The 144,179-nt window shown below is 43.9% G+C and overlaps 1 protein-coding gene and 1 pseudogene across 1 annotated transcript; both read left to right on the top strand.

Moving 5' to 3' along the window:
- Positions 1 to 42,093: 42,093 nt before the first annotated feature.
- LOC131765171 (polycomb protein SUZ12-like) lies at positions 42,094 to 118,831 on the top strand. The gene is given in 13 exon segments (XM_059078633.2): positions 42,094 to 42,157; positions 42,366 to 42,656; positions 44,988 to 45,040; positions 45,121 to 45,185; positions 57,647 to 57,715; positions 65,337 to 65,386; positions 68,554 to 68,639; positions 70,422 to 70,653; positions 71,770 to 71,817; positions 71,820 to 71,862; positions 76,284 to 76,389; positions 87,594 to 87,779; positions 118,508 to 118,831. Coding segments are annotated over 13 exon segments (1,617 nt in total).
- Positions 118,832 to 128,453: 9,622 nt separating this feature from the next.
- LOC131766022 (5S ribosomal RNA) lies at positions 128,454 to 128,562 on the top strand (annotated as a pseudogene).
- The last annotated feature ends 15,617 nt before the right edge of the window (positions 128,563 to 144,179 follow it).

The following is a 144,179-nucleotide window of genomic DNA, read 5'->3' as shown; positions in this document are numbered from 1 at the left end:
TGAGAGTCTGAGTGAATGGTCAGGCCTGCCGGTCGAGACCAGGTGTCCGGAGTCATAAATCCAGGCTCAGCCTTCCCTTAGAGCTCCCCCAGAGAGCTGAAGGCGGCCCCGAGGGCAGCATATCTTCTCTTCAGTCAAGAGAACTCATCGCTTGGTACTTTCCCCCTTTCTTTTCAGCTAAGGATCATTCTCCCCTTCCTTGTCACCCTTTCCAACTTCTCATCCTGAACCCACTGCTTTCTTGGCTACATCACCTCCACCGGCTTTCCAGTCAGCTACCTCAATTCTGTACATAGCAGCGAGGAGAGTCCTGCTAAAGGTTTGTGGCTTGTCTCACAAAGCCATGGTCAGGCAGAATATTCTACTTGAATTCAGTTGTTCAGGTTGCCAAAAAGGCTTACACTACTGGTACTTCTTGAACGGATCCCAAAAATGGGTGTAAGATCAGTTCTGTAATTTCCATTGCCTGGGGTAGGAGATAAGGTAAATGCAGATAAAGCACCTGGGAGGTTCTTAACATCTGTAGAAATAGTTTTACTTTCATGAGATACCGTTACAGAGATAAATACGATTAAATTTCAAATAGCATTTTAATACATGATAGACTTTCTGGAGTTACCTGTTAAGCCAGCAGAGGAGAGAATTTTGAGTACTCATGGGTGAACAGAGTCATTGGATAGAGCAGTGGCTCTTGAGTGAGGGTGATTTTGCCCTCACCGTTTCCCCAGTACGTTTGACAATGACTGGAGACATTTTTCTTTGTCACATCCGGAGGGGGGGTGCTGCAGGCATCTAGTGGGTAGAGGCCAGGGTGCTACTACATATCGTACAAGGCATAGGACAGCCCTCCCCACCACCCAAAAAGAATTATCTGGCCCCAAATGTTAATAGTGTGCTATGGAGAAACCTTGGATAGAGGCTGAGGACTGAAGAGAGGCTGAGGTTGTCCGATGTACTCTCATTTCAGGTAGTCAGTCACATTTGCCAGACTGTTGTGTGGCCCTACCCCTTTCCCAGAATATGTAACTGGCACCTTCATGCCAATGCTTGTCATGTCCTTGGGCTGAGAAAACCTTGGGGGCTCCTGAAAGTCCTAAACACAGGAAGGAGTGATTTAGGAGGGTGACGTGGAAGCAGAGAACTTTAGGAAGAACAACATTGTCCTCATGTGTTTGGGAAATGTGCCAGATGGAAAAGAGATGAGGTGTGCCCTGGGGTGTACCATTCCAGAAGGCAGACTGGGACTGATGAGTGACAGGGAGTCAGATTCTGAATTTGGTATAGACTGCTGTAGCATCTAGCAATGCCTAGATCTATCTAGAGACTGCTGGGTTGTGTATCACTGCAAAGTTCCTGTATAGGCTGATGCCCACTGATTGGTGATATGATAGAGGGGGGGCTGATATAAAGGATGCTCCAAGATATTGTGATTCTACACTACTTTTACGATTCTTTCCCAGACCTCGGAGCTCCTCGTTCATGAGCTGCAGAGCTCTTTGGAGGTCTGCTCTGACATGTTTCATCCATTGACATGTGCCACTCATTTTTCAGGTACAAAACAAAGAATCGATTTGCACAAGCCAGAAGGGATACACTGAAAGAATGATCAGAAAAGAATAATACATAGGTATGTATTTGCATTGACTTTCTCCAAATATTTGAGACAGGGTAGCTGGTTAGTGGCTGCTTTCTCATGCTCGAGCCCCTACAATGTGATCACCTCAGAATGTCACAGGGATTGGAGCCAGTCAGAGCCTGTCTGTCTCTGCGCACGGCCCCTAGTTTTTTCTTGTCATTGCTTTAGATACCTTGTAAGGCCCTTGTCTTTTCCTCCTGCTCACAGCAGACAATGAGTAACCTCCAGTTGTTACCGAGATGCATATTTCACAGTATAGTACTTTAGAAATGAAACAGGTTTACTTATTGTGGAAACCAATGTCAGCTCCAGGGAGTGTTAGTATCATTTGGTAATGTTTTTCCCAGGGCTGCCACGGTAACACACGTTGTGTGCTTACTCCCTAAGATTTGAAAAGAATACTTCCTTCGATCTCAGGTGATAGTGGTACATTCCTTCATTCATTTATTCACCCAGGTATATTCCTTCATTCATATATTCATTCAGGAAATATTTTCTGAGCACCAAGTTTGTGCCAGGTAATTTTCATAAGGACAGTGAACGAAACATACACAATTCTTGGCCTAGTGAACTATATATTCTGATTTAATCGGCTTGGGTTGAGGCCTTGCCATTGGTAGTTTTAAAATCTCTCCAGATCATTTTAATGTACAGCGAGGTTTGAGAATCACAGTTGTAAATAAAGCACTTTGGGAATTGCAGAGGCATTGCAGAAATAAAAAGTGGCTATTGGTATGCCTTCACTATTCCTGCATTTTCCTGCCTGCATCAGGACTGTTGTGCACGTGCTGATCATTTTCTTTTCAGCCCTTTTCGCTGGTTGCCTACACCCTTCATCCCTCTTTCTAACCTGACACCTTCCCTACCTCCTTCTTGTCTTTCAACCTGCAGTACATCATCTGTTTGGAATTTATCCTAAACTTGGTGGGAAGCCATTGCAGGGTATAAACAGAGAAGTGGTGTTGGCAGAGATGCCTTTTTCAGACACCATACTGGCTAGTGTAAGAGAATGGCTAGCAGGGGGCAGGACTGGAATTGGGGAGACTCATTAGGAGACTGGCTTTGTGCACAGTGGTGGCCTTGGATGTGGAGTAAAGCAGGCAGGTTAGAGTCGTATTTGGTAGGTTAGTTGTGGCTTGGAGGTGAATAGGAGTTAGTGATGAATTGGATGTGGGGAATATGGGTTAAAGAAGTGTAATTGGGTAAATGGAGGTGCTACTTACTGAAATGGGAAACGATTTGTGCCCACATATTGGCCTGATAAACACCTTCTCACCCTTTAGACCTCGAATTAGAGATTCTTTCTTGTTTTATTTTGTTATATTTTATTTTATTGCATTTTTATTGGGCTGCCATGCTAGCTTGCAGGATTTCCGTTCCCCAACCAGGGATTGAACCCGGGCCCCCTGAAGTGGCAGCACGGGGTCCTAACCAGTGGACCACTGGACCACTGGGGAATTCCCAGCACAGATTTCTGCTTTTCGTTTCTTTCTTTTTTTTTAATATAAGTTTTGACTAATTGGTTAATGAATTTATTTATTTATTTTTGGTTGCGTTGGGTCTTCGTTGCCGGGCGTGGGCTTTCTGTAGTTGCGACGAGCCGGGGCTACTCTTCGTTGCGGTGCATGGGCTTCTCACTGAAGTGGCTTCTCATGTTGTGGAGCATGGGGTCTATGTGCGCGGACTTCAGTAGTTGTGGTGCATGGACTCAGTAGTGGTGGCTCGTGGGCCTAGTTGCTCTACAGCATTTGGGATCTTCCCGGACCAGGGAGCAAACCCGTGTCGCCTCCATTGGCAAGTGGATTCTTTTTTTTTTTTTTTTTTTTTTTGCGGTACGCGGGCCTCTCACTGCTGTGGCCTCTCCCATTGCAGAGCACGGGCTCCGGACGCGCAGGCTCAGCGGCCATGGCTCATGGGCCCAGCCGCTCCGCGGCATGTGGGATCTTCCCAGACCGGGGCACGAACCCGTGTCCCCTGCATTGGCAGGCGGACTCTCAACCACTGCGCCACCAGGGAAGCCCTTTGTTTTTGTTTTTAAACATCTTTTTTTGAGTATAATTGCTTTGCACTGGTGTGTTAGTTTCTGCTGTATAATAAAGTGAATCATCTACATCCATACATATATCCCCATATCCTCTCTCTCTTGCGTCTCCCTCCCACACTCCTGATCCCACCCCTCAAGGTGGTCGCAAGGCACTGAGCTGATCTCCCTGTGCTATGCAGCTTCTTCCCACTAGCTAGCTATTATGTATTTCGTATTGTATATTTGTCAATGCTACTCTGTTACTTCGTCCCAGCTTACCCTTCTCCTTCCCCGAGTCCTCAAGTCTATTCTCTACATCTGCGTCTTTATTCCTGCCCTGCCCCTAAGTTCATTAGAACCTTTTTTTAGATTCCATATATATGTGTTAGCATACGGTATTTGTTTTTCTCTTTCTGACTTACTTCACTCTGTACGACAGACTCTAGGTCTATCCACCTCACTACAAATAACTCAGTTTCATTTCTTTTTATGGCTGACTAATAATCCATTGTATATATGTGCCACATCGTCTTTGTCTATTCATCTGTCGATGGACACTTAGCTTGCTTACCTCTCCTGTCTATTTTAAATACTGTTGGCAGGAAGATTCTGAACCACTGCGCCACCACGGAAGTCCCCAGAGATTATTTCTTAAGGGAGGCCCTCCTCAAGCCCCATCAGTCTCTTCCCTGCTGACATAGACTCCCACAGCCTTACATAACTGCTCCTTCATAGCACCATACACAGTTTTAATATCACACATATTTTTAAGTTCCTTTTCTATAACCCTGTGTTCTACTGAACCTTTCCCTCCTGTCTCATCAGGTTATGTCCAGTGCCTACCAGTGCTTGACATATCTTAGGGGCTCAGTAAGTGTCTGTTGAATCCATAATTGGAGAGAGAGGACAAGGCTTAGGAGGGCAGATCAAGGCTTTGTTTTCTACATGTTGAGTAGAAGATGGTTCAAACCAGGAGCTCTTGAACCTGAGCCTCTTCCCTGGTGAGCGGGGATACAACCCGAGCCCCCTGCAGTGGAAGCGTGGAGTCTTAACCTCTGGACTACCAGGGAAGTCCCCCGTGTACCTTTAACTGAGGTCACAAGCTCCAGCGCAGAATAGGAGGCACACGTGAGGCGGATGAGGTCGATTTGCTCCGGGGTGAGGTGCACGGCATCCCGTTGGTGGGTCTGGTGTGGGACGTAGGCTGACCAGAACTGAGGGAAGGCCAGGGCTTGGTTTGGGGTTTGGAACTCCTGGGGCTTCTCATCGCCTCCTCAGCTGGCACAGCGCTCACTGTGCCCAGAAGTCACCTGTAATGCGTTGTTTTTTCTGTGGTACTTGGATGCCCGTCAGGGTGGCTCACGGTGATCCCTGTAGCCCCCAGCATCCATGGCATGGCACTTTCTAGGTCACTATGGTAACATACTTCTGATGTGACTAACCTGTGGTGTCTGAGGCCCCCAAACTACCCCACTATTCCCCAGCAGCCACGGTGGCACCCTGTGTGTCCCCTTGGTACCTGCGCATCCACGAGACTGTCTTTCAGCCTGTCCAAGCTGGTCTGGCTGTGGCTGAACTTGTGCAGATTAACATCCTGGAGCCCATTGTGGTGCAACTGCCTCAGGACCAGGGGCATGTCGTTGTGGCTGGAGGGAGGTCAAGGCAAATGTGGGGGGGCCCTTAGGTTTTGGGATCAGGCAGGACACATTGCCTGGACTGGGGCAGCCTGGAGGTGCCCCACCTCACACTGTCACACAGACGATACTAGGAGCAGCTGCGGCCTGGGCTGAAGGGTTCCCACGAGGGAGGGGATGACAGAGAAGGGGAAGGGCATCCATAGATGATGGAGAGGACATCCAGGGGTGGTGTGAGGGAGCCTCCCCACTAGCTCTGCATGCTCCAGACCTCCTCTCCTGCCCAGTGCCAGGCTAGGCCCCCACCGGCCCCCAGCAGCCCGCACACACTGCAGCCACCTGTCCCCAAGCGGGAAGTCCAGCATCAGGGCCCGCGTGCGTTCCCGCGGATTTGGGGTGCTGGAGGTGGCTGGCGTGGTGTGCACGCAGGTTACCGGCCGCAGCAGCAGACCCAGCAGGAGCAGCAGACCCAGCAGAGGCCACTGGCTAAGTGAGCGAGGAACTTTGAGGTCTCCGGAGCCGCAAGATGCGCAGGGCCAGGCAGGCGGGCACAGGCGGGTCTGAGAGAGCGATGGGGTTGTGCCCGTCAACACAGGCCACCCAGTGGCACGGCCTTGCGAGGGGGCCAAGTTGAGGGAGGGGATACAGAGTCAGAGGACCCTGTGACCTGTGTGTGGAGAGCCACGATCTGTGAAGCCCAGCAGCTACACGGCGGCACCGCCCTCCCGATCCCTGCTTAGAGGGAGCTCCCACGGGCTCAGCTGGCCTCTGCTGAGAGCCCACTGTCCTCCCATCGCGTGTGCCGTCTGCCCCCGGCCCTCTTCCCACTCCCACTGCTCCGCGGGGGCACCCTAGGTTGCTCTCCCCGCCTCTAAACTTCCTGTCCAAGCTGGGGTGTTTCTCTCAGAGGGCCACCTGCAGCCGAGGCCTCCCGGGAGCACACCTCGTCCCCATCCGCCTGCAGCCGGCCCCGCCCCCGCCTAGAGCTACTTGCGAGTGTCTCTGTGGCCACAAGTCCTCTGAGCTCCCAGTTTCCCGATACTGGGACATTGGGGCTGGTATGGGGGAAGAGATAGTTTCTGGAAATGGGGGGATAATCTTGTGAGCTCTGGATTCAGGAAGGGGCCCTCTGCCCCTGCCCTTCTCTCTCCACCTACTTGACTCCCCAACCTGCATGACCATTCTCTGGGGACTTCAACCAGCACCTGGGACCTATCAGGAACCTCCCCCACTTCGGTCAGCCAGCCTCAGGAAAGAGCGCCCTCAGGAGTTGCTACACCCCCCCAGGGCCCGAATAGAGGGACTTTGGGGATGTGAACTGAACAACCTTCTGGGGAGAGTCAGCGACCCTTTTACTCACCAGAGCAGGAACCCAGTCCGTACGGTATTTGAGTGGAAGGAAATGAAGTCATTTCCATGGCAGCAGAGCCCCCAGTGCAGCACCCTTCCTCCCAGAGCTGCTGGCTGTCCTTCTGGCCAGGATCCCTCCTACCTCAGCATGGAAGGCCCCGCCTCGTGGAGAAGTATAGGTTCTGAGGAGAGATCTGGCACCTGGCTTCTGCTGCTCCACTTGCCTTCTCTCGTGGCCCTTGTGGCTCTAGCTTTCCCAGAAACCTCCAGGGCTCAGTGCCTGTGCTTGCTCAGAGGCCGCACGCCATTCCCCATTTCCAGCCTCAGGCCCTCCCCGTTGCTGCCTCTGCTAGGGGCCCCTCCCCCCCACCCCACCCCACACACACTGGGGATGTGCCTTCTCACAGAAGCTCAACCACTGAGATGCTTTAGGGACTGTGCCCAAACTCCTTCATCCCCAGCCTCTCATGTTTTTGCTCTGATCCCTGGCACCCTCTGGAGCTGTTCTACCTTTGAAACCTTTCCAGGCTGGCAGGAGTGCCTAGCACAGGGGTAGTGACCTAAGTCTGAGCAGTGGCGACCCTAGAAATCTGTTACAGAAAAACATTTTACTGAGCAGTAGAGGACCCCACTGGGGACAGAATGGGCTGGGAATAAAGGAGCATGTGGTCCTCGGGGCAGGGTGCGTGCTGCTTGACTCTCCATCCTGTTCTTGCTTCAGGGCTCATGGGCCTATCAGCTCCGCGGCATGTGGGATCTTCCCGGACTGGGGCACGACCCTGTGCCCCCTGCATCAGCAGGCACACTCTTAACCACTGCACCACCAGGGAAGCCCTAAAGTAAATTTTTTATTTTACCTACTGGGAATAAGTCTTCAAACAAACAAACAAAAGACCTTTGTCCTTCTACATAAGAAATTAACCTTGAGGTAACATCTAGCTATCTCCCTAGAAACTTCATAAAGATCAGCAATTACCAGACACAGTGAATGAACCTGAGGACACGGGGCGGGAGAAGGGTAAGCTGGGATGAAGTGAGAGCGTGGCATGGACACATATACACTACTAAATGTAAAATAGATAGGTAGTTGGAAGCAGCTGCATAGCACAGGGAGATCAGCCCTGTGCTGTGTGTCCACCTAGAGGGGTGGGATAGGGAGGTCGGGAGGGAGTCGCAAGAGGGAGGGGATATGGATATGTAGGTATATGTATAGCTGATTCACTTTGTTATACAGCAGAAACTAACACACCAGTATAAAGCAATTATACTCCAATAACGATGTTTGAAAAACAAAGATCAGCTATTACCAGGCAAGACTGCTTTTGGTAAAAATGACCCACGGTTTGTAACTGTGTCTGGACGAGGAGAGCTATGAATGGTAGAGAGCCACTGCTCTGGGTTTTCTTGAGCATTTGCCTCCTGAAACTGAGCACAGTTCACAGATATACTATCTGGAAGCTGCACCTATCCAGGGGTCCTCTATGGCAGTGTGGCTCCTCTGCCCACTCCCGTGCTCTCATGCCCTCCCACCAAAGACAAGCCTCCGAATGGCTGACAGTACTAACGCTGTCTTGTTGTATCCTTTGGAATCAACCAGTGCCAAATGTAGCCGATTTTGAGTCTCGTGTGCTATATACCTAATACTCCAGAACACACACTGAAGCACCTTCACTATAAAATGTTGTACTGCTGGGCTTCCCTGGTGGCACAGTGGCTAAGAATCCGGCTGCCAATGCAAGGGACACGGGTTCGAGCCCTTGGTCCAGGAAGATCCCACATGCCGCGGAGCAACTAAGCCCGTGCACCACAACTACTGAAGCCTACGCGCCTAGAGCCTGCGCTCTGCAACAAGAGAAGCCACCACAATGAGAAGCCTCCGCCCCACAACAAAGAGTGGCCCCCTCTCACTGCAACTCGAGAATGCCCGCATGTGGCAGCGAAGACCCAATGCAGCCAAAAATTAAATACATGAATAAATAAATATTTTTTTTAAAAAAATAAAAATATCATACTGCTTACACAATGTTCACAAGAGAAGTCCTTCTCTTAGAAAACGTGAGCACCTACTCTGTGCTAATCGCTCTTGTAAAATCTGTATTAATATTTTCCCCTTTATGTTTCTGAAATCCTCAGATTTGACTGCCTCCAAACAGAATTCCTCTCAAAGAACTGAAGAGTTTCTTCCACCATCAGCTAAAAAGAAACTTAGTCCTTCTTGCTCACAGGTACAACACCTGGCACAGTAACTAGTTCACAGTAGCAGGGATGAACTAAGAGGCAGCTATTCGGGAATAAAAACTGCTGAGGCCAAGTTCATATCCTCAAGTTCTCAAAATAATTCTCTTAGGTTTATCAAGCAAAATAAATTACAAAATGGCTTGAGTCTACAAAAAAGATAGAAAAAGAACTGACAAGGATTTCACCATACCTGGCTTGTTCAAATGAATGGGCAACATGGCAGAGAATACCTTGCTAAGTTGAACTTTGGTAGCCTGTAAAAGAAGAAAAATTCTACTTCCTACACAGCAAAGTCATTGCTATTAAACTCTAAGTGATCTGCACTGTACCCTCACCAACTGTGAACTCCAATGAGGTGACATCTGCTATTACTAAGGACATATAAAGAAATACAGATTCACTCAGGGTTCTATTCTACCTAAACCACTTAACATAAACATTTTAAATATCTTAAAAATGTTTTCAACTTTACTGAACATATATGCATAAAGACCCTTTTCTTTTCAGCTGATATAGAAGCCATTTATATAGTCATTCAAATATGCAAATGTTGTTACACTGACGTTCAGCCTTCTTGGGTTCTTTCCCCATTTGTTAACTTTACACACCTTTGGAGAAAATATGGAGTTCAGTAGTCAAGTATGAGGTTTAAAATGCAGACTAACCAAAAGCAGGAAAGAGGGACCAAGACAGGGCTGCCCAATACTCACCCACTTCTTACAAAAGACTACATAAGACAGCCAAAGTGGAACATCATCCTGCAAGAAAAGCAATGGAGTAAGTTGCCTGAATTTGAATTTTATATACAATACACCTTTGCATTCATTAATTTTCTTTGCAACAGAGGCAGATTTCAGAAAATCCAATGTGCCACATGCCTCAGCCTATTAGGCTGTTCCTTACCCGCCTTAGATCTCTTAGCCATGACAACTTGTTCCGTCCCCCCACTCCCACCTACTATGATCTAAGACAAAATTTGTCATCTATCCAATTTGTTCAATGCACTTCTGAAATGGTCTCAATCAGAGGCAGCAAACTAAAATTTGTCATTCCCAAGAATCCAAAGTACTTCCCATGTAATATATCCCGATCCCAGAACCAAACTTGAAGAAAACCAAGTTACTGAGGTGCTGCGCCTACTCTAACCTTATATTCCACTTCCAAGTACCCCAGCTCGGGGTACTTTAGAGACATATCCAAATCCCAGACAATTTTCTGATCCTTAAATATGAATCAAATCGACTGTTTTCACCATCAGACTCACAGACTAACTCTCAGGTAATGCGATCAATTTTCTTAATGGTTTGATAAGTGGTTTCAAGTCATGGTGTTATCATTAGAATAAGTATTGAGATACCCAAGATAAGAATCCACAACCATACATCTGAATATCCATATTCATAATACGTATAATACACATCTTCACATCCCTTACAGCTAAGGGCACTCTGAACACTTACTTTCCACTTGGCTGATGCACGTCGGAAGACACCTTGTACCCGGTGTACGATAGAATTTTCAATCTCATACTTCTTAAATGAATACCCAATATGCTAAAAAGGGACATTAAAAAAAGCCTCAGTTTAATCCCATTTATCCAAAGCAGCATTCCCAGTTGATCTTTAAACAGTACTGGTAGAGAAAGCAAATAATTACAAGTATCATTATGAGCACATCACCACACAATTATCAATGCCAACTACTTCCCAAACCCAAGTTCTAGCTTTGCAGTCACACTATTTAATTCTATATTTTTTTCCAACTTCCAGAAAATCATCTACTTACAACTCGTCTTCACTGGATCTGTTCCAAAAGATTGATTTCATACTATGAAAGAAAAACATACAAAAAAAGAGAAAACAAAAAAAGTATAACCTTTTATATAGAGGAGATGCATTTAGTCAAAATCATAATGTAAATAAAAATTAAGAACATAAAACAGAAAATAATTTGCTATCAAGAAACCTAATTTACAGTAAATGTCTAGCATTCACTAAAAATTCACCTTACATCTGCAAAACTCAAAAATACATACATTAGCATGCATCTAAACATCTTACATACAAAGAAAGCATGTTACTAAAACTCTAAGACTTCTAAGATTTACAATATCAATCTAACTTCCTAGTCTACAACAGTGTGTTCAAACTTTTAGGAAACTAACCATTCAAAAATTTTAGCTGATGCACAAGCAAATAAAGCAGATAAACAGGCTTGTACTAGGTGAAACAGGGCACCTAATTGGCTCTCCCTACCTTCGCCTCCAAAGGACCACTGAGAACTTCTAAGACTCTCCAAAAAGCACTACTATATAATTCCTCTCTAAGCTTGAAGACTACTAGAGACAGAAGGCACAGAACCTTACAAGATTGCATGCTTCATTTTAAAACTGTCTTATGAAATATTTGAAGCACACAGAACATGCATGCAGCTACCACACAGCTACGTCAAAGCCTACATTTTACTATATTTGGTTCAAAACGTTTTTAGAAATAAAACATTTCAAATAAAGGCAAAGCCCCCCATGTCTGATTCCACTCTTCTCCCTCTCCAGAGGAAATGATGATGTTGACTCAGGTGTTTATCGTTCACAAGCATGACTTCAAACTTTATTATAATGCTGTCTTGAATGCTTTTAAACTTTATACAAATGATATCATACTGAACTCATCACTCCATATTTTTACTGAACATTATGACTTTAGATATATCCCTGCTGTCATGTGGAATTCAAGTCCATTCATTTTAACTGCTGTATAGCATTTCTTTATACGAACATGCAATTTACCTATCCTTCCTCCTGTGATGCATATGTTTCCAATTTTTCTATTACAAATAGCTGCAATTAATATTCTTGTACAGATCTTCTTGTGGATATATCCAGGAACTTTACCACTAACATATAAGCTCCCCAAGGCCATGATTTCTGTCTGCTTAATTTATTGTTGTACCCCATCAGTGCCATGTACGTAACAGGTACTCAATATATACTGTATGACTGAATGAATGAAATTGCTGGGTCACACAGTACACGGATCTTCAACTTCATGGGATATTGCCAAACTGCTCTTGAAAGTGGTGGGACAAATTATATGCTGATACTGTCAGTCTTTAAAACGTTTATTAATATGATGGATATAAAGTAGTACCGCACCCTGGTTTTAATTGATACTTACCTGATTACTAACGAGGCTAACATCTTTTCAAAAGTTTACCAATGACTGATGTTTCCCCTTTGTGCACTGCATGTACCTATACCTCCAGTTGTTTTCATTTTCTTTCCATTTATTTGTCATTTCTTCTTGATTTGTAGTTTTTTACATATTCTAGATTCTGACTGTATATGTTGCAAATATTTTCTCTCATTTTGTGGCTCATCTTTTTACATTATTTATGATGTCTTTTTTGCACAGAAATTTTTTACCTTTAACGTAGTCAAATCAATCTTCTCTTTCATGGTTTGTGCTTTCACAGTCTTCTTCATTTTAAGAAACTTTTCCCTACCAGAATGTAAACTGGTACAGCCACTATGGAAAACAGTACAGAGTTTCCTTAAAAAACTAAAAACAGGGGCTTCCCTGGTGGCGCAGTGGTTGAGAATCCGCCTGCCGATGCAGGAGACACGGGTTCATGCCCTGGTCCGGGAAGATCCCACATGCCGCGGAGCAACTGAGCCCGTGAGCCATGGCCGCTGGGCCTGCGCGTCCGGAGCCTGTGCTCCGCAATGGGAGAGGCCACAACAGTGAGAGGCCCGCATACCGCAAAAAAAAAAAAAAAAAAAAAAAAAAAAAAAAAAAAAAAAAAAAAAAACTAAAAACATACAGTTGCCATATGATCCAGCAATCCCACTCCTGGGCTTACATCCAGAGAAAACTATAATTCGAAAAGATACATGCACCCCAGTGTGCCTAGCAGCACTATTTACTATTTACCAAGACATGGAAGCAACCTAAATGTCCATCAACAGATTTGGATAAAGAAGATGTGTCATATATATGTAATGGAATACTACTCAGCCATAAAAAAGAATAAAATAATGCCATTTGCAGCAACATGGATGGACCTACAGACTATCATAGTAAGTGAAGTAAGTCAGAAAGAGAAAGACAAATACCGTATGATATCACTTATATGTGGAATCTAAAATACGACACACATAAACTTACTAACGAAACAGAAACAGACCGACAGACATAGAAAACAAACTCAGGTTATCAAAAGGGAAACAGGATGGGGGAGGGTTAAGTTAGGAGTTTGGGATTAGAAGATACAAACTACTATATATAAAATAGATAAACAACAAGATCCTACTGTATAGCACAGGGAACTACACTCAGTATCCTGAAATAACCCATAATAGAAAAGAATATGAAAAATATGTATACATATGGATAGCTGAATCACTTTGCCGTCCACCAGAAACTAACGCAACATTGTAATTCAACTATACTTCAATTTAGAAAAAAAAAAACCTTTCCCTACCTGAAGTCATTCATATTTTTTGTAGAAGATTTCGTTTTCCCACCACATTTAGCTATTCAATTCCATAGGAATTTATTTTTGCGTGAGGAAGGGATCTAAATTTATTTTTTCAATGTGGATAATCAGAACCTCAATATAAAATGCCACTTATGTCTCATAGCAAGTATATATGGTTATGTGCAGGCAGAGAGGGTATACATGTAAGAGAGGTGTGCATGTGAGTTGTTATATCTACTTACTTATTTCAATTTGTGCTCTAAAACTAAACAAATCAACCTAATCCACACATAGCTCTTCAAATATATGAAGAGTAAAATTATTTGCCATTTCTTAAGTCTCCCTAAGGTTAAACATCTCCATTTCCTTCAATGATTCCTCCCAGAACAAGGTTTACATCCTGGCTGCCTTCTAACCAACCTCTCAAAGTCCTTCTTAAAATGTCATCCTGAGCTGACAATGCTCCAGACATAGTCTGACAAGTGCAAAATACTTTTTTTCGAACCATTTCGAAACATTCTACTGAATGCCTACTGTTTGCAACCTCCTCTGCTCAGCTGACTTACCCAACACGCCACTTCTATTCATTTAATCGCTTAGATTATATGTTTTGACATGATATACTTCTTGATCTATTTTGATATAGCAATCTACTGAGCCTTAGGACCTCCTTCAAATACAAGATTCTTAGCCAGATCTCATATATTGTTCATTCAGTAGGTTTTTTTAAAAGCTAAACTTAGCTAAACTTTTATAATGTTTATTAGTGTTAAAGTATAAGATTTATTTGTTTGGGTTTTTAATTTTATTTATTTATTGGCTGTGTTGGGTCTTCGTTGCTGCACACGGGCTTTCTCTCGTTGCGGATAGCAGGGGCTACTCTACATTGCGGTGCATGGGCTTCTCATTGCAGTGGCTTCTCTTGTTGTGGAGCACAGGCTCTAGGCACATGGGCTCAGTAGTTGTGGCTCACAGGCTCTAGAGAGCAGGCTCAGTAGTTGTGGAGCACGGGCTTAGTTGCTCTGCGGCATGTGGGATCTTCCCGGAGCAGGGCTCGAACCCATGTCCCCTGCACTGGCAGGTGGACTCTTAACCACTGTGCCACCATGGAAGTCCCAAGGTATAAGATTTATAACATCTTATTATTGGATTCTTTCTGAATTCTGATTTTATCATCCAACACATTATTCTCTCCCACTGAAAACTGATCTAGCATGTGTGTGTGTGTGTGTGTGTGTGTGTGTGTGTGTATTTTTGGGGGGCGGTGCTGCGTTGGGTCTTCGTTGCTTGTGTGTGGGCTTTCTCTAGTTGCGGCATGCAAGCTCTAGAGTGCAGGCTCAGTAGTTGTGGCGCATGGGCTTAGTTGCCCCACGGCATGTGGGATCTTCCCAGTCCAGGGATCGAACCTGTGTCCCCTGCATTGGTAGGCGGATTCTTAACCACTGGACCACCAGGGAAGTCCCAAGCATGTATATTTTATCTTCACTCAAATCTTCCATTCATTTACAGGACTGAAGAATCTTGCAGCATACCTCACCTCTCTCTAAATCGACAGGCCTCAGGCACATAAGCGTTAACTTCCTAACCATGTGCTATCATCAAACTCACTTTCCTTTATTTTTCCCCACAAGACATAATTGATCAAACCTCTTGCTGAAATCCTGATACACTGACACTGGGTCTTTGTCAGACTCTGATCTACTAACCCTATAGAAGAAAAAAAAAGTTCAGTTTGCCAAGGACCAAAGCCTTAGTGGAGCAACACTATTACCAAATTACCTCTATTCCTGTTCAAAAATTACCTGTCTAATCATCAGTTCCAGAATTTTGTAGAAAACTGACATCAAGCTCACTATTCTATAACTGATTTTAAATTTGTGAGGGGATTAAAAAGTAACAAAAATATTCACTTACTTGAACATAATTGATAAAGTCTTCCTTAAAAAGAGTTCTTTGCTATATTCTGTATTCTAGATCTGAAGCCTTTTTAATGATAGCCCTTAGGAGAAAGCCATTTAAAATGTAACACTGGGCTTCCCTGGTGGCGCAGTGGTTGAGAGTCCGCCTGCCGATGCAGGGGTCACGGGTTCGTGCCCTGGTCCGGGAAGATCCCACATGCCGCGGAGCAACTAAGCCCGTGAGCCATGGCCGCTGGGCCTGCACGTCCGGAGCCTGTGCTCCGCAACGGGAGAGGCCACAGCAGTGAGAGGCCCGCATACCACAAAAAATAAAAAATAAAAATAAAATGTAACACTTGGGCTTCCCTGGTGGCGCAGTGGTTGAGAACCCACCTGCCGATGCAGGGGACACGGGTTCGTGCCCTGGTCTGGGAGGATCCCACATGCCGCGGAGCGGCTGGGCCCGTGAGCCATGGCTGCTGAGCCTGCGCGTCCGGAGCCTGTGCTCCGCAATGGGAGAGGCCCCAACAGTGAGGCCCGCATACCACAAAAGAAAAAAAAAATGTAACACTTGAAACAAGAAGTTAAATAAATAACTTTGGAATTTTTAAAGTATTTTTAATATATTTGAAACATCTATTTGCCAAAATATATAATTCCCAAATAATTATCCTTCATAAGCAAGTACATATTCTTTTATTTTATAAATTTATTTTTATTTTTGGCTGCATTGGGTCTTCATTGCTGCCTGTGGGCTTTCTCTAGTTGTGGTGAGTGGAGTCTACTCTTCCTTGTTGTGCAGGGGCTTCTCATTGCGGTGGCTTCTCTTGTTGGGGAGCACGGGCTCTAGGCATGCAGGCTTCAGTAGTTGTGTCTCACAGACTCTAGAGTGCAGGCTCAGTAGTTGTTGCGCATGGGCTTAGTTGCTTCACGGCATGTGGGATCTTCCCGGACCAGGGCTCGAACCCGTATCCCCTGCATTGGCAGGTGGATTCTTAACCACTGCACCACCAGGGAAGTCCCCATATTCTCTTACATAATTATCTCTGTGTTCCTTTTTATTATTATGAAAGTATAGTTGATTTACAATATACTAGTTTCAGGACTTCTGTGGTCTTAAGGGCATGAAGATGTACCTTAAAACTTTCATGAAAATCACCTTAATCGATTGCCAGGACCACTGACATTCCCACCAGCAAAGTAAATAATGTTAAGTAGTACTTTACATTATTTATATGTGGTATTAGTAGAGATTTCTTTTCCTCCTAATTCAAGGCACTTGGGCTTTAATAATCATCAAATTTCTTTCCTAAATCCTCTTATTTCTGAATTTTCAACAGGTAGATTTAAAAAAAAAAACCTACATTGTCTCTACCTCTATCACTACTGCAAAGGGCTTATGGGAGAAGACTCACTGTATTTAGCTAAGGAATGAACTAGAGTCCACTCTTATTAAAGAGTCCACAATATGTTGCATTTCATAAACAAATGTTTACTTTAAGGTTCCCATAGCCAAAGTACAACATTCGCAGTCATTGTAAAATGAAGAAATAGTCACAGTAAACCATTAAAAACTATTATACAAATTAATGAGTAACAACTATATACTAGTTGTTGGCTAAGCCCTGGGGTAAAATATAAAATCGAATTAAATGATCCCCATCTTCAAGTCTTGTTAGAATTATCTACTCCTCCTGGGCTCCCACGGCTCTCTGTTCACATCTCTAGGGCAGTACTCAACTACAATCAACTTTGAGTACGCTGCACTGTGATCAAAATGTTTCACTTGTCTGTCTCCCCCACAATACTGTGTCAGGGCAGCTAGCTCTTGATGGGCGGGTATCCTGGTTTTATCCCCTTTATAGCCTCAGAACATCCTTCATGAAGAGCTGTCAATATGTTTGAGGGGTAAATGGACGGATCACCTTGCAATGAATGAGAAATTAGTTCTGGGCATCATCAGAATCTGGAAATGGGCTTCTACCACATTAAAAAAAAATAAACACAACCCAAGTGCCCCCTATCCCTGCCCCCCGCCACACACACGCCCCAGCCTCCCCCTACCCTCCCCAGCCCTTCCTCTTCCTCCGTTCTCTCACTTAATCTCAGCACGACTGAACAGTCCAATGAGCTCCAGCTGTTGCAATTCGGGGAGTCGATCCTCTATGCGTTCCTGAATTATCTCCGCCATGAGGTCGAACTCTACAACCTGGAAAAGACCTTCTCACAGCCAAGACGCGCAGGAAGCTCCCACTCCCTATTCCAGGGACCCGGCCTTGATGCTCGCAAGTGTTGATGTAAGGTACGCCCCAGGTCCCGCCTTTTCCGCTTCCGCCGCCTGGCTGTTGGACAGGGACCCCTGGCTCTCCCCCTGGCGGCTGACTGTGGGTTTGCAGCGAGCACCGCCCCCCTTCTCTGGAGGACAGGAATCGAGGGGTGGGGCTAGGATGGGGGCGGGGCTCAGTGCGCGGGATCTGGGATCGCAAAAATCACCTCGGGTCTAGAGGGGTTACCTGAAAGGGGCGTGAAATGCATTTTCTGCAAGATATTGTCTCCTTTTATTCTGCTTTCCAACACCAAGAACCAAAATACAACCAAACCGGGGCTTCCCTGGTGACACAGTTGTTAAGACGCTGCGCTCCCAATGCAGGCGACCTAGGTTCCATCCCTGGTCAGGGAACTAGATCCCACATGCATGCCACAACTAAGAGTTTGCATGCCACAACTAAAGAGCCCGCAAGCCACAACTAAGGAGGCTGCTTGCTGCAACAAAGACCCAGTGCAACTAAACAAATACATAAATATTTTTTAAAAAATACAAACAAACTGAAGGGAAAGGCTAGAGGATATCATAAAATTATAGCAAACATTTCAATGAGGCATAATGAAGGGGGGCGCTAAAACGGATCAGGCTGTCCCAAACACTATGTCTTTGCTTTCAACTAGATGTAGTAAACCAGTGTGATCCTGGTTTTCCATGTGCCAATTAGACGGCTGGTTGATTTTTAAATGGGGAGACATTTTTATTACTTAAAAACTATACTGGCTTTGTAGACGCAATCTTTCAAAATATGGCCCTGGGTGCGTATCAGAAACTGTATTTTTTCAGAAGAGGGAATCTTGGTATTGAAAAGTTTGGGAGTTACCCAAAGAAGAATCAATACGATATAGACCCTCCTTCAACCTTTGCCCAAGCAACTTAGCATTTCTAAGAGAAACGTCAGACAACCGAGCTTGAAAGCGACATTGCTGGTGTAATTACTAAACCTAAAATATTAACTACATGGCTCAGTTCTTTTTAAGTTCTGGAAGATGATTTAAAAAAACCACAGCTGGAGTTCTTGCTAGACCTGTTTACTTCAACATTGGCATTAGCACCTTGATCCTCCGTGTGATTTATTAAAGAGGAATATATGCTTAGCAAGAGTTCCACCCTTGACCCTTGTGCCTTTCCTTTCCACTGGTCTCGGAATTTAGGCTAAGGTTGGCTTGATTCTTGATTCCCTCAGCTCTAAGACATGAGGGAAGTGGATGTAAAACAAAGATGGAATTTCTTTGTAATAGGAAAGTCTTTAGGGGCCTGTGCTAACAGTAAGAGCAGGAATGCCACTAGAAAGTAAGGTCCATATGGGCAGGGGATTTGTGTTTGTTTTGTCTACTTCAATACCTGGGCACTTAGAACAATGCCTAAAATATAATAAGCACTCAATTAGTAAAATCATGACAGAATAAGAAAATGTACTAAATGTTCTTTAGGTCCAAAGGAGTCAGCAAGCTCTGAGAGATTGTAATCTTTCCTTTCAAGGCAAATTTGATGGATAACTACATCAAATCAACCCAACTATAAACACTTTCCTCCCTTATTTTCAAATTTAGCTTCTATGTTTATCTTGCTCTAGGAATTATCATAACTATAATGGCAAAAACTTCGTGCCTCTTCTGCATCTCATAATAATAGCTATCACTTATTTAGGACTTACTATGTGCCCAGCTCCTATATGCACTGTTCTAAGTTTCTTATATATTAACTCTTCTACTCCTATCACAAACATTTTAAAATATCAACACAAGAAGGAGCTCTTGAAGAGGTAAAAAGCACCTTATAGAGAAAGATCAATACAGCAGAAGAAACTGTCTTTGCATAATGGCCACTGGGTCTCAGAATACTTAGCTGAGCACACCTTCTAAGTAAGGAACCCAAGGGACTGAGAAAAACTCTTGAGTCTGGAGTTCTAAGGTGTACCTCAGAAAGCTTGACATATCTTTACTCCTATATTTGACCTTTAAAATTCACCATAGATGTCAGATTTGTAAGCAGGTATGGACTGGTAGGGGGCACAAGGGAGCCTTCTGGGTGCTGGAAATTTCTATATCTGATCTAGGTGGCCATTATATGAATGTATACGTATATAAAAATCCATCCATTGAGGTATACACTTCAGATTCATGCACTTGCGGCTTCCCTGGTGGCGCAGCAGTTAAGAATCCACTTGCCAATGCAGGGGATACGTGTTCGAGCCCTGGTCCGGGAAGATCCCAGATGCTGCGGAGCAATTAAGCCCGTGCGTCACAACTACTGAGCCTGCGCGCTAGAGCCTGTGAGCCACAACTACTGAGGCCCACGTGCCACAGCTACTGAAGCCCGCACACCTAGAGCCCATGCTCCACATCAAGAGAAGCCACCGCAATGAGAAGCCCACGCACCGCAACAAAGAGTAGCCCCCGCTCGCTGCAACTAAAAGAAAGCCCGCGCACATCAACAAGGACCCAATGCAGCCAAAAATAAATTATTTATTTTTAAAGTTATAAAAATTATTTTAAAAGATTCTTGCCTTTTATGAAAATTATACTTTAAAAGAAAAAATTAATGACCAGCTCTCTCTTTGAGGATATTGTTCTCTTCAAGAGCTTCAACTATTATTTTTAGGAGTGTGGCAGGGTCAAAATACTGAAACACAAAAGACAAAAGCCTTCTCCCTCTCTGAAAGACTTCATTTGAATTTTGCATTCTAGCCCACGATAGATTAGTATTTGTTCGAATATAAATTATTGTGGGTTTTTTCCCAGCTTGTCAAGTAAGATTAATCCCAGAAGGATGTAACCTGCTCACCCCACGTTAGAGAAACACTTGGCCCCATTGCAATGCTCGCGAGACAGTTTGGAAAATAGTGAAGAGGGGTCTCAGTTAGGGTCCCAAGACAATCTTTTAAGGAGTCTGGCAGATGAACAGTAGCCAGATGTTTGCAAATCAAGTTAAAATTTCTATTATGGCCTTCAAATTATTTAAATGTTAATTTCAAAGTAAACTTGAGCTCTTCCCTAGAGTATTCATTGTCACGTCTGAAGATTAAGTTCACCAACAGCTCAGTGGTTAAAAACAGCAGAAAAGGTAATTCCTTGGCAGTCCAGTGGTTAGGACTCGGCACTTTCACTGCTGGGGCCTGGATTCAACACCTGGTTGGGAAACTAAGAACCCAGAAGCCGCGTGGTGCAGCCAAAAAAAAAAAAAAAGAACAAAGCAACAACAGCAGAAAAAGAAAGGTTCCTCTCTTTTTTCCATTATTCCTATTGTTATTATTATTAGGTGAAGAGAAGTACCTAATTTCAGTGATAATGAGAGGAGAGACGCCTGGAATCCCATCCCCCTACCTTGTTCAAAGTCCCCTGCCTGCTTCTCCCACACAGAGAACCCTGGTAGACTTCAAAGTCAGAGCAGAAGTGATAGACAGAGTCTGGTCTTTGATGCCTAAGAACATCGTATCCCTCAGTTTGATGTGAATGCAAAGTATCTGTACCTTTCAAACCTTTCATGTTACCTCACAGTTGCTAACAATAAAGCTGAAAAGTTTGAGGTGACACACATCAAAATATTTGGAACCAGGAACTTTTCATTTCTTTTTCTATCATATATAGCTTCTTTTACTTTGTGAACCACACTGGATAGTAAATTACTTCTGGCACGCAGCCTTGTCAGCTTGCCAAATTTCAACCGGAGCAAGTTTTTACGGCCGGGCTAATAAGCCCTGAAAATTAGGAGGTAAGTATAATGGAAATAATGACATGGTCTTTAACTGCAGGAGCCTAGAATGACAACGTGAGAGTGTAATAGATTCTACTTTTCAAAGTTTTTTTTTAATTCTAGTGAAATCGTTTAAAAAAATTTTAGGTTCTTGTAGTTCAAAACACATGTAAATGGAAAGAGTGTCTTTTAATTGGTGAAAAGCATTTTTGAGGTTTTTTTTCCCCTGTGGCTTAAGTTATTGCTTTTTGCAAACTCGAAACAAACAAAACCAAAAAGAAAACCAAGAATATGGTAGTTTGAGGATAACAACCTACTATTAAAACAAACTAAGATCTTGAAAAAACATGTTTGGAAATGATTGGCTTCCAGGATGGGGCCTGGCGATTGTTTGTATATGAATACATTTCATCAAAACCATAGCTCATTAGTTACATCAACTTGTTTTCAGTTTGCCCCCAATCCAGATAGAATCCCCAGTCCCTGCTAAGTAACTTTCAGGTCTTTATGGAACAAATCTTCAAAAGATGGAAAATTAATATCACATTTAATTGTTATCGCTGAAAGAAACAGGTAGTATCTATTGCAAGGTAGTATCCATTTCTCTAAATTTAATTCTTACATCCATTCCCCTTGCACAGTTTACAAATGACAAGGAAAATTCTTTTTCCCCTTCTCGTTCTGCCCTCCAATTAGACCTGGACTGTTTAGCTTCAGCATCACATGCTCAGTCCCAAACTGTTTAAGCAAAGAAGAGGTTTGGAGTTGTGTTGTGTGTGTGTGTGTGTGTTTAACTATACTAAAATAATATGGCCTTGCTCCAAAACTGCCAGCTCTCTTATAGCTCCCCAACTATACTGTGCTGTTTTATACTTCTATTAACACTCACTATTCCCTGTGCCTGGGATGTCTTTGTCCCCTTATCCACTTGGCAAATTTAGCTCATGGAAAAAAAAAGGAAGCCTGCCCTTAATGCCCCACTATCCCATCATCACCACCAATTTGTGTACTTATGTATATACATTTATATAAAGGGCTCAGTCTTCCTGTTTTGTTTTGTTTTTGGCTGCACCATGAGGCTTGCGGGATCTTAGTTCCTTGACCAGGGATTGAACCCAGGCTCCAGCAGTGAAAGTGCCAAGTCCTCACCACTGGACCGCAGGGAATTCTACTAAAGGGTTCCGTCTTTGAACCTCTTTTACTCCGTTCTCACTAATTCTCTAGGTCCATAAAACAAGAAACTTATCTAGGTCCGTAACATCAGATGTCATCTTTCAGTGCTGTCCAATAGAACGCCAGTGATGATGGGAATGTTCCACATCTGCACTGTCCAATACAAGAGCCTCAAGCCTCATGCGGCTGTTAAGTATGTGAAATGTGGCTAGAGCAACTGAGAAACTGAATTTTTAATGTCATTTAATTTAAATTTAAATTGCCACATGCAGCTAGTGGCTGTCACATTGGACAGCATAGATCTATGTGACTTCCATATTTCTAACACCAGTTCATAACTGTCCCCTGAACTCCAGACTCATGCCAGTATACCCAACTGCCTACTCAGTATCTCCACTTGCAGATCTTACAGGCATTTGAAAATTAGTACATTCAAAACCAAGCTACTGATGTTCTCCCCCAGTATCTGCTCTTGCTGTAATCTTCTCCATCTTGGTTAATGGCAATTCCATTCTTCTAGTTTCTCAGACCACAAACCTTGCAGTTGTCCCTGACTCCACATCTAATTTGTCAGCAATCTTCTCTGTTCTACAAAATATAGCCAGAATATGACCTCTCCCCAGCATTACTACTGCAATCATCCTAGTGTACACCACCATTATCCCTCACCTGGATTATTGCTAAAGCCTCCGACTCTTGTCTCCCTGCTTTCTTCCTGGCCCTCTTGAGTCTGTTCTTAACAGGAGTCTATTCTTAAGAACAGCCAAGGGGCTTACCTGGTGGTGCAGTGGTTGAGAGTCCACCTGCCGATTCAGGGGATACGGGCTCGTGCCCCGGTCCGGGAACATCCCACATGCCGTGGAGCGGATAGGCCCTTGAGCCACGGCCGCTGAGCCTGCGCGTCCGGAGCCTGCAATCCGCAACGGGAGAGGACACAACAGTGAGAGGCCCGCGTACCGCAAAAAATACAAATAATTTTAGAAAGAACAGCCAATGTTATTTTGTTAGAATATAAGTTAGACCACATCACTCCTCTGCTCAAAGCTCTGCAGTGGCTTCATGACTCAGAGTAAGAACTAAAACTCTTCCACAAGCCTAGAAACTTCCTACGATCTGGTGCCCTGCCCCTCCCTTTCCTTTCTGACCTTATTTCTCACCTGCTCTAGTTTCCTCCACTGCAGATACATTAGATTCCTTGGTATCCCTCCACAGGGCAATGCAGGGCCTTTGCACTGGCTATTCTCACTACCTGGAATTCTCTTATGCAGATAAATTCTTGGCTCATTCTTTCACCTCCTTCAATCTTTCTCAAATATCACTCTCTTGGAGAAGCTTTTCGTATTTAAAATTGCAGCTCCTATCCTCAACAATCCTTAATTCTACTTTCTTGCTTTTTTCCCCTCCATATCACTGATCACTATCCAACATGTTACAGTAGTGTTTATTATTTGTGTCTCTTCTGGCTTACACTGAAACAGAAGCTCCATGGAGCTGACATTTTTTGCTGTTCAATCTCCAGGGTTAGGTGCATAGTAAGTGCTCATTACATATTTGTTGAATAAATGAATGAATATTTGTGCAGTTTACTACTTAGTGTGTGCTGTAACTTTTTTCTTTAATCTACGTCTACCCTGTATAATACTGTGACTTCCATGACAAAGAGAACAAATATTTTATTTATCTTTGAAGTCCCTAAAACCTAGTGTTGGAAAACATTAGGTACTCAATAAATATTCACTGAAAAGAAACAACTCTACTAACACATACTATCTAAGAGTCACTCGCAGAGTTTAATATGCCCAAAACCCTTCCTGCAGGAAACTGATCTACCCACAGCTACTTTTTTCTTACCACCTGACCCTGGGCAATTTGCCACTACTGCTCAGACCACAAGTAAGCTCCTGACTCAAGAACAACCCTTCCATTGGCTGGCCAAAAACCTATAATGTACCTTGGCATGAAAAGATGAAATGAACTAACTTAACTTTCCCTCTTTGGATTCTGAATTAAGAAGTAAAAAGAGAATTACGTGGGGCTTCCCTGGTGGGGCAGTGGTTGAGAGTCTGCCTGCCAATGCAGGGGACACGGGTTCGGGCCCTGGCCTGGGAGGATCCCACATGCCGCGGGGCAACTGGGCCCGTGAGCCACAACTACTGAGCCTGCTTATCTGGAGCCCGTGCTCCACAAGAAGAGAGGCTGCAACAGTGAGAGGCCCGCGCACCATGATGAGGAGTGGCCCCCGCTCGCTGCAACTAGAGAAGGCCCTCACACAGAAACGAAGACCCAACACAGCCAGAAATAAATAAATAAATAAATATTTTTTAAAAATTACGTGATGGGAACATGTGAGTTAAAGCAAAAGAGAATCCAAGAATTAAAGATAGGAGCTTGAGGAGCCTGGCAAGGCAAAGTTTTAAGGTAGCAGAAACTACATTAAGTAGAAACTCCGAAATATAGAAAAGGTGTACAGAGTAAAAGGGGATGGGGGAAGGAACACAGTACCTAAGAGAGAGTCACTGAATAACATTAATAAGCGTGCCCTGGAATGAGGATCCACAGACTCCGGCAATTGAAGTCCCATTTGAACTGTTTTGAATCCAGTACTCTTGAAATTCTGGGCCCCTTCTTGCTCTCTGTGTCACGATAATGCCCAGTTGCTTGAGGTGCCTTAAAGAGATTGTCCCTGTAATTTACAACCCTCAACCTAACTAAAACACCATTCTTGGTTCATACAGTTGCGGTCACCTGTCAAAGAGTGAGAGTATTGCATTTTCGTATTTTCTACCAAATGATACACTTGAGATGTTCTTCAGAGCCTTTGACAATTGACCCTTTGAGCTTTGAACCTTTATTGGGAGGCACAGGGACAAATGTTCTCTTCAGAGCTGTTTGGTTTCCCTTAAAGTCACCCTCCTGTGGCAAGCCAGGATCCACGTATACTGTGAATGTACCTTGCTTTAAACAGATTTGAAACTCTGGATTTACAGCAATAGATTATTATGGGGTCACTTTTAACAATCTATTATTTATTTATTTAATCAGAAAAGTCACATACTGTTAGAAATTCAAAGCATATTCTTTTCAATAGTGAGGATTTATGAACCACAAGAGAGCCACAAACCTCAAGTTCCCTTGCTATGTTTCAGGGACTACCATTGGCTTGGGTAAACACAAAGCACCCAAGGAAAGGTGCTTTCTGCTTCAAAGACTTGGTCACAATCTTTCTCTTTTTCCTTCTCCATGAGTAGCCCTCCCCCATGGGTCCACACAGCTGCCACTACCCAAGGAAGCCAGCTATTTCAAAATGCATTCACTACTTTGCTCAAGGGGCAGTGGGGCATAACTGTTAACACAACCAGCTTTATTTTGAATACGTTTTGGCAGTATCTACCAACATTTTAAACATGCATGCTTAAGGCCCAGCCGTTGATGCCATTCTGACACCTACAAATCTATCCTACAGAAACACTAACGAAAATGCACGAACATATACATATAAGCAGGGTCACTGAAGCAATGTTTGTAATAGCAAAACCTTGGAAAGATCCTACATTGTCTATCAGGGAAGTGGTTAAATGAATTAGAATACGTCCATACAATGGTATACTAGGCAACTATTAAAGAGAATGAGGAGTGTGTTATGTAATGAAATGGAAATAGGCCTATGACACGTTGTTAAATCTAAAAAAGGCAAGTTGCAGAACAGCAGTTATTGTATAATCCATTTTAAATGTGTGTATGTGCGTGTTAGGAGCAAAATAAAAAGTTAGAAGGATTGTCCACCAAACCATTCACACATTGGTTACCTCTGAGAAGTGGAATGGTGACTTTCTACCTTACTATATTGTGGAGCAATATAGCAAAGGTGTATTATTTTTGTCATTTTTATTTAAATAAAACATTTCAATAAAGAGAAAAGAAAAATGAAGGAAGAGGCTTCAGAATCAAACTCTGGTTCAAATTCCAGCTGTGTCATCTTTTTCAGGTTATTTGGGATATTAAAACGAAAACGTGCTTTATCTTACCTTCTGACTGACTTCACAGCAATTGCTTGAAATACCTCAACTTTTACTGTGCACATTGTTTTTAAACACCAGAGAAGATTCTGCCTTAAGGGACTTAGGATCCGTGTTTCACGTGAGGAATACTTTTTGTAAGGTGAGTAATTTCATTCCTTAAGTTATCTGTTTGCTAATAAGGTATTCATAATAAAGAGGACATATTCTGTTGCTTTCGAAAATCCAGCTCCCTTTTCTCCCCTTCTCACCCCAAGCCTCCACAACCTGGGAGCTGTCCAGGTACAAATTAACATGTACAAAGACCTCTAGGTGTTCACACAAGCAGCTCTATTATTGCTCTCTCCTTTACAGCCTTGGTCTGCTCAAAAACCCATATTCAAATTGGATCACATCCACTCCAGCCCTTCTGCACACAGGTATTGTGGCAGAGAGGCTGCTTTTGGCTGCAAACCCCTTTATTCACTCTAAAATAACTTCATTTATAAGGTTCATTGAACAACTAGCTTGTGCCCATCACTGAATCTGACAAAGCATTTTTGCCTACCTGTCACACTAATCCTTACTGAAACTCTGTGGGTGGGTGAAGCTTCATTTCACAGATGAGCAAACCAAGGTTCCAGAAGGTGAAGAGACTTGCCCAAGTTCACACAGCTAGTCAGTGGGGGAGTCTGCTGGGAAATCTAGGCTTACTAAAGGTCTCCAATGGTTCTTTATCTTTTTCCTTTTTTTGAACTAACTAGTTTTAAAAGTCAAATAGTACTCTAGAACATGTAAAGGAAAACAGCCTTCCCCTACCCCACACGTCCCCTCTCTCCTATTCTAACGCGCCTGTGCAACTACATGCAAAGTTTTCAGCTCTGTCTACTGGTTTACCTCCAGATTTCTAGATAAACGCATGACCCGTGTGTTGCACAGATTTAACCATGGTATAACCAAAACACCACTCTACCGTCCACTCCCTTTGCTTGCTCTTGGTTCCTGGGGTCCCCCACCCCGCCCAGCTTGGAAATTCGATCGGGGCCCCTCTCTTCGCTCACATAGTCTCCAGCACCTCCGCTGCGGTAACTAGGCTGGCCAGGGCCAAGGGACCATCATCGGGACCCGGGCCGGGATGCGGGCTGAGCTGTCAGCCTCCTCTGGCCCGGCCAGGGCTCACCCCAGACCCCTCGAGGGCTGCGGACAGGGAGGGCTCCGGGCGGCGGTCGGTGTCTGTGAGCGAGGATTGGGCGGGGGCGAGAGGCTGGGGTCGCAGGAGAGGGTCAGGGTCGGAGGGTCGGAGGCCCAGGGCCTGGCCCGCGGGATGAAGATCCGTGTCAGCGGGAGAAGAAGGTCTGGGTGGGGGGCCGAGGGCCGGGGTCAGGGGACAAGGAACAGAGTCAGGGATAGAGGGCCCAGCGGGCGCAGCGGCGGAGATGGGCACTGGAAGCGAGGCGGAGCGGAGCGGAGCGGGCGCCTCCCCACCGGGCCGCGGTGGCCCTCGGGGGCCTCCTGCCGGCCGTCGATAGAGCGGCCTCAGCCCCGTGGACAGGGCGCCGCCCTCCGCTCCCGTCTGGTCCCCGCAGCTACTCGGCGCCGCAGCCCGGGCCCAACTCGCCAGCCCTCCCCTGCTGCCCGCAGGCCGTTGGCCTCCCAGGCCACGGATTCGCCGCAGGAGGCGGCCCGGGTCGCAGGTGGCGCGAGTTAGGCACCAGGGCTCCGGGTTTCCCGGCCCCTCGGCCCGAAAGCCGCCCCCGAGTTCGGGGTCGAGGGTTGCACCCCTGTCCCTTCCTCGCGGGACGAGAGGGTCCACAATCCCGCAGCCTTGCTCCAAAGAACTGCTGCAACCAAGCCCTCCATTTTTCCCTTCTGGCCCCGTTTGTATGTCCTTTCTCAGACTAAAGGGGTCCAAGACTTGAGCAGTTTCTGAGGGAAATGTCCTTTGTTTATGGAGGGGGCAGTCTGTTTCCCGTTCAATGTGGTATCCTCTTAGCAGTCTCTCACCAACTCTGTCCCCTTTTCTCCACACACACTCATCCTCCCCACACCGTGAGTTAAAACAATTTTTAATTTACATTATTATGCATTGAAAATACTTTTCACAGTGGGTCTGAGTAATACACTATGATTGTATCTCCTGTCTAGTCCCTAGAGTTAATCACTGTCTCAGGTCTTTGTTAAGCATTCTACATGCTGTATCTCACTCATTTTCCCCCAAACTGTAAATCTCCATTCATTCATCAGGTAAAATACATCTTATTTTGTTTTTTCTCGGGAATCTTCCCCCCATTCCAATCTTAACTGTTGCTCACTAAGCCAATTGCACAGGTGTTGTTCTGGGCTTTCCCTTCATCGTCATCCTGGGAATTTTCCTTACCTTTTTGTGTGAGTCCCCTGTGTCCTGGATCCCATGTCTTGTTTTTTCTCCCTCGTTTTGGTGCAGCACATCTTCTGCTAGCTTCCTGAGAAGGAGTGTAAAGGAGGTAATTTTATTTGGGATCTTGCATGTCTGAAAATATCTTTATTTTACCTCCTCACTTGATTGAAGTGATAATTTGTCTGGGTATATAATTCTAGTTTGGAATTCATTTTTCCTTACAACTATGAATTGTCTTCTAGCTTCCAGTTATCTCAACAGTTATTGTTGAGAAGTCTAATGAAATTCTTACTTTTGTACATGACCCATAGTCCTTTGTGTATTACTGTATTTTATTTCTGGAAACTTTGATTATCTTCTATCTTTGGTGTTCTGAAAATGCCCAATGATATACCTTGCTATACATCTTTTCATTCATTGTGTTAAACACTCAAGGGCCCTTTCAATTTAGAAATTCTTGCCCTTTAGTTCTGGAAAATTCCTCACTTTTCTTTTTTTCCTTGCATTACTCATTAGATCTCTCCCCTCCACACACACATACTCTGCTCCACTCCATCCGGATGTCTTCTCTGTTCTTACTTTCTCAAACTTCTCTTATCTGTACATCAGACTCTCCAAATAATTCTAATTCTCTCATCTTTTCTCTTCCACTTCTCATGTCTTTATTTTCCCTACTGTCTGCAGATTTCTTCATCTCTATTTTCCAAACTTTTCATTACCCCTTGGCCAATTTTGCCTTCTAAACAATGTTGTGCCAGTAAATGACTAACAACCAACTCTCCAAAGGCAGGTTGTGTGTGTGTGGGGGGTGTGGAGCCTTGATTGGTAGTGCTTGCCCATTTTCAAAGTGTAAATATTTGCACAGTGGCTGATTTTAAGCTACCAACATTATACCATTGAATGCAGAATTGGGAAGAGAAGCACAATAGTATATAATTATACTAGTATTTCTATAATATAGATACAAGAGACAATCTCAAGAGCATAGGTGATCATAAAATATCAATAATAAAATAATTTGGAAGTGATGGGTTTTGAGTATTACTTTTATTTTTAATATCCTTAATTTTAACCTTATATAACCTAATTTTAAATAACAACTGTGTTTAACAAATGGCTTACAAAATTCCTCAAGATCCACCAGTTGGCTCTTGCAAGCTGGTATGAGCCAGCTCCTGCAAATTATTGTTTCAAAATAAAAAAAACCATGGTCTCGAATGTAATAAAATTAAATCAGAGTAATCCTCCATATGCAGTTCTGATCACATCATTCCCCTGAGTGAAACTCTTTATTGCTTCTCTGCCCTCTGAAACCCTCAAGTCAAGGCTCAATTCACATTCTACCTTTCTTATTTGTTCATCCAAAAATATTGATCTGGTATCTGCTAAGTTCTAAATTAAAAGAGGCTGAGGATCCAAGGATGAATAATATAACACTACTATATTTAACATAGATAATTAATGAGAACCTTCTGTATAGCACAGGGAACTCTACTCAATGTTCTGTGGTCACCTAAATGGGAAGGAAATCTGAAAAAGAGTGGATATATGTATACGTATAACTGATTCACTTTGCTGTACAGCAGAAACTAACACAACATTGCAAAGCAACTATACTCCAAGAAAAATTAATTTTTAAAAAAGGATGAATAATATACATTTCCTTTCTTTGATGTAGTCCCAGTGTAGTAGGAGAAGCAGAAACCTAAATACATTCTATAGAATGTGGTAAGTACCTTTAAAAAGGTATGTACAAAGTACTATAGGAATGTCTAGCAAATGAATAATTCAGCCTGGGTGATCTACCAAGAAAAAACTCAGCATGTTTTTCCTTGTCTTCTAGGTCTACTAGTGGGTCAGGTTTTTAAATTTTATTCAGCATTATATATTTTTCTCATCACAAGCTCTAAGGGTAAAATGGAGTTTTCATTTTGAAAAGTGCTAGTGTATTTTTTTTTAGCTACAAGAGATGTCCTCAGAATAAACTGCTGGTTAATCCAGTTAAGTGCACAAATTTTAGACTGAACTTACAGAGGATTTTTTAAAGCTATGTATGGGAAAGATAGGAATATTAAAGTATGTGGTGCTAAGTTTCTGGACCATATTTACATGTATGAATAGAAGAAATGTCATAGAAATAATGTAAAACATAAATGGAAGTAATAGAATATAAGGCAGTGGATGAAATACACTTAAAAGTTGTAACTGAGCTCTAAGAAGCTTTCAAGAAATCATACAGGTAGAATTTCATAGGACTAGCAATCTTCTTATCAGAGGATCACAGAGATTTTTCTGACCCAAAATATTTGAGGCTATGATCTCATTCCAGACTGAGAATAACTGATCCAGCGGAATCTTCTAATTGTGTAAAGAAATAGGCCCAGAAAGTTGAAGCGACTTTTCTAAGGCTATGTAGATGTTGGTTGAGCTAGGATCCGAGAAGCTAGGTGACTTGGCTCCCACTTCAGTGTATCTTTCCCTTTAAATACTTTCAGTATTTACCTAGGGGCAAGCTCTGATGTCCACCAAGCAGCGCTGAAGCAACTTTATGTAGATATATTCATTTTTTGTTAATTAGTTCAACAAACATTTATTGAATGCCTTTTCGGCAATAGGCTTTAAAGATACACAGATGAATTAGATGTTAGCTAATAGGGTAGACAAGCACATACACTATGGGTAATTTATTCTATCTGGCAAGATTAGGCAGTATTTTCATGTCAGAGATGACATCTAAGTGAAAATGATAAATGTGCAGAACTTTGATGAGGGAAGGGGGGAAGGCATTCCAAGCACAGTAAGAAAGTATAGAAGTGCTCATGGAATAATGCTGAAACCAGTATGACTGGAGAGCAGGCAGTACAGCCAGGAATAGAAAGAGATGAAATATGAAAGTAGGAAGTGTTACAGACAAGGGTTCTTGGCCTACCCCAATCAACAGAAATTGACCAGAGGCCAGGCAAGAAATTCAGGCAAGGCTTTATTGGGGCCCCTGCTGCACCAGGGGGGAGTGAAAACAAGTAACAGGTTCCCTTGCTTGCTGGCTCCCTGAGGGGGAGCAAGCTTGTTCCTTATACCGGGTGAGGGTAGGGGTGTGTCCAGGGGTGGCTTGGGTGTTTTGCTCACTCCTTAAGTGGTGTTGTGTGCAGGGGGAGTGCGCAGTACCCTGCTTTTGCTCCAGGCTCTTCAAAATTGGCAGTTGGGTTTTTTTGGTCTCTTTGTATCTTTTGGATCCAGAATTTGCCCCAGCTGTGCCTGCATGCAGTCCCATATAGTTTCTTTGTATTTTATTGCTCGAGGAGAGGTGTGTCCATGTGCAAACACTGCAGCACTGCAGCAAAGGGTCCCAGGTCCCAGCCTGTCTCAGAAGGACTCTGATTTTGCAAGCCATTTTCCTGAGAAATTAGGGATATTTATTAACTTTGCAAAAAGCCCGATCATAGTGTTGTTGGAAGCAGGATTCAGTAGCTTAGGCACTTGAAAAAGTCTTCAAGACTCATGACTTTCCAGACTACTCGCTATATGCCATACTCCTCGATGAGATACTCTTGAATTCACAGTGTCAGGAAACATTTATCCCAGAATAAAACAAGTTCCCCAACTCTGTTTGGGGTTTCATGGTGAAGTTCCCTCTGTTCAGGATATATTCTGGGGCTTCCCTGGTGTCGCAGTGGTTAAGAATCTGCCTGCCGATGCAGGGGACACGGGTTCGTGCCCCGGTCCAGGAAGATCCCACATGCCGCAGAGCAGCTGGGCCCGTGAGCCATGGCCACTGAGCCTGTGCGTCCGAAAAAAAAAAAAAGATATATTCTGTTCTCCCTTCTTCTGCTCAGACACGTCAGTAAAATTTTAAGATTTCCAAGAAATGAAAACTAGCTTCTAACGAGAAAGAAAAGGAACTCTTGAGTATATAATTGAGTGTATAAGAAACATAATTAGAATCAGAAAGATATAACTGATACTACAATTTTCCAGGATCCCTTAACGTGAGAAACCTGAAACATGCCCCTTATGATGGGGACTCACGTTAAAGTAAAGAGGAAGCCCCCAGTCTGGAGAGTGAGCTCTGCCAGGAAAGAGGAAGGATAACTGAGAAGTAGACCTTCAACTAGTTTGCTGTCCCCATTGCCTGTTTCTCTCAGTGTTTGCTGGGAAGGGCAATGAGCTGTGCCACCCTTCCTTTTACTGGGGGATTTGGTTGTCACCTCTCTCCTCTGTAACATTTCAAGTTTCCTGGGAAAATGAAATTAGTTCTTTCTCCAGCATATGGCTGATTCACTTTGTTGTGCAACAGAAACTAACACAGTATTGTGAAGCAGTTATACTCCAAAAAAGATCTATTTAAAAAAATGAATATCATGTTATATGTCAATTATATCTCAAGTTTAAAATAAATGAAAACCTGCATGTTGCAAAAAAGAAAAGGTGGTAGCACCTGTTAAACACACAAGTAATTATATTAACAGCACCATCTGGAGCTTCTTGGGGTAAGTGCTCAGGAAAGGGAGAGAGATTGAAAAGAACACGACTACTACTATTGAAAAGCAAACATTAAAATAAAAGAAATAGAGTCTGAGACATCAGTACAAACTCAAGTTTAGCTTAATGTAATAGAGATGACAGGCAGAAATAATTACATATTTGTGTATATGCACATGCTAGAATACATACACATATATCCTATCCACTGAGAGGGCCTAGAAGAAATGACACCTCAGAAGCTATGAGCACACCCAGCACCCACATCTTGGTTTCTCCATCATTTTATCATAATGAAAGGAACCAGAGGTCCTTAGAGAAATGGCTGCTCTAGGACTGGGGTAGGGAATATACAAGATGAGGCTGGCACTTGTCATAGTACAAGAAAGTAAGAAATGGCTAAAAGCAAAACACAAATGATGGTGCTGTGTGAAAGGGGCACATCTCCCCAATGGCCAAAGCAGCAACGATCTGAACAACAAATTAAATGGTGTAGTACTGAATATAGCCCAAAGTATCCAAGTAAATATCCATAAATAAATGATTGCATAAATACAGAAACGAGGGAGAAAAGTCTTCTATACAGAGGAATTGTAAATAACTTACAAAGCTACTCCCCCATCAAGGAAGTGGAGCTTAATTCACCACCACAACCTCTATCACCACACCTGAGTGTGGGCTTCACGTGGGGACTTGCTTTCAAAGAGTAGAGTGGAGAAGACTGTGAAATACTTAGTTGTTCTGGTGGCTAAGGTTAACATCATCAATGACAATCATGTTGATAGCAGGTACCCTGGATATGAAGTGATGAAAATGGCAATTCGTCTCTGGGATCTTCCTCCCCAAGACCCATAACCCCACTCTATTAGAAAAACATCAGACAAATCCAAACTGAGGAATATTATACAAAATACCAGTACTCTTTAAAACTGTCAAGGTCATCAAAAACAAGGAAAGTCTGAGAGCTGTCACAGGCCACAGACCAGAGGAGACTAAGGAGCGTGAGGAACAAAAGTAATGTGGTATCTTGGATGATGACAGGTGGATTGATAGGTAGACAGATATAGATGATTAACTTTATTTGTGTATGTGTTTTCTTTTCTTTTTCTTTCTTTCTTTTTTTTTTTTTTTTTTTTTTTTTTTTTTTTGCCGCGAGTGGCTTGCGTGGATCTTAGTTCCCCGACCAGGGATTGAACCCAGGCCCCTGCAGTGAAAGCGTTGAGTCCTAACCACTGGACAGCCAGGGAATTCCCTAGATGATTAACTTTGGACACAACAGAAAATATCCATATTATTGAAACATCCATGGAACATTAAAAATAATTGACCATTTGGGGCCCTGAAAAAAAGACTGGGGACTTCCCTGGTGGCACAGTGGTTAAGAATTTGCCTGCCAATGCAGGAGACATGTGTTCCATCCCTGGTCCGGGAAGATCGCACATGCCATCATGGGGCAACTAAGCCCACGTGCCCTAGAGCCCACGTGCTGCAACTACTGAGCTCATGTCCTGCAACTACTGAGGCCTGCGTGCTGCAACTACTGAAGCCTGTGCACCTGGAGCCCATGCTCTGCAACAAGAGAAGCCACTGCAATAAGAAGCCTGAGCACCACAACAGAGTAGCCCCCACTCGCCACAACTAGAGAGAGCTTGTGCGCAGCAACAAAGACCTAACACGGCCAAAAAATTAATTAATTAAAAAATAAAAAGAAGTAAAGGTAATTAAAAAAAAGACTGAACAAATTCCCAAAAGCAATTTATACAGGGCTTTTTTTTCTTCTTACCATAGTGTAACACAGAATTAATAGAAGATGGGTTATTGTGCAATTCACCTTCTTACCCGGCACTATTCTGCACCATTTGACATGTTTTGAGCTGAATTTGTTAACCCTTTTTTGCTCCATTGGAGAAAAGATAACACTATTTGCCTTTTGTTTATTGATCATTCAGGAACCAAAAGTAGAACCCAAGTTTTATGATTTTTACAGAAAAGGAACATTAGGATGAATTTAACTTTGTTATAGCACACTAGAAGGTGATTTCTGTGATTTTCTTAGAATTAAAGAACGGGGATAACTTTAACAATAACCTATATCAGTGTTTCTTGATTTTTTTCCCTCGATATCTAATTTGATTTTTGAAAACTTCCTATTCCCCTACCCCTGTAACCCATGTCTATCTTTATAGGGAGATGTGCCTTAAGAACACTGATATCTGGAAAACTGTCTATCTCTTCATGTACCCACTGATACAGAACTTTATTTTCACTGATTATAGGGTAAAAACTGCAGATAGCTTTGTTTTTGCTTTCCAAAAATAAAATTATAATGTTGAACATGATTTTCCACATTACACATGATCTACCTTCAACTTCCAGGGATTCTGTTATGGACAAAAATCACTGGTCTAAATCAATCCTTAATTTTATATTTGAGAAAAGAAAGACCAGAGAACGTAAATAACTTTCTCAAACTCACACTGTGAAATAATGACCAAGTCAAGTCTTGATTGATAGTATAATGTTCTTTCTCCTAAGTTTGTTGCAAAGTGGAACTTGAGGAAAAAAATAGATTTTAAAAATAGAAATAGAGCCAGAAGCATTTCTCTCCTAGTAAGAAAATTCTCCTCGAAGAGTACGCTCTGAAGACAGCTCAACCAAATTAAAATTCGCCTCTGCGTGTCAATTTTGATCCTGATACACTAAAAGTACAGAAACAATTTATCTTGATATCAAGTTGAAGTCACACTCCCCCAATCGCTCTCTCTCTCGTCACTTACAATGCCTCTGTGATAGAAAATGGTTACAGAATTCTGAAATCTATTGTCAAATGCTTTTATGACCTCAATGAATTTTTTCCAGGCACGTAGAGTACTAACTATCCCAGTGGCAACAGGTAAGGTCTGTGCTGTTCTATCAAAAACAGCTGCTAAAGCACTCTGCGGTCTCTTCAGGACACCTCTCTTATTCAGCTCAACCATGAGGGTGGCAACTTTCGCAAATTAGTCACGTGAATAAGTTATTGTAGGAAGCCTTGAGTATGAAGAAAAAAAGTAGTTCAACCAGGAATAACAGCAATGTTTTCCCAGGGTCTAGTTCCACTGAATAGTGTGCAAGCAGAAATAAAATTCTGAGTCGAGTAAGGTGGATGAGGACTTTTTTTTAATGAAGTACATACCAAATATCCTAAAGAATACTGAATGTATAAGCTAAGAGGCAGCTTTTCCACAAATATTTAGCCCTATAGATTCTCTCTCGGCATATACTTAAACCTCCTGTGTGATCTTGGCAAATTAAACTGTGGAACTCAGTTTCCTCAGGTGTATAAAAAGAGGCTTAAGCTAGATACTATCTAAGTTTCCTCTAGCTATAAAATTTGTTTTCATCTAATAAATTAAGTTATAAACAGTAATTGCTAAATGTATCCTACAAACAAAAACCATATCATGGAAAGAAGAACAATATTTGTAAAATGACAACTAGCTAAAACTAAAGACCTGTATCTCTTAATTTGTTCTGATTAAAAGTAGTAATCAGCAATTGTAAAATGAAGGTGAACTTATAAACTTTAAATGGAAATCCAGACTATACCATTATTATGGAAGTGGTATAATACCTAGTTTTGTTGATATTATTTATGAAGAATGGTGACATAGTAATGCTCTTTTTTTCCTCAGAAAATGAAGGAAACATTTAGTTTGGAAACAATCAGTTCACACAAAGATAAGGGGTAACAACAGCAAGACTGAATTTTTTTTTCTCGGCAGGGCATGCGTGAGATATACACAGATTTTTTTCATCTATATTTCATTACTATTAAAGTAATCTTCATTACTCTTAGCATACTCTTGTTTTTAATGGTGTCAAAGTTTGAGGTGAGTATAGCCCAGAATGCATTATTAGTGTCATTTTAGCTCATTGTTTCTCATTATCAGGCTTGGGAAGGTAGCTGAGTGTAATGCGGTGGTTTTCAAAAAATATTTTTTCAGCAAGTAGATCCATTATCTTCAAACAAATTATAAACACATAAAAGCAGAACAGATCTGATTGAAGATGAACGAAAGGGGAAGCAGAGTCCACACTGTTTCCCTTGAGGTAGATTTTTGAAACTCTGGGGCTTCCAAAATGCTTCCTAGATACCTTTGTTATACTGGAAAACACATGGGGTTTTGAGTTCCCTGTAACTGGGTTCAAATCTCAGCTCACCCACTTAAAAGCTGTGAGATGGGGAGAGAGTTACTGAGATTCAGTTACTCATGTGTAAGAGGCTAACAATAGTAAATAACATAACTGTTTATGATTGTTGTATGGATAGAATGCTCAATAAATATCAATTCACTCCTGCTTTTGTTTAAAATTAAAGATAAAACCACCTGTCCTATAGTTTTAAAAATGGGCATAGTAGCTATCTCCAGATGTAGGGCTCCCAAAATTCAGGTTTAGATATTTCCAATTTGTCTCAGGTGGTTTTTCCTCCCTCAAGTTATTAGTGTCAAGTTTCTTTTTGTCTCAGGGGTTCTAACTATGCCTTACTAGCACCCTTATTATATCTAGTTAAAACTAGATAAACACACACACACACACACACACACACACACAAATCAGGGGTTTATTATGAAAACCCCATAATACACAGTGAACGTTCCATGGTTCTTATAGTTTTCTTTTCTAGACAAAGGAAACAAAAATGTGCAAGCTTTTGATTTTAAACTTCAAATAGAACTGTTAAAATTGTTCTTTCACACTAACTTGTATTAGGAGGTTATTAGTATTTTTACTTTGGAGGCCATTCCTTTTTAAAAATCAAATTTGATTATATCTCTCCAAGAATTTATCAGCAAATATAACTTCAGTTCACTCAAAGCAAGACTTAAACATATATATTTTTTCTGATATAGCTTTTGTTGGCTTAGATTCAGTGCTTAATCTTAAGGTGATGGGAGTGGATGGAGGATAGAAAGACACTATACAAGTAAAAAGGAAAACTGATACCTAGGTTATTTTTCAGCAAATGCATTCAATACTGAGGATCATTCATTCCAGTGCATCAGAGGCAATATTTACTAATTTTTCTTGACCTAGAAATGACACGTGCAATATTTTATATCTCTAAAGCTCTCCAGTTTCATGGCATGATGGTCAAGAGTGAGAGCTCTGGAAGCAGATTGTTTGGGTTAGAATACCAGCTCCATTAATTGTCTTGTGCAAGTTACTTAACAAGACTTGCCTTTGTTTCTTCATCTATAAAATGGGAAAAATAATAGTTACCAACATCCGAGGGTTGGTGGGAGGTCTGAATGAGTTGGAATTGTTAAAAGCTTAAAATACTGCCTGGCACATAGTAAGTACTTAATTATTATTATCAGTATTTATGTTTATGCACTGGTGTCCATTCCTATTTATCAAAACTCATTGGATGAGCCCCTCTTCTATGCCAGGCACAGTGACAGACACCTCAGTTGCTAAAACAAATCACCCATCATCTCTGCCCCCAAGAGCTTACAGCCAAGTAGAAAGAAAAAGACTTGATGCTGTGACGCCAAGTTGTAAATCTGTATCAAATTCAGGGAGTCCCCGAATTTAGAGGAGAAAATAAATTACCTCTTTATGTACATTAACCTCTAACTGAAATTTAGCATTTCCTTCAACTACTAATATAGGTGACAAATCACAGTAGTGTTAGCAATGCCTGTGGCTTTGTTTCCAAGAGAAGTTACAGATATTTTCATATCACATTACACTTCTTGCAGGTATCTCAAAATATTATTTGCCCTCATCACTGCTTTGAAATTATGATAGTCATAAGACTGACCTGCTGCTAGATCTTATTTAGTAAATTTAAAAAGAAGCACCTATATTAACACATCACAACTTTGTTGGTTTCCCTTATAATCCAATACATTTTATATTTGTGCATTTACAAAAGAAGTTTTCATAGGCTCCATCAGACTGCCAAAGGGGTCCATGGAACAAGAAAGGTTAAAAATCCCAGCACAGAAGTCTCTGTAAGGCCAAGTGGGGACACTGATGAAAAAGGGCACAATAGGAAGGAGTATAAAATGATTTTTTTGGGTAAGAGAAGCTAAGTGGTCTTCAGTTTTTAAAACATACTTAAAAACCATCAACTTGAGATACTAAGGGTAACTTTATGCTGATTGCAAAAGTGCATAGAAATTGAATTTTAAAAACCTGGGTCCAGGGACTTCCCTGGTGGTCCAGGGAAGTGGTTAAGACTCCGTGCTCCCAATGCAGGGGGCAGGGAACTAAGATCCCCTTTGCTGCAGGGTGCAGCCAAAAAAAAAAACAAACAAAAAAACAAAAAAACAAAAAAAAACCTGGGTCCAACTCACAGCTCTGCCACTAAATGAGCAAATCACTTAACGTCTCTGAGACTATTTTCTCTTCTGTAAAATGAAACTAGTGCCAATTTCATAGGATCATTATGACAAAGTGAGGTAATATACATGAAAGCATACTCACAACTATAAAGGTCAAAATGATTGCTCTTCTTCTTTCCTTGCATGTATATCTAGTCCTGTGCTAGGAAATATAAAAGAAATGAACAGGGGCCTTTGCCTTTTAGGAGTTTACCAATTCCAAATATGCATGAAGGCAGAAACAAAGGAAACCCTGGAAAGCAATTCAAATTCAGTGTGAGTTAGGGGACTAAACATACACCTGTCTTTGACAGTGAATTGGCATCGAAAGTCTCAAAAACTGTTGCCACACCAACCTTAAAAATAACAACACAAAATAAATAAGCTGGCCACAGAAGTGACCAATACTGAGGTGATATACAGACATTTTACCTATAGGACAGAGTCTGATTAAGAGTACTGTAATGTAACCAAGAAAACCCCTCAATTAATTCTAATCTGTCCGAGGGTATAAGGATTTTTTTTAGTGTTCTACAAAGCAGACTACAAAAAGGGAGAATTTGTTACTATGCCCCTCCCATAGAATGGATGGCTTTGATTCTCATGACCAGTACTGGTAAGCGACGGTACGTTAAAACCATGTCCATGCTGAAGCCTAGAACGCTACCATGGCATTCCTAAAGGAAATACCCTTTAAGAACATCCCAACTCCTTTGGCCGCATTTTTCTGTTCATCAAAGATTTATAACCTGTGACTCGGTCTTTTTCTTTGACTGTACCTGTATCTCCACCCTCCCGTCATCCCAAAGAACCCTGTATAAATGACAAAGACTGGTAATTCTGCCAGTTACATTTACTGTTAATTCATAAATGAGCATTCTGGTTTATAATTTGATATCTTGCGATTTGCTTAGTGTGCTTTAGTTCTCCAGACCCTGACTGAATTGATGAAACTTCATTTTCTAACCCTGTAAAGCTAAAGATGAGCAGTTTAGCAAGATCTAAAACCCCACAAGCCTCTAGGGGTGGCACTAATCAGAGAAGGCTTATTTGAGAAATCTAAAGAACAAAACAAAACCTTTTTTTTTTTCTTGGTAGGGGCGAATATTTTTTAAAATACTGAGTACAGAACAGCATAACAAAGAGAGCATTCTGAACTTTTTGTCCGACTAAAAATATAGACTGTACTTAAAAATCAGCAACAGGTATACATAATTTCAGATGTGTTCCTGAAATGCCAAATTTTATACTACAGGCATCATTTGTAGAGCTCACTTTCTTATGTAGCAAATGCATTGTAAAATCAGCACTTTGGTTATTTAAATAACCATTCCAAAGGTACTTGCTTTGTAAACAGCGTTTTGAAGTGAATTCTAAAGGGCTCAAAGCAGGCATTTAAAAATATTATTGAAAGTATGAAACGGCTCTGTTTACAGATTAGAATTTTTGAACATAATGTTTCATTTTAATGTAACACAAGATTACAGGATTTGACTTGGAAGAACATCCTTAGAGATCATCTTGTCCGACTTGAAATTCAAATCTTGACGAGTATTAGCTCAACTCCAAACCCGTCCGGGCCTATGCATCTCTCTTTTTAAGCGAGACCGGCTGAACACCGGATCCCCTCTCCAGTTTTGGAGCGCAAAATGAGCAGGTTCTCAAAGATGGGTGTAGGTACTTCTAAGAAATCATCCAGTTTGTCCCTCTGGCCACTCCTGTGGTGTCCGGGAATCAAAAATCTAAGTGTTGCTTCCAACACGTTGAGAAGCCACGACCGCTCTCAGTAAGGATCCTGATGCCTCACCGCACCTACAGAAAATCCTTTTCCTCATTTGATAGGACATTCCTGCTCCCTAGAAATCGCTCCCTTTGGTGGAGCCCAGCGGTGTCCGAGAGCAGCAGCCACAACCCCTTGGCTGCCCCCAGTCCTCTCCAGGGCTCGCTGGGTGGGATTCGGCCAAGGGTGGCTTGAGTCACGTGGTGGCGAGGGGACAGGGGAAGAGATCCTCGCCCTGCGAGCCCCTCAGACCAGAAGCGACCCGACCAACCCCAGGCAGGCCCCTTCCTGTGAAGTTAGAGGCTCGATGATCCGGCATGGATCTCAGTTCATTTAATGAGCCCCTCGACCCCCCAGCACCCGCCCCGTCGTTCCTCAGAGGCCTGCCTCTCCTCAGGGGTCCTGTATCCCCCAGGGGTGGCGACTGACGACGCTCACAAGGCGAGAAACGGCTCCCTAAGCCGCTCGCTGGGTCCCTCTCACCCCACAATGCACCGGGGCCAGCAGGAAGGCCGCTCCGACCCCTAATTTTCCCGCGAATTCAGTTCAAAGAGGCGGCAGGGCCCAGGGTCAGCAACGCGCACGGGCCAACCAAGCTGCGCCTGCGCGAGAAGCGCCTCCGCGTGACTGACGGGGGAATGCGCGGGCCAACAGGCTGGGCATCAGAGCGCCGGGCGGGGGAAGTGGGCGGAGCGAGGCCAGGTTAGGGTGAGCGGTCTCCCGAGCGGAGCGGGGCTCTCAGGAGGAGACACTTTTTTTCCCCTCCCTCCTTTCCCTCCTCTCCTCCTCCCTTCCCTTCCCCTCCCCTCCCCTCGCCTCTCTCGTCCTTCTCCCCTCGGTCCGCCGGAGCCTTCTGGGGCGAGCGGTTGGTATTGCCGGCGCTTACTCTCTGGGGCCGCCCGGCGGGTAGCTGGCGTGGGGGAGGAGGCAGGAACCGCGAGGGCGCCTCAGGAGCACGGCGGTGGGGGAGGGGGCGGCTCGGGGCCCTGCGCGGGGTCCGGGGGAGGCGGCTTCGGGGGTTCAGTGGCAGCGGCGTCAGGCGGCAAATCCAGTGGTGGGGGCTGTGGAGGCGGCGGTAGTTACCTGGCCTCCTCCTCTTCCTCCGTGGCGGCAGCGGCGGGGGCCGCGGTGTTACCGGTGAAGAAGCCGAAAATGGAGCACGTCCAGGCTGACCACGAGCTTTTTCTCCAGGCCTTTGAGAGTGAGTGTGATGAAGGCTTTGAGGGCAGGAATCCCCACTCTTGCAGCGTTAGGGGCCCGGGACACTCGTGCTGGGACCCCCTTCCTCACCGGGAGTCGGTTTGATTCGGGAGTGGAGGGCGAAATTGAGGGGGCCATTCCGCCTTCCGGGGTTATGGCTCGAGGGGGCCCGAAGTCTAGGGCTTTTGAGGGAGGTGGATTAGGGGGTCCAGGTGAGGTTCGTGCCTCCCCGAAGATTTACACGCGAGCTGAGGCATGGTGCCCCGCGTTGAGAGCAGGCTGCTTTTTAGGTGGGGAGGTCATAGTTGGACTGTACAGTTGGATCTACCGTCAGATCCCAGGACTAGTTCTTGCTTTCTTTCATGCCTTCCATATTCTAGAAGTACAAGGCTGTCGGTTGTAGGGTTAGAGGAGCCAAATTAAGCCTGTGAAGAGAGGAGTGCAGTAAAATCGACCAAATTGTCATTAGTCTGAAATGCCTTCGCACTAACTTGGTGCATTAACATGGCACCGTTTGATGCTCTACACCTTTCACATCTTTCCACCCGTTTCATGGGTACGTAAACTGAGACAGGCAGTGTTTAAGCATCTTATTTCTCTCTAGACAATCTCGGATTTCTGTCCGTTTGTAGTTGTCTTCATTTCGGGACATTTTCTGATGTCAGTTTCTGTTTTTAAGGTCTGTTTCGAGGGCAGAGCTACGACTTAATTTGGGAAGGGGGCAAGGTGTCTGGAAAGAAGCAATAAAATATATAAGAAATGTCATGACTGTGAGTAATCTGAACTGTTCTTGAATGAATATTACATCCTGATGGTTTTCCTCTTTGCTTTTGTATGGATGTTGTAATTTGGATGACCTTTAATAGCTAGATATCTTACAGAGACTTGAAAAAACTCAGCTCTACCACTCAGTGTCTTTATTTACAATTTTTTTTGTGGCATATGTTAAGGGCTTGGTATCAGCTGTTCTTGGAAAGATGTATTACGTTGTTTAATACCCTTCTTTCATTCTCTCTCATTAGTGCTTCATGAAATTCTAATTGGATTTTAATACAAGGAATTTCGGTTTTTATTGAAATTCGTATGGAACCTGCTTGAGAAAGAGTCACATTATTCTAGCGTTTGTTCAATATACTTTCAGAAATCTGGAGAGGCTTTCAGTTGGAAATATGGTGGAGAACTACAGCACAGTGATGACAGTAAACATACATGTTTGCAGCCTTTCTAAAGCATCTCATCTCCTTTTAGTTTATTTGAAACTAAAACTAAACTAACTGAAGATTAAGTGGAAATTTAAAAAAATTCTTTCCGTATGTAGTGAGAAGACAAATCCTGCAAGAAAGTTTTAGCTGTTTTGCTTTTTTGATGAGTGTACTTCAGAGAGATGAACTGTCATTAAGAGTTAGATATGGTCACAAAACAACTTGATTGTTCTCTAATATTGATCTTAGTTTCTGAGAAGTTTATATGCTTTGATGTATTTACTAATATAGTTAGTCATATTAGGTCATTTTTATACCGCTTTATTTAAAGAAACATAATACTAACAGGTCATTAATGTAACTGCTATTATGGTACTTGTATATAAAATATTTTCTATCTGTAACCTAAGTCCTTTATAACAGATTTTAACTAAACAGCATTAAAAACACTGTGGGAATCTGGTACTTTAAAAATATGTGTTGAGGCAGTATTTACATACTGAGGTAATATTTACACTGAGCAAAGTAGAAACCTGAACTATAACTAGCAGTATTCATCGAAAATTTTAGCTAATTTATGTCTTGGATTTCACTTTGATTATATCTGTATTAGGACATCTATCCAGGTAACGGTTTTATTCCATTTCGGCTTACTACTGTACAGACTTTTGAAAAGACCAGTTAAAAAGTGAACATTTTATTTTCTTATTTGGCTTCAATAAAGAGTTCCTTTACTGAATCCAACTCCTTCACTTTAGCTACTTTTTAGAATGAGATGGGTTATAAATAGTTTTAATTAAATAAATTAAATGAATATAACTACTTCTTTTCAGTTCTTCATACAGCTAGTTTAAAAATAGCTACCTTAGAAATGCAAGGTTTAAGAACTAGATTGTAGAGAAACTTAAAGTAAATGTAGATGCATTTTGTGAATGTATGCTGTAGATTGAATGTCTTTTGATCTAATCGTGCTTACTTATTTTCTTGATGTAAATGTTCACTACATAGTTTCCATAATAGGTTATGGGTTTATATATTGGTTTATATAACATGGTCTGGGTTGGTATTTTCTTAACAATTTAAGTAATAAGTAAATTTAGATAACTTTGGATTTTGTTTCTGTTACCTAGAACCAACGCAGATCTATAGGTTTCTTCGAACGCGAAATCTTATAGCGCGGTAAGTAATCAACAAAATTTACTGATATTATTTTTTTCCTAGAATTTCACCTATTTAATTTTAATATTTTAACTTTTTTTATAGCCAGTATTTTTGCATAGAACTCTTACTTACATGTCTCATCGAAACTCCAGAACAAACATCAAAAGGTACATTTTATGAATCTTATTTCAAGTTGTTCAAACCATGTTAAAATTTTGTTTTAAAGTATGATTTCTAATGAAAGATTAAATATGAAAACTGAGGTGAAAGAGTGAATTGGTTGCAAAGTGATTTTTAATAGTATCATTTCTGTAAATCCCAGTTGATTGCCAGTTTTTTCCTAACAAGTGATTTGGTAGTGGAGTAAATGAAGTGATTTTACTGACTAATGTTTTTTACTCTGTGCTAATAGTTATTTTCAAGTTTGGTAGAAGTTGAGGATTTAAGTATTTACTAAAGGGCTCATGGGAACTATCTTTGATACATAAATTTAACAGTTAATGTCTGAATATTTCTTATATGTTCTAACAAAGAATTCACTTCTATGAGGATAGGTTCAGAAAGTCTCATTTTATGTCTTTGGTGGTTGTCTTATTAAAAGGGAAATACTTTTGAAGTCAGTAGGAGGAATGTCTTTAAAAACTTCTTAATCTTAATCACCTAGTCTTAAAGTGGAATCTGAAGGTGTCAGAGAGCTTGTTTTTGCTATGTAACATTTAACCGTATATAATTATAGAATGGTAGTTTCTTGTTCTGCACCCATGACTATTTACTGAGCATATCAAGTGAACAACTTTACATTTAAAGGAGGGAACCTCTACTAAGCATTTGGTATTGTCATAGTTTTGACTTAGTAAAACCATTAAGCTTTTCAATAAACTTTGAAACTAAACTCCTTTGGAGACTCCTACTGGTTATTAAATAAGCACCGCTTTTTTTACAGCAAGACATAGTTTAGCTTTGTAGATATATCTAGATGTATTTTGAAGGATTGAAACGTTAAAACTATTTGTCTTCTGGTAATCTTTCTGAATCGAGAGAGAGAGAGAAAGAGAGAGAGAGAGAGAGAGAGAGAGAGAGAGAGAGCGCGCGCGAGAGAGGGCGAGCGAGCGAGCGCGCATTGCATTTAAGGGGTGAAACCTGCCAGGTGCCTAAATAACTAGGGAGAAGGTGATGAATTAAGCAGCAGAATTATGTCAGCTCTTTACCTGTCTACTCTATGCCAGGAATCAGGAAAATTTTTCTCTAAAGGACTGGATAGTAAATATTTTAGCCTTTGTGGTCCAGGAAACGGAATTGAGGATATTAGGTAGTATGTAGGTACTTAACACAGAAAGAGAAAACGAATATCAACATTTTTTTTAATTGATGAAATTCAAAACATAATAATTGAGTGCAGTGTTTTCTTTTTTTTTCCTTTTCTTTCTTGGGGGGTGGGGGTTGCTGCACGGCTTTTGGGATCTTAGTTCCCTGACCAGGGATTGAACCTCGGCCCTGGCAGTGAGAGCGCCAAGTCCTAACCACTGGAGCCAGGGAGTACAGTGTTTTATAATATGTGCCTACTAGTGAGAAATGTGGGATTCTTTTATTTTTGTGGGGTAGGGTGGGAGGGATAACATTTAGCTTAATTGGGATTTAGAGTTAGTATTCTCTGTTATCAAATCACTTGCAAATGTTTTATCTGTAAAAACCATTCTTAGCTCATGGGCTGTGCAGAAACAGACAACAGGCTGGATTTGACCAATGGTCCATAATTTGCAGACCCTTGATTTACTCTATAAATCTAGGTGAATTTGATTTAGTAGTAAACTTTTTCTTTAAGTATTTTTAATATGGAAGATCAGTTACCATCTAGAGGGCTTCCCTGGTGGTCCAGTGGTTAAGACCCTGTGCTTCCACTGCAGGGGGCACAGGTTCGATCCCTGGTCAGGGAACTCAGATCCTACATGCTGAGGTGTGGCCAAAAAAAATTGTTTTTTAAGTACTGCAGTTATCATCTAGACTGCTTCCTGATTTTAATTTTAAAATGATAAAGTGTTTTCAGAATAAATTTGAGTTTAATCCATAAGTGTATTAAAAATATACATCATGTTTGTTTATTAGACTATTTGACTGCCTCATTGTGGGATACATTTCTGTTGTCTGCTAATGAGTGGAGGCAATTTCAAAAGCATGGCAGTAGAAATGAACTTTCTTAATTTAGTACCCCTTAGGTAAAAAAATTTCCTTTGGGACAGTTTTGAAGCAGTTTGCCAGCCAAGAAACATACATTCCATTTAATTTACTTCCATGTAAAAATGCATTAGGAATCACTTAATTCTTTTGTTGTATGCCTGGCATATATAAGACAATAAGACTGATTTTTAACAAATTATACTACAACTTAATATCTTCAAATGAACGCTGTCCTTTTCAAAGTAAGTTGGTGAATTTGGAAGGTGATGAATTCAGCCCAGTGATTGTGGTCTTTGTTCCAAATGTTTTTGGAACTGCTTTTACAGAATTGCTTTTAGTACAATCCCTTTGCTCAGAATGTTTTTGGAACTCCTTTTGTACTGTTACGCAACAACATCATATTCATTGTTGGAGTACACTTATCACTCCTTTTGAAGTTGTACAAGCAGGTGTAACATTAATCTGATATATTTGTTAAACTTGCCTTTTACTTTAGTTGCACTTCATAGAGGTATTCAGATTCTGTAGCCTGACACTACACTGGCACAGTGGAAATACTGGTGAGGACAACGGCGTCTTTTATTGAATCCATTTTAGTAGGTTTTATGTAAGCTGTTTCTGAATCCTCCCCCGAAAATGTCTTGAATTTTAAGAATATTCTCCTTTATGATGACCTTTTGATAACTATTTCCCTTGTTAAATCTGAGCTACAGTAGCAGTACCTTTCTAAAGAAACAGAAATACTTGGTGTTGGGAGGTGGGGCTGCTTTTGTATAGTTGCCTATACAGTTCGTTTTGTTTTTCCTAAGGAATGCTGGGTTACCTGTATGATCTATTCAAATGGTTGTTAATATTCAGTTTTCCTATGTACAGCTGCATAAAGTTGGAAGAGGTGAACCTTGTGACCTACAGTCTTAACTTTTCTTCCTACAGACAGGGTTTCTTCTTAATCATTACACAAAGATAAACATATTATTCTAAAAAGTTTTCAGTAACTTTACAATCCTCCTCAGTAGTACATTTCAGTATTTATACTGAAAAGTTCTTTGTAACTAGCCTAAAAGAATCCTACATTTTTCTTCTTTCTTCTCTCTTATCTGTGGAGATTGAAAATGTATTGCCTGCCATCCTTCGTAAAGAACTCCTTACTGTGCTTGATTGGGGGAAACTTTAATATTGAGGTTTTCAGTAACTCTAAAGGTAAAGAGAGAAGCTTTTTTTTTTTTTTTTTTTTTTTTTTTTAACATCTTTATTTGAGTATAACTGTTTTACAATAGTGGGTTAGTTTCTCCTTTACAACAAAGTGAATCAGTTATACATATACATATGTTCCCATAACTCTTCCCTCTTTTGTCACCCTCCCTCCCACCCTCCCTATCCCACCCCTCTAGGTGGTCACTAAGTACAGAGGTGAACTCCCTGTGCTATGCTGAAGCTTCCCACTAGCTATCTAATTTACATTTGGTAGTGTGTATATGTCCCTGCCACTCTCTCACATCGTCACAGCTTACCCTTCCCCCTCCCCATATCCTCAAGTCCATGCTCTAGTAGGTCTGTGTTTTATTCCCTCCTACCACTAATCTCTTCATGACATTTTTTTTTTTTTTTTAGATTCCATATATATGTGTTAGCATACGGTATTTGTTTTTGTCCTTCTGACTTACTTCACTCTGTATGACAGATTCCAGGTCTATCCACCTCATTACAAATAACTCAGTTTCATTTCTTTTTATGGCTGAGTAATATTCCATTGTATATATGTGCCACATCTTCCTTATCCATTCATCTGTTGATGGACACTTAGGTTGCTTCCATGTCCTGGCTATCGTAAATAGAGCTGCAATAAACATTTTGGTACATGACTCTTTTTGAATTATGGTTTTCTCAGGGTATATGCCCAGTAGTGGGATTGCTGGGTCATATGGTAGTTCTATTTGTAGTTTTTTAAGGAACCTCCATACTGTTCTCCATAGTGGCTGTATGATTTTACATTCCCACCAGCAGTGCAAGAGTGTTCCCTTTTCTCCACACCCTCTCCAGCATTTATTGTTTCTAGAGTTTTTGATGATGGCCAATCTGGCCGGTGTGAGATGATATCTCATTGTAGTTTTGATTTGCATTTCTCTAATGATTAATGATGTTGAGCATTCTTTCATGTGTTTGTTGGCAATCTGTATATCTTCTTTGGAGAAATGTCTATTTAGTTCTTCTGCCCATTTTTGGATTGGGCTGTTTGTTTTTTTGTTATTGAGCTGCATGAGTTGCTTATAAATTTTGGATATTAATCCTTTGTCAGTTGCTTCATTTGCAAATATTTTCTCCCATTCTGAGGGTTGTCTTTTGGTCTTGTTTATGGTATCCTTTGCTGTGCAAAAGCTTTTAAGTTTCATTAGGTCCCATTTGTTTATTTTTGTTTTTATTTCCATTTCTCTAGGAGATGGGTCAAAAAGGATCTTGCTGTGATTGATGTCATAGAGTGTTCTGCCTATGTTTTCCTCTAAGAGTTTGATAGTGTCTGGCCTTACATTTAGGTCTTTAACCCATTTTGAGTTTATTTTTGTGTATGGTGTTAGGGAATGTTCTAATTTCATACTTCTACAGGTAGCTGTCCAGTTTTCCCAGCACCACTTATTGAAGAGGCTGTCTTTTCTCCAATGTATATTCTTGCCTCCTTTATCAAAGATAAGGTGACCATATGTGTGTGGGTTTATCTCTGGGCTTTCTATCCTGTTCCATTGATCTATATTTCTGTTTTTGTGCCAGTACCATACTGTCTTGATTACTGTGGCCTTGTAGTATAGTCTGAAGTCAGGGAGCCTGATTCCTCCAGCTCCATTTCTCGTTCTCAAGATTGCTTTGGCTATTCGGGGTCTTTTGTGTTTCCATACAAATTGTGAAATTCTTTTTTCTAGTTCTGTAAAAAATGCCAGTGGCAATTTGATAGGGATTGCATTGAATCTGTATATTGCTTTGGGTAATACAGTCATTTTCACTATGTTGATTCTTCCAATCCAAGAACATGGTATATTTCTCCACCTATTTGTATCATCTTTAATTTCTTTCATCAGTGTCTTATAGTTTTCTGCATACAAGTCTTTTGTCTCCTTAGGTAGGTTTATTCCTAGATATTTTATTCTTTTTGTTGCAATGGTAAATGGGAGTGTTTTCTTAATTTCATTCTCAGATTTTTCATCATTAGTGTATAAGAATGCCAGAGATTTCTGTGCATTAACTTTGTATCCTGCTACTTTACCAAATTCATTGATTAGTTCTAGTAGTTTTCTGGTAGCATCCTTAGTATTCTCTATATATAGTATCATGTCATCTGCAAACAGTGACAGCTTTACTTCTTCTTTTCCTATTTGGATTCCTTTTATTTCTTTATTTTCTCTAATTGCTGTGGCTAGAACTTCCAAAACTATGTTGAATAAGAGTGGTGAGAGTGGGCAACCTTGTCTTGTTCCTGATCTTAGTGGAAATGGTTTCAGTTTTTCACCATTGAGAACAATGCTGGCTGTGGGTTTGTCATATATTGCCTTTATTATATTGAGGAAAGTTCCCTCTATGCCTACTTTCTGCAGGGTTTTTATCATAAATGGGTGTTGAATTTTGTCAAAAGCTTTCTCTGCGTCTATTGAGATGATCATATGGTTTTTCTCCTTCAGTTTGTTGATACGGTGTATCACGTTGATTGATTTGCGTATATTGAAGAATCCTTGCATTCCTGGAATAAACCCCACTTGATCATGGTGTATGATCCTTTTAATGTGCTGTTGGATTCTGTTTGCTAGTATTTTGTTGAGGATTTTTGCATCTATGTTCATCAGTGATATTGGCCTATAGTTTTCTTTCTTTGTGACGTCTTTGTCTGGTTTTGGTATCAGGGTGATGGTGGCCTCGTAGAATGAGTTTGGGAGTGTTCCTACCTCTGCTATCTTTTGGAAGAGTTTCAGAAGGATAGGTGTTAGCTCTTCTCTAAATGTTTGATAGAATTCGCCTGTGAAGCCATCTGGTCCTGGGCTTTTGTTTGTTGGAAGATTTTTAATCACAGTTTCAATTTCAGTGCTTGTGATTGGTCTGTTCATGTTTTCTATTTCTTCCTGGTTCAGTCTTGGCAGGTTGTGCATTTCTAAGAATTTGTCCATTTCTTCCAGGTTGTCCATTTTATTGCCATAGAGTTGCTTGTAGTAATCTCTAATAATCTTTTGTATTTCTGCAGAGTCAGTTGTTACATCTCCTTTTTCATTTCTAATTCTATTGATTTGAGTCTTCTCCCTTTTTTTCTTGATGAGTCTGGCTAATGGTTTATCAATTTTATTTATCTTCTCAAAGAACCAGCTTTTACTTTTATTGATCTTTGCTATTGTTTCCTTCATTTCTTTTTCATTAATTTCTGATCTGATCTTTATGATTTCTTTCCTTCTGCTAAATTTGGGGGTTTTTTGTTCTTCCTTCTCTAATTGCTTTAGGTGCAAAGTTAAGTTGTTTATTCGAGTTGCTTCCTGTTTCTTAAGGTATGATTGTATTGCTATAAACTTCCCTCTTAGAACTGCTTTTGCTGTATCCCATAGGTTTTGGGTCGTCGTGTCTCCATTGTCATTTGTTTCTAAGTACTTTTTGATTTCCTCTTTGATTTCTTCAGTGATCACTTCGTTATTAAGTAGTGTATTGTTTAGCCTCCATGTGCTTGTATTTTTTACAGATCTTTTCCTGTAATTGATATCTAGTCTCATAGCGTTGTGGTCAGAAAAGATACTTGATACGATTTCAATTTTCTTAAATTTGCCAAGGCTAGATTTGTGACCCAAGATATGATCTATCCTGGAGAATGTTCCATGGGCACTTGAGAAAAATGTGTATTCTGTTGTTTTTGGATGGAATGTCCTATAAATATCAAGTAAATCCATCTTGTATAATGTATCATTTAAGGCTTGTGTTTCTTTATTTATTTTCATTTTGGATGATCTGTCCATTGGTGAAAGTGGGGTGTTAAAGTCCCCTACTATGATTGTGTTACTGTCGATTTCCCCTTTTATGGCTGTTAGTATTTGCCTTATGTATTGTGGTGCTCCTATGTTGGGTGCATAAATATTTACAATTGTTATATCTTCTTCATGGATCGATCCCTTGATCATTATATAGTGTCCTTCTTTGTCTCTTGTAATAGTTTTTATTTTAAAGTCTATTTTGTCTGATATGAGAATTGCTACTCCAGCTTTCTTCTGATTTCCATTTGCATGGAATATCTTTTTCCATCCCCTCACTTTCAGCCTGTACGTGTCCCTAGGTCTGAAGTGGGTCTCTTGTAGACAGCATATATATGGGTCCTGTTTTTGTATCCATTCAGCCAGTCTGTGTCTTTTGGTGGGAGCATTTAATCCATTTACATTTAAGGTAATTATTGATATGTATGTTCCTATTACCATTTACTTAATTGTTTCAGGTTGTTCTTGTAGGTCTTTTCCTTCTCTTATGTTTCTTGCTTAGAGAAGTTCCTTTAGCATTTGTTGTAAAGCTGGTTTGGTGGTGCTGTACTCTCTCAGCTTTTGCTTGTCTGTAAAGGTTTTAATTTCTCCATCAAATCTGAATGAGATCCTTGCTGGGTAGAGTAGTCTTGGTTGTAGGTTTTTTTCCTTCATCACTTTAAATATGTCCTGCCACTCCCTTCTGGCTTGTAGAGTTTCTGCTGAAAGATCAGATGTTAGCCTTATGGGGATTCCCTTGTGTGTTATTTGTTGTTTTTCCCTTGCTGCTTTTAATATGTTTTCTTTGTATTTAATTTTTGACAGTTTGATTATTATGTGTCTCGGCGTGTTTATCCTTGGGTTTATCCTGTATGGGACTCTCTGTGCTTCCTGGACTTGGTTGACTATTTCCTTTCCTATATTAGGGAAGTTTTCAACTATAATCTCTTCAAATATTTTCTCAGTCCCTTTCTTTTTCTCTTCTTCTTCTGGGACCCCTATGATTCGAATGTTGGTGCGTTTAATGTTGTCCCAGAGATCTCTGAGACTGTCCTCAGTTCTTTTCATTCTTTTTTCTTTCTTCTGCTCTGCAGTAGTTATTTCCACTATTTTATCTTCCAGGTCACTTATCCGTCCTTCTGCCTCAGTTATTCTGCTACTGATCCCGTCTAGAGTATTTTTCATTTCATTTATTGTGTTGCTCATCGTTACTTGCTTCCTCTTTATTTCTTCTAGGTCCTTGTTAACTGATTCTTGCAATTTGTCTATTCTATTTCCAAGATTTTGCATCATCTTCACCATCATTATTCTAAATTCTCTTTCAGGTAGATTGGCTATTACCTCTTCATCTGTTAGGTCTGGTGTGCTTTTATCTTGTTCCTTCATCTGCTGTGTGTTTTTCTGTCTTCTCATTTTGCTTATCTTACTATGTTTGGGATCTCCCTTTTGCAGGCTGCAGGTTCGAATTTCTATCTATTTTTGGTGGCTGTCCCCAGTGGCTGAGGTTGGTTCAGTGGGTTGAGCAGGTTTCCTGGTTGGGGGGACCAGTTCCCCTGTTCTGGTGGATGAGGCTGGATCCCGTCTCCCTGGTGGGTAGGTCCACGTCTGGGGGCGTGTATGGGGATGTCGGTAGCCTTACTGTGATTCTAGGCCGCCTCTCTGCTAATGGATGGGGCTGTAGACCTGTCTCGCTCTTTGTTGGGGATAGGGTGTCCAGCACTGTTTGTTGCTGGTCCTTGAGTGAATCTGGGTCTTGGTGTTGAGATGGAGATCTCTGGGAGATTTTCGCCGTTTGATATTACGTGGAGCTGAGAGGTCTCTTGTGGACCAGTGTCCTGAGGTTAGTTCTCCCACCTCAGAGACACAGCCTTGACACCTGGCTGGAGTGCCAAGAGCCTTTAATCCACACGGCTCAAAACAAAAGGGAGAAAAAAGTAGAAAGTCAAGAAAGGAAGCAAGAACAGAGGAAGGGAGGGAAGGAAGGAAGAAAGGAAGGGAGGGAGGAAGGAGGGAATAAAGAAAGGAAGGGAGGGAGGAAGAAAGGAAGGGAGGAAGGAAGGAGGGAATAAAAGGAAGGGAGGGAGGAAGAAAGGAAGGGAGGAAGGAAGGAGGGAATAAAGAAAGAAAGGGAGGGAGGAAGGAAGGAGGGAATAAAGGAAGGAAGGGAGGGAGGAAGAAAGGAAGGGAGGAAGGAAGGAGGGAATAAAGAAAGGGAGGGAGGAAGAAAGGAAGGGAGGAAGGAAGGAGGGAATAGAGAAAGGAAGGGAGGGAGGAAGAAAGGAAGGGAAGAAGGAAGGAGGGAATAAAGAAGGGAGGGAGGAATAAAGGAAGAGAGGGAGGAAGAAAGGAAGGGAGGGAGGAAGAAAGGAAAGGAGGAAGGAAGGAGGGAATAAAGGAAGGAAGGGAGGGAGGAAGGAAGGAGGGAATAAAGGAAGGAAGGGAGGGAGGAAGAAAGGAAAGGAGGAAGGAAGGAGGGAATAAAGGAAGGAAGGGAGGAAGGAGGGAAGGGAGGAAGGAAGGAAGGAGGGAAATAGGAAAAGGAGGGAAGAAAGGAAGAAAGAAAGGGGAGAAGACAAAATAAAGTAGGGTAAAATACTGTTATTAAAATAACAAAATAATTATTAAGAAGAAAAATTTCTATTAAAGAAAAAAAAAAAAAAAAGGTCGGTTTAACCCCAGGACAAATGGTGAAAACAAAGCTACACAGACACAATCTCACACAGCAGCACCCAAATACACACTCACAAAAAGAAAAAAGGGGAAAATAATAGTATATCTTGCTCCCAAAGCCCACTTCCTCAACCTGGGATATTTCGCTGTCTATTCAGGTTTTCCACAGATGCAGGGCACTTCAAGCTGACTGTGGAGCTTTAACCTGCTGTTTCTGAGGCTGCTGGGAGGGACCACCCCCTCTCTTTGTTCGCACAGCTCCTGGGGCTCAGCCCTGGACCTGGCCCCGCCTCTGCGCGCAGGTCGTCCGAGGGCGTCTGCCCTTCACTCAGAGAGGGCGGGGTCAAAGGAGCAGCGTTAACGGAGCAGTTGATTCGGGGGCTCTGGCTCACTCAGGCGGTGGGGGGGGGGGGCACGGATGTGGGGCGAGTCCGCGGCGGCAGAGGCCGGAGTGACGCTGCACCGGCCCGAGGCACGCCGCGCGTTTTCCCGGGGAAGCTGTCCCAGGATCCCGGGACCCCGGCGCTGGCGGGCTGCACAGGCTCCCGGGAGGGGCGGTGTGGAGAGTGACCTGCGCTCGCACACAGGCCTCTTGGTGGCGGCAGCAGCAACCGTAGCGCCCCACACCCGTCTCTGTTGTCCGCGCCGACAGCCGCAGCTCGCGCCCGTTTCTGGGGCTCCTTTATGTGGTGCCCTTAATTCCCTTTCCTCGCGCCCCAGGAAGCGAAGAGGCAAGAAAAAGTCTCTTGTCTCTTCGGCAGCTCCGCGCCCGTTTCTGGAGCTCCTTTAAGTGGCGCGCTTAAACCCCTCTCCTCGCGCAGCAGGAGGTAAAGAGGGAAGAAAAGGTCTCTTGCCTCTTTGGCAGCTCCAGACTTCTCCCGAACTCCCTCCCGGCCCGCCGTGGTGCGCTAACCCCTTCAGGCTGTTTTCGCTCTGCCAACTCCAGACCTTTCCCTGGGATCCGCCCGAGGCTCAGTTCCCAGCCCCGCCCGCCGCGGCGGATGAGCAGACAAGCCTCTCGGGCTGGTGAGTGCTGATCGGCACCGATCCTCCGTGCGGGAATCTCTCCGCTTTGCCCTCCGCACCCTGTTGGCTGTGGTCTCCTCCGCGGCTCTGAAGCTTCCCACTCCGCCACCCGCAGTCTCCTCCCGCGAAGGGGCTTCTAGTGTGCGGGAACCTTTCCTCCCTCTCGGCTCCCTCCCACTGGTGCAGGTCCCGTCCCTGTTCTTTTGTCTCTGTTTATTCTTTTTACTTTTGCCTTAACAAGGTACGTGGGGGGGTTTCTTGCCTGCGGTCTGAGGTCTGAGGTCTTCTGCCAGCGTTCGGTGGGTGTTCTATAGGAGAAGTTCCACGTGTAGATGTATTTCTGATGTATCTGTGAGGAGGAAGAGTGATCCCCGCGTCTTACTCTTCCGCCATCTTCTCGCTCCCCCCAGAGAGAAGCTTTTTTATAAAAAAGATCTTTTGTTAATGGAGGCTATTTATTCACCTGAAATATAGATCGTATCAATTCTGCTCTTCCTATCAGTGTTTTACTACAATATATTTACATTAACATTTCTCTACTGATAATTTTTATTATAGTAGTTGAGTACAATAGCTGTTTTTGAGGAATGAGCATATTAGTAATTTCTAATATCTGAATTCAAATTTTATAAGAATACATGAATCTTTCCAAGTTCTAAATTTGAAGAAAATATATGAGTATAAATAGAAGTATTTGTTTCCAATTAACATATATGGGTCTAATTTTTCAGCCTCTAGAAAATGTATATAGTAGAGCACCTTAAGAACTAAGATGAGGCTTGTTTTAGAATCCATTCATTCTTTTTTTTTTTCCAATATGCGGGCCTCACACTGTTGTGGCCTCTCCTGTTGCAGAGCGCAGGCTCCGGAAGCACAGGCTCAGTGGCCATGGCTCACGGGCCCAGCCGCTCCGCGGCATGTGGGATCTTCCCAGACCGGGACACGAACCCGTGTCTCCTGCATCGGCAGGCGGACTCTCAACCACTGTGCCACCAGGGAAGCCCTAGAATCCATTCATTCTTAAATTGCTTGCTAAGGGTGTGGTTATTCTTAATATAAGCTTCTATTTTATTGGAAATTACTTTTTTCTCTTAAAGTTGTTACGTTAAAAGCTGATAATTTTGTTATGATTTGATGGGTATGTCCTTTAAACTTCAAATTTTTTTCGTGATGGTGACAACCATCTCTTTAAAATGACATACTTAACTTTAGCCATTGCTGCTAATCTTGGAGGATGTTTTACTAACTTCATATTTGTTTTATGGAATATCCATATTTGTCAGGTTACTTAATGGAAATACAAGTGTTTCAAAATATACATAATTTGCATTTGTTTGGCTCAGTCCAACAAATGCTTGAACACCTACCAAGTATAAGGCAATATGCCAAGCACTATGTGGCTTTCCTTGAAGAAAACAAATCTCTGCCCTTCAGGAGCTAATAATCTAGTAGCAATAAAATATTTATGCAAGTTTCACGTTTAGGAGACTAAATGTCAAAATAAATGTAAACCAAGTGCCATAGGTGGGGAAAAAATCACTCTGGTTTGGGAATAATTACAAAAGGTTTCGTAGAAACGTTAGCATTTGAGATGGGGCTTTTGAGGGCTTGTTTGCTGTATTACAACATAACACTGTCTCGATAGTATTCATTGTTACGGCTAACCATCCCATAATTTATCTTATTATAAATAAAATCAGATCTCCAACTTGCCTATTATAGTGACAGTAAAGTATAATCTGTTTGTTTTTCCCAGTTGAGAAGTGATTATTTTGTTTATCTGTCTCTTCCAGGAAAACATTTAAAGTTGATGATATGTTATCAAAAGTAGAGAAAATGAAAGGAGAGCAAAAATCTCATAGGTAAGATAACCTAAAAGTTTACATGAAGTGACATACTTGAGGAAAGAGGAAAAAGTACAGTGATCATTTTCCTAGTGATCACCTCAATATTGTAAGGAGTTAGAATGAACCTTAGATCTCACTTGGTCCAAACTCATACACAGATCAGGGATTACTTCTGTAGCATCCCTGGCAGAGAATCAGTTCTTAAGCCTCATCTTGAATATCTCTAATGCTGGGAACTCACTGTTTTCTAAGGCAGTTCTGTTCATTATTGTTTTTCTCTACTACCAATTTCTTGCATTCTGAATCAGAGTTTCTGTAACTTCTGTATTTAGTGTTAATCCTACTATCTCCTCTAAAGAATGATGGAGACTCATTTTTTATGGTATATGCTAGGTACTGTGCCAGCTGCTTCACAACATCACATGTCTTCTAAGTAATCATCTACAATTCTGAGAGAGGCTCTCTCTCTTTTTTTTCCCCATCTTGTCCTTGCTCTTATTTACATCTTTCAGGCAAAATATTCTTAACTTTAGTTTATATTTGAAATATGTTTATCACATGATAGTTTCAGAAACCTGGCCCTTTGGATGGAATCTTCTTATTGTCTGTTTTCACATGTGTTACCCAGAACTAATCCCTAAATGTTCTGACTAGCCTAATATCTGCCTAGGCTACACAGTATGCTTCCCTTCCTCGACAGTATGCTTCTATTTGTTCTTTCATATGTAAACTAAAGAAAGTTGAATATTATTCTAAAGAGAAACAGGGACTTGGGTGGTATTTGTTTATTCATTAACTACTTTTAGGAAGAATGTAGAACTAAAAATACTGGATTAAAAAAAAATGGAATTGGGAAAATTGCCACATGGATTTTTCTTTTTCTCTTGAAGTTTTAAATCATATCTTGCCAGTTTAGATAGGATGTACACTGACTTAATGATGCTTCATTTATACTTTCTCATTTTTGTGACTAGTATAAGATGTCATTTTTCAATTTCCTTTATTTTAAGTTTGCCTTTTCAATTAGGTTATTTTACTGGAATTTTTTTATTGCATTTTAAAATTTTTGTATCAGTATCTTGCAGTCTTGTAGGACTGAAGTGTAATTTATATTTCCATATCTAGGCAATCTTGATTTGTAAATAGACTTTGATAGTCCATTCCCAAATCTTTACCTAATCTGTTATTGCCCAAGGAATACCTTACAATACAGGTTTATAAAGACTGAGAATATTCCCAGCGCATGCACTCTCTATTCTTTGCTTGAATTTCTATTCCAGATCGTTGGCTGTTTACCTACCCTGGACAGAGCTTTTGGGATCCTCAGGTCAGGGCCTTTTTAACTTATAAAGTATAAAGCTGTAGTCAGAACCTAATGTGACATCCTCACTTCTTTTCTTCTAAACACCTTAATAGTTTGCCCTCCAGGTCTTTCAGGGCTCATGTGAGAAGGAAGAATGAACCAAGAGGAAGAAAACTTGACCCTTTTCTTCATCTTCCCCATCAGGGTTCTACCTTCATCACTGCTAAACCTTACTACTATCTCATTGTGACCCTGGCTTTGATAAATATTACAGAACTTCCTTGATAGTGTGTGTTGTGAGGAAGATAGATTATACTGGTCAGTTCTCTCTGAATAATCACTCACCCAATAATTATATTTCTTTCGACCCAATGGGTTCAATAGCTAGGCCAGTACTATAACAGGGGTATTGTTAACCACCTCACAGAAACATCAGAGAGTTGCATAGAATTCCTGCTTGTAATTTTGAAAAGCAACTTTTTCACTCTTTAGGATCTAGCTGGGACCAGTGAGTTGGTCATTTCAACACCCAAGATCTTTTTTATTTCAAACAGACCTAACTGTTAGAGCTGACCATGCTTATTTAATACCCAGTGAGGCACTTTAGGCCCAGGAGGTACTGAGTTACTGTACTAGGTGCTTCAACCGCCCCCCTGGCCGCCATCTTTATGAATGTCTCATTGTTGCTCCCCGAGTCACTAAAATTAATTGAGAAGTTGCTTCATTTTAAGTTTACCCCTAAGGCCCTGTATTATTAAATTTCTTCAGTGTATTTCTCATCTCAAATTAGGCATAATTGGTTTAGTAGACCAATAGGTCTACTAAACTTATCACATAGGATTGTAAGAAGTTCTCTAGATACCAGTATATAATGCCAGCATTGTAAAACTTTACTTGTAAAATCTATGGGCAAATTCCCTGAGAGAACAAAATAAGCCTTTGTTGTTAATTCGTAGATGTTAAAATCTTAAATCACATACACAAAGGTATTTCCATGTGTATGTTTATTCTTTACCATCTCAAACATAGAGATCTTGTTCAGTTTAATTGGATCCTGGGTCTGTTCAGTAGCTACTGTCTGGATGTCTCCCACTGGAACTCATGTTCTTTTAGTACTTCCACAGTTTTAATGTCTCCACTCTCAAACCCAATGTATTTCATTCTCAGAGTTCCAGGAGAATATCAAGATACCCCAAATTACTGTAGTACTACAGCCCAAAGCTTAGAACAGTCAAATGCCTGACCTGTTTATGACAGTTGTAGTGACTTACAAACAAAACCAAATTCCTGGCATTGTCTGTACAAAATAAAGTTGGTGTTCCAGGATCTCTTTTGTGTTTTATACTCTAGATCTATATTTGTCTTACTTGTCTCAGATAATGGCAGAAATTTATTAGGGGAAGGAGCTGATAGAAAAAAGAAACATGGGACATTTCATGGTTTTCACTTCTTTAAGGTAACCATTTGTGACAATAGACCAGAATTGCATTTGTAACCTTAAAACTCAACCATAACACCCACCAACTATGAAGATTGTTTCTTTTCTTGAACAGTGGCTTCTGAAAACTCCACAGCAATTAGCAAATTTTAGAAATTCATAGTGGTCAAACTACTTGACCAGGTTTTTCACATAGTCTAGTGACCAGACCTCTAGTCTCCAGGTTTTTCCTAATCTTTCTCCTTGCTCTTTTGGTGTGGTTATGTATATTTAAAATATCTTTATTTTCTTTTTAGAATTTCTGATGTAATGCCTTATATTCTGTCTTCTCCGTCTCTTGTTTCTGGCATGCCAGTATATTGTGGGTTTTGAGTTTATTTTGCGTTTTGACCAAGCGCCATGGTTTATTGGTATAAATCTCTGATCTTTCTGTAGTTTTCTGTTCTAGCAGGATCCCAGGGAGTCTCTTGGGCTATTAATCCTACCAGTTTTGGAATTCTCTAGTCATATCTCTTGTCTTCTAAGTGCATCTCCACTGACTGAAAGGTATCATGAAAAGATTTCCAAGTTGGAATTGCTTCCAGAAGTATTTCCTGTGGTCAGATTAGAAGCATTTCCACTTAATCATTTTCTGTTCCTGGTCTGGTCTACTGTTAGTAGCTGGAGAAATCCCCTCCAAAGGTAACTGAACTAGAACATCTACTAGATATATTTTCAAACCTATGTTTTTAGTAGGTTGATAAGGTAAAGTACCTTTCATCACTTTTTGTTGTTGTTATTACAACCTAAACTTCTGAATTAGTAATCTTCCTTTTATCATCTTTTTGTACTGTAACAAAGTCTGGGATTTTTTTCTGGGATTCCCATTTCCTCAGTGTACCATGTCCCAGACCCTATCCTAAGTCCTAGGGGATATAATAATGAGCAAAACAGATGAAGACCTTGCCTGTATGGAACTTATTGGCATTTAGGAGAAAAAGACGTCATTCCAGAATAATGGGCTTGATGCAGTCACCAATTCCTCAGCTTTATAATACATCACAGCATGACATGTAACAGTGTAGATGCCAAATAGCTTATCATCACACTTGGGCTATTTTGAGGTGATACAGCCATGACCCTAGAAATGAAGCCTCACACCTGCCACTATCAGATTAATGTGTACAAATTCAAGGCCCTAATCTTGGTTTCTTTCCTGCATAAAAATGTTGGTCCTCCTGTGGCATCTGGCTGTTCTTAAAATTTGAGTTTCCTACATGAATCTCATCGCAAAATGTTAGTCCCTTATGAATTTAAATTTACTCAACCTTATTCTGCAGACTTCTTTAGAATTGTCAGGTACTTGTGTTTAGACTCTTATCCCCAAATTTCACATTCCCCCTCTAGTTTCCTGTTACCATATTGCTTGCTTCCTAAGATACAGATAGGGAACACATCAGGAAGAGGAACCAAATCCTTATCTGATATCTTATCTTGATCATCTAAGCTAGATCCTTTGCTGCCTAAAACTAAAGAGGCCTGACCTTGTTTGTTTCTTCCCTTCTCATTCCCCTCTTCTGATCCAGTTTAACCAATTAAGATGTGGACACAGTAGCAACAAGAGAGGGAAGAGGGTAAATCAGAAAGGGAAAGAAAACTGCCCTTTTTCCTTGGACTCAGCCCTCAACTAGGCCTCATTGTTACATTTCATTCTAGGTCCATATCAAGAGTGTTTACTTTTAGGAGGGGAAGGAGGAGGGGAAATTGTGCATAGCAAATCACATTCCCAAGTTTGTTTTTTAAGTTGGTTACTTGAAATTTGGAATTCCTTTTCTCAAAGAAATGTTGTAATGGTGGCTGAATGTCCTTGCTGTCTTTTTTTTGTTGTGCTTGCCATCTTATTTAACTTATAATGTAGCAATTAAAACTGTGTCTCAGACCATCCTTTGGTGACCTTTTTGTTTGTTTTTAATTTCCAGTCTTTTGTAGATGGATACTTTTGTAAATGTACTGATCACATACTTGGATGTTATGGCAATGTTAAATTTTTATGAAAGTGGTTAAAGTCTTATTCTCAACTTCTTGCCTTGTTGTGGAATGGTAACAGTATCCCGGATGACCTCAGTCTGCAGACCACGTTTTGAATAACACTAATTTAAAATATTTTCTGGGGTAGATCAATGCAAGGTATTTCTGTCATTTCACAGTTGGAACTTAGAATCGCATTCCCTATAAAAACAATGTAAATAATACTATAAGTACTACAGTATAATGGGTCCTGATCCCTGACCTTAGAAATCTTATTACTCTAGGGAGGACATCATTATCCTTTTGAAAATCATTTGTTGAGTGCCTTTCTGTAAGACACTGCTAGGTGCTAAGGACACTGATATGTCAAAAGAGAATGTGTGTGAAAAATTGTGACAAAAAAAGTGGTAAATACAGGTGCTTGTAAAGGAAATTAAGCTCTGGGATGTTTGGGGATGGGTCATTGTAGAAGAGGGAGAGGGTATTTTGATGGATTGTTTAGTATTTTATCCAAGCCTCACAATCTTGAGAGAGGTTATCTCCTCATTTTATAGATATCAGGTCACAGCTAATAACTGGAGCCAGAATTCAAATTTGGATTTTGTCATCCTATTCTACTTTCCTATATATGGCTTTAGAGGTAAAAAGGAATGGGAACCATATTACAGACAGCGGTTAGACAAAAGATTTCACAGTTGGGGACCCATTAGAAAATTGGAGAAAGGAATGATTCATACAAAATCATTTTAAGAAAATTTACCTGGCCTTAGTAGGTAGGTTTAACTGAAGCAACTAAGAATAGGATAAACTGGTTGGGACTAATGGATTATCTTCTAACAAGGAAACTGTAGAATATTTCTCTCTTTCAGTTTTGTTTTGGAGTTTCACCAATTCTGCATTGTTAGGTTACATTTATGGAACAGTTTTGATAGGAAAATGCTAATTATCTTTTAGTAAAATGGCACGTAGATTTCATAGATGGTAGATATACTTTTTAAAAATCAACTTTGGGTATAATTAATATTCAATAAAATACACTCACCCTAAGTATATAGTTTGAGTTTTGCCAAATGTATGCATTCGCACAAGCATAACCACAGTGAAGATATAGAACATTTTCATTACCTTGAAAAAGTCCTTTGAGCTCCTTTACAGTTGATCCCCTTAATGTACTTTTTTTTTGAGGTATAAATGATATGCAGTCCAGTTCACTCTTTGGTGTATAGTTCTGATGCATTCAGTCAGGTAACAACCACTACAATTAAGATAAACCCTACAGATTCCCTCATGCCCCGTTTATAGTCAACTCTCCACTCCCTCTGTGTTTTTTTTTTTTTTTTTTTTGCGGTACATGGGCATCTCACTGTTGTGGCCGCTGCGGAGCACAGGCTCCGGACGCGCAGGCTCAGCGGCCATGGCTCACGGACCCAGCCGCTCCGCGGCATGTGGGATCCTTCCGTTCCGGGGCACGAACCCGTGTCCCCTGCATCGGCAGGCGGACTCTCAACCACTGCGCCACCAGGGAAGCCTCCCTCTGTGTTTTTGAAATGTATCTGATACGTGTTAGAAAGTAAGATACATGAATTAACTGTTTTCAAGAATCCCATTTTATTTTCTTGATACTTAAGTTATAGTTGCTGTTCTTAGTTTTTCTTTTCTATGTTTATGCTTTCTAACTCTGCTTGGACCCTTACACTTCTACTCTACCATAGTCATTTTGTTCTCTACTGATATCCTAGCATACTTTTCTTAGTACTGTTCTAGAAGTGCCCTTCAGGACCCCCACCTTGTAGTTTTTTTAAGCATACGCTTTCATGGATTACCTCACTAAGAAAATAGAGGTATCCTCACATCTTCTGTTGAAATATCTCACTTACCTCCTGTTTCTCTAAGAAGAAGAGTCCTGGGCAAAGTTACAGAGCTAACCTCTTTATAACATGTCCTCATTTCCAGTCATTACCTGTTCCTTAACACTCTCTTGCCTCAAAGTCTTTACATAACTCTTCCCCTCTGATTATAAGGATGCGTAGATTGTCACCATCTTTTAAAAAAAAACTACAAAAACATACCCTTTATTGATCCTTATTGCCCTTTTACTGCTATTTACTTTGATTCTTTAGTAAGTTTCTTGAGTAAAAGTACTGCTTCCCTTTTCCCAACATCTGTTCTGGAAAGTTATGAATGGTTCCTGATCACGAGATAGATTGCTCTTTTTCCAGTTGAAAGGTACTATAAAAGCCTGTTGATGTTTTTGTTTATTCTATCCCAACTTACTAGTTTTTCCATTGGTAGTAAATATTTTTCAAAACAAAAGGATCATTATAGTTTATGCTTCCTTTTCATTGCTTCTAAAACTAAAAGTGAAAATGACAAGTTGAAACAGTAAATTACAAATCTATAGCAGATTTGTGATTGTAATATTTCATCCCTAATTGAAGTAGAAAGTGATGGTTCTGCATCATTTGTTAGGAGGTTGAAATTCCGTAGCTTGAAAATACTCAAAAACTTTTGCCTGGATTTAGCTACCATTTTGACGGGTGGGAAGGGAAACCTGTCCCCATTTTATAGGTAGAACACTGAAGCACAGTAAATTATCTTGCCTCTTATTTGGTGGTTTATTTTTTTCTGCCTTGCTTCTTTGGTGTTTTTGTTTTTATTTGTGTGTGTGTGTGTGTGTGTGTGTGTGTTTAATGTGTATAGACACACTGTATTGGATGTCATACTTAACAGGGAGAGCATGGAGTCATGGGCTTGAACAGAGTTAAGAATTAGGCAGCCAAATATTTATATATTAGCTGAAGTAGCTTTGATTTCAGTGTTATATTTTAAAGTTTAGGTTATTTTTATTATAGAATATTAAAGTGATAAAATTTTTTTGTTCTGTTTAGCTCGTCAACTCATCTGCAGCTTACATTTACTGGTTTCTTCCACAAAAATGGTATGTACTTAAACATACTGGCATTCTAACAACAAAACACCTTTGTGACTGAAAAAAATTGCATGTAAATTCAGAAAATTATATTTAATGGAAAAGATGTTGATGTTGATAATTTAATTTCTCTTTAGTGGATTTCTCCAACAGTTTCAATTATTGCTTTTTTTGGTCAATGGTGGGATATGGAGGAGGTAACTTGCAACTCATTAAACTTTAAAAGTAGTAGTTCTTAAATTTTAGTGTGTGTAGAAGCATTTTGACAGTTTGTTTGAAATACATATACCTGGACCCTACAGGGACTCAGATCTAGCAGGGTTTTGGTGGAGCTTAGGAGTCTGCATTTTAATAAAGCACCAAGGTAATTCAGAAGTAGGTTGTCTGAGGAACAAGTTTTAAGAAACTCTGGCATTAAAAAAAATGTGTCAATATATATGTGTGTAACTGAGTCACTTTGCTATACAGCAGAGGTGGGCACAACGTTGTAAATCGACTACACTTCAATAAAAATAAATAAATAAGAAACTCTGCCTTAAAAGTTTTTAAAAAATTGTAGGTAGACTTTATACATAAGGTTGTGTTCATCGCCTTGTTTTCTTATTGCTGTCTTGCTGTCTATTTAAGTTTTAAGTAGATTTTTAAATTGTTAAAATAATCAGTGCTGTGTGGGATCATTCTTGAAGGTAATGTTAGCTTCATCTGGCTCATATCTAAATAGATGAAATCCCAGCTCTTACCGCTCAACCGTACCTTTTAGGGCTCTAAGTAGTATCACAGTTTTAAAAATGCTGTGTAACATTATCTTACCCAACTGAGAGCCATCATCTTTCCAAAGATTGTAAGTAGAAAATAATGGGAAGGACTTGTAATGAAATTCAATTTCTTAGATTTTGTCATTTTTTTATTTCCAACGTTTTTCAAACTTTAAATTATAAAGACTAATGATGAGAATTGTAATTAATTGCCTTAGAACCTGGAATAGGTGAAGAGTCTCCTGAGTAGAGCCCTTTCTGCATAAACATTTTGAGTATTTTTAATACAATAATAAAACAACTGAAACAACCACTGCTACCAATGGGATATATCAATGTGTTAGATATTATATAAAGAAAATTATATAGTCGTAAATGTTACTTCATTAAAAGAGGTGAAAGCGTACTGGGTAAAGTTTCCGTTGGTTTCAGAATGAATAAAATGCCTCTAGGCTTGTCCATCTTAAATTTGTGTGTGTATCCTTTAATAATCAGGTAATGGAATAAAACCTTTATAAGAAAAAGGTCAAGTTGGTCATCCTTGGTATTGTTTAGTAAGAAACAAAGTTTAATAATAAGCAGAATGGTTATATTAGAACAGTTTGATAACTAGTCAGGTTTTTAATGTAAGAAATTTGAAGTCTGGTCATATCTGTATTAGCAGCTAATGTAACTTTACTTATAGTTTTGCCTTACATCTGGTCTATTTAAGTAACCTCAGTAGCATTTTCATGTTTTTTTCCTCCTAAATCATTTATAATCATCTTGTAGAGATCATATTTCTAATCACTCATCATACTTTGTCTTCTGTGATACTTAAAAAGTACATGAACTCTAATACTTTAGAAGCTTATAATTTGAATTTTATAGGTTTGTTTGCCCTTTGTTCTCAGGGACTTCTATAAAACATATAAATTATTCATCACTGAAATCATTGATGGATATTAATGGAATAATATTTACTAATTAATATTATTTGATTAATTAATAGTAATTGAATTTACTTGAATTAGTTAGTTGAAATTAACTGGAACATGGTAGGATAAACTTCTTTCCCATCTACATGGCAAAAAAGTTCAAAAATTGCACAAATTCACTTAAACTTTATTTTCTTGATATTACTGAAGTAAATGAGAAAGTAAACTCTGTTGATACTTCTATTTCCAGAAAATAATTTCCCATTGTAACTTTGAAATGAGTGGAAGTTGGAAAGAAGCAGATATATTGCCTCCTTTGTCTATTCAAGGTATATTTGTAGTTTTTTTTAAAGAAATAATATTTTTAAGAAATCAGGTTAGAAAAGCAACATCACAATCCCTAAAATATGATTATTTTTTCTTTTGTTTTTAAATGAAGACTTTTGTTTAGCAATTACTACTTGAGACTGCTTAGAATGAATACACAAAGATTATTAGGGTACTATTTTCATGGTGAGTATTGTTCAGAGAGTATTTTTGGTACTGCATTTTAGATATTCAGTTATTTTTTGGTATATTAAATTATTTTTATCCTGGCTGCAACTTTCAAGAGACTGATTGAAATGTATTTTATGTATATACCCTGAGTAAGAAGAATGTTTTCAAGTAGAAAGAAGTATTGTCCAAAATCTCAGAACAAAAATTATTTTATTTCTGTATATGTTTATAGATTTATCTGTAATATATAGAGAACTATATAGAAGTACATAGTAGTTCAATATATTAGGAACTTAATGATGAATGAATGATTAAATATTAAAGTTTTTTGGACTGTTAATGCCTTTGGGATTAAAGACAAGCTGTAGGGAAGTATTCTGGAACCTTAATTTGCAGAAACCTTTGTTAGAGTTCATTGATATAGAGAATATAGACTATTACTTTAAAATTAAATTTCCTAAACATTATAAACCAAGAGATTTCCCTAGGTAGTAAATAATATCTTGATTTTTGCTATCCCATTTAGGCATGTAAGTTTTATGTTTAATATTTTTTGAAAACTTTTTTAATCCCTTTGGTTATAAGTTTTGATCAAATCAAAGAGCCTTTTAAGTTTAAATATCTGAGCATTCAAAATGAAATGAAATATGTAAAAATAGTAACCAGTTCAATTTAAATGTATCTTAAACTAAATAATTTTTCTGATAGATTTTAGAAGAAGGAAAAAATTTTTAATGTTTATTTTGTGTGTTACCTCGCCTGAACTATTTCATTTGTGCTTTCTACTAAGAAGCCTTAACTGTATTTGTCAAATTTGAAACTGATTTTGGGAAACAGGAATGAGTAAACTTCTGAGAAGACTTCACTATAGGAAGTCTTTTTTGTAAATTCTCAGACTTCTTAGGAAAATGAATACTATTTTTTTAAAATAGATTTTAATCATTTCTTGGCCTTTTGGCTAAGATCAAGTGTAAAATAGATTTTAAAGTATTGATTTTCTATTTAGATAAGCCATCACGAAATTCAGAAAATGAACAAAATTCTGTTACCCTGGAAGTCCTGCTTGTGAAAGTTTGCCACAAAAAAGGAAAGGTAATGTATAGGATGATACTGGTAGATGAAATGGAATATTTTTTTTCATTGAATATGTTTATGCATATATATTGTTTATGCATATAAACCTTAAAAGCTTTTAAATATGTTGATGGCTGAATTGTAAAACTGATAAGCTCTTTTGCCAACCTCCCATATCTTCATGTTTTTTTCTAATCTGGCTATAGGTATCTGCATAGAACCTTCTGTTACAGGAGTATGACAGTGAAGGGAAGAAGCTATCTTTTAGCATCTTAGGACATAAATTCAGTTGCTTCCTGCCACTTCAGCCTCTTAGCTTATTTTTTGTAGCTATTTGTACACATTAATGTTTTAAATAAGGTCTAAGAGAGAGTTTTTCCCAAAAGGATTATATTGTAACACTACTCTCAGGCAAAGAAATTTCTGTTTCTAGCATTATCAGCCATTAACTTATAAATATATTGCTTCAAGTTTTTATTTATAAGATGAAATCATTTCACCGTCGAAACAAGTATTATGGTGGTTAAATTTCCTGGGCAACCCACCAAAGCCAACAGAGATACTTTTAGTAGCCTTAAGTCCTTGGGTATTTTAAGAATGGGAGGGAATTAATTCCCTGGCGGTCCAGTGGTTAGGACTTTATGCTCTCACTGCAGGGCGCCTGGGCTCCATCCCTCATCGGGGAAGTAAAAGCCCACAAGCCATGTGGTGAGACCAAAAAAACGAGGAATGACCTGTATAGAGGTTCTGATTGCTCATGCTCTTCCAAAATCAATCACAGTAAGGTGATATGGTGAAAACTGTGCTAGAGCATTGGTATGGAATAGACCAAGGTGATGGGAGACAGCAGTGTAAGTACATATTAAAAACTCTATAAAGTTAGCTAGTAATACTCCACGCTCTCACCCAACACGCATACACAACAAGTAGTGATGTGAAAATTCAAGATAATGTTATTATTTAGACAAAAAAATGTGCCTGTAACTATAGTATGATCCTTTTTGTGTTTAAAAAAAAGTAATAGGCATACATATTTTCTTCAGAGGATAAATACAACCAATTGCTAATATTAGTCTTCTCTGGAGTATAAGACCCGGGGAGGGGGGTGGAGGCGACTTTTATTTTTCTCATTTTATATTCTTGTAGAGCAGAATTTTAAGACCATAAGCATGTATTCTGTTTGTTTTTAAAAAGAAGTTACCTAAAATATGTACTATATTTTCTTGTTAAAAAGGTCTTCTGCATCTTGCAATTTTTCAACTTTGCTCTTTCAGCATAACTAGTTATATAATTACAGAACATTACTCATAAGATGATTAATGTTACTTCTTATAAACAATTATTTAAATATATGGATTTACTATTTCTCAGTGTTGTTGACAGTTGGGTTATTGTAATAATCTTTTTTCATTTCTAATAGTCCTATCAGTCATTTTGTTAAAATAGAATATTTAAGGGGAAAAGATTAATTTACATGAGTTGTAATATTTTAAGCATGGTTTTAGTTCTATATTTCTAACTTAAAACTTTCCGATGACCATCAGCTAAATATTAGATATACTATTATATCATTGTTTTCATTGTATTGAGGATATCCTCAATTGGGCTAATATTTGAAAGATAGTTGATCCAAATTTTCTTTTTGCTTCATCACAATTTTCAGATGTATGGTTAGAATTTTAGCATGCCATTTGGAAATCACGGCCTATACCATATTTCCTATAGCTGTGATTAGAGGTTTTATTGTAATTCTTACAATTGCATATGCATAAATAAATATAATAATCTTTGCCTTTGCAGGATGTACGTTGTCCAATAAGACAAGTTCCTACAGGTAAAAAGCAGGTGCCTTTGAATCCTGACCTCAATCAAACAAAACCTGGAAATTTCCCGTCCCTTGCAGTTTCCAGTAATGAATTTGAACCTAGTAACAGCCATATGGTGAAGTCTTACTCATTGCTATTTAGAGTGACTTGTCCAGGAAGAAGAGAGTTTAATGGAATGATTAATGGAGAAACCAATGAAAATATTGGTAATTTTTATTTTAATAATTTTACTAGATTTTGTTGTTGGAGATTAAGGTGATCAGTGAAAATGATTGAACTAATCCATCTTCATAGTATTCGTAATTGTGTACAGAATATTTCTTTTTTTAGTTATTTTCATAATTATTTAGAGGGAAAAGTGGTACAGAACTAGAAATAAATGCATGTGTTCTAATAGCATGGCCTTTATTTATTTGCAAATCTCTTATAGTCTAATGAGATACTTAATTTTATGGTACATTGGCCTTGCTCTTAGACTTTTGGCTATTATGTTGTACTAGGTATTTAATCTGTAAAATTCTCATTGTTGTATGATGAAACATTTCATGCAGCAAAATGAAAATACACACATATATATATATATATGTATATATAAAACACTGGATGGAAAAGACTGGTGTTTAAATTAGTCTCTCAGCAAACAATGAATTCATTCCCCCCTCAACATTTTATTGTGAAAAATTTCATACATATGGAACAGACAAAAGAATTTGGTAGTGAGCACCTATCTACCCACCACTTAGAGTCTACAGTTAACATACATCTATCCTTGTATCCTCCCAACAGTTCTGAATCCACCTTTGAGGTAATCATTCAAACAACATATAGGTGTTGGGAACACAGAGATGATTAAAAAGTCCAGTCCCATCTTCCAAAGGCTCATAACCTAGAGTATGGAGATAAACATAAAATATAATTGCAGCTAAATGATATGTGGTATAATAGAGGTATTTGTGAAGTTCAGGGGAGAAGCAGCTTGGAAGAAATAATCTTTGAGTCTTGAAGTATCCTTTGAAGTTCCTGGAAAGTAACCATGAATGAGGAGGGTTTTTTCTCCTTGCCTAGCAATAAAGATCATTCTGAACAGAAAATAACATTTGCAAAAATGTGGAGTTAATAGTGTCAATGAATATCAGAAAGTAAGGACATACACATAAGGTTGAGACATAAAGTTGAAGAGTGTTTGGATATTATTATATTGCAACTTAAGTTTATTTGTACCTCATTTGGGATAAATGTAGTATGTTATGTGAAGGGACTATATATCATAAATCTGTTTTTGCTTGAATATTTGATTCATGAGAAATGTTTGTCAAATTCAGATGTCAATGAAGAACTTGCAGCTAGAAGAAAACGAAATCGTGAAGATGGGGAAAAACATTTGTTGCACAAATGACAGTATTTGATAAAAACAGGTAATGTTGATGGACAAGCAAGGCTCCCATGTTTTAGAAATGTTTTTATTTTGAAGCAGAATATAGTGATGATACTGTTTCTTTGCCTTTGTTTCTCTTTATTCTTATGGATGAAAAAACAAATTTGCAAATACTGAACTTTTGTCTTTATCACCTAGAAAGCAATAAACACAGACGAGGAGCTATTTGAACGGCTCAGTTAAGATTGTTCATTCAGCCAGTATTTTCTGAGTGTGTCCTCTTTGTCAGACACTGTTTTAGGCAGTGAGAAGGCAACAAAACCCCTGCCCTCATGGAGCTTAACTTCTAGTGGAGGAAATAGACACCACCCCCCAAAATTGTATCAACTAATGTCACTTAGTGGGAATGCTGTGAAGAAAAATAAAGAGAATAAATGGTGGTTTTGTAGAGAAAGCCTCTGAGAAAAGGTCATATTTGAGCAGAGACCTAAATAAAGTGGGCCCCATGCAAATCTTGAGATTATGTATTTACTAGAGTTAAGGAAGAAAAGTGTGTGAAATCATCGTTTGGCTCTGTGTGCATTTGGCACAGGGTAGCAAGGAGCACTTGGATTTATAATCATCTCTGCAGTTTTCAGTTGGGAATGAAGCATCTTAGTGCCAGTAAAAGAACCTCTGGGAAGCAAATACAGTATTCTTTTTTGATAGGGTTGAAGGGTGAAACTTATAATATGTCATGATTTCTTGTCCTAGGCTGCTCACTGGTAGTTAACACAGTCCACCATCAGGTATGGGAGAAAGAGCCAAGAAAAGCAATGAGTGTGTTTCTCCTGCTCTTTAAAAAGTAACTTGTTGCTTTAATGTAATCCACTTATTAGCCACTAGGGTAAAGACAGGTTATAGGGCTTTTAATGGGAAAGCAAAGGTGATTAGGAATAATGCCATGGATTTTGCTACGATATTGTCTTAGAATATATCACTTAATGTCGCTTAATGTTACCAGCAGAAACCAATATAGTGTTTTTTTAAAGTCAGAAATTTGAATGTGGATCAAAAATTTAAATGGAGAACAACAGAAACATATATGCTAAGAGATAGGGGTTGTGTCTGTGGGAGAAGCAATTAGGCTGTTGTTGCACACTGGGCTTCATCAGTGTTGGTAAATGTTCTATATATTTTAGGCAGCGTGAGGGTAAGGGTACATTCTTTTAAGAATTCTTTCTACCTTCCTTGTATTAACATATTCCTTGTACGTTAAAACAAAGAAACTGCTTTTTAAAAAAGTACCAAGAGGAAATCATGGGAGAATTTTCCCCAAACTTCTTTTGAAAATTTCCAAACCTATAAACATGTTGAAAGAACAATGCAGGTAGTAATACCCATGTACCCTTCACCTAGATTCATCAGTTGTTAACATTTTACCACATTTGCTTTATTTGTGAGTGTATTTTTGTGACAAACCATTTGAGGGTTAGATCATGACGCTGGATTTCATTCCTTATTCATAAACACTTCATTCAGCGTGTATCTCCTAAGAGCAGGGACATTTCCCTCCATAACCACAGTACGCCTATCATATTCAGGAAATTTAACATGATACCAAAAATACAGTACTCTCTCCCCAGTTTCCTCGATAATGTCCTTTTCTGTTCCCTACTCACCCCAGTTAAGGATTGCGATCTGTCAGTTGCCGTATCTTTTCAGTCTCCTTCAATTTGGAACCATTTTCCAGCCTTTTTTTTTTTTTTTTTGCCTTTTGTAACAACACTTTAAATACAGGCGTGTAGTTTTGCAGAATGTTTTTCAGTTTGGACTTTTGTGATTGTTTCTTTATGTTTAGATTCAGGTTAAACATTTTGGGCAGGAACACTCATTGGTGATGTGTTCTTTGTGGACGTCACAGACACAGCTGATATTAGGTTTGATCGCTTGGCTAAAGTGGTGTTTACCATATTTCTCCATTGTAATGGTCCCTTTTCACTTTAATTAATTAATATGCAACCTCTGTAATAATACATGAAACTGGATAAATATCCTTTTTCTCCCAACAGTTATTTTTTAACGCAATAGTTTAGCATCCATTGATGATTCTTACTTGAATAAATTATTCTATGGCGGTGGCCACATGGTAACTTTCTATCAGTTCTTCCATGTTTGGTTTGTTGGCATTTTTCTGTGAAGAAGAACGTTCCTTTTCTCAACCTTTTTTAAAATCAGTATGGATTAACGAATTCCACTTTTATTCAGTCTGTTTTAATCTATTGATGTTGCTATATTAATGCTCAAATTGTCCCAAATTTGGTGAGGAGGAGCCCCTCCAAGCAGGCTCCTAAGTCCCTTTGACTTGTTTTTATTTATTTATTTTCTTGTTTTCTGCAATATTCTTCTAGATATTCCAGGCTTTACATTCTCCTTTTCCTACCTCTGCTCTGGAATTGGCTGTTTCTTCAAAGGGTCATAGTTCTTTTCAGTAGAGGAGAAGTATTTGCCAACCAAGATCTGAGGAGTTAGATGTTTTAAAAATTCTTTTTATAATCTCTTGAGAAGCTAAAGTCTCCTTAAAGAATGACTAAAATTCAAAAGCCATATTGAAAGAGTATGAAATATGGAGTGAACTAAAAAAAAAACCTTCTTCTGAAAACAAAAACACCATCATAAGCCAAGTCAAAATAAAGATAACAAGTCAGGAGAAGATTAATTTCAACTCATAATGTATAGATAGATGCCTCATTCCTTTAATATAAAAAGATTATACTAAGTAAAAAGAAAAACACCACAGGCCAGTAGAAGAATGAGGAAGGGATATCGTGAAAATGTTTACAAGAAAAGAGAATATATATGGTTTTTAAACAACTAAAAGGTAAAACATCTGAATATAAAAGTACACTGAGATGTCATTTTTTCACTTAGCAGTTTGACAGATATCAAAAAACTTGATAAAGCACTGTTGATGAGGCTGTGGGGGAAAAGGCCCTCTTCATAGACTACAGGTAGGAGAGTACATTGGATTGTAGCTATCACATGTTCAGCCATAAAATAGAATATTATGTAGCCATGTAAACATGCAGGAGGAAAAAGTCCTTTCCATTTTAGAAGTATACTAACGTATTACCTATTCAAATTAGTAAATAAAATTATCTTCTAAATTATTAAGTTGAACAGCCTTGTTGATAAATTATTGAAGTAGAATAAATTCAGTAGCACAGCATAAAGACAAGAATTCTTTTTTTCTTTTTTCTTTTTTTTTGCGGTACGCGGGCCTCTCACTGTTGTGGCCTCTCCCGTTGCGGAGCACAGGCTCCGGACGTGCAGGCTCAGCAGCCATGGCTCACGGGCCCAGCCGCTCTGGCGGCATGTGGGATCTTCCCAGAGCAGGGCACAAACCCGTGTCCCCTGCATCGGCAGGCGGACTCTCAACCACTGCGCCACCAGGGAAGCCCAAGACAAGAATTCTTAAGGCTCAAAATCATGCGGTGTTAAGAGCCAGACTTTGGAGACAGATTGCCTAGATTCTGTTGCTAGCTCTGGCTACTTACTGTGTCATCTTAAGGCAAGTTATTTAACCCTCTCTATGCCTCAGTTTCTTCTGAACAATGGAGTAATAGCATCTACTTCATAGAGGTGTTGGGAAGATTAAATGAACTCTGTAAAGTCTTTAAAATAGTGCCTGGCACATAGTAAGCACTCAATAAATGTCAGCTAATACCACCTAACAGAATTTCTCTAAGACTGATGAAGAGATGCCAGATTCTTGATATACAATTAATTATTGAGTATGGTTGAAGAATGGTATTTAGGTTAGTAGTGTTTAATTGTATGGAGAAAATAACATAAACTATGTATACACACACAGATATGTACACACACATTAAAAGTATACTGTGAGTATGGGTAGAATTTCATCGATTCTTTGATTCAACCAGTATTCCATTTATTCATTCACCTATGAAATGTTTATTGAGCACCTGTATGTGCCAGGTGCCCCCCAGGATCTTACAGTTAATTAGTTTACTGGTCAAGTATAAAAGTCAAGAATTCTAGTTCAAGTACTTACAGTAGTTAAAGATAACAGAGACCTAATTCTTAGCTGTTCCCTAAAGCAAGTATTATAACACCGTTGTTACCTTGTTTTTAAAAGTATAAAGCCTGCGCACATGCTTTATACTTAACATTTAAAACTTAGCAAGTTTTAAGACCTTAGGCCTATTATACTTTAAATGTTTAAAGTTATATCTGAGTAGCTACAGTAATGAAATAATTCTCTAGTAATAATTATCAGTACAAATCATTAAAATTTCTTTTGTCAGGAATGGAGTGTAGGTATATTTTTAAGTCTTGTTGGGCATGTAAGCTAGTTTATAAATTTAATAAGTGCTTTTTAGTATAAATCTAAAGATGTAGAATTTGTGTACTTACAATAATTTGTGTACTTACTTTAAAGTGTATGTGTTTGTCTAACAGGCGCTTACAGCTTTTAGATGGGGAATATGAAGTAGCCAGGCAGGAAATGGAAGAATGTCCAATAAGCAAGAAAAGAGCAACATGGGAGACTATTTATGATGGGAAGGTATGGACTACTTAGAAGACTGAGCACGTTATAGTTATGAACTCCCATTTTTTATTGATGTTTTCTTCCCCAAATGCAAATTCACATTGGAAGGAATTCAGGTTGGAAGGAAGAAGTCCTTTTTTTTATACTTTGAAAAACACAAGTCAAAATTATCTAGTTCAGAGTATTTAATGGAAGGCATCATCCTTGGAACCAGGTTGCCAGCTTCAAATCTCCACTCCTAGCTATGTGGCATCTGGCAAATTACTTAATCCCCTGTGTGTCTCAGTGTTCTCATTTGTGAAACAAGGCATAGAATTGATGAATTAAATGAAATAATTAAAGATGCTTAGCACCGTGCCTGGCATAAAATAAGTGCTCAATAAATGTTAACTGATATTTTCAATTCCATTCATAGTAACAGCAGGTAACATATGACTAATTTATCAAGAAATCTTCAAATCTTAGATGAAGCAGGCTTAAAATAAGTCTTCTAAGAGACTTAAAAAATAAATAGGCATACATACATTTCTTGGATAGGCAGACTCATCAGAATACTCATGTCATTTATTTCTAAATATATTAGATCAGTGTACCAGCACAAGCAAAATCCTGATTGTTTTTAAGCCTTAAATTAGTCTCAAGTTAACCTAGAACAATATGTAATAATACTAAGGAAAATTATGGAAAAGTTTTTTGAGAACCTTTACTTACCAGATAACAGAACATAGTATAAAGTTAAAAGAACTTAAATTTATGGTAAAATCTTAGCAATAGATAAGCCCATCACTGAAGCGTAGTCTTGAAATAGACCTGTATATTTTGAATTTAATCTATGATAAAATTGGTGTTAGATCTGTGTGGGAAAGATAAACTGTTCATTATCCATGTGACAGAATTGGTCTCTAGCCATCTGGAAATAAACTTAGACCTAATGAATTCCAGAAGGCTCATAAATGTAAATGTGAAAATTAACACTCTATAACTTGGGAAAAAATATAGCTGAATATTAATGTAATCTTGCTATGAGGAAAGCCCTTCTAGGTATGCTACAAAAGCTAGAAAGCATAAAATAAAAATGACTAATTAAAGTGAATCATATACTGCACAAAGCTAAAATTGAAAGCAAATGATGGACTGGGGCTAATATTTGTAACATACAGAAGGCTAATATGAATATGCAGTTAATAAAAACATAAGCAATCTAATTAGAAAAAATGGGTAAAAGTCTGACAGTTCTTAAAGCAGCAAATATAGATGACCAGTAAGCTTTTTAAAAGATACTCAATGTTACTAGTATTCAAAAATACGCAAACAAAATCAGAGATACTACTTTTGACTAGTAGTTTGACAACAGTTACAAAGGGTTGAGAGTTTCTAGTTGGAGACGTGAGGGCACATGCTCTCAAATAATGCTTTAATGTAAGAATAAGTTGGTATAACCTTATTGGAGGGCAGACTGGGGATACAAATAAAAATTTTAATTTTGTATATAATTATTAACAGTTTTATGTAACAGTTAATTTTCATTCTACAGTTTTGTTACAAGGTAGCAACTGTTTAACTGAAAAGATGTAGATAACAAGTCTTGCCTGAAATTTTTTTTTTTTTTTTTTTGCGGTACGCAAGCTTTTCCCTGTCGTGGCCTCTCCCGTTGCGAAGCATAGGCTCCGGACGCGCAGGCTCAGTGGCCATGGCTTGAGGGCCCAGCCGCTCCGCGGCACGTGGGATCTTCCCGGACCGGGGCACGAACCTGTGTCCCCTGCATTGGCAGGCGGATTCTCAACCACTGCGCCACCAGGGAAGCCCCTAGGTGATGGGACTTTAAATAATTTTTATTTCTTTATACGTATCTACAGTGCTTGAATTTTCTGCAGGTATTATCTTTCTGTTTTAAATTTGTTTGTTAAAGTTTGTTACGTTTATCCATGGGAAAGTAAGGATTATTATATGAGTTGTTGGGTTTTCCCAAGAAATTGAGGCAATATAAAATGGGTATCCTTGTAAGTCAGGTCATATAGATTTGCTTCTTTTCAACAGCTCTGTGTTATTGTTTTAAATAAATGTCCCATAATTTACTAAACCAATGTCACTTCAATGGATAATTTATTTTACTTTTTTTACATTTCACAAATGTTGTAGTGAGTATACTTGTATTGGATTGACCACAAAGTTCGTTCAGGTTTTTCCATAAGATCTTAATGGAACACCCAAACGAACTTTATGGCCAACCCATACGTGTATCTTTTTGCATTGCAAGTATTTTTATAAGATAAATTCCTAGATATGGATTCACTGTGTCAAAATTGGTTTATATGATTACACTTTCACTTCATTCCGGTCTAAAATTATAGTTTTAAGAGGGTTATTTGTAATAAAGATGTAGAGGGAGATTGGACTTGTGTGGCAGTAAAAATAAACAGGAGCCCATCGAAGGATTTCTGTGAAAGGGAATAGCATGAAAGCAGTCTTTGAGAAGATTATTTGGTCTCCTGGATATGGATTGGGAAGTAAAAATTAGAACCTGGGAGAGCAGCAAAGATACTGGACTAATAAGATAGTAAGGATCTATATACTTGATGATGATGTAAGAAAAGCAGAAGCAAGAATAGGGGTCAAATGTAATTCTGAAATTTTTAGTTTAGGGTCACTAGTAGACTGATAATGCTTGGAACAAAAATAATAGCACCTTAGAAGGAAAGAAAAGATAATACATTCAGGTCTAAAAACATATTTTATTTATTTATTTATTTTTCTCAGAACGCAGGCCTCTCGCTGTTGTGGCCTCTCCAGTAGCAGAGCACAGGCTCCGGGCTCGCAGGCTCAGCAGCCATGGCTCACGGGCCCAGCCGTTCTGCGGCACATGGGAACTTCCCGGACCGGGCCACGAACCTGAGTCCCCTGGATCAGCAGGCGGACTCTCAACCACCGCGCCACCAGGGAAGCCCTAAGCTGCACTTTTTTAATAAGCTTCCTGGGCAGTCGCACAACAGTGGTCCATGTATAGAGTGACCAAATTATTGTGTCTTCTCGGTTGCTTTGGGGAGTCAAAGTGGGCAATATTTAAAACTGCAGCAGGCATATGTAGAAGCAGGGAATATTCAAGGCAAACAGAGGTGTATAGTAATTGTATGCATGAATCAGATTTGAGAAAAGCTAGCCTGGTGGTTAAAGAACACAACGCTTAGGACAGACAGACCAGAATCTATCCTACTTACTTGTGTGAGTTGGACCAAGTTCTTTTATCTTTCTGACTGTTTGCTCATATGGAAAAGAGGTATGGCTGTACATAGAGCACAATATTCTATTTTGGCAAAAGTTGCTCTGGGTCCATTTGTGTTCTCTGCAACTTAACCCTTTCCAGTGTACAAGCATTTTTAAGTCGTTTGATGAAGTATTACATTTGACTTTCAGCTGTTCATTACTTTGGGCAAAGCTTCTATAGTGCTGCAGAGGTCAGAACCTATGCAGAGATAGTGAGAGGATGCTATAAGCTTCTTCTGCCGGTTTTGTAAAAATGTTTAACCTTTTCGCCTCTTCCTCCACCTGCCACCAAGAGATGAGAAAGAAGGCAGAGGCTGGAAATGCACACCAGGCAATACTGTGTCAGTTTGCCTTTTCTTCCGCTGCCAGTACTTCCCAGAGAGATTTCACCAAAAGTGCCTAAGCTTGCCATGGCCATTGTTGTGCAGGAATTTTCTATTTCTTGCTAGTCACATCCCCTTTTCCTTCTCCTGGGGCTTAATGGATGTTTGGGGGCAGGGAATAAAATTTAATACAGTGAAGTGTATATTCTGATTTAATAGGCTTGGGTTGAGGCCGGGCCATTGGTAGTTTTAAAAATCTCTCCAGATGATTCTAATGTACAGCGAGGTTTCAGAATAACAGTTATACATGAAGCATTTTGGGAATTGCAAAGGCATTGCAGAAATAAAAAGTGGCTATTGGTATTCCTTCACTATTCCTGCATTTTCCTTCCTGCATCAGGACTGTTGTGCAGGTGCTGATCATTTTCTTTTCAGCCCTTTTCACTGTTTGCCTAGACCCTTCATCCCTCTATCTAACCTCACACCCTACCTCCTTCTTGTCCTTCACCCTGTAGTCCGTCATCTATTTGGGATTTATCCTAAACTTGGTGGGAAGCCATTGCAGGGTATAAAGAGAGAAGTGGGGTTGGGAGAGATGCCTTTTTCAGACACCATACTGGCTAGTGTAAGAGAATGGCTAGGAGAGGGCAGGACTGGATTTGGGGAGACTCATTAGGAGACTGGCTTTGTGCACAGTGGTGGCCTTGGAGGTGGAGTAAAGCAGGCAGGTTAGAGTCCTATTTGGAAGGTTAGTGATGGCTTGGAGGTGAATAGGAGTTAGTGATGAATTGGATGTGGGGAATGTGGGTTAAGGATGTGGAATTGGGTAAATGGAGGTGCTACTTACTGAAATGGGAAACGTTTTCTGCCCCCATACTGGCCTGATAAACACCTTCTCACCCTTTAGACCTTGAATCAGAGATGCTTTCTTGTTTTATTTAGTTGTATTTTATTTTATTGCATTTTTGTTTGGGCTGTGTTGCCAGCTTGCAGGATCTCAGTTCCTCAACCAGGGATTGAACCCGGGCCCCCTGAAGTGGAGGCACGGGGTCATGACCACTGGACCACCGGGGAATTCCAGCAGATATTATTGCTTTTCATTTTTTTTCTTTTTGTAATATAAGTTTTCATTAATTGATTAATGAATTAATTCATTAATTAATTTTTGGTGGCCATTGGGCTTCGTTGCCGGGCGTGGGCTTTCTGTACTTGCGGCGAGCCGGGGCTTCTCTTCATTGCCGTGCACGGGCTTCTCAGTGCAGTGGCTTCTCATGTTGCGGTGCATGGGCTCTATGCACGTGGTCCTCAGTAGTTGTGGCGCGTGCGCTCGGTAGTGGTGTCTCGCGAGCTTACTTGCTCCGTGGCATGTGAGACCTTCCCAGACCAGGGTGAAAACCCGTGTCCCCTGCCTTGCCAAGCGGATTGTTTTTTTTGTTTTTGTTTTTAAACATCTTTGTTGCAGTATAATTGCTTTACACTGGTGTGTTAGTTTCTGCTGTATAACAAAGTGAATCAGCTGCATGCATACGTATATCCCCACATCCCCTCCCTCCTGCGTCTCCCTCCCACCCTCCTGATCCCACCCCTCTAGGTGGTCGCAAGGCACTGAGCTGATCTACCTGAGCTGTGTAGCTGCTTCCCACTAGCTAGCTATTGTACATTTGGTGTTGTATAGTTGTCAATGCTACTCTCTTACTACCTCCCGGCTTACCCTTCCCCCTCCCTGAGTCCCCAAGTCCATTCTCTACGTCTGCGTCTTTATTCCTGCCCTGCCCCTAGGTTCATTAGAACCTTTTTTTAAGATTTCATATATATTTATTAGCATGCGGTATTTGTTTTTCTCTTTCTGACTTTCTTCACTCTGTATGACAGACTCTAGGTCTAGCCACCTCACTGCAAATAACTCAGTTTCATTTCTGTTTATGGCTGAGTAGTCGTCCATTGTATACATGTGCCATGTCTTCTTTATCTATTCGTCTGTCGATGGACACATAGGGTCCTTCCCTGTCCTGCCTATTGTAAATAGTGCTGGCAGGCGGATTCTGACCCACTGTGCCACCAGGGAAGTCCCCAGAGATTATTTCTTTAGGGAGGCCCTCCTTAAGCCCCATCAGTCTCTTCCCTGCTGCCATAGTCTCCCACAGCTTTACATAACTGTTCCTTCTTAGCACCATACACAGTTTTAATTTCATACATATTTGTAAGTTCCCTTTTTGTAACCCTGTGTTCTAAAGGACCTTTCCCTCCTGCCTCATCATTTTATGTCTAGTGCCTACCAGTGCTTGGCATATCTTCGGGTCTCAGTAAGTGTCTGTTGAACAAAGAAATGGAGACAGAGGACAGGACTTTGGAGGGAAGATCAAGGCTTTGTTTACTATATGTTGAGTAGAAGATGCCCTTAAGACATCCAAGTGGGGATGTGTTTTGCGCAATTGTTGTGAGGTTGGGATGCCTTTGGAGATGGTCATGGCCAATATTTTAAACCATGGGTGTGAATAAATTTGTGAGGGAGGATGTGTGAAATTAGAAGGGAAGAGGGTCCCCGACTAAGGTGCACCCTCAACATGTGAGAAGAGGAGGTGAAACCAGCAAGAGTGTGAAAAGCAGGGGTAGGGAGAAAAACTGGGAGAGTGTGCGGTCGACGGACCCAGGGAGGAGAGAGATCAAGGAAGAGGGGAGGCTCAACCATGCCATGTGCTGCCAGCCAAACAAGATTGAGGACAGACAGGTCAGTGTCTCATAGGTTGAGCAACTTCGAGGGAATTGGTGACTTTAATCAGAGCAGTTTTGGGAGAGTGGCAGAGGGGGAGGCCAGGCTGGAGTAGGGTGAGGAGTAAAGAGTTAGTACCTCTGAGAAGAGTATCCTTGGCAAGCTTTGTGGTTTTTAGAGGGGACCATGTTTGCTTAGAATAAATAAAGTAACAGTTATCTCTGGAACATGGGATTTTGATTTTCTTCGTTTTACTCCTGTTGCTCTACCTTCAAAATATCTTTAGAATGTGCCCACTTCTCACCACCTCCCCTACTATCTCTCCATCCTGAGCCACCATCATCTCTGACATCGGTGACTGAAGAGCCTTCTCCTAACTGATCTGCCTGTGTCTACCGTGGCCCCCACAGTCTGTTTTTCATCCAGCAGTCACCGTGATCATGGGGAATGTGATCAGTCATGCCACTCCTCTCCTTAAAAGCCTTCACTTTGTTAGCTTGTGAAGAGCTAACAAAGCCCGCAGAGCATCGTTCAAGGCCATTCGGGGTCTGAGGACGAGATGGAAAAGAGATGAGGTGTGCCGTGGGGTGTACCATTCCAGAAGGCAGACTGGGACTGATGCCTGCCAGGGAGTCAGATTCTGAATTTGATATAGACTGCTCTAGCAACTAGCAGTGCTTAGATCTGTCTAGAGAGTGCTGGGTGGTCTGTCACTGCAAAGTTGCTGTATAGACTGATGACCACTGATCGGTGATATGATAGAGGGAGGCTGATATAAAGGATGCTCTAAGATATTGTGATTCTACACTACTTTTATGATTCTATCCCAGACCTCAGAGCTCCTCATTTGTGAGCTACAGAGCTCCTTGGATGTCTGCTCTGACATGTTTCATCCATTGACATGTGCCACTCATTTTTCAGGTACAGAACAAAGAATCGCTTTGCAAAAGCCCGAAGGGATACACTCACTGAAAGAGTGATCGGAAAAGAATAATACATAGGTATGTATTTGAATTGACTTTCTGCAAATATTTGAGACAGGGTAGCTGGTTAGTGGCTGCTTTCTCATGCTCGAGCCCTTAGAATGTGATCACCTCAGAATGTCATAGGGACTGGAGCCAGTCAGAGCCTGTCTGTCTCTGCGCACGGCCCCTAGTTTCTTCTTGTCATTGCTTTCGATACTGTGTAAGGCCCTTGTCTTTTCCTCCTGCTCACAGCAGACATTGAGTAACCTCTAGTTGTTACTGAGATGCATATTTCACAGTATAGTACATTAGAAATGAGAAAGGTTTACTTATTGTGGAAACCAATGTCGGCTCTTGGGAGTGTTAGTGTCACTTGGTAATGTTTTTCCTAGGGCTGCCGTGGTAACTGACGTTGCCTGGTTACTCCCTAAGGTTTGAAAAGAATTCTTCCTTGGATCTCAGGTGATAGTGGTACATTCCTTCATTCATTTATTCATTCAGGAAATATTTTCTGAGCACTATGTATGTGCCAGGTACGTTTCATATGGACAGTGAACGAAACAGAATTCCTGCCGCAGTGAACTGTATATTCTGATTTCATTGGTTTGGGGTGAGGCCTGGCCATTGGTAGCGTTTAAAATCTCTCCATATGTTTCGAATGTACACCGAGGTTTGAGAATCACAGCTATAAATGAAGCACTTTGGGAATTGCAAAGGCATTGCAGAAATAAAAAGTGGCTATTGGTATTCCTTCACTATTCCTGCATTTTTCCTGCCTGCATCAGGACTACTGCACAAGTGCTGATCATTTCCTTTTCAGCCCTGTTCGCTGTTTGCCTATACACTTCATCCCTCTTTCTAACCTGACACCGTGCCTCTTTCTTGTCTTTCAAGCTCCAGTCCATCATGTGTTTGGGATTTGTTTAAATGTAAGTTTTGATTAATTGGTTAATGAATGAATTTATTTATTTATTTATTTATTTTTGGTTGCCTTGGGTCTTCGATGCCGGGCATGGGCTTTCTGTAGTTGCGGCGAGACGGGGCTACTCTTCATTGCGGTGAACGGGCTTCTCAGTGCAGTGGCTTCTCATGTTGTGGAGCACGGGCTCTCTGCACGCGGTCCTCAGTAATTGTGGCACGTGGGCTCGGTAGTGGTGGCTCGCGGGCTTACTTGCTCTGCGGCATGTGGGAGCTTCCCGGACCAGGGAGCAAACCCCTGTCCCCTGCCTTGGCAGGCGGATTGTTTTTTTTGTTTTTGTTTTTAAACGTCTTTGTTGGAGTATAATTGCTTTACGCTGGTGTGTCAGTTTCTGCTGTATAACAAAGTGAATCAGCTGCATGCATACATATATCCCCACATCCCCTCCCTCCTTCGTCTCCCTCCCACCCTCCTGATCCCAACCCTCTAGGTGGTCGCAAAGCACTGAGCTGATCTTCCTGTGCTGTGCAGCTGCTTCCCACTAGCCAGGTATTTTACCTTTGGTATTGTATATTTGTCAATGCTACTCTCTTAACTGCCTCCCAGCTTCCCCTTCCCCTTCACCGAGTCCTCAAGTCTATTCTCTATGTCTGCGTCTTTATTCTTGCCCTGCACCTAGGTTCATTAGAACCTTTTTTTTTAGATTCCATATATATGTATTAGCATACGGTATTTGTTTTACTCTTTGTGACTTACTTCACTCTGCATGACAGACTCTGGGTCTATCCACCTCACTACAAATAACTCAGTTTCATTTCCTTTTATGGCGGAGTAAGAGTCCATTGTATATATGTGCCACATCTTCTTTATCTGTTCGTCTCTCGATGGACACTTCGGTTGCTTCCCTGTCCTGGCCACTGTAAATAGTGTTGGCAGGCGGATTCTGTACCACTGCGCCACCAGGGTAGTCCCCAGAGTTTATTTCTTAAGGGAGGCCCTCCTCAAGCCGCATCCGTCTCTTTCCTGCTGACGTAGACTCCCACAGCCTTACATAACTGTTCCTTCATAGCACCATACACAGTTTGAATTTCTCACATATTTTTAAGTGCCTTTTTTATAACCCTGTGTTCTACTGAACCTTTCCCTCCTGTCTCATCAGGTTATGTCCAGTGCCTACCAGTTCTTGACATATCTTAGGGGCTCAGTAAGTGTCTGTTGACTCCATAATTGGAGATAGAGGACAAGGCTTAGGAGGGCAGATCAAGGCTTTGTTTTCTACATGTTGAGTAGAAGATGGTTCAAAGCAGGAGCCCTTGAACCTGAGCCTCTTCCCCGGTGAGCGGGGATCCAACCCGAGCCCCCTGCAGTGGAAGCGTGGAGTCCTAACCTCTGGATTACCAGGGAAGTCCCCCGTGTTCCTTTAACTGAGGTCACAAGCTCCAGCGCAGAATAGGAGGCACATGTGAGGCGGATGAGGTCGATTTGCTCCGGGGTGAGGTGCTCAGCATCCCATTGGTCGGTCTGGTGTGGGACGTAGGCTGACCAGAAGTGAGGGAAGGCCAGGGCTTGGTTTGGGGCTTGGAACTCCTTGGGCTTCTCATCGCCTCCTCAGCTGGCATAGCACTCACTGTGCCCAGAAGTCACCTGTAATGCGTTGTTTTTTTCTGTGGTACTTGGATGCCCGTCAGGGTGGCTCACGGTGACCCCTGTAGCCCCCAGCATCCATGGCATGGCACTTTCTAGGTCACTATGGTAACATAGTTCCAATGTGACTAACCTGTGGTCTCGGAGGCCCCCAAAGTACCCCACTATTCCCCAGCAGCCATGGTGACACCTTGTGTGTCCCCTTGGTGCCTGTGCACCCACGAGACCGTCTTTCAGCCCGTCCAAGCTGGTGTGGCAGTGGCTGAACTTGCGCAGATTAACAGCCTGGAGCCCATTGTGGTGCAACTGCCTCAGGACCAAGGGCATGTTGTTGTGGCTGGAGGGAGGTCAAGGCAAATGGGTGGGCCCCTTAGGTCTTGGGATCAGGCAGGATACATTGCCTGGTCTGGGGCAGCTTGAGGGAGCCTCACACCACGCTTGTGTGGGCACCTCCGAACCTCCTCCACTGCCCAGGGCCAGGCTAGGCCCCCAACGCCCCCAAGCAGCCCGCACACACTGCAGCCACCCATCCACAAGCGGGAATTCCCGCATCAGGGCCCGCGTGCGCTCCCGCGGACTTGGGGTGCTGGAGGTGGCCAGCGTGGTGTGCACACGGGTTACCGGCCGCAGCAGCAGACCCAGCAGGAGCAGCAGACCCAGCAGAGGCCACTGGCGGAGTGCGCGGGGACCCTCGAGGCCCCCCGGGTCGCAAGCTGCACAGGGCCAGGCAGGCGGGCAGAAGCGGCGGGTCTGAGAGGGGCGGGTGATGGGGTTGTGCCCGTCGACACAGGCCACCCAGCGGCGCGGCCTCGCGAGGGGCCCTGGGTGAGGGAGTGGATACAGGGTCAGAGGACCCTACGACCCGTGTGCGGAGAGCCACGATCCGCGAAGTCCGGAAGCCACGGGGCAGCACTGCCCTCCCGGCACCTGGTCATAGGCTGGTCCAACGGGCTCAGCTGGCCTCTGCTGAGAGCCCAGTGGCCTCCCATCGTGGGTGCCCTCTGCCCCCGGCCCTCTTCCCACTCCCACTGCTCCGAGGGGGCGCCCTAGGTTGCTCTCCCCCGCCTCTAAACTTCCTGTCCAAGCTGGGGTGCTTCTGTCAGGGGGCCACCTGCAGCCCGAGGCCTCCCGGGAGCACACCTGGTCCCCATGCGCCTGCAGCAGGCCCCGCCCACACCGAGAGCTGGGTGCGAGTCTCTCTGTGGCCGCAAGTGATCTGGGCTCCCGGTTTACTGGTACCGGGCCATTGGGCCTGGCATGGGGGAAGAGATAGTTTCTGGAAATGGTGGGGGATAACCTTGTGAGCTCTGGATTCAGGTAGGGGCCCTCTGCCCCCGGCCTTCTCTCTCCACCTACTTGACTCTCCAGCCTTCATGACCATTCTCTGGGGACTTCAGCCAGCACCTGGTACCTATCAGGAACCTCCCCCACTTCGGTCAGCCAGCCTTAGGAAAGAGCGCCCTCAGGAGTTGCTACACGTCCCCAGGGCCCGAATAGAGGGACTTCGGGAATGTGAACTGAACAAGCTTCTGGGGAGAGTCAGCGACCCTTTTACTCACCAGAGCAGGAACCCAGTCCGTACGGTATATGAGTGGAAGAACTTGAAGTCATTTCCGTGGCAGCAGAGCACCCAGTGCAGCACCCGTCCTCCCAGGGCTGCTGGTGGCTGTCCTTCTGGCAAGGATTGCTCCTACCTCAGTGTGGAAGGCCCGGCCTCGTGGAGAAGTATAGGTTCTGAGGAGAGATCTGGCACCTGGCTTCTGCTGCTCCACTTGCCTTCTCTCGTGGCCCTTGTGGCTCTAGCTTTCCCAGAAACCTCAAGGGCTAAGTGCCTGTGCTCGCTCAGAGGCCGCACGCCATTCCCCATTTCCAGCCTCAGGCCCTCCCCCTAGCTGCCTCCTCTAGGGACCCCTTCCCCCCACCACCTCCCCACACAGTGGGGATGTGCCTTCTCACAGAAGCTCAACCACTGAGATGCTTTAGGGACTGTGCCCAAACTCCTTCATCCCCAGCCTCTCAAGTTTTTGCTCTTATCCCTGGCACCCCCTGGAGCTGTTCCACCTTTGGAACCTTTCCCGGGTGGCAGGAGTGCCTAGCACAGGGGTGGTGAACTAAGTATGAGCTGTGGCGACCTTTAGAAAACTTTTACAGAAAAACACTTTGCCGAGCAGTAGGGGACGCCACTGGGGACAGAAGGGGCTGGGAATAAAGGAGCATGTGTACCTCGGGGCAGGGTGTGTGCTGCTTGACTCTCCATCCTGTTCTTGTTTCGGGGAGCAGGAAATGGGGGGTTGTGGGGGGAGTCGGGTGGTAACCTTGTGAGCTTTGCCATGGCCCTCTCTTGAGAATGGCTCAGCCAGCAAGATTCTGTGGAGTCCGCCTCCTGGCACCATGCTACAATCGCCGGATTTTGGGTCGGGAGCAAAGATCTTCGTCCGACTCTTGCGGAGCGCGCTTTCTCTTGGGCGCACGTCTGGCGACTGGCTCCTGCTCCGCTTCCACCTTGGCTGGCGTGGCCGAAGGAACATCCCCATAGGCCCGGTAGCCACCAGCCCGGCAGTATGTCTCCCCATGGCAGCCCAACTGCGTTTCCCCACACCCTCGGTTGAGGACGTGGCAGTGACCAGCTGTACGAGGAGAAACGGGAGCCGCTGCTGCTGCAAAGAAAATCAAAAGTGACCAGTCCCTTCTGCTGTACACAGTGTCCTGGCAGAATCTCCCTCTTTCATGTCTCTCCCAGTTTGTGGCCGGAGACCTTTCATCTACTGGACATCTAAAACACAGCCTTGGCCCATCACCTCTCTGAGTCCCTAGAGAAGGGGCCCTGGCTGCAAAAGCGATTCCTAGCGCCTATGGCTGCAGCAGATGAGGGAGTCTCTTCACCGTTTCCAGGGAGAACGGTAGAACCCGAAAGTCATTGCAAGCATGATCCTCTCCATCTCTCCCTTCCACAACAGAGAAAACATTTCTTGCAGTCTGTCACTTGTGAGGCTTTAATGGAAATATCGTTCAAGTTTTGGAAAAAGGTAATCTAATATAAATTGGATCAGAACCCCTCCCACCTTGGCAACCCCTCTTGGGTCCCATTTATAAAGTGCCTATTTCAACCACACGGAACTCTAGTCCTGTGATACTTTTACGTCGATTAGAGCAAGGCCACATACTGAGGCAGAGTGATCGGGAGACTCAGGACCGGGTTCTGGGTACCATGTCTAGGCTCACATCAACCCAGCCTCCTGGGACACCATCTCCTCAGCCCTCCGGTCTCACTAGCACTTCATCACGCCCCCTTGGTTCTTCCGCTCCTGCCATCAGTAGGGCACCACCGTCGGCCCTAGTACTCAGCAGCTCAGTATGGGATGTGTCTGAGGGGACCGATCTCGATATCTCCGTGCCAGCACAGAGGTGCCTGGGTTTGAAGGTGTGGTTTAAGGGTGGCCCTCTTCCTCAAACTGCTCCATTTACCATTCGTCAGCAACAACGCACTTGTCTTTTGCTAAGAGCCCCATCAGGAAATGGTCTGAATGGAAGCATCCTGTAGCCCAAAAGGGAAGGCTCCTTCGATACAGATCAGAACCTTCCTGCACACTTGTCCAGGGATGACCTTTCACTTGTCCTCAGAAGTGAGCCCTGTGGGTCCTTGAAGGTGTCCGGGTCACTGGTATTCGTTATAGCTGGGAAAGTGCTCAGGTGTATGTGCTGGGCAAGCCCCAGGGAACATATGGCAGCCGGGGGAAGTTGTGCGTGCACCATGCCTCTTGGACAGATGCCCGGTCTCGGTGTACCTCGTGCACTGCCCTCTCAGGGAACGTAGGACAGGTTAGAGTAAATGCAGAAGGTCTGGTGAGGGATTCTCTCTCAGACAACCAAAGAGATTGGTCTCTGGTGGAGAAGTGGTAGCGAAGTATCTCTGAGGGCAGCAGCACGTTTGCATCGTTACCCTGGATGGAAACTGTGAGAAGACCTGTGAGGTCATCACTAGCCAGTGACGTCCTATAAGGAACCTGTGAGTTGAGGGGCAGGCTTCAGGAGGAGGGGCAGTTTTGTGGAGGAGAGCAGGGTGGAGGCAGAGGTATTCTGCCTGGGCCCTCACGCCGGGGCCTCCCCACCCATGCCCTAGTCTAGTAGACACCCCACGTGGGGCGTGCCAGTGGGCTGGCACAGCCCCAGGGGCCACAGGAGGGCAAGAGAGACCCACATCCTGAGATCGGCTTGAGAGGCAAGATGAACGTTAGGAGGCAGCTAGGTTGTACGGCCCTGACCCTAAGAGGCAGAGATTTGTGTGGACTGGGGAATCAGGGAAGGCTCCTTGGCAGTGGGCCTGAAGGACAAGTGACATGTGGACCCATGGGGAAGAGAGGGCAGACATTCCATTTTGGAAGAATAAAAGCAGAGACACACTCTTCTCGACCTTGTCCTACCCCAAATATAGATTCATAGAACCCTCCCATTTTTACACCCGAGGGCTTCAAAAACCCGAGAGGTGAAGGGGCCTACCCAGTGTTACACAGGTCGTGGAGAGGTGTTGCGCTCAATGGTTAGGTTCATGTTGGGGCCCCGGATTCCCAGCTGATAGGAACGTGAGGACAAACTCATGCCGTTTCAAACATTTCCAAGGTGATACTGAGAGAGATGTTAAAGGTGCAAAATGAGGGTGCTGAATGACCTCACAAAGTGGGAATGGTGGGCCCACTTTAACGTGAAAGTCCAAACAAATTCCTGTCGAAAGCACATCATACCGAATGATCACATAATCATGACACTCGCCCTCTCCCCTAGAGGTTAGAATCATTAGAATCCCCTCTCTCTCTCCACCATGAAAGGATGAGAGAAAGGCTCAGCAGCAGCCCCCGTGAAAGACATGGTCAACACCGTGAAGAGGTGTTACTAAGACGATTTGGTCCGACTCAGAGACGACTCTGCCCTTAGCCTGAGCTGGCCCACAGGGAGGAAGCACATTTGGGGCAGCCTTGGATAGTGTGGCAATGAGAGAGGACCTTCTTTAGGAGGGGACTCCCTGTTGCCGACCTTGAGAAAGCAAAGATGGGACATTCGTGTACTTGGGCTGTTGCAGAGGGGATGTGCCCAGGAGGTAGAGACTGCTTGGACTACCATTTTAGAGGTTGGGCCACCCTGGTTGAGAAGCACAGCACCTTGTTCTCCTAAAGTGCTTGAATCAGCGGGTACCCGTTAGGACAGACGAAGTCAGGCCTCATTGGAGCAGACTGCCTTTGGGAGTGGTAGAAGGTGAAGTGTGAAGGGGAATGCTCTGGAGGAGGTTTGTCGTGGCAGGTGGGCCAGCATGAGACCATTCAGCTTCTCCAAGGCTCCAGAGATGACTTGGCTGGGAGCATCCCTGTGATGTGGTGCGGGGACTCCAACCTTAACAGGACCTGGCTGGGCATCTGGGGGAGGCCGAATAAACGGTTTCTTAACTTAGGAGAGTGAGAGACTCACCTGGGGAGTTCCACAAAAGCACTTAAAAAGACTTGTACCTGGATTCTTGAGACAACCCTCAGAAAACTTATCTAGATGTGGAGTAGGGCTCAGGAAGCTGCAACTTGTGTGTGTGTGTGTGTGTGTGTGTGTGTGTGTGTGTGTGTGTGGTGCGTGGGCCTCTCACTGTTGTGGTCTTTCCAGTTTCGGAGTGCAGGCTCAGCGGCCATGGCCCACGGAGCCAGCCGCTCCGCGGCATGTGGGATCTTCCCGGACCGGGGCATGAATCCGTGTGCCCTGCATCGGCAGGCGGACTCTGAACCACTGCGCCACCAGGGAAGCCCTAAGCTGCACTTTTAAAATAAGCTTCCTGGGCAGCCCCACCACAGTGGTCCATGTATAGAGTGACCAAATGATTGTGTCTTCTCGGTTGCTTTGGGGAGTCCAAGTGGGCCGTATTTAAAACGGCAGCAGGCATACGTATAAACAGGGAAGATTCGAGGCAAACAGAGGTATATGGTTACAGTATGCATGAATCAGATCTGAGAAAAGCTAGCCTGGTGGTTAAAGAACACAACGCTTAGGACAGACACACCAGATTCTGTCCTACTTACTTGTGTGAGTTTGACCAAGTTCTTTTATCCTCCTGACTGTTTGCTCATGTGGAAAAGAGCTATGGCTGTACATTGAGCACACTATTCTCTTTTGGCAAAGGTTGCTCTGGGTCCATTTGTGTTCTCTGCAATTCTTTCCAGTGTGCAAGCATTTTTAAGTCGTCTGATGAAGTATTACATTTGACTTTCAACTGTTCATTACTTTGGGCAAAGCTTCTGTAGTGCTGCAGAGACTAGAACCTATGCAGAGATAGTGAGAGGATGCTATAACCTTCTGCCGGTTTATAAAGAAGTTTCACCTTTTCTCCACTTCCTCCACCTGCCACCAAGAGATGAGAAAGAAGGCAGAGGCTGGAAATGCACACCAGGCAATACTTGTGTGTCAGTTTGGCTTTTTCTTCCACTGCCAGTACTTCCCAGAGAGATTTCACCCAAAGCGCCTAAGCTTGCCATGGCCATTGTTGTGCAGAAAATTTCTCTCTATTGCTAGTCACATCCCCTTTTCCTTCTCCTGGGTCTAAATGGATGTTTGGGGGCAGGGAATAAAATGTAATACAGTGAAATGTCTATGCTGATTTAATTGGCTTGGTGTGAGGCCTGGCCATTGGTAGCGTTTAAAAATCTCTCCAGATGATTCTCATGTACAGCGAGGTTTGAGAATCACAGTTATCGATGAAGCACTTCGGGAATTGCAAAGGCATTGCAGAAATAAAAAGTGGCTCTTTGTATTCCTTCACTCTTCCTGCATTTTCTTTCCTGCCTGCATCAGGACTGTTGTGCAAGTGCTGATCATTTTCTTTTCAGCCCTTTTCGCTGTTTGCCTCGACCGTTCATCCCTCTTTCGAACCTGACACCCTCCCTACCTCCTTCTTGTCTTTCAGCCTCCAGTCCATCATCAGTTTGGGATTGATCCTAAACTTGGTGGGAAGCCATTGCAGGGTATAAAGAGAGAAGTGGTGTTGGCAGAGATGCCTTTTTCAGACACCGCACTGGCTACTGTAAGAGAATGGCTAGGAGAGGGCAGGAGTAGATTTGGGGAGACTCATTAGGAGACTGGCTTTGTGTACAGTGGTGGCCTTGGAGGTGGAGTAAAGCAGGCAGGTTAGAGTCCTATTTGGAAGGTTAGTGATGGCTTGGAGGTGAATAGGAGTTAGTGATGAATTGGATGTGGGGAATGTGGGTCAAGGGTGTGTAATTGGGTAAACGGAGGTGCTACTTACTGAAATGGGAAACGTTTTCTACCCACATACTGGCCCGATAAACACCTTCTCACCCTTTAGACCTTGAATCAGAGATGCTTTCTTGTTTTATTTAGTTATATTTTATTTTATTGCATTTTTATTTGGGCTGCGATGCCAGCTTGCTGGATCTCAGTTCCCCAACCAGGGATTGAACCCGAGCCCCCTGAAGTGGAGGCACGGGGTCCAAAGCACTGGACCACCGGGGAATTCCCAGCAGAGATTTTTACTTTTCGTTTCTTTCTTTTTTTAATATAAGTTTTGATTAATTGGTTAATGAATGAATGAATGAATGAATTTTGGGTCGCATTGGTTCTTCATTGCCACGCGTGGGCTTTCTGTAGTTGTGGCGAGCAGGGGCTACTCTTCGTTGTGGTGCACGGGCTTCTCAGTGCAGTGGCTTCCCATGTTGCGGAGCACGGGCTCTATGCACGCGGTCCTAAGTAGTTGTGGTGCGTAGGCTCGGTATAGGTGGCGCGCGGGCTTACTGGCTCCATGGCATGTGGGGCCTTCCCGGACCAGGGTGCAAACCCGTGTCCCCTGCCTTGGCAGGCGGATTGTTTGTTTTTGTTTTTGTTTTTAAACATCTTTGTTGGAGTGTAATTGCTTTACACTGGTGTGTCAGTTTCTGCTGTGTAACAAAGTGAATCAGCTCTATGCATGCCTATATCCCCATATCCCCTCCCTCCGGCATCTCTCTCTCTCACCCTCCTGTGCCCAACCCTCTAGGTGGTCGAAAGGCACTGAGCTGAACTCCCTGTGCTGTGCAGCTGCTTCCCGCTAGCTAGGTATTTTACGTTTGGTATTGTATATATGTCAATGCTACTCTTCTTTCTTCCCAGCTTACCTTTCCCCCTCCCCGTGTCCTCAAGTTCATTTTCTATCTGCGTCTTTATTCCTGCCCTGCCCTTAGGTTCATGAGAACATGTATATACATATATATATATATATATATATATATATATATATATATATATATATATATACAGAGGTTCCATATATATGTGGTAGCATACGATATTTGTTTTTCTCTTCCTGACTTACTTCACCCTGTATGACACACTCGAGGTCTTTCCACCTCGCTACAAATAGCTCAGTTTCATGTCTTTTATGGCTGAGTCATATTCTATGGTATGTATGTGTCACATCTTCTTTATCTATTCGTCTGTCGATGGACACTTAGGTTGCTTCCCGGTCCTGGCTACTGTAAATAGTGCTGGCAGGCGGATTCTGAAACACTGCAGCACCAGGGAAGTCCCCAGAGATTATTTCTTTATCCTTTTTTTTTTTTTTTTTTGTGTGTGTTATGAGGGCCTCACTTTTGTGGCCTCTCTCGTTGCGGAGCACAGGCTCCGGACGCGCAGGTTCAGCGGCCATGGCTCATGGGCCCAGTCGCTCCGCGGCACGTGGGATCTTCTTGGACTGGGGCACGAACCCGTATCCCCTGCATCGGGATGCGGACTCTCAACCACTGCGCCACCAGGAAGCCCGCCAGAGATTATTTCTTCAGGGAGGCCCTTCTCAAGCCCCACCAGTCTCTTCCCTGCTGACACAGACTCCCACAGCCTTACGTAACTGCTCCTTCCTAGCACCATACACAGTTTTAATTTCACAGACATTTGTAAGTTCCCTTTTTATAACCCTCTGTTCTACTGATCCTTTCCCTCTTGCCTCATCATTTTATCTCCAGTGCCTGCCAGTGCTTGGCATATCTTAGGGGCTCAGTAAGTGTCTGTTGAATCCCTAATTGGAGACACAGGTCAAGACTTATGAGGGAAGATCAAGGCTTTATTTTTGTTTTCTACATGTTGAGAATTGGGCCTCATGGGGGTGGCGATTCGTCCAGCCTCGCGAAGCCAGTGGCGCGAGCTGACAAGGGCCCAGCATGACGCGTACCGGCTGGTTCAACTCGGGCCGCCACGCGGAGATCAGCAGCGGCCCGGGTCGCGCCAGCACCAGTCGCGGGGGGCTCCGCTGCCCGCTCTGCCGCTCTTCCTGCCGCCACTGTAGAGCCCGCGGGATGCGCACCACGGGCCGGGGCTCGTTGGGACCGCGAACCGTGAGGTCCCGGCGAAGCGCCAGAAGCAACCGAGCCACGAGCGACAAGAGCCGCAGCTGGGGTGCCAGAGACCTATTCCCCTTGCTGCGGGAGAGGCGCACGACAGTCACTTCACGGGCGCGCCAAGTTCTGGAGGTCGGTGGCTGGCGCGGCTCAGTCAGGGCCACGGAATTGGCGAAGTGTGTGGAAGGAGCGGGATGTGTAGAGCTCGGCAGCGGCGAGGTGGGTAGGTCCGAACAGGGGCTGGTGACTCCAGGCCCCGGCCAACCTTGGGGAAGGGTGCGCGATGGAGGCAGGACGGGGGTCCGAGGATACGCGGTGATGGGGCCCTGGCATTAGGAGCCAGGAGGGCGGAGGGCTTGTGGTGATCCGATGTCGGATCCCTGCAATGCTCTTTTGTCACCCTCACAGCTCCTGTCATGGCTTGGCCAGTTCGGGTCTCCCCCTGTAACTTATGAGGGTGCGGCGATGTTTTCCCAGATGGGGTCCCCGTGCAAGGTCTTTGAATACAAGTTATTTATTGAGAGTCTGAGTGAATGGTCAGGCCTGGGGGCCGACACCAGGAGTCCGGAGTCCTAGATCCACGCTCACCCTTCCCTTAGAGCTCCCCAGAGAGCTGAGGGCGGCCCCGAGGGCAAGCTGATGGCCTTCAGCGTATCTTCTCTTCAGTCAAGAGAACTCATCGCTTGGTACTTTTCCCCTTTCTTTTCAGCTGAGGCTCATTCTCCCCTCCCTTGTCACCCTTTCCAGCTTCTCATGCTGAGCCCACTGCTTTCTTGGCTTGTTCACCTCCACCGGCTTTCCAGTCAGCTACCTCGATTCCGTAAATAGCAGCGAGGAGGGTCCTGCTACAGGTTTGCGGCTTGTCTAACAAAGCCAGGGTCAGGCAGGATATTCTACATGAGTTCGGTTGTTCAGGTTGCCAGAAAGCCTTACACTACTGGTACTTCTTGAACGGATCCCGAAAATGGGTGTCAGATCATTTCTGTCATTTCCAGTGCCTGGGGTAGGAGATAAGGTAAATGTGGATTAAGCACCGGGGAGGTTCTTACCATCTGGAGAAAGAGTATTCCTTTGGTGTCAGGAGATACCGTTATAGAGATAAATACTATTCAATTTCCTATAGCATTTTGATACACGATAGACTTTCTGGAGGGTTAGCTGTTAAGCCAGCAGAGGAGAGCGTTTTGAGTACTCATGGGTGAACAGCGCCATGGGATAGAGCAGTGGCTCTTGAGTGAGGGTGATTTTGCCCTCACCCTTCCCCCAGCACGTTTGACAATGGCTGGAGACATTTTCCTTGGTTCACATCTGGTCGGGGCGGTGCTGCAGGCATCTAGTGGGTAGAGGCCAGGATGGTACCACATATCGTACAAGGCACAGGACAGCCTTTCCCCACCACCCCAAAAGAATGAGCTGGCCCAAAATGTCAATAGTGTGCTATGGAGAAACCTTGGATAGAGGCTGAGGACTGAAGAGAGGCTGAGGTTGTCCGATGTACTCTCACGTCAGGTAGTCAGTCACATTTGCCAGACTGTTGTGTGGCCCTGCCCCTTTCCCAGAATCTGTAGCAGGCACGTTGATGCCAATGCTTGTCATGTCCTTGGGGTGCGAAACCCTTGGGGGCTCCTGAAAGTCCTAAACACAGGAAGGAGTGATTTAGGAGGGTGACGTGGGAGCCCTAAAGTTCTCTTCCTAAAGAGAACTTTAGGAAGAACAACATTGTCCTCATGTGTTTGGGAAATGTGCCAGATGGAAAAGAGATGAGGTGTGCCCTGGGGTGTCCCATTCCAGAAGGCAGCCTGGGAGTGATGCGTGCCAGGGAGTCAGATTGTGAATTTGATATAGACTGCTGTAGCAACGAGCAATGCCTTGATCTGTCTAGAGAGTGCTGGGTTGTCTGTCAAAGCAGAGTTCAAGAGTTCCTGTATAGGCTGATGCCCACTGATTGGTGATATGATAGAGGGGGTGGGGCTGATATAAAGGATGCTCTAAGATCTTGTGATTCTACACTACTTTCACGATTCTTTCCCAGGACTCGGAGCTCCTCGTTCTTGAGCTGCAGAGCTCCTTGGAGGTCTGCTCTGACATGTTTCATCCGTTGACACGTGCCACTCCTTTTTCAGGTACCAAAGAAAGAATCACTTTGCACAAAGCCCGGAAGGATACACTGAAAGAATGATCAGAGAGGAATAATGCATAGGTATGTATTTGCATTGACTTTCTCCAAATATCTGAGACAGGGTAGCTGGTTAGTGGCTGCTTTCTCGTGCTCGAGCCCTTCCAATGGGATCACCTAGGAATGTCACAGGGATTGGAGCCTGTCGGAGCCTGTCTGTCTCTGCCCGTGGCCCCTAGTTTCTTCCTGTCGTGGCTTTCGATAGTGTGTAAGGCCCTTGTCTTTTCTTCCTGCTCCCAGCAGACATTGAGTAACCTCTAGCTGTTACTGAGATGCGTATTTCCCAGTATAGTCCTTTAGAAACGAGAAAGGTTTACTTACTGTGGAAACCAGTGTGGGCTCCTGGGAGTGTTAGTGTCACTTGGTATTGTGTTTCCCACGGCTGCCATGGTAACTGTCCTTGCCTGGTGACTCCCTAAGGTTTGAAAAGAATTCTTCCTTGGATCTCAGGTGATAGTGGTGCATTCCTTCCTTCATTCATTCAGGAACTATTTTCTGAGCAGCATGTATGTGCCACTTACTTTTCATATGTCCAGTGAACGACACCGACAAAATTCCTGCCCCAGTTAACTGTATATTGTGATGTAATTGGCTTAGGGTGAGGCCTGGCCATTGGTAGTTTTTCAAATGTCCCCAGATGATTCTAATGTACAGCTAGGTTTGAGAATCACAGTTATCAATGAAGCACGTGGGGAACTGCAAAGGGCATTGCAAAAATCAAAAGAGGCTATTGGTATGCCTTCACTATTGCTGCATTTTTCCTGCCTGCATCAGGACTGTTGTGCAAGTGCTGATCATTTTCTTTTCAGCCCTTGTCGCTGTTTGTCCAGACCCTTCATCCCTCTTTCTAACCTGACACCCTCCCTACCTCCTTGTTGTCTTTCAGCCTGCAGTCCATCATCTGTTTGGGATTGATCGTAAACTTGGTGGGAAGCCATTGCAGGGTATAAAGAGAGAAGTGGGGTTGGGAGAGATGCCTTTTTCAGACACCATACTGGCTAGTGTAAGAGAATGGCTAGGAGGGGGCAGGACTGGATTTGGGGAGACTCATTAGGAGACTGGCTTTGTGCACAGTGGTGGCCTTGGAGGTGGAGTAAAGCAGGCAGGTTAGAGTCCTATTTGGAAGGTTAGTGATGGCTTGGAGGTGAATAGGAGTTAGTGATGAATTGGATGGGGGGAATGTGGGTCAAGGGTGTGTAATTGGGTAAATGGAGGTGCTACTTACTGAAATGGGAAACGTTTTCTGCCCACATACTGGCCCGATAAACACCTTCTCACCCTTTAGACCTTGAATCAGAGATGCTTTCTTGTTTTATTTAGTTATATTTTATTTTATTGCATTTTTATTTGGGCTGCGATGCCAGCTTGCTGGATCTCAGTTCCCCAACCAGGGATTGAACCCGGGCCCCCTGAAGTGGAGGCACGGGGTCTAACCACTGGACCACACCGGGGAATTCCCAGCAGAGATTTTTACTTTTCGTTTCTTTCTTTTTTTAATATAAGTTTTGATTAATTGGTTAATGAATGAATGAATGAATGAATTTTGGGTCGCATTGGTTCTTCATTGCCGCGCGTGGGCTTTCGGTAGTTGCGGCGAGCAGGGGCTACTCTTCGTTGTGGTGCCCGGGCTTCTCAGTGCAGTGGCTTCTCATGTTGCGGAGCATGGGCTCTATGATGCACGCGGTCCTCAGTAGTTCTGGCGCGTGGGCTCGGTAGAGGTGGCGCGCAGGCTTACTGGCTCCGCGGCATGTGGGGCCTTCCCGGACCAGGGTGCAAACCCGTGTCCCCTGCCTTGGCAGGCGGATTGTTTGTTTTTGTTTTTGTTTTTAAACATCTTTGTTGGAGTGTAATTGCTTTACCCTGGTGTGTCAGTTTCTGCTGTGTAACAAAGTGAATCAGCTCTATGCATGCCTATATCCCCATATCCCCTCCCTCCTGCGTCTCTCTCTCTCACCCTCCTGTGCCCAACCCTCTAGGTGGTCGTAAGGCACTGAGCTGAACTCCCTGTGCTGTGCAGCTGCTTCCCGCTAGCTAGGTATTTTACATTTGGTATTGTATATATGTCAATGCTACTGTTCTTTCGTCCCAGCTTACCCTTCCCCCTCCCCGTGTCCTCAAGTTCATTTTCTATCTGCATCTTTATTCCTGCCCTGCCCTTAGGTTCATGAGAACATTTATATACCTATATATATATATATGTGTGTGGTAGCATACGATATTTGTTTTTTCTCTTCCTGACTTACTTCACTCTGTATGACAGACTCGAGGTCTATCCACCTCACTACAAATAGCTCAGTTTCATTTCTTTTATGGCTGAGTCATATTCTATGGTATGTATGTGTCACATCTTCTTTATCTATTCGTCTGTCGATGGACACTTAGGTTGCTTCCCGGTCCTGGCTACTGTAAATTGTGCTGGCAGGCGGATTCTGAACCACTGCACCACCAGGGAAGTCCCCAGAGATTATTTCTTAAGGGAGGCCCTCCTCAAGCCCCACCAGTCTCTTCCCTGCTGACACAGACTCCCACGGCCTTACGTAACTGCTCCTTCCAAGCACCATACACAGTTTTAATTTCACAGACATTTGTAAGTTCCCTTTTTATAACCCTCTATTCTACTAATCCTTTCCCTCCTGCCTCATCATTTTATCTCCAGTGCCTGCCAGTGCTTGGCATATCTTAGGGGCTCAGTAAGTGTCTGTTGAATCCCTAATTGGAGACAGAGGACAAGGCTTAGGAGGGAAGATCAAGGCTTTATTTTTGTATTCTACACGTTGAGAATTGGTCCTCGTGGGCGCGGCGATTCTTCCAGCCGCGCAAAGCCAGTGGCGCGGGCTGACAAGGGCCCAGCATGAGGCTTACCGGCTGGTTCAACTCGGGCCGCCACGCGGAGATCAGCAGCGGCCCGGGTCGCACCAGCACCGGTCGCGGGGGGCTCCGCTGCCCGCTCTGCCGCTCTTCCTGCCGCCACTGTAGAGCCCGCGGGATGCGCACCACGGGCCGGGGCTCGTTGGGACCGCGGACCGTGAGGTCCCGGCGAAGCGCCAGAAGCAACCGAGCCACGAGCGACAAGAGCCGCAGCCGGGGTGCCAGAGCCCTATTCCCCTTGCTGCGGGAGAGGCGCACGACAGTGACTTCACGTGCGCGCCAAGTTCTGGCGGTCGGTGGCTGGCGCCGCTCAGTCAGGGCCGCGGAATTGGCGAAGCGTGTGGAAGGAGCGGGATGTGTAGAGCTCAGCAGCGGCGAGGTGGGTAGGTCCGAACAGGGGCTGGTGACTCCAGGCCCCGGCCAACCTTGGGGAAGGGTGCGCGATGGAGGCAGGACGCGGGTCCGAGGATACGCGGTGATGCGGCCCTGGCATTAGGAGCCAGGAGGGCGGAGGGCTTGTGGTGATCCGATGTCGGATCCCTGCAATGCTCTTTTGTCACCCTCACAGCTCCTGTCATGGCTTGGCCAGTTCGGGTCTCCCCCTGTAACTTATGAGGGTGTGGCGATGTTTTCCCAGATGGGGTCCCCGTGCAAGGTCTTTGAATACAAGTTATTTATTGAGAGTCTGAGTGAATGGTCAGGCCTGGGGTCCGACACCAGGAGTCCGGAGTCCTAGATCCAGGCTCACCCTTCCCTTAGAGCTCCCCAGAGAGCTGAGGGCGGCCCCGAGGGCAAGCTGATGGCCTTTAGCGTATCTTCTCTTCAGTCAAGAGAACTCATCACTTGGTACTTTTCCCCTTTCTTTTCAGCTGAGGCTCATTCTCCCCTCCCTTGTCACCCTTTCCAGCTTCTCATGCTGAGCCCACTGCTTTCTTGGCTTGTTCACCTCCACCGGCTTTCCAGTCAGCTGCCTCGATTCCGTAAATAGCAGCGAGGAGGGTCCTGCTACAGTTTTGCGGCTTGTCTCACAAAGCCAGGGTCAGGCAGGATATTCTACGTGAGTTCGGTTGTTCAGGTTGCCAGAAAGCCTTACACTACTGGTACTTCTTGAACGGATCCCGAAAATGGGTGTCAGATCATTTCTGTCATTTCCAGTGCCTGGGGTAGGAGATAAGGTAAATGCGGATTAAGCACCTGGGAGGTTCTTAACCTCTGGAGAAAGAGTATTCCTTTGGTGTCAGGAGATACCATTATAGAGATAAATACTGTTCAATTTCCTATAGCATTTTGATACACGATAGACTTTCTGGAGGGTTAGCTGTTAAGCCAGCAGAGGAGAGCGTTTTGAGTACTCATGGGTGAACAGCGCCATGGGATAGAGCAGTGGCTCTTGAGTGAGGGTGATTTTGCCCTCACCCATCCCCCAGCACGTTTGACAATGGCTGGAGACATTTTCCGTGGTTCACATCTGGTCGGGGCGGTGCTGCAGGCATCTAGTGGGTAGAAGCCAGGATGGTACCACATATCGTACAAGGCACAGGACAGCCTTTCCCCACCACCCCAAAAGAATGAGCTGGCCCAAAATGTCAATAGTGTGCTATGGAGAAACCTTGGATAGAGGCTGAGGACTGAAGAGAGGCTGAGGTTGTCCGATGTACTCTCATGTCAGGTAGTCAGTCACATTTGCCAGACTGTTGTGTGGCCCTGCCCCTTTCCCAGAATCTGTAGTAGGCACGTTGATGCCAATGCTTGTCATGTCCCTGGGGTACGAAACCCTTGGGGGCTCCTGAAAGTCCTAAACACAGGAAGGAGTGATTTAGGAGGGTGACGTGGGAGCAGAGAACTTTAGGAAGAACAACATTGTCCTCATGTGTTTGGGAAATGTGCCAGATGGAAACGAGATGAGGTGTGCCCTGGGGTGTCCCATTCCAGAAGGCAGCCTGGGAGTGATTGGTGCCAGGGAGTCAGATTGTGAATTTGATATAGACTGCTGTAGCAACGAGCAATGCCTTGATCTGTCTAGAGAGTGCTGGGTTGTCTGTCACTGCAGAATTCAAGAGTTCCTGTATAGGCTGATGCCCACTGATTGGTGATATGACAGAGGGGGTGGGGCTGATATAAAGGATGCTCTAAGATCTTGTGGTTCTACACTACTTTCACGATTCTTTCCCAGGACTCGGAGCTCCTCGTTCTTGAGCTGCAGAGCTCCTTGGAGGTCTGCTCTGACATGTTTCATCCGTTGACACGTGCCACTCCTTTTTCAGGTACCAAACAAAGAATCGCTTTGCACAAAGCCCGAAAGGATACACTGAAAGAATGATCAGAAAGGAATAATGCATAGGTATGTATTTGCATTGACTTTCTCCAAATATCTGAGACAGGGTAGCTGGTTAGTGGCTGCTTTCTCCTGCTCGAGCCCTTCCAATGGGATCACCTAGGAATGTCACAGTGATTGGAGCCTGTCGGAGCCTGTCTGTCTCTGCCCGTGGCCCCTAGTTTCTTCCTGTCGTGGCTTTCGATAGTGTGTAAGGCCCTTGTCTTTTCCTCCTGCTCCCAGCAGACATTGAGTAACCTCTAGCTGTTACTGAGATGCGTATTTCCCAGTATAGTCTTTTAGAAACGAGAAAGGTTTACTTACTGTGGAAACCAGTGTGGGCTCCTGGGAGTGTTAGTGTCACTTGGTATTGTGTTTCCCACTGCTGCCATGGTAACTGTCCTTGCCTGGTGACTCCCTAAGGTTTGAAAAGAATTCTTCCTTGGATCTCAGGTGATAGTGGTGCATTCCTTCCTTCCTTCCTTCATTCATTCATTCAGGAACTATTTTCTGAGCAGCATGTATGTGCCACTTACTTTTCATATGTCCAGTGAACGACACCGACAAAATTCCTGCCCCAGTTAACTGTATATTGTGATGTAATTGGCTTAGGGTGAGGCCTGGCCATTGGTAGTTTTTCAAATGTCCCCAGATGATTCTAATGTACAGCTAGGTTTGAGAATCACAGTTATCAATGAAGCACGTGGGGAACTGCAAAGGGCATTGCAAAAATCAAAAGAGGCTATTGGTATGCCTTCACTATTGCTGCATTTTTCCTGCCTGCATCAGGACTGTTGTGCAAGTGCTGATCATTTTCTTTTCAGCCCTTGTCGCTGTTTGTCCAGACCCTTCATCCCTCTTTCTAACCTGACACCCTCCCTACCTCCTTGTTGTCTTTCAGCCTGCAGTCCATCATCTGTTTGGGATTGATCGTAAACTTGGTGGGAAGCCATTGCAGGGTATAAAGAGAGAAGTGGGGTTGGGAGAGATGCCTTTTTCAGACACCATACTGGCTAGTGTAAGAGAATGGCTAGGAGGGGGCAGGACTGGATTTGGGGAGACTCATTAGGAGACTGGCTTTGTGCACAGTGGTGGCCTTGGAGGTGGAGTAAAGCAGGCAGGTTAGAGTCCTATTTGGAAGGTTAGTGATGGCTTGGAGGTGAATAGGAGTTAGTGATGAATTGGATGGGGGGAATGTGGGTCAAGGGTGTGTAATTGGGTAAATGGAGGTGCTACTTACTGAAATGGGAAACGTTTTCTGCCCACATACTGGCCCGATAAACACCTTCTCACCCTTTAGACCTTGAATCAGAGATGCTTTCTTGTTTTATTTAGTTATATTTTATTTTATTGCATTTTTAATTGGGCTGCGATGCCAGCTTGCAGGATCTCAGTTCCCCAACCACGGATTGAACCCGGGCCCCCTGAAGTGGAGGCCCGGGGTCCTAACCACTAGACCACCGGAGCACCGGGGAATTCCCAGCAGAGATTTTTGCTTTTCGTTTCTTTCTTTTTTTTAATATAACTTTTGATTATTTGTTTAATGAATGAATTTATTTATTTATTTATTTTTCGTTGCGTTGGGTTTTCGTTGCCGGGCGCGGGATTTCTGTAGTTGCGGCGAGCCGGGGCTACTCTTCTTTGCGGTGCACGGGCTTCTCAGTGCAGTGGCTTCTCATGTTGCGGACCACGGGCTCTGAGCACGCGGTCCTCACTAATTGTGTCACGTGGACTCGGTAGTGGTGGCTCACGGGCTTACTGGCTCCGCGGCATGTGGGAGCTTCCTGGACCAGGGAGCCGACCCGTGTCCCCTGCCTTGGCAGGCGGATTGTTTTTTAGTTTTTGTTTTTAAACGTCTTTGTTGGAGTATAATTGCTGTACGCTGGTGTGTCAGTTTCTGCTGTATAACAAAGGGAATCAGCTGCATGCATACGTATATCCCCACATCCCCTCCCTCCTGCATCTCCCTCCCACCCTCCTGATCCCACCCCTCTAGGTGGTTGCAAGGCACTGAGCTGATCCCTGTGCTGTGCAGCTGCTTCCCACTAGCCAGGTATTTTACATTTGGTATTGTATATTTGTCAATGCTACTCTCTTACTGCCTCCCAGCTTACCCTTTCCCTTCCCCGAGTCCTCAAGTCCATTCTCTATGTCTGCGTCTTTATTCTTGCCCTGCCCCAAGGTTCATTACAACCTTTTTTTTTTTTAGATTCCATATATATGTATTAGCATACGGTATTTGATTTCCTCTTTGTGACTTACTTCCCTCTGTATGACAGACTCTGGGTCTATCCACCTCACTACAAATAACTCAGTTTCATTTCCTTTTATGGCGGAGTAAGAGTCCATTGTATATATGTGCCACATCTTCTTTATCTGTTCATCTCTCGATGGACACTTCGGTTGCTTCCCTGTCCTGGCCACCGTAAATAGTGTTGGCAGGCGGATTCTGAACCACTGCACCACCAGGGTAGTCCCCAGAGTTTATCTCTTAAGGGAGGCCCTCCTCAAGCCACATCCATCTCTTTCCTGCTGACGTAGACTCCCACAGCCTTACATAACTGCTCCTTCATAGCACCATACACAGTTTGAATTTCTTACATATTTTTAAGTGCCTTTTCTATAACCCTGTGTTCTACTGAACCTTTCCCTCCTGTCTCATCAGGTTATGTCCAGTGCCTACCAGTTCTTGACATATCTTAGGGGCTCAGTAAGTGTCTGTTGACTCCATAATTGGAGAGAGAGGACAAGGCTTAGGAGGGCAGATCAAGGCTTTGTTTTCTACATGTTGAGTAGAAGATGGTTCAAAGCAGGAGCCCTTGAACCTGAGCCTCTTCCCCGGTGAGCGGGGATCCAACCCGAGCCCCCTGCAGTGGAAGCGTGGAGTCCTAACCTCTGGACTACCAGGGAAGTCCCCCGTGTACCTTTAACTGAGGTCACAAGCTCCAGCGCAGAATAGGAGGCATACGTGAGGCGGATGAGGTCGATTTGCTCCGGGGTGAGGCGCACGGCATCCCGTTGGTGGGTTTGGCGTGGGACGTAGGCTGACCAGAAGTGAGGGAAGGCCAGGGCTTGGTTTGGGGCTTGGAACTCCTTGGGCTTCTCATCGCCTCCTCAGCTGGCACAGCGCTCACTGTGCCCAGAAGTCACCTGTAACGCATTGTTTTTGTCTGTGGTACTTGGATGCCCATCAGGGTGGCTCACGGTGACCCCTGTAGCCCCCAGCATCCATGCCATAGCACTTTCTAGGTCACTATTGTAACATAGTTCCAATGTGACTAACCTGTGTTCTCGGAGGCCCCCAAACTACCCCACTATTCCTCAGCAGCCACAGTGACACCTTGTGTGTCCCCTTGGTGCCTGCGCACCCACGAGACCGTCTTTCAGCCCGTCCAAGCTGGTGTGGCCGTGGCTGAACTTGCACAGATTAACAGCCTGGAGCCCATTGTGGTGCAACTGCCTGAGGACCAGGGGCATGTCGTTGTGGCTGGAGGGAGGTCAAGGCAAGTGGGTGGGCCCCTTAGGTCTTGGGATCAGGCAGGATACATTGCCTGGCCTGGGGCAGCCTGAGGTAGCCTCACACCACGCTTGTGTGGGCACCTCCGGACCTCCTCCGCTGCCCAGGGCCAGGCTAGGCCCCCAACGGCCCCAAGCAGCCCTCACACACTGCAGCCACCCGTCCACAAGTGGAAAGTCCCGCATCAGGGCCCGCGTGCGCTCCCACAGACTTGGGGTGCTGGAGGTGGCCGGCGTGGTGTGCACACGGGTTACCAGCCGCAGCAGCAGACCCAGCAGGAGCAGCAGACCCAGCAGAGGCCGCTGGCAGAGTGCGCGGGGACCCTCGAGGCCCCCCGGGTCGCAAGCTGCACAGGGCCAGGCAGGCGGGCAGAGGCGGCGGGTCTGAGAGGGGCGGGTGATGGGGTTGTGCCCGTCCACACAGGCCACCCAGCGGCGTGGCCTCGCGATGGGCCCTGGGTGAGGGAGGCGATACAGTGTCAGAGGACCCTACGACCCGTGTGCGGAGAGCCGTGATCCACGAAGCCCGGAAGCCACAGGGCAGCACTGCCCTCCTGGCCCCTGCTCAGAGGCAGGTCCCGCGGGCTCAGCTGGCCTCTCCTGAGAGCCCACTGGCCTCCCATCGCGGGTGCCCTCTGCCCCCGGCCCACTTCCCACTCCCACTGCTCCGAGGGGGCGCCCTAGTTTGCTCTCCCCCGCCTCTAAACTTCCTGTCCAAGCTGGGGTGCTTCTCTCAGGGGCCACCTTCAGCCTGAGGCCTCCCGGGAGCACACCTCGTCCCCATCCGCCTGCAGCAGGCCCCGGCCACGCCGAGGGCTGCGTGAGAGTGTCTCTGTGGCCACAAGTGCTCTGGGCTCCCGGTTTCCCGGTACCGGGCCATTGGGGCTGGTATGGGGGAAGAGATAGTTTCTGGAAATGGTGGGGGGTAATAACCTTGTGAGCTCTGGATTCAGGTAGGGGCCCTCTGCCCCCGGCCTTCTCTCTCCACCTACTTGACTCTCCAGCCTTCATGACCATTCTCTGGGGACTTCAACCAGCACCTGGGACCTATCAGGAACCTCCCCCACTTCGGTCAGCCAGCCTCAGGAAAGAGCGCCCTCAGGAGTTGCTACACGCCCCCCAGGGCCCGAATAGAGGGACTTTGGGGATGTGAACTGAACAACCTTCTGGGGAGAGTCAGCGAACCTTTTACTCACCAGAGCAGGAACCCAGTCCATACGGTATTTGAGTGGAAGGAAATGAAGTCATTTCCATGGCAGCAGAGCCCCCAGTGCAGCACCCTTCCTCCCAGAGCTGCCGCTGGCTGTCCTTCTGGCCAGGATCGCTCCTACCTCAGTGTGGAAGGCCCGGCCTCGTGGAGAAGTATAGGTTCTGAGGAGAGATCTGGCACCTGGCTTCTGCTGCTCCACTTGCCTTCTGTCGTGGCCCTTGTGGCTCTAGCTTTCCCAGAAACCTCAAGGGCTAAGTGCCTGTGCTCGCTCAGAGGCCGCACACCATTCCCCATTTCCAGCCTCAGGCCCTCCCCCTAGCTGCCTCCTCTAGGGACCCCTTCCCCCCGCCACCTCCCCACACAGTGGGGATGTGCCTTCTCACAGAAGCTCAACCACTGAGATGCTTTAGGGACTGTGCCCAAACTCCTTCATCCCCAGCCTCTCAAGTTTTTGCTCTGATCCCTGGCACCCCCTGGAGCTGCTCCACCTTTGGAACCTTTCCCGGGTGGCAGGAGTGCCTAGCACAGGGGTAGTGACCTAAGTCTGAGCTGTGGCGACCTTTAGAAATCTGTAACAGAAAAACACTTTGCCGAGCAGTAGGGAACGCCACTGGGGACAGAAGGGGCTGGGAATAAAGGAGCATGTGAACCTCGGGGCAGGGTGCGTGCTGCTTGACTCTCCATCCTGTTCTTGCTTCGGGGAGCAGGAAATGGGGGGTTGTGGGGGGGGGGTCGGGTGGTAACCTTGTGAGCTTTGCCATGGCCCTCTCTTGAGAATGGCTCAGCCAGCAAGATTCTGTGGAGTCCGCCTCCTGGCACCATGCTACAATCGCCGGATTTTGGGTCGGGAGCAAAGATCTTCGTCCGACTCTTGCGGAGCGTGCTTTCTCTTGGGCGCACGTCTGGCGACTGGCTCCTTCTCCGCTTCCACCTTTGCTGGCGTGGCCGAAGGAACATCCCCGTAGGCCCGGTAGCCACCAGCCCGGCAGTATGTCTCCCCATGGCAGCCCAACTGCGTTTCCCCACACCCTCGGTTGAGGACGTGGCAGTGACCAGCTGTACGAGGAGAAACGGGAGCCGCTGCTGCTGCAAAGAAAATCAAAAGTGATCAGTCCCTTCTGCTGTGCACAGTCTCCTGGCCGAATCTCCCTCTCTCATGTCTCTCCCAGTTTCTGGCCAGAGACCTTTCATCTACTGGACATCCAAAACACAGCCTTGGCCCATCACCTCTCTGAGTCCCTGGAGAAGGGACCCTGGCTGCAAAAGCGATTCCTAGGGCCTACGGCTGCAGCAGATGAGGGAGTCCCTTCACCGTTTCCAGGGAAAACAGTAGAACCCGAAAGTCATTGCAAGCATGATCCTCTCCATCTCTCCCTTCCACAACAGAGAAAACATTTCTTGCAGTCTGTCACTTGTGAGACTTTAATGGAAATATCGTTCAAGTTTTGGAAAAAGGTAATCTAATATAAGTTGGTTCAGAACCCCTCCCACCTTGGCAACCCCTCTTGGGTCCCATTTTTACAGTGCCTGTTTCAACCACACGGAACTCTAGTCCTCTGATCCTTTTATCTCGATTAGAACAGGCCACATACTGAGGCAGAGTGATCGGGAGACTCAGAACGGGGTTCTGAGTACCATGTCTAGGCTCACATCAACCCAGCCTCCTGGGACACCATCTCCTCAGCCCTCCGGTCTCACTAGCACTTCATCATGCCCCCTTGGTTCTTCCGCTCCTGCCATCAATAGGGCACCACCGTGGGCCCTACTACTCAGCCGCTCAGTATGGGATGTGTCTGATGGGACCGATCTAGATGTCTACACGACAGCACAGAGGTGCCTGGGTTTGAAGGTGCGGTTCAAGGGTGGCCCTCTTCCTCAAACTGCTCCATTGACCATTCGCCAACAACAACGCACTTGTCTTTTGCTAAGAGGCCCATCAGGAAAGGGTCTGAATGGAAGCATCCTGTAGCCCAAAGGGGAAGGCTCCTTTGATAAAGATCAGAACCTTCCCGCACACTTGTCCAGGGATGACCTTTCACTTGTCCTCAGCAGTGAGCACTGTGGGTCCTTGAAGGTGCCGCGGGTCACTGGTATTCGTTACAGCTGGGAAAGTGCTCAGGTGTATGTGCTGGGCAAGCCCCAGGGAACATGTGGCAGCCAGGGGAAGTTGTGCGTACACCATGCCTCTTGGACAGATGCCCGGTCTCGGTGTACCTCGTGCACTGCCCTCTCAGGGAACGTAGGACAGGTTAGAGTAAATGCAGAAGGTCTGGTGAGGGATTCTCTCTCAGAAAACCAAAGAGATTGGTCTCTGGTGGAGAACCGGTAGGAAAGTATCTCTGAGGGCAGCAGCACGTTTGCATCCTTACCCCACCATGGAAACTGTGAGAAGGCCTGTGAGGTCATCACTAGCCTGTGAGGTCCTATAAGGAACGTGTGAGTTGAGGGGCAGGCTTCAGGAGGAGGGGCAGTTCTGTGGAGGAGAGCAGGGTGGAGGCAGTGGTACTCTGCCTGGGCCCTCACACCGGGGCCTCCGCACCCATGCCCTAGTCTAGTAGACACCCCACGTGGGGCGTGCCTGTGGGCTGGCACCGCCCCAGGGGCCACAGGAGGGCAAGAGAGACCCACATCCTGAGATCGGCTTGAGAGGCAAGATGAACGTTAGGAGGCAGCTAGGTTGTACGGCCCTGACCCTAAGAGGCAGAGATTTGTGTGGACTGGGGAATCAGGGAAGGCTCCTTGGCAGTGGGCCTGAAGGACAAGTGACATGTGAACCCATGGGGAAGAGAGGGCAGACATTCCATTTTGGAAGAATAAAAGCAGAGACACACTCTTCTCGACCTTGTCCTGCCCCAAATATAAATTCATAGAACTCTCCCATTTTAACACCCGAGGGCTTCAAAAACCCTAGAGGTGAAGGGGCCTCCCCAGTGTTAACACAGGTCGTGGAGAGGTGTTGCACTCAATGGTTAGGTTCATGTTGGGCCCCCGGATTCACAGCTGATAGGAACGTGAGGAAGAGCTCATGCCATTTCAAACATTTCCAAGGTGATACTGAGAGAGATGTTAAAGGTGCAAAATGAGGGTGCTGAATGACCCCACCAAGTGGGAATGGTGGGCCCACTTTAACGTGAAAGTCCAAACAAATTCCTGTCGAAAGGACATCATACCGAATGATCACATAATCATGACACTCGCCCTCTCCCCTAGAGGTAAATATCATTAGAATCCTCTCTCTCCCTCTCTCCACCATGAAAGGATGAGAGAAAGGCTCAGCAGCAGCCCCCGTGAAAGACATGGTCAACACCGTGAAGAGGTGTTACTAAGACGATTTGGTCCGACTCAGAGAAGGAAAGAGATGAGTCTGCCCTTAGCCTGAGCAGGCCCACAGGAAGGAAGCACAATTGGGGCAGCCTTGGATAGTGTGGCAATGAGAGAGAACCTTCTTTAGGAAGGGACTCCCTGTTGCCGACCTTGCAAAAGCCAAAATGGGACATTTGTGTACTTGGGCTGTTGCAGAGGGGATGTGCCCAGAGGTGGGGCCACTCTGCTTGAGAATCACAGCACCTTGTAATCCTAGTAAGCTGCTTGACTCCTGCAATCGCCGGATTTTTGGTCTGGAGCAGCGGAGATCTTCGTCCAACTCCTCCGGAGCACGCTTTCTCTTCAGAGCTCGTCTGGGGACTGGCTTCTCGGCTTCCACCTTTGCTGGTGTGGCCAAAGGAACGTCCCCGTAGGCCCGGTAGCCACCGGCCAGGCAGTAGGTCTCCCTGTGCCAGCCCAACTGCGTTTCTTCACATCCCCGGTAGAGGACGTGGTAGTGACCAGGTGTCGGAGGAGAAACGGGAGCCGCTGCTGCTGCAAAGAAAATCAGAAGTGATCAGTCACTTCGGCTGTACACAGTCTCCTGGCAGGATTTCCCTCTCTCAAGTCTCTCCCAGTTTCTGGCCGAAGACCTTTCATCTCCTGGACATCCAAAACACAGCCTTGGCCCATCACCTCTCTGAGTCCCTGGAGAAGGGAAACTGGCTGCAAAGGCAATTCCTGGAGCCTACGGCTGCAGCACATGAGGAAGTCTCTTCACCGTTTCCAGGGAAAACAGTAGAGCCCGAAAGTCATTGCACTCATGATCCTCTCCATCTGTCCCTTCCATAACAGAGAAACCAACCATTTCTTGCTGTCTGTCATTTCTGAGGCTTTCATGGAAATGCCTTTCAAGATTTCGAAAACAATCATCTAATATAACTTGGTTCAGGACCACTCCCACCTTGGCCACCCCTCTTGGGCCCCATGTATACTGCCTGTTTCAAACACACTGAACTCTCGCCCTGGGATCCTTGTATCTAGAGTAGCACGAGGTCCACTACTGAGGCAGAGTGAACAGGAGACTCAGAACCCGGCTTCTGGGTACCATATGTAGGCTCACATCAACCCAGCCTCCTGGGGCACCATCTCCTCAGCCCTCCGGTCTCACTAGCACTTCATCACCCCCCGCCCCTTGGTTCTTCCATCCTTCCCATGACTATGGCACCACCGTCTCCCCTAGTACTCAGCAGCTCAGTATGGGATGTGTCTGAGGGGACCGATCTCGATGTCTCCGTGCCAGCACAGAGGTGCCTGGGTTTGAAGGTGCGGTTCAGGAGTGGCCCTCTTCCTCAAACTGCTCCATTTACCACTTTCCCACAACAACGCACTTGTCTTTTGCTAAGAGGCCCATCAGGAAAGGGTCTGAATGGAAGCATCCTGTAGCCCAAAGCGGAAGGCTATATTTATAAAGATCAGAAGCTTCCTGCACACTAGTCCGGGGCTGACCTTTCACTTGTCCTCAGCAGTGAGCACTGTGGGACCCTGAAGGTGTCTCAGGTCACACTGGTATTACTTACATCTGGGAAAGCACTCAGGTGTACGTAGTGGGCAAGAGCCACAGAAACACGTGGCAGCCAGGTGAGGTTGTGTGTACCCCAGGCCTGTTCCGCAGATGCCCGGTCTCGCTGTTCCTCCTGCACCGCCCAGCCAGGGAACAGAGCACAGGTTGGAATATGTGTAGAGGATCCGGTCACACATTCTGTCTCAGACAACCAAAGAGATTGGTCTCTGGTGGAGAACCAGTAGGGAAGTTTCTCTGAGGGCAGCAAACTTTGTTTGCACAGTTACACTGCCATGGAAACTGTGGAATGCCGGAGAGGTCCTCACTAGCCAGTGAGGTCATCGTATGGAACCTGTGACTTGGGGGTCAGGCTTGAGGAGGAGGGGCAGTTCTGTGGAGGAGAGCAGGGTGGAGGCAGAGGTACTCTGCCTGGGCCCTCACACCGGGGCCTCCCCACCCATGCCCTAGTCTAGTAGACACCCCACGTGGGGCGTGCCGGTGGGCTGGCACAGCCCCAGGGGCCACAGGAGGGCAAGAGAGACCCACATCCTGAGATCGGCTTGAGAGGCAAGATGAACGTTAGGAGGCAGCTAGGTTGTACGGCCCTGACCCTAAGAGGCAGAGATTTGTGTGGACTGGGGAATCAGGGAAGGCTCCTTGGCAATGGGCCTGAAAGACAAGTGACATGTGGACCCATGGGGAAGAGAGGGCAGACATTCCATTTTGGAAGAATAAAAGCAGAGACACACTCTTCTCGACCTTGTCCTGCCCCAAATATAGATTCATAGAACCCTCCCATTTTTACACCCGAGGGCTTCAAAAACCCGAGAGGTGAAGGGGCCTACCCAGTGTTACACAGGTCGTGGAGAGGTGTTGCGCTCAATGGTTAGGTTCATGTTGGGGCCCCGGATTCCCAGCTGATAGGAACGTGAGGACAAACTCATGCCGTTTCAAACATTTCCAAGGTGATACTGAGAGAGATGTTAAAGGTGCAAAATGAGGGTGCTGAATGACCTCACAAAGTGGGAATGGTGGGCCCACTTTAACGTGAAAGTCAAAACAAATTCCTGTCGAAAAGACATAATACAGAATGATCACATAATCATAACAATCGCCCTCTCCCCTAGAGGTAAAAATCATTAGAATCCTCTCTCTCTCTCTCCACCATGAAAGGATGAGAGAAAGGCTCAGCAGCAGCCCCCGTGAAAGACATGGTCCACACCGTGAAGAGGTGTTACTAAGACGATTTGGTCCGTCTCAGAGAAAGAAAGAGACGACTCTGCCCTTAGCCTGAGCAGGCCAACAGGAAGGAAGCACATTTGGGGCAGCCTTGGATAGTGTGGCAATGAGAGAGAACCTTCTTTAGGAGGGGACTTCCTGTTGCCGACCTTGAGAAAGCAAAATGGGACATTCGTGTACTTGGGCTGTTGCAGAGGGGATGTACCCAGGATGTAGAGACTGCTTGGACTACCATTTTAGAGGTTGGGCCACCCTGGTTGAGAAGCATAGCACCTTTTTCTCCTAAAGTGCTTGAATCAGCGGGTGCCTGTTAGGACAGACGAAGTCAGGCCTCATTGGAGCAGACTGCCTTTGGGAGTGGTAGAAGGTGAAGTGTGAAGGGGAATGCTCTGGAGGAGGTTTGTCGTGGCAGGTGGGCCAGCATGAGACCATTCAGCTTCTCCAAGGCTCCAGAGATGACTTGGCTGGGAGCATCCCTGTGATGTGGTGCGGGGACTCCAACCTTAACAGGACCTGGCTGGGCATCTGGGGGAGGCCGAATAAACGGTTTCTTAACTTAGGAGAGTGAGAGACTCACCTGGGGAGTTCCACAAAAGCACTTAAAAAGACTTGTACCTGGATTCTTGAGACAACCCTCAGAAAACTTATCTAGATGTGGAGTAGGGCTCAGGAAGTTGCCGTGTGTGTGTGTGTGTGTGTGTGTGTGTGTGTGTGTCTGTGTGTGTCTGTGTGTGTCTGTGTGGTTCTTGGGCCTCTCACTCTTGTGGCCTTTCCTGTTGCGGAGTGCAGGGTCAGCGGCCGTGGCCTACAGAGCCAGCCACTCCACGGCATGTGGGATCTTCCCGGACCGGGGCATGAACCCGTGTCCCCTGCATCGGCAGGCGGACTCTCAACCACTGCGCCACCAGGGAAGCCCTAAGTTGCACTTTTTAAATAAGCTTCCTGGGTAGTCCCAGCACAGTGCTCCATGTATATCGTGACCGAATGATTGTGCCTTCTCGGTTGCTTTGGGGAGTCATAGTGGGCCGTATTTAAAACGGCAGCAGGCATACCTATAAACAGGGAAGATTCAAGGCAAACAGAGCTATATGGTTACAGTATGCATGAATCAGATCTGAGAAAAGCTAGCCTGGTGGTTAAAGAGCACAACGCTTAGGACAGACAGACCACATTCTGTCCTACTTACTTGTGTGAGTTTGACCAAGTTCTTTTATCCTCCTGACTGTTTGCTCATATGGAAAAGAGCTATGGCTGTACATTGAGCACAATATTCTCTTTTGGCAAAGGTTGCTCTGGCTCTATTTGTGTTCTCTACAATCCTTGCCAGCGTGCAAGCATTTTTACGTCGTCTGATGAAGTATTACATTTGACTTTCAACTGTTCATTACTTTGGGCAAAGACTGCAGGGCCCCATCGGGGGTCCTCGAAGTGCGGTCCGGCCTGGGGCCCCGGCCACTGTGGCCACTGCCCAGGCCCTTTTCCTGGAATCCTACAAAAAAATGTTAGAAAGATACACAGTCTATTGTAAATATTCACAAATGATTGTTGTTGCTTGCTTACTATCCTATTAAACGTGTAAAATCCATAAAACACTTTTCATTCACAGTTAAATATGAATTTTTACCTTTCTAATTATGTCTCTGCTCTTCACAATTGTCCTTAATGAATCAGAGACTGTGACATCACTAGTTAAAATTGAGCTTGTTAAAAAAATAAAACTCACGCCCACCGAACCTACTGAAACACAATCTGCACTTTTTCAACCTCCCTGGTGTACTTGTATACCCATGAGGAGTTGAAAGTTACATTTCTACCTCGACATGTGTTCTCTGTCTGAGAAATACACACATTTTATCCACTTTGATATAAATAAAAGACTCAAAAATGCATATGCCTCTTTTGAAACCATCATTTTATCATTTCTTTTCCAGATAAGTATAGTCTCAATACTGGTTTTGTGGATCACATGCCATACTCTTTTCTTGTACTTAGACATAAGGTAGAGAAAGTTACTTTGTAAAAAAAAAATATATATATATATTATATGTATACATATATATATATATATTATTGAATAATGGAAGACACTCTTCTAAATCAAAACCAGTTCTCTTAACTTGCTGTTTTCTTCTTGGGTCACATTATGAACTCTTTCCATGGCCACAGGGCACGTGTACTTTTAATTTCAAGGACTGCTAATATTCCAGGACGTGGCCATTGATTTCTTTCAAGAGAGGTGAGAAAGCCTGGACCAAGATCAGGAGGAATTATACAGGGATGTGATGTGAGAGAAGTATAAGAACCTTCTCTCCTTGGGTGAGGATACCTTCCTTCCAGAATTCCTTCTCCAACCAGAGGGTTTAGAGTCCTTCATTGGCAGAATGTCTCCTGGAATCTTCTGCTTCCTACAATAGGGTTTCAGATTGCAACGTTTTAGGACAGTTTGGGAGTTTATGGGTATAATTCATCTTCCTTTTAAATTGCAGCCTCCATTTTAATATACTTTGGAACTGCTTGGGATGTGTCTCTATGAGCTGAGTACTATTGCTTCTCATTTTCTGTAACAGTTTTCCATGGATTCTTTGGGTTTAAGGTATATTAGAAGGGAAACTTCGATTCTGGGAATTTCCTGGTGATGCAGTGGTTAAGAATCTGCCTGCCAAGGCAGGGGACATGGGTTCGAGCCCTGGTCTGGGAAGATCCCACATGCCGCAGAGCAGCTAAGCCCATTCGCCACAAGTACTGAGCCTGCAGACCACAACTCCTGAAGCCCACACCTCTAAAACCAGTGCTCTAAAACAAGTGCAACAAGAGAATCCACCGCAGTGAGAAACCCGCACACCACAACAAGGAGTAGCCCCCACTCGCTGCAACTAGAGAAATCCCGTACGTAGCAACGAAGACCCAACGCAGACAAAAATTAATTTATTAATTAATTATTTTTTAAAAGAATTATATCCTTCTATACAACTTCTCTGGGAAGAACAGAGAGATGCCGTGGGAGAGTGAGAAAGACCGATATTTCGTGCACATCTCTCATGCAGGTGCTCTGCTGGCTCAGGTAGATTTATCCCCACCTTACAAATGAGGAAATAAGCTCAGAGAGGTTTAGTAATTTTCCCACAGCCAAACAGCTCTTCAGTGACAGAACCGAGTTATGAACCAAGTCTGTTACCTTCATAGCCTAAGTCCTCATCACAACAAAACTCAACTAATATCTACATTTATCCAATTACATTGCAACCTGGGGAGTTCTTGGCCCAATCCTGAATAAGAGTGAGAAAGAAAGAAACAGCAATGTTCCTACAGTCAACACAAATTTTTGGAGCAGCCGCTAGATGCCTGGCCCATTTGGAGGTTCAGCAGTGATCAAGACAGGAAGAGTCCTGCTTTCATGAACCAGGTAGTGGGGAGGAGAGACGGGTGAAACTTGGGTGAGGGATTTCACCTTGCTGGACCTCTGTTTGCCCATCTGGAAAATGGGATGGGTGTTCCTCATTTTCTGGGATTGTTCAGTCCTCACATTCTCTGATTCCATAAGAAGCATTTCTTTTCCTGTTTCTGTAAAATTCATTCAGGCCATGAGCTGTGATGAATGTGGTTAGCTGCTCCCCAAATCACTCTGTTCCCACCCTTTTCCTGTGATCAGGTCTTTCCCGAAACATGACTCACAATCAATCGAGTCACAGAACCTAAGGGGCACCCAGCAGAAAACTTCCAACCCTGACTTCTCAGGAGCTCTGCGGCCTACCTGCCAGGTAAACTTAACTCACCTGGCACAAGGTGGCCATCCCTGGTTTCACATCAACATGATCGCAGGCACAAACCTCCTTGTTTTTCCATTTTGTCTTTCAGTTACTTGTTGAAACAACTGCACAAATATGCCTAGGATATAAATTCAGGCATCTTCTGGTCCCAGTGCCTACTAATAAATGATTTTCTGCCACTTGAATGATAAAGATAGAACATTTTATCATTCTGCTACCCTTACTATTTGTCATTTTTGTTGATATTTCTATTGAATACATCTTTCACTATTTTAACAATGGAACATTTATTTACATTGTTCCAGACCCAGGCTTTAGTGGTAAAGCTTTCGTTGTTATATTTCTATTGGGTTTCCTTTAAAAATTATTATCTTATCTAACTGGATTAAGTCAATTCTATAAGCGTTTATCTTAGGATATTGCTGAAATTAATACCTAGAGGGCAGGCGTACAAGGTGATTGGACTTGAGAAACTCTATTAGCACAATTAAGTATAAATATTACCTATATGTAAACCAAAGTACATGCCGAGTGAGACTCTCTGACTCTTTTTTACTGTCTGCCCCTCAAGCCTGTGAGAAAGGGAATATTCCCTGCCATCTCAGTAAACAAAGGACCTCACAGTCATCAGCACTTGCAGCCCTCCAATGGGAGCTGGCGGGCCCTGAGGAACTCAGCATATGCAAATACAGAATACTGGCCCCAGAGAGCTGAGGTGCATATCAAAGGAAGGATTTCAGTGAGCCCAGACTCTGGCATCTTCCCATACAAAGAAAAGCACTGCATTCCTCACCTTGGGAGAGCTGGTTTTCCTTAGTTAACAATGACCTTTGGATGTTCCCCATTACTTGTGCCAGTCCCCCGCCCTGCCTGCTCCCCAGGGTACTTTAGCTCAGGGAGGAAGGAGTGCAGAGGGGCTCCGCTGAATAAGGGGCCTGTGAGCCTCGGGAGGAGTTTTCGGCCGCAGCCGGAACCTGCACCTCCCTTGCCCCGTTTCCCCTCAGGATGCTCAGACCGAGCCCCTCCCCACGTCCCCAAGACCCCGTGAGCCAGGCCGAGGGTGGGGGCGAGAGGAGGGACCAAAGTTTCCTGGGACCAGACGCTGGGGTCAGCTCTTTCTGCACAGCAGCGGTGGGTGGCAGCAAAACCCTGCCCCTCAGAAACTGGCCTTGCGCGGCATCCCGGGCACTGGACCAGGCGGAGGGTCCGCGCCCACTTACCCGGCCCGCCGTCCCCACGACTGTCGCGACTTCATCTGCCAGGGCCCCTTCAGAGCCGGCAGCCTCAGTGAGGCCGCACTCCCCTCAGGCTCCAGGGCAGTTCCCTGACGGCTGAGGGAAGACACCCCGAGCAGGGAGTTCCAGCTCTGCGGAAACGCTGGCTCTGTTCTGGGCGCAGGGGATGGGGCCCTCCGACCTGATGCCTTCCGGGAGGGAGGGGGGCGCCCAGGGCAGGAGCCACCAGGACTGCGGGGCCCCATCCGGGGTCCTGGAGGTGCCCGGCCTGGGGCCCCGCCCACTGTGGCCACAGCCCAGGCCTTTTTCCTGGAATCCTACACAAAAATGTTAGAAAGATACAGTCTATAGTAAATATTCACAAATGATTGTTGTTGCTGTGCTTACTATCCTATTAAATGTGTAAAATCCATAAAACTCTTTCAGTTCAAAGTTAAATATGATATTTTACGTTTCTAATTATGTCTCTGCTCTTCTCAATTGTCCTTAATGAATCAGAGACTGTGACATCACTAGTTTAAATTGAGCTTGTTAAAAAAATAAAACTCAGGCCCACCGAACCTACTGAAACACAATCTGCACTTTTACAATCTCTCCAGTGAACTTGTATACCCGTGAAGAGTTGAAAGGTACATTTCTACCTCGACATGTGTTCTCTGTCTGAGAAATACACACATTTTATCCACTTTGATATAAATAAAAGACTCAAAAATGCATATGCCTCTTTTGAAACCATCATTTTATCATTTCTTTTCCAGATAAGTATAGTCTCTATACTGGTTTTGTGGATCACATGCCATACTCTTTTCTTGTACTTAGAAATAAGGTAGAGAAAGTTACTTTATAAAAAAAAATATATATATATATATATATATACATATATATATATATATATATATATATATATATATATATATATATATATATAATTGAATAATGGAAGACACTCTTCTAAATCAAAACCAGTTCTCTTAACTTGCTGTTTTCTTCTTGGGTCACATTATGAACTCTTTCCGTGGCCACAGGGCATGTGTACTTTTAATTTCAAGGACTGCTGATATTCCAGGATGTGGCCATCGATTTCTCTCAAGAGGAGTGAGAAAGCCTGGACCAAGATCGGGAGGAATTTTACAGGGATATGATGTGAGAGAAGTATAGCAACCTGCTCTCCTTGGGTGAGGATACCTTCCTTCCAGAATTCCTTCTCCAACCAGAGGGTTTAGAGTCCTTCATTGGCAGAATGTCTCCTGGAATCTTCTGCTTCCTACAATAGGGTTTCAGATTGCAACGTTTCAGGACAGATTGGGAGTTTGTGGGTATAATTCATCTTCCTTTTAAATTGCAGCCTCCATTTCAATATACTTCGGAACTGCTTGGGATGTGTCTATATGAACTGAGTACTATTGCTTCTGTTAGAGTCCTTACAATATTTTATTGTCTTATTTTCTGTAACAGTTTTCCATGGATTCTTTGGGCTTAAGGTATATTAGAAGGGTGACTGCGATTCTGGTACTTCCCTGGTCTTGCAGTTGTTAAGAATTCATCTGCCAGTGCAGGGCACTCGAGTTCGATCGCCAGTCCGGGAAGATCCCACGTGCCACCGAGCTACTAAGCCTGTGGGCCACAACTACTTAGCCAGAGTGCCACAACTACTGAACCCGGTGCGTCTTGAGCCCGTGCGCCATTTATTTTTTGGAGAATAAACCCACCTCTGAGTGATTAAAATGTAGACCAACTAGTCAAAATGGTTTATCACCTGTTCTTCTAAAACACTGATCAATGGAACAAGTTGTACTAGGGATAACAGTGGAATTGTATTCTGGAGTTCTTATCGGCAATATGGTTTATGTCCTTGATGCTGGATCACGACATTTCAATTGTATAACTGCTATTAATTTTCTCTTTGTTCAACGATTAAATTCTCACGTGATCTGAGTTCACACTGGAGTCATCCTTGTTGGTTTCTGTCTATTGCAGATTTCTTCCAGTATGAAAGGACAAGAGCAATTCGGCTTACTTTACAAAATGTCTTCAAACTAAATGATGATATAATCTACATTCAATTAATTTATACATACCTTACTGTAGATCAGGGTTTGTTATGGTGGCAGAGCCCGGCACTTATGTAATACGGAAACCTTTATGTGCACTGGTTCAAGTCCTCTTCTTAAGAATATGTGTATAATCAACATTCTTTCACAAATTACCCAATTTAATTCACCATAGCATTACTCATATTAACTAAATGGAAAATCCTTGGCTATATACAGATCCAGAAAGGGCCAAAAATCATCAGCCCCCATGGATTATTACAACCCATTGCTGAGGTATTCAAATTACTTTTTAAAGAACCACTATGTCCATCAACATCATCTATTTATATATTATTGCTCCAATGCTAGCCTTAACCCTGGCTCTCACAAAATGAATTCCTCTTCCCATATTTTATCCACTAATTAATATGAATGTAGTCATATTATTTATATTAGTCATATCACACCTAGCCATTTATTCCATCCTCAGATCTGAATGAGCTTCACATTCAAAATACTCACTCACTGGAGCTCTAGGGACAATAGCACAGACAATCTCATACGAAGTAATGTAGCAGTTATCCTATTCTCAGTCTTTCTAATAAATGGATCATTTACACTTTCAACAGTAATTATTACACAAGAACACCTATAGCTAATTTTATCCTGACCCCTACCCCGAATTTGATTATCTCCGCAGTAGCAGAAATCCAATGAAGCCCCACTTGATTTAACAGAAGTAGAATCAAAACCTGTATATGTCTTCAATGTAGAAAATGTAGCAGGCCCGTTCACGCCATCCTTCCTAGAGAATATGTCAATTTCCTTATAATAAACATTTCCACAACAATCCATTTTTAGGAGCATTTGACAATCCCTAGGTGCCAGAACTATAGATTCTTTCATCTGTGTCTATAGTTTTTTTTCAAAAGTAATTTTTATAGTTTTACTACCTTTAAACAAAATGTACTCCATTGCTGTGGAGTATCCCTTCATAGGGGCGTGCATGGTTCATTTCTGCATCCGCTTATGGTGGCCTTCAGGTTCTTTCAGGTTTGGCTCCTGTGGCTGCGGAGTCCATGTCCATGTGTTCTGGTGCAGGGCTGGTGGGTTTGTGTTCAGCTGGGAGGAGCACTGCGGGTCTGTGTTGTGCACGGACTTCGCTATCTGAGGCCCGATTGTCTCAGAAGTGATTGCGTTCCCCCGCTGCGTACCAGGCTTTCCATTGGTCCACATCCTGCTGATATTTGATACTATGTCTTTCATGTCTGCCATTCTGGTAGGTGTATGCACAGTATTTTTCTTATGGTTTTAATCCCTCAGGTGTTAGAGAAGTTGTGCATCTTGTAGTATTCATGGACTATTTCATGTAGTTTTATAAAAGTTTTAAAAATTGTGGTCCAATACACATAACGTAAACTTTACTATCTTAACCATTTTTAAGTGCACATTTCAGGGTCAAGAAGTAATTCACACTGTTGTGCAAACCTGACCGCCTCGTCCTCCAGCTTTTTCATTTGGCAAAATTGAAACAGTCCCCCTTAAACACACACTCCCCATCATCCCTCCCTCAGCCCCTAGAACTCAACATCCTACTTTCTGTCTCTATGTTTCCAACTGCTCTAGGGGCCTTGTATGAGTGGATCAAGCACTGTTTCTTTTTGTGTGTGTCTATCTTCCATCACTGAGCATAATGCCTGCAAGGCTCATCCCTGCTGCAGCCTGTGTCAGAATTGCCTTCCTTTTTAGGATGAATAACATTCCCTTGTATTGATAGACCATGTTTTTCTTCTCCATTCATCCATTAGTGGACACATGTAATATCTATATTCATTTCTCCTGTCATAATATTTGTGGAATAACGTCAGAAAGTCCTATGAATCAAAAGTCATTTGTGGGCTTCCTTGGTGACGCAGTGGTTGGGAGTCTGCCTGTGGATGCAGAGGACACGGGTTTGTGCCCCAGTCTGGGAAGATCCCACATGCCACGGAGTGGCTGGACCTGTGAACAATGGCCACTGAGCCTGCGCATCCGGAGCCTGTGCTCTGAAACGGAGAGGCCATGGCAGTGAGAGGCCCGTGTACCGCAAAAAAAAAGTCATTTGCCATTAACTTTTTTCTTAAACATTTTTTTTTTTGTGGTACGTGGGCCTGTCACTGTTGTGGCCTCTCCTGTTGCAGAGCACAGGCTCTGGACGCACAGGCTCAGTGGCCATGGCACACAGGCCCAGCTGCTGCGTGGCATATGGCTGTTCCCGGACTGGGGCACGAACCCATGTCCCCTGCATCAGCAGGCGGATTCTCAACCACTGCACCACCAGGGAAGCCCCTTTCATAAACTTTTTATTGTGAAAAACATCAAAGCTAAGAAAAGGCAAAAATACATGTCAGCTTCACTTGTGTCCAGGAATGAATGCTTTACCGATTCACTTTATTCCCTGTGTGTGTGCTATGCGTGTGCATGTGACTGTTTGCATATATATGCTGTGCATGTGCTTAGTTATGTGCACTTGCACACATTAGTGTGTGTATGGGCATATGCATGCATGTGTGTTCATATGCTAGTGTGTGAATATATTTGTGCTGTGCACGTGCATATGTTTGTGTGTGTGTTGCGCTTGCCTGGGTGCACACCTTTGTGTTTGCTGGAACCACTTGCAAGTTGGTTGCAGACTGAATTGTGCTCCAGATATGTCCACACGTACCTGCTCTAACAATCCTGCATAGCCATGTAAAGATCACAGATCTCAGGGATTTAAATGGATGGAGCAGGATGGCCTGACACAGAGTTAGTCTTCCAATGACTGTCACTACCTCAGTAACATCCTTCATACCTTCTTTAAGCCCCATTCAGGGTCCAGTTTAGACCCCCATTACATTCACTCACTTGCTCCAGGTCCCCTAAAGCTACAATGTCACAGTTGGAGAGCCCAGCCAAGGCTGGGGGTGCCCCTCCAGTTAGCCTGGCCTCCAGGCCCTGCAGTTGGCTCCTGTGTTCCCATCTCTCAGCCAGGCCCCGACTTGGATGGGGCCACCACCTCTTTCCTCACAGGGTCCCATCGCCCAGTCAAGGGGGTTCATTCTCCCCAAACACAGTATCAGGAGTGGGGCAGTGACAGTGACAGTCCCCACTGGGTCTCCTTCATGTGAGACCCTGTGCTGTGGGAAGAGCAGGTGCCCTGCCCTCAGGAGTGGGGGGCTGGGGTGTGACCTGCGGCCCACGATGGGCAGGCGGGTCCCCGGGTGGGGCGAGCCAGTGTGCAAGGAGTTCCACGGTGGGTTCTCCTCTCCAATGGCTTCTGTGTCCCTACTTCTCCCCGTGCCTCCCTTCGAAGACAGCTCAGTGTCCATGCTGGCTGTCAGCCCCAGGGCATGAGGTCACCTGACCGGAAGCCATGGGAGCCATCAGCCACCGCCCCCTCTACACACACACACAGACACACACGCTGCAGGGAAGCAGGACCTGAGTGCAGGGCTCTCAGCGGCCCTGAGCGCCCTGCCTGGAATCGGCCAGCGGAATGGACAGACTGGATCTCCCGGCCCGGAACATGCAGGACTGTCCTGCCTGGGCTTCCAGTGTGGCCACCTCCTTCTGGAAGCCTGGGAGTCTGGAATCAGGCCACTTGTTGTCTGTCCTTGCAGCAGACTGGGCTGCACTATAAGAAGAAGTTCACGGCTCACCCGTGGATCCTGACCATCAGGTGGCCAGAGAAATTGGTAACATTTCTGTTTTGCCTGTTGAAATGATTAATGACAAAGATTTTGTTCAGTTTCCTGATGTGGGTGTCCAAAGATGAGAGACCCATGTGTATGATCTGTACCTCCTATGAGATCAGCCCTAAGCTAGTTTAAACATGATCAAGTTTTGTCTATGTGGTACATTTAGACCTCTGCATGTCCCCTCTACTGATTATGTTTAGAGCTAACCATGTGTTGTCTATGATAAGAACATTTCGACCTGACCATGTCTGTGCTAGGACTATAGGGACCTGGGTAGAGACCCGGCCTGGCCTCAGCACTGGGAAGCTCCATGCCTGCATCTGAAGGTCAGTGCTTAGATGTCCGGGGTCTGGAGCTGAGGTGGGCTTGTCTACATAACAGCTTCTCTTCTGAGTGTGGTGACCTGGTCCTCCCAAGGGTCAGTGCTATGGTCGGGGCCTTCGTCTTAATCCCTGCAAGGCTCACCTTCCCTGGGGCTCGTGGAGAATCCTCAGGAGGGCTACCTGGCAATAATTCCAATTCACCAGCATGTACATGGTGCATAGAGAGGCAGGTTTAGCTGGTGAATTGATTGTCGGATACCTCAGAGTGGGCAAAAGGCCGATGGGTAACAGCTGAGGCTGCTGCTGACCTCTCCTTCCAGTCTACTGTCCCTACTCAGCAGTGTCCAGAGCTGCCCCTTGGCTTTCAGCCCTGCTGCCCTGTGAGTTTTCTCAACATGTAGGTGAGACGAGAAAGGACTGAGCCTGCCAGCACCAAGGTCGTGTGTTCAACTCTAGCATGAAAGCTTTAAAAACAGTTAAAATCACACAGAACCAAAGGGAAAAGAGGAGTTCTCTGGGACAAGTGTGGTGAGAGGAGACCCACCTGACACTTTTTCCCATCCCAGGAGGTCCCAGGAACCCAGCTTGTTTCCACATTAGGGGAGCCACCAGCAGAGCCATGGTGTCCTGACCAAGGGGACGTGTGACCCCAGGTGCAGGGTCTGCGGAGGTGAGGTCACCCTGGGACTATGGACATGTGACCCAGGTGGAGGTGTCTGGAGAGGAGGGGTCACCTGTTGAGAGAGAAGGTGTGACTTTAGGTGCAGGGTCTGGGGAGGTGTGTCACCCTGGTGAGTGTGGATGTGTGACCCCAGGTATAGGGTGCGGGAACTGTGTGCGTCTTACCACATCTTCATGGGTCAGGATCACATGTACGGGGAGACTGCATATGTGCTCTTTGCCTGCACTGCGTCCTGTCCCCTTTGAGATTTCCAAACTGCATTAACGGTGTTGCCCTAGTTAACCTGTGGTTCCTTTACTTCTCTTAATCTGGTCACAATCATATGAGGTCAGTCATGTTTGAGTGTGCTGCTACTCTGTGTTCTGGTGAGTGACAACACTTGGTGGTATCCTATTAATATCATAGCATATCATATGCCTAATCTATGGGGGTCACCACAGCCTGGGTCCCCCTGGACAGAGGTCAGCTGAGCACAGACTAGCGCCCCCCCCTAAGAATGGTCTCCCACATGCTCTGTGAGGGTACCGTGATGGCCCCTAAGGTAGGAAACTGTGTCTGGGCCTCCAACATCTGTGATGAAGAGGAGTCAAAATGGAATCTCAATTAACAAGACATAATTTTAAGAATTTATTTTAAGTGAAATAAAACACGTCACGTACCCTTTACCATCATCACCATTTTAAGTGCACGTTTCTGAGGCATCAGATCTATTCACTTTCTCGTGGAGCCATCACCACCACCCCTAGAACTTTTCATCTTGCAAAACCCAAATTCCACAACCATGAGAGTCTCCCTCTCCATTCCCTCCCGCTGCCCTGGCCCCCATATCCACTTCAGTCCCTGAGTTGTCGACTCCAGGGCACCCACTGGAGTGGAATCCTGCAGTGTTTGCTCACGGGTCATTTTGGAAGAGCTGACTTTCAGTCTGAAGCTCTGCCTGTTTGCATCTGAAGAATTTGCATTTAAGGAGAGGGTGTATGAGGAAGGGGGTGTATGAGGGACAAAGGTGTCCAGGGTGCAGATGAGCCAGGACCTGACCAGCTGCCTTTTGGGTCCTCTGGTCCCATCTCTTGGTCTGTGCCTCATCTGCATCATCACTGCCCCCACTGGCACCGCTGGGCTGTTGTTGTCTGAGTGAGATTCCCCTGGTGCCCTTGCTCTCCTCCCCTCCTCCTGCTGGTTGGGGCGGGAACTGCTTGCTCTGTGGTCTCTACTCCTGAGGCACGAAGGACCCTGTAGCATGGACCTGAAGAGTGTGGGGTGTGGTCCCAAGAGCATGGGGCCCACATAGGACACAACATCAGGGCGTGACAAGTGCTAGGGCTGCCTCATCACTGACAGAGAATGTTGCCAAGATCCTGCTTGGGAGGGCATGGTGGGTGGCGTGGCACCCTAGAGGCCCCATTCCTATCCTGGAGCTTGCAAAGTGCATCCCCATGGGCTCCAGATTCACTCCATATCTCAGCCATATCACTCTGTCCAGTCTTGAACTCACAAAAACGAGCTCCCTTGTCCACAACATAGGCCTGGTCCTGTTGGTATTAGGATTCTTTAATTTAGGCGTCCTGGGATAGCAGCTCTTTTTAGGCCTGAGAAGGAACAGCTCAGGAGCGTACAACAATTTCAGATGAAACTAATATTCAATGACTATCTCTAACTACTCGGTTGTTGACTTCTATCAGTATTCTCCTGGTTTTAGCTCCGATGTGGGGATTACAGAGAAGTCAACATTTAAATCTTCATTATCTGTGTATTTGTAGTTTCAGTATCATTACTGACCCATAGTTTTTTATGGTTTGAAAGAGTTATTCATTTCATGTATCATGTAGAGGATTTACAATGATGATAGGGCAATTAAGATTACAATAATGGCTAGTAAATTGTTCACATTTTCTCTACCTGTGCATCTGTTGTATGTATATGAGTTAGTTTAGATGTCAATATTAGTGAAATAATATAGAGGACTAGAGAACTTATTTTAAAAATCACTATTAATGTGTGATGATGAAAATGTAAAAGTTCTTCCATAATCGGTGATGTTGTATCTTGAGAACCTAGATGAAATTTATATGCCATAGTGATATACAGGATTTTAGCCTATGATTTAACTTTGACCAATCTACATTACTTTTTACTTTTATCTCATTTATTGAGAAAGGCATAATTGTTATGGTGTTGGCTTGAAACTGGTTGAAAAGGACTTGAGTCCTTCCTTATTTTACACTTACATAAATAGGATTCTTGAAACATAGGATATGGTGGAGAGCATTTGTGTAACCATTCTAGGTTATGAGTAGGAGTTTCCACTGCTAAGACTTCTTGTTTAGATGCAAATGCTTTTCAAAATATGAAGAGTATTAGCATTACTGCTGCTACTGAGATGAATGAGCCTAAAGACAAAATATTTCATGTTGTGTGTGCCTCAGGGCACACAGACTAACGTAGTGACATCCCTGAGAGGCCAAGAAAGTGCTGCAGGAAGTCATATTTACTACTACAAATATACTTGTGAAGTGAATTTTTGCTCATGCTGAGTTAACTGTAAAACCTGAGAATAGTGGGAATCCGTGTAGGAGCCTCCCATAATAGTGAAGACTGCTCCCATGGACATTAGGTCATGGAAGTGTGCTACTACATAGCATGTATCCTGGAGCACAATGTCTGGGGTTGAGTTGGCTAAGATGATTCCTGTCACGTCCCCGGACATGTTCCGGGGCCACATCCCTGTGAGAGACGAGCGGGATCTGGGGCGGCGCGCCAAGCGCCAAAGGGTTTGCTGGGTCCCTCCCGCCCTGGGCTGGGAGGTCGCCAACCCCTCCACCACCCTGCGGTACCCGAGACCTCCATTCCCCTGGCTGGGCGGGCAGCGGGGCCCTGCCAGGGCGGGCTGGCCGCGGGGCTGGCGGTAAGGCGCACGCGCCAGAGAAGCTGGGCCTCAAGAGGCAGCCCGCAGTCCCTGCGTACGGCCATACCACCCTGAACGCGCCTGATCTCGGAAGCTAAGCAGAGTCGGGCTTGGTTAGTACTTGGATGGGAGACCACCTGAGAATACTGGGTGCTGTACGCTTTTTGCCTCCCGCCCCGCCTTCTCCTTTAGTCGCCCGGGGCTGAGGCCGCCTCCGCCCCGGCCGGGCACCGCTGCAGGCCCCCACCTCCTCAGGCCCCTCCCACCACAGCGCGCGCCAGAGGGGGCGCTCCCCGCCGGCCTGGCCGGGGCTAGGGCGGCCAGAAGGCGGCTCTGGAAGGCAGCGGCACACCAGACGCTCTGGCGGTGGCTGGCCCGGATCCAGACTCCGCCGCAGGGTCGGGGCTAAGATACACGCCCATGAGTGGAAGTGCCTTATGAGCTGTAGCTCTGTTTTTTAGATGTCTTAGGAAACACCATACACTTCTCCAGAGTGGCCGTTTGCAATTTACATCCCTTCCACCAGCATAACAAGGCTCCCTTTTCTCCATGGCTTATCCTGCATTTCTGGGTTTTACACTTTTTCACGATGGCCGTTTGACCGATGCGAAGTGAGACTTCTTTGTAGTACTGATGTGCATTGCCCGCTTGTTTCGTTGGCCAAAAAGGGCGTATGCGTTTTTTCCCTGAATATATTCAGGAAAAAAACGCATACGCCCTTTTGGGCCAACTGCATCATTGTTGAAATTCTGCCGCTTTTCAGGTGCTTTAAAGGCGACTCCAATCTACCTCTTGAAAACTGTTTCCTCCAATACTGCCTTGATCTCAAATCCTCTTCATTTCCTTACCTCAGTATATTTTTGGACAATTGTTATCATTTATAACACTGCAGGTTTGTGAATTGCAGTGCCCCTGAGCTCCATTTTTCAACTCGCCTTTTTGGAGTTGGCCGCAAAACCACAGGATTGCTTCAGGCCCTTTTCTGGTTCCAGGGGGCAGGCTGAGCCTTTGGTTAACTCTTCTTCCTGATTGGAAATTAGAGTGACATGTGCCTGTCCAAACACCTAGAGCTGGTCTCTCATTGGTTCCCCCTCTTCCCGTTCATCCTCTGGACAAATTGCAAACTGTACGAAACAGGAGGTTAAATAAAGGTGCTGATTCTCCAAGTGCGGAGATTGTTAATAAAGCGGCTGGAATGGCAAACCCGAGCACCAGGGATGAAAAATGAGATGTGTTTTAGAAACATTTCCCGATCACACAATGTACCATCCTATGAGTTTCCCATGCATGTTTTAGCTGTAGGAAGATTCCCTTGAACCTGGAGAGTTGGGACCCATGGAATGGGTACCACGCAGTATTACTTTAAAGGGTCTGCATTTGCTCACCCAACCTCACCAATCCTCTTGGCCCCAAGAGTGTCCAGCCTTATGTCTCATCCAGTTGTGTGTCTAGATGTGGTCAATCAGGGTTTCATCACAGCCCCTGAAAGAATTTTGTAAGAATGTTTCTCTCTTTCACTGTTTGTTTTTTTAATTTTTATTTTTTTATAATTTATTTTTTAATGGGGTTCAGCTGATTTTCAATGCTGTGTTTATGCCGTTTTACACCCAGCTGATTCACTTACAGAGAGATATCAATAAATACTTTTTTTTTTTTCGTTACGCAGGCCTCTCACTGTTGTGGCCTCTCCCGTAGCGGAGCACAGGCTCCAGACGCGCAGGCTCAGCGGCCATGGCTCACAGGCCCAGCCGCTCCATGTCATGTGGGATCTTCCCAGACCAGGGCACGAACCCATGTCCCCTGCATCGGCAGGCAGACTCTCAACCACTGCGCCACCAGGGAAGCCCAATAAATACTTTTTAAGATTCTTACTAGGCAGATGTATTCTTCTGCAGTGAATAGGATGTGTTGAGTCCAGTTCATTGAGCAATGAGTAGGTCATGTCTATTACATATTTGGTTTATGGAACGGTATCTGTGCTCACTTGAAACTCTCGTTTTATGCATCACCCCACCTCACCTTTCCCCTTAAGCAGCCATAAGTGTGTTTTCTAAATGTGTGACTCTGTGTTCTGTTTTGTAATTCAGTTCATGTGTAGCAATTTTTCGAAACCCCCGGTAAGTGATATGTTATCATAAGTTTCTTTTTCTGTCTGACTTATTTTACTTAACATCATCGTTCCTAAATATACTCATTATGCTGTTAGTAGCCTTATGATATTGATTTCATGGCTGAGTTATATTCCATTGTACATAAGTACCACAACTTGTTTACCCATTTTTCTCTTTCCTAGGATATTTTCAGTGTACCCAAGCCGAGGTCCTTGCAAACCAAGCAGCCCTAAACTTTGAGGTGCCCGTGTTCTGTCGATTTTTGGTTCTCTGAATATATACGCCAATGAGTGGAAGTGCCCTATGCATTGTAGTTCTGTTTTTTAGATGTTTTAGGAAACACCATACACTACTCCAGAGTGGCCGTTGGCAATTTACATACCGCTCATCAGTGTCACAAGACTCCCTTTTCTCCATGGCCTGTCCTGCATTTCTGGTTTTTACACTTTTCCAGGATCGCCCTTTTGACAGATGGGAAGTGAGACTTCTTTGTAGTGCTGATTTGCATGTCCTGCTTGTTTGGTTGGCCAAAAAGAGTGTATGCATTTTTGCTAAATATATTTAGGAAAAATACATGTTTTGGCCAACTGCATCATTTGTGAAGTTCTGCCACTTTTCATGTGCTTTAAAGGCGACTCCAACATACCTCTTGAAAACTTTTTCCTGAAATTTTGCCTTGCTTTCGAATCTTTTTCGTTGCCTTACCTCAGTGTATTTTTGGAAGATCGTTATCATTTATAACCCTGCAGGTTTGTGAATTGCAGTGCTCCTGAGCTCCATTTTTAAGTCCTCTTTTGGGAACTGGCCACAAAGCCACAGGATTGCTACACGCCCTATTGTGGTTCCAGGGGGCAGGCTGAGCCTTTGGTTAATTCTTCTTCCTGATTGGAAATTAGGGTGGCATGTGCCTGTCCAAACACCTAGAGCTGGTCTCTCATTAGTTCCCCCTCTTCCCGTTCATCCTCCTTACAAATTCCTAACTGTACAAAACAGGAGGTTAAATGTGCTGATTCTTCAAGTGGGGAGCTTGTTAGAAAAAAGGCTGCAGGGGTGAACCCAACTACCAGGAGCTGAGGAAATGACGTGTCATTTCCAAACTCTTCCCGATCAAACGGTGTACCATCTTCTGGGTGTCAGGCATGTTTTAGCTGTAGGTAGAGCCCCTTTCATGTAAGGAGAACACCAGGTTTTTCCAAATCAGTGTCTCCCCGAACCCCAAATTGGGAAATTTTTAAGCTACGGGTACATGTATGATCATTAAGGGCCTTGGGCAGTAGGCAGAGTCCGAGCTTTAGATGATTGAAATCTTCAGGGCAGAAGAGCTCACCATCGACCTCCTTTAGGTTACATTTTATCTATCGTTGATAGATGATGTAGATATAGTTATGTATTCTTTTGCAGATTTTTTCCCCTTATAGGTTATTACACAATATTGAATGTTGTTCCCCGTGTTATACAGAAGTTCCTTGTTGACGATCTATTTTATACATCACAGTTTGTATGTGTTAATCCTAAACTCTTAATTTATCCCTCCTCCCGCATTTCCCCTTTGGTAATAATACGTTCTAAGATTTTATACTTCTCAGACATGGGGGAGTTGAAGGAGAGGTATCATTTTCAATGGAAAAGCAATCAAAACAAGATTGAAGCTTCAGCCAAGATTATTAGATGTATTGTACATCGTTGGAAAGAAATCACGTCATTTCTCTAATGTTGACCTGACAAATAAGACAAAGCCCTCCACTGAACTTGCTTATAATAAAGTGATGGAAATATCAAATGGAAGTGTTAGAAACATCTTATTTTACACGAGCCTTACACACTGCTCTATGTTAATTACAGTTTGGCTCACACATCTGTTCATTGAAGGTACAATGTTCTCAATTTCTGTTACTGATCCTACAGAGTGGTCCCAACAAGGGTCCCCCTGCCCAGGGTCACTGGAGCCAAAAGAACGAGACTGAGTTTGCTTCAGAAGCAAAGGAAACTTTATATTTTGATCAGAGAATGGAGAGGTGAGAGCGTGCGCTCCCCCGTGGGCTGTGGGTCAGGCTGCTGGGTAGGGATCCCGGCAGCGTCAGCGGGAGGGAGGGGGCAGAGCTCTCCACGGCCCGGGTTGGCTGGAGCTCAGGCTCTATGTCGCCGAGTCTGCACGTGGCCCCGAGAGCTGAGGTGTCGGCCCAGCCATTTTGCAGTAGGAAATCGGGTCTGAAGTGCCGGGTGTGGGACCTCTGCATGTGGAAACCTAGGAGCATGTGAAATTAGACAAAGCACAAAGGAAAAAAAAGGTTAGATTTTATTTTATTGCCCAGATTCTATTTTTATCTCCCAGGAATTTTTAATGGGCTTTGCCGGCGACAAACCCCTCCTCTGCCTTTTGTCCCGTTCCTCATTCTTGGGGGGCTGAGGGTGCAGACCCCTCTTCTGCAACTGCTTCGTGCTGAGTTGGGAGTCCTCATACCTGTGGGGGAGGGGCAGAACTGCTCCCTGGCAGCCTCCAGGTGAGGTTGATTGTCCCCAGGCCTCCTCTCTCACTGCTTGTCTGCCTGAGCACCAGCATTGGAAGTGCTTAGATTCTAATGACTTTTGAGGGTCCAGGAAAGAGATGTGCAGAGTTGCTGGAGGGCGGCAGCTTTACCCCACCCCACATTTGTTTGGCCACATTAGGCTGAGGGTTTCTGCCAGCCTAGATGCTCTGACCAGTAGTCTTGCGCTTTCTTCATTTAGGCCCCTGAATTAACGTACAAACAGCACCAGGTGTCAGAGCCCTGCCTGCTCAACTCCCAGACAGTCCAGGGCCGGTGATGATCCAGGACCATGACGGCCACTGAGTCAACGGCCTTTTGAAGTAGCCAGGAGTCCAGCCGGTCTCATTGGCTGCCGTCACCACGGTGTCTGTAGGCTTTTCTATGGTGACAGCGTTATTTACGGTTTCCCCGCCAAGCTTATTAGCTCTGCTCTGGGTGCAGTAAGTCCTGCAAGCAGTAGTCTGCTCTTTTGGGGCACACTCTTGTTGTTTTCTGAGAGAAGCTCCAGGTCAAGTGATGGTCACACGAGTCGTCATGGGGGTCTGTTGCCCCCGGTTGTCTCTCTGGAGGCTGGAGTTGGAGGGCCTCCTCACTCGAGGTCAGTGTGCCCACGGAGCAATCCCTGCAACTTCAGGGCCTGGTGGGTGGTTAGGATCACCACGTGGGGTCCTTTTCTCTTGGGAGGGACCTGGCCTTGCAGGCTGCTGATTTCCAGGTTTTTCGATACCCCCAGTATCCTGGCCGGATGAGGTGGCGGGCCAAGCCCTTGGTGACCGTAGTTTCTCCTACCTGGAGGGCATTCTTGCGTTGTTCCATTTCAAGTGGTCCCAGCTTTTTCACTGATACTCCAAGGGCGATTCACCTTCGACTGGGAATGTAAAGGTCAAAGGGTTTAGTTAAATTAGGGAGTTCCAGGGCAAGGGTCTGAATTGACTGCTCTTTCCATTCTTCAATGGCCACTTCTGGATTCTATTCAAAAGGATCATCATCTTTTCCTTTCAGTGTTTCATATCGAGGCCCAGCTATTAGACTGTAGTTAGGATCCAGATGCAGCAAACCCCGGCCTCCCCAGGAACCCCTAAGCTGTCTTCTAGTTTTAGAAGGGGTACGGCTGCAAATGGCTTCTTCCCTTTCCTGGGATGGCCTTCTCTGACCTTCTGTGAGAGTGAAGCCCAGGCAGGTCACCTTGGTCTGTGATATTTTAGCCTTTTTCTTGGACACCTTCTATCCTTTATTGGCTAAGTAGTTCAGAGACCTCCTTAGTAGGGCTGGCGATCAGAATGTCATCTGCCTATTGAAGGAGGGTTCCCTTTTCCAGAGGTAGAACTTTTAGGTCTTTAGCTAACGTTTCCCCAAAGATGGTGTGGGAATTTTTGAACCCTTGGGGCAGGACGCCTCAGCGGTATTGTTTCTGTTGTATGTTGAGTCCTGCCACTCACAAGCCAAAACTTCTTGTGACTCTGGGATAATGGAATACAGAAGAAGGCATCATTGAAGTCTAATACAGAATAGCATGTTCTGGTGGATGGTAGAATGACCAGCAGTGTGTAGGAATTAGGAACTACTGGATATATATCCTCGATGGCTTCACTGACTGTCCTGACATCCTGTACCAGGTCGCCAGCAGCCCATGGGGCTCTCGTGCTCAGGCCAATCTCAGGATATGGAGCTCACCTGGGCAGGTACCCTGCAGCCCACGGGGCTCTTGTGGTCAGGCCCCTCCCAGGATACGGAGCTCACCTGGGCATGTCCCCAGCAGCCCACGGGGCTCTAGTGGTCAGGCCCCTCCCAGGATTTGGAGCTCCCCTGGGCAGGTACACCGACAGGGCTGGGCACACAGGAACTGTGCACATAGCCCTCATTGCAGAGCACCCCCAGCTCACCTGTTGGTCAGAGCTGCCCCACAGCACCTCAGAGCAGAACTTGAACTAACAAACAGCGGCTCCGACAGGTCTGTGACCCTGACCTTCACTCTGTGCGGCCTCCCTCTGCCAGGTCTTCCAGAAGCTTCCACTGCAACCGGGGCACCAGGCCTTTGTCTCCACCCACCACCCCTCCTCTCCCTGACTCCTGGGTTCCTCTCATTAAGAGAGGGTCTTCTTGAAGTTGTCTCCCACTCATGGACCAGATAAAATGATTAGAAAACAAGCTAGAGCTGCAGCCCCTTGTCTATCCTGACCCTCAGGACGCCACACCTGTTCCTTGGATCTGGCCGGTGCAGCAAGGCCCATTTTCTGCAACTGTGAGCCCCTGAGAGGCGAGGATTGGCTGACCTGGGCAGCCTGACCTGGCCGGCCAGCCCTTCTCAGCTGTGCCTGGGCTGAGGTCAATATAAACACCCCTCCAGGCAGCAAGAGTCCCTGCAGCTGTACCTGACGTCATATTCTCTGCCCTGTCAGCAGTCTCGGGGCTGGGCTTGTGGGAGGGAGTAGGGCCTGCGGCTCTGTGGGTGCCCCAGTGTGAGTGGGGCTCTGCTGGACTTTCTGAAGGAGTTGCCAGGCTGCCACCTGCTAAGGAAGAGGATGTATTACCCATACCTGCCGCTGGAATTTCTCCCCGGGCAAAGGTGAGGAAGGGAAAAAAAACAGTGAGGGCTGGGACAGGAGGGGTACGTCAGGCAGGGAATTAGAAAGCTTCCATAAGAGTGCCTGGGGCCAGGACCAGCCTGGCTGACCTCCAGGCACCAAGTCGGCCTGTGTACTGTGGCTGTTGTGGCTCCACGGCCCTTCCTCTAGGCTTTCAAGTACTTGCACACATTTTTACCTGGGAAGAGTGGGAACAGTTCAGTAGCAGCTAGCCTGGGGCTCAGCTCACGTTTACTCAGAGATGCCTCGGCACCGTCCCCCAGCTTTGCAATGAGGACGCTCCTTGCGGGGGCGCTGCTGGCTGCATGGGAGACGATTCCCCACCTCTGACCAACTTCAGAATTGTTCACCACTGGAGCAAGTGCCCTGATAGGGTTTTCCTCTGTATGACCAGTGGGTTATGTTTTTCTTCTTTTTTGGTTCAAGGTAGGTTTTATTCCTCTTCTTCCATTTATAGATATAAACATGGAAATAATTCATTCATATAAATATGTCTATGGGAAGGAAAATGCTTTTTTCTCTTTTTTAAATACTATTGTTTTAATTTTTGAATTTAATTTATTTTTTATACATCAGGTTCTTATTGGTTATCTATTTTATACATATGTGTGTATATGTCAATCCCAGTCTCACAATTCATCCCACCACCACCACCCCTCCACTTTCCCCCCTTGGTGTCCATACATTTGTTCTCTACATTTGTGTCTCTATTTCTGCCTTGCAAACCGGTTCATCTGTATCGTTTTTCTAGGTTCCACATGTATGCATTAATATTTGTTAATATTTGTTTTTTCTGTTTCTGACTTCATTCACTCTGTATGAGAGTATGTAGATCTATCCACGTCTCTACAAATAACCCAATTTCATTCCTTTATATGGCTGAGTAATATTCCATTTTATATATGTACCACATCTTTTCCATTCGTCTGTCTATGGGCGTTTAGGTTGTTTCCATGACCTGGCTATTGTAAATAGTGCTGCAATAAACATTGTGGTGAATGTGTCTTTTTGAATTATGGTTTTCTCTGGGTGTATGCCCAGTAGTGGGATTGCTGGGTCATACGGGAATTCTATTTTTGATTTTTAAGGAACCTCCGTACTGTTCTCCATAGTGACTGTATCAATTTACATTTCCACAAATAGTGCAAGAGGGTTCCCTTTTCTCCACACCACCTCCAGCATTTGTTGTTTGTAGATTTTCTGATGATGTCCGTTCTAACTGGTGTGAGGTGATACCTCATTGTAGTTCTGGCTTATATTTCTCTAATAATTAGTGATGTAGAACAGCTTTTAATGTGCTTCTTGGCCATCTGTATGTCTTCTTGGGACAAATGTCTGTTTAAGTCATCTGCCCATTTTGGGATTGGGTTGCTTGCTTTTTTTTACTGTTGAGTTCCATGAGCTGTTTATATATATTGGAGATTAATCCTTTGTCTGTTGATTCGTTTGCAAATATCTTCTCCCATTCTGAGGATTGTCTTTTCATCTTGTTTGTAGTTTGCTTTGCTTTGCAAAAGCTTTTAAGTTTCATTTGGTCCCATTTGTTTGTTTTTTATTCCATTACTCTAGGAGGTGGATCAAAAAAGATCTTGCTGTGATTTATGTCAAAGGGTATTCTTCCTATGTTTTCCTCTAAGAGTTTTATAGTGTCTGGTCTTACATTTCAGTCTCTAATCCATTTTGAGTTTATTTTTGCGTATGGTGTTAGGGAGTGTTCTAATTGCATTCTTTTACATGTAGCTGTCCATTTTTCCTAGCACCACTTATAAAGAGACTGTCTTTTCTCCATTGTATATCCTTGCCTCCTTTGTCATAGTTTAGTGGACCATAGGTGTGTCGGTTTATCTCTGGGCTTTTTTTTTTCTTTTACATCTTTATTGGAGTATAATTGCTTTACAATTGTGTTAGTTTCTGCTGTATAAAAAAATCAGCTATACGTATACATATAACACCATATCCCCTCCCTCTTGCACCTCCCTCTCACCCCCTTATCCCACCCCTTTAGGTGGACACAAATTGCCGAGCTGATCTTCCTGTGCTATGTGGCTGCTTCCCAGTAGCTATCGATTTTACATTTGGTAGTGTATATATGTCCATGCCACTGTCTCACTTTGTCCCAGCTTACCCTTCCCCCTCCCCGTATCCTCAAGTCCTTTCTCTATGTTTGTGTCCTTAATCCTTTCCTGCCCCTAGGTTCTTCATGAACTTTGTTTTAGATTCCATATATATGTGTTAGCATACGGTATTTGTTTTCCTCTTTCTGACTTACTTCACTCTGTAGGACAGACTCTAGATCCATCCACCTTGCTACAAATAACTCAATTTCGTTTCTCTTTATGGCTGAGTAATATTCCATTATATATATGTGCCACAACTTCTTTACCCACTTATCTGTCGATGAACACTTGGGTTGCCTCTATGTCCTGGCTATTGTAAGTAGAGCTACAATGAACATTGTGGTACATGACTCTTTTTGAATTATGGTTTTCTCAGGGTAAATGTCCAGTAGTGGGATTGCTGGGTCGTGTGGTAGTTCTATTTTTAGTTTTTAAGGAACGTCCATACCGTTTTCCCTAGTGGCTATATCAATTTACATTCCCACCAACAGTGCAAGAGGGTTCCCTTTTATCCAATAAATGTCTCTCCAGTATTTATTGTTTGTAGATTTCTGGATGATGGCCATTCTGACTTGTTGTGAGGTGATACCTCACTGTAGTTTTCATTTGCATTTCTCTAATGATTAGTGATGTTCAGCATCCTTTCATGTGTTTGTTGGCAACCTGTATGTCTTTTTTGGAGAAATGTCTATTTAGGTCTTCCACCCATTTTTGGATTCGGTTGTTTGTTTTTGTGATATTGAGCTACATGAGCTGCTTTTTGGAGATTAATCCTTTGCCATTTGCTTCATTTGAAAATATTTTCTCCCATTCTGATGGTTGTCTTTTCGTCTTGTTTATGTTTTCCTTTGCTGTGGAAAAGATTTTGTTTCATTAGGTCCCATTTTTTTGTTGTTGTTTTTGCAGTACACGGGCCTCTCACTCTTGTGGCCTCTCCCATGGTGGAGCACAGGCTCCGGACGCGCAGGCTCAGTGGCCATGGCTCACGGGCCCTGCCGCTCTGGGCATGTGAGATGTTCCCGGACTGGGGCACGAACCTGTGTCTGCTGCATTGGCAGGTAGGCTCACAACCACTGTGCCACCAGGGAAGCCCCATAGGTCCCATTTTTTAATTTTTGTTTTCATTTCCATTTCTCTAGGAGGTGGGTTTAAGAGGATCTTGCTGTGATTTATGTCATAGAGTGTTCTGCTTAAGTTTTCCTCTAAGGGCTTTATAGTGTCTGGTTTTACATTTCAGTCTCTAATCCATTTTGAGTTTATTTTTGTGTATGGTGTTAGGGAGTGTTCTAATTTCCTTCTTTTACATGTAGCTGTCCAGTTTTCCCAGCATCACTTACTGAAGACACTGTCTTTTCTCCATTGTATACCCTTGCCTCTTTTGTCATAGATTAGTTAACCATAGGTATGTGTGTTTCTCTGTGCTTTCCATCCTGTTCTATTGATCTATATTTCTGTTTTTGTGTCAGTACCATATTGTCTTGATTACTGTAGCTTTGTAGTATAGTCTGAAGTCTGGAAGTCTCAATCCTCCAGCTCTTTTTTTTTTTTTTCCTCTAAAGACTGCTTTGGCTATCCAGGGTCTTTTGTGTCTCCCTACAAATTTTAAGAGTTTTTGTTCTAGTTCTGTAGAAGATGCCGCCGGTAATTTGATAGGGATTGCATTGAATCTGTAGATTGCTTTGGGTAGTATAGTCATTCTCACAATATTGATTCTTCTAATCCAAGAACATGGTATGTGTCTCCATTTGTTTATATCATCTTTGATTTCTTTCATCAGTGTCTTATAGTTTTCTGAGTACAGGTCTTTTACTTCTTTGGTAGGTTTATTCCTAGGTATTTTATTCTTCTTGTTGCAGTGGTAATGGGATATTTCCTTAATTTCTTTTTCTGATCTTTCATTGTTAGTGTATAGGAATGCAAGAGATTTCTGTGCATTCATTTTGTATCCTGCAACTTTATCAAATTCATTGATTAGCTCTAGTAGTTTTCTGGTGGCATCTTTAGGATTCTCTATCTATGGTATCATGTCATCTGCAAACAGTGACAATTTTACTTCTTCTTTTCCAATTTGTATTTCTTTTTCTTCTCTGATTGCTGTGGTTAGGACTTCCAAAACTATGTTGAATAATAGTGATGAGAGTGGACATCCTCGTCTGGTTCCTGATCTTAGAGGAAATGCTTTCAGTTTTCCACCATTGAGAATGATATTTGCTGTGGGTTTGTCATATATGGCCTTTATTATGTTGAGGTAGTTTCCCTCTATGCCCACACTCTGCAGAGTTTTTTTTTTTTTTTTTATCATAAATGGGTGTTGAATTTTCTCAAAATCTTTTCCTGCATCTATTGAGATGATCATATGGTTTTTATTCTACAATTTGTTAATATGGTGTATCACATTGATGGATTTGTGTATATTGAAGAATCCTTGCATCTCTGGGATAAACCCCACTTGATCATGGTGTATGATCCTTTTAGTGTTGTTCGATTCTGTTTGCTAGTATTTTATTGAGGATTTTTATATCTATATTCATCAGTGATATTGGCTTCTAATTTTCTTTCCTTGTAGTATCTTTGTCTGGTTTTGGTGTCAGGGTGATGATGGCCTCATAGAATGAGTTTGGCAGTGTTCCTTCCCCTGCAATTTTTTGGAAGAGTTTGAGAAGGTTGAGTGTTAGCTCTTCTCTAAATGTTTGGTAGAATTCACATGTGATGCCCTCTGGTTCTGGGCCTTTGTTTGTTGGAAGATTTTTAATCACAGTTTCAATTTCATTGCTTGGGATAAGTTTGTTCTTATTTTCTATTTCTTCCTGGTTCAGTCTTGGAAGGTTATCCCTTTTGAAGAATGTGTCCATGTCTTCCAGGTTGTCCATTTTAGTGGCATAAAGTTGCATGTAGTAGTCTCTCATGATGCTTTGTATTTCTGTGGTGTCTGTTGTAACTTCTCCTTTTTCATTTCTAATTTTATTGATTTGAGTCCTCTCCCTCTTTTTCTTGAGTCTGGCTAAAGGTTTATCATTTTTGTTTATCTTCTCAAAGAACCAGCTTTTAGTTTTACTGATCTTTCCTGTGGTTTTCTTTGTTTCTATTTCATTTATTTCTGCTCTGATCTTTATGATTTCTCTCCTTCTACTAACTTAGGGTTTTGTTCTTCTTTCTCTACTTCCTCTAGGTGTAAGTTTAGATTGTTTATTTGAGATTTTTCTTGTATCTTGAGGTAGGTTTGTATCGCTATAAACTTTCCTCTTAGAACTGCTTTTGCTGAATCCCAAAGGTTTTGGATCATCGTGTTTTTGTTGCCATTTGTCTCTAGGTAGTTTTTGATTTCCTCTTTTATTTCTTCAGTGATCTCTTGGTTATTTAGTGACGTATTATTTAGCCTCCACGTGTTTGTGTGTTTTTACGTTTTTTTTTCCCCTGGAATTGATTTCTAATCTCATAGCATTGTGGTCGGAACAGCTGATTGATATGATTTCAGTTTCCTTAAACTTACTGAGGCTTTATTTGTGACCCAAGATGTGATGTTTCCTGGAGAATGTTCCATGTGCAGTTGAGAAGAACGTATAATCTGCTGTTTGGGGATGGAATGTCCTATAAATATCAATTAAATCTATCTGGTCTATTGTGTCATTTAAAGCTTGTGTTTCCTTATCAATTTTCTGTCTGGATGATCTCCATTGATGTAAGTGAAGTGTTCAAGTCCCCTGCTATTATTGTGTTACTGTCGATTTCCTCTTTTATAGCTGTTAGCAGTTGCCTTATATATTGAGGTGCTCCTATGTTGGGTACATATATATTTATAATTGTTACATCTTCTTCTTGGATTGATCCCTTGATCATTTTGTAGTGTCCTTCCTTGTCCCTTGTAACATTCCTTATTTTAAAGTCTATTTTATCTGATATGAGTATTGCTACTCCAGCTTTCTTTTGATTTTCATTTGCATGGAATATATTTTTTCATTCCCTCACTTTCAGTCTGTTTGTGTCCCTAGGTCTGAAATGGGTCTCCTGTAGACAGAATATATATGGGTCTTGTTTTTGTATCCATTCAGCGAGCCTGTGTCTTTTGGTTGGAGCATTTAATCCATTCACGTTTAGAGTAATTATCGATATGTATGTTCCTATTACTATTTTCTTAATTATTATGGGTTTGTCTCGGTGGGTCATCTTCTTCTCTTGTGTTTCCCACTTAGAGAAGTTCCTTTAGCATTTGTTGTAGAGCTGGTTTCATGGTGCTGAATTCTCTTAGATTTTGCTTGTCTGTAAAACTTTTGATTTCTCTGTCAAATCTGAATGAGATCCTTGCTGGGTGGAGTACTCTTGGTTGTAGGTTCTTCCCTTTCATCACTTTAAATTTATCATGCCACTCCCTTCTGGCTTCTAGAATTTCTGCTGAGAAATCAGCTGTTAACCTTATGGGAGTTCCCTTGTATGTTATTTGCCATTTTCCCCTTTCAATCATTTTCAATCATTTTTCTTTGTCTTTAATTTTTGTCAATTTGATTACTATGTGTCTCGGCATTTTTCTCCTTTGGTTTATCCTGCCTGGGACTCTCTGTGCTTCCTGGACTTGGGTGGCTATTTCTTTCCCCATGCTAGGGAAGGTTTTGTCTATAATCTCTTCAAATATTTTCTCGGGTCCTTTCTCTCTCTCTTCTCCTTCTGGGACCCCTATAATGCGAATGTTGTTGCGTTTAACATTGTCCCAGAGGTCTCTTAGGGTGTCTTCTTTTATTTTCATTCTTTTTCTTTATTCTGTTCCATGGCAGTGATTTCCACCTTTCTGTCTTCCAGGTCACTTATCCATTCTTTTCCCACAGTTATTCTGCTACTCATTCCTTCTAGTGTATTTTTCATTTCAGTTATTGTATTGTCTGGTCATTCGCCTACAAGGTCACTGCTCCTTCCCCTGGGTCCTGACGTGCACACTACTTTGAGTGTGCCCTCCAAGAGTGGAGTCTCTGAGTGCAGTTGAGACTCTGAGACTCTGAGTGGAGTCGAACAGACTCTGGGTCCTGTAAAGCTTTGATGCTTTGTGGTTCTAGAAATCCTATAGGAGAAGGTCCACAGCAGGTGAAGCTAATGCTGTCAGTAGAGGTGGTGAAGCCAAAGACCTGAATTTCCGACTAGAGGTGCCGATGTACATACAGGACAAAATCATTTCGTGTCAATGTAGTTCAGGCACGTTTAAGATGAATGCAGTCACGTTAATGCCTAATGTATTCTATCCTGTGTGTCTCCTCAGGGACCCCCTCCTCAGTTCCCGAGGCTCCTGTAAGTCATGTACAGGGGAATGGAGAGTGGGCTCTGTCCAGTCTGAGCCCTGAGTTACCCTGTGTGTATCTTAGGATACTTTGTATTTCTGTGGTGTCTGTTGTAACATCATCTGTTTCATTTCTGACTTATTTGGGCTCTCTTTTTTAAAAAAAGAAAAAAAATTTTTGGTTGTGTTGGGTCTTCGTTTCTGTGCAAGGGTTTTCTCTAGTTGCGGCAAGCGGGGACCACTCATCATGGTGTGCGGGCCTCTCACATCGTGGCCTCTCTTGCTGTAGAGCACAGGCTCCAGATGCATAGGCTCAGTAGTTGTGGCTCATGGGTCTAGTTGCTCTGCTGCATGTGGGATCCTCCCAGACCAGGGCTCAAACCCATGTCCCCTGCATTAGTAGGCAGATTCTCAACCACTGTGCCACCAGGGAAGCCCTAATTTTTATTTTTTATCAGAGCAAATTTGATTAAAATGTTTTGTTTGTTCTAGGTGTGCAAGATGTGGTTCTTTTACACATATACATATATCTATACTACTTCGGATCGTTTTCTCATGTAGGTTATGACACAATGTTGAGTAGGCTTCTCTTGGTATGCTGTAGGTCTTTGGTGATTATACATTTCACATGTGTTTGTATATCTATGATAACCCCAATATCCTAACATATCCAATCCTCACACCTTTCCATTTGGTAAACCATAAGTTTGTTTAATGAATCTGTGATTGACTTTCTCTGTGGAAATATCTTCATTGGTATCAATTTTTAGCTAACACCTATAAGTGATATTATAGGATATGTGTCTTTTGCTGTCTAACTTGGTACAATTTGCCTGATTACCTCTAGAATCATCTACGGTGCTGAAAATGGCATTTTTTCACTTTTTTCCCTAGCGAATATTCCATCTGTGCATGTATCAGTTCTTCTTTGTCCACTCAACTCTTGATGTACTTTATGGTTGCCTCCATGTCTTAGCTATTGTAACACCGCTGCGATGCACATTTGCCTGCCTGTGTCTTTCCAATATTGTCTTCTTATGTTATAGGCCCAGGAGTGGGCCTCCTGTACCATATGGTAGCTCAGTGTTTACCTTTTAAAGGCACCACCATTCTGTTCTCATTAGTGGCTCTTTCCAGGTTACATCCCACTTAAAGTTGAGGGTATGCATTTCTCCAAA

The sequence above is a fragment of the Kogia breviceps genome, chromosome 11, assembly GCF_026419965.1.
Source record: "Kogia breviceps isolate mKogBre1 chromosome 11, mKogBre1 haplotype 1, whole genome shotgun sequence".
Taxonomy (NCBI): domain Eukaryota; kingdom Metazoa; phylum Chordata; class Mammalia; order Artiodactyla; family Physeteridae; genus Kogia; species Kogia breviceps.
Note: the sequence above shows the minus strand (reverse complement) of the source record. Positions and strands in the feature narration are given on the sequence as shown.